General features: G+C 38.2%; 2 protein-coding genes across 2 annotated transcripts; both read left to right on the forward strand.

Moving 5' to 3' along the window:
* The first annotated feature begins 16932 nt into the window (after positions 1–16932).
* LOC140240112 (carbonic anhydrase 2-like) lies at positions 16933–80587 on the forward strand. Its single transcript, XM_072319921.1, has 7 exons — positions 16933–17038; positions 69815–69841; positions 70520–70687; positions 73610–73761; positions 75465–75563; positions 77456–77689; positions 80236–80587. Exons 1-7 carry the CDS (start codon positions 16978–16980, stop codon positions 80482–80484), a joined length of 990 nt encoding a protein of 329 aa, XP_072176022.1. The 5' UTR covers positions 16933–16977; the 3' UTR covers positions 80485–80587.
* A 13265-nt stretch (positions 80588–93852) lies between these two features.
* LOC140240160 (carbonic anhydrase 1-like) lies at positions 93853–121541 on the forward strand. The gene is made up of 8 exons (XM_072319964.1): positions 93853–93919; positions 108681–108719; positions 112257–112421; positions 113003–113163; positions 115507–115599; positions 116620–116683; positions 117690–117847; positions 121311–121541. Exons 1-8 carry the CDS (start codon positions 93853–93855, stop codon positions 121539–121541), a joined length of 978 nt encoding a protein of 325 aa, XP_072176065.1.
* Positions 121542–133955: the final 12414 nt, after the last annotated feature.

The raw sequence follows: 133955 nt of genomic DNA on the forward strand, positions 1-133955 counted from the left end.
AAAAAGAAAAGGTTTCTTACGATTTTATTTCGGTAGTTAATCATCATGATACCCCACTTATTACTTTGATAACACTATAATTGATTTAGCAATGTTATAGTTCGCTGAATTATGTTAATGATAATGTTTCATAGATACGTATTTTCTGATTTTGCTATTCATGTATTTGTTATATTGTCAATTGTAAAAGTCATATTAGTTTGTTATTTTGAAAATTGTGAAAGTCATACTATTTCGTTATTTCCTCAATTGTGAAAGTCATATACTATTTGTCGAAAATTTATTGTTTTTTTTTTTTCTTTTTTGTTTGGATCAGATCAATAAACTCAATTGAATTGAATTGAATTGAATTAAACACATGGGCGCCGGAGCGGGAGACAGAGTGGGCCCTTGACCCCCCCCCCCCCCCAAGAATTTTTCTTCGGGGGAACGAATGTGCCCCCGGAAGGTTAAGTAATAATTAGTAAATCAATTAATTAAAGACAAAATTAAACGATAAGGCACTTTTCTTGTCTAAAACTTGTCAATATTATAACTGAAAATTGCGAAATTTTCGCACCTGCAGGACGGGGCGCTTAAAATTAATGATTTCAATTCTAAGTTCATTTTTATTCCAACGCTGACGGTGTCGTGTTTGATGTTCTTAACTTTCATTTGTCGCTGGAGCAACTGTCACCGGAGCATTTGTCTCCGGAGCAAATGTCGGAGGAGCAAATGTCGTACCTGTCTGTACCTTCAGACCTTTGCATCAAATGTTCTTCGAGAAATTGTCATCGGAGCAATTGTCGCCGGAGCAAATTTCGTACCTGTGTGTACCTTCAGACCTTTACATCATATGACGTCGGAGCAAATGTCGCCAGAACAATTGTCGCTGGAGCAAATGTCGCCGGAACATTTGTCGTAGGAGCAAACGTCGGAAGAGCAAAGGTCTTACCTGTGAGTATCTTCAGACCTTTGCATCATATGACGTCGGAGCAAATGTCGTAGGAGCAATTGTCACCGGAGCAATTGTCGCCGGAGCAAATGTCGTACCTGTGTGTACTTTCAGACCATTGCATCATATGACGTCGGAGCAAATGTCGTAGGAGTAAATATCGCCGGAGCAAATGTCACCGGAGCAATTGTCGCACCTTAGGAGCATTTGTCGTAGGAGCAGATGTCGCCGGAGCAAACGTCGCCGGAGCAAATGTCGCCGGAGCATTTGTCGTAGGAGCAAACGTCGCCGGAGCAAATGTCGCTGGAGCAAATATCGCCGGAGCATTTGTCGGCGGAGCAAATGTCGCCGGAGCATTTGTCGGCGGAGCAAAGGTTAAATGTCGCCGGAGCAATTGTCGCGGAGCAAATGTCGCGGAGCATTTGTCGCATTTTTCGGAGCAATTGTCGTCGGAGCAAATGTCATGGAACCATTATATTGAACATGTTGATATACAGCAGTTGGCACTGATGCCAACTCACACCCGTATTCCATACAGTAATGTGATAGACGGCTGCCAGTGAGATAGTTTTGACATGCAGTCTGATTTATTTAGATGCATTTCGGGGATTTACATGATTTGTAGGTGTTGGCAGATCTGATAATAGCGAGCCTTATAGATCGCACACCTAGAGCTCGCTATTGGTGAAATGTTAAAACCTTAGGTCTGAACCAACTGGGAGAGTTATCGATAGGAACAGGTCGAAATAGTTGTCAGGAGCATGCAGTCTTTGGGCTTATCAGGCGTATGACGATTGCTTGACCAGCCGGGTTGAATTCCCAGCGCGATTGAGCAGCAAAGAAATCACAAAAGCATTACACCGTCTGCTTGCTTTGATAAAGAGTTCAACCAGCATGGATCGCTGAAAGAGGAACGAAACGATCCGGACTTTAATATTCTGCGCAGTATGGTATACAGATGATCCACAGAGCTGTCATCCCCTTTATTCAATCTATGCAAGAAAACAAAAAAGGCTTTCTCGGTATTGTTGCTCTCAATATTTCAATTACCATCGTAAATTCTTTACATTCCTTGCTCAACCTTTGCTTTCATGTCACTTCGTAGTTATACAATATCTATATTGTGATTCCGAACGACAGTACGCTATTGCAAACACTGTCAGGACATGAACACTGATAATAGAGTCCGCTCGCTATTTGTACCGTGGGAGTATTGTACACGTGGTGTCGGTGTAGTCGAGAAATCCTTCAATAAAGGACGAGTGGTCCCCTGTTTTCCCAAGTCAGAACATCTGATGAAAAGCTGGGTGTGTGATTGCTGATTGGGTACCCGGCAATGCTGGGGGTAATAAAAATCACACCTGTGTGTGGGGTTCTCTGGGAGAGAAAATGCTATCACGATCATAATGACGATGTACACAGTATATACGATGCGCGGATAAGGGACGCCATGTTATTTGCAGCGTTACATACGCTTCATCACGTCATATTGGATTGATTCTGTGTGTGTGTGTGTGTGTGTGCGTGTGTGTGTGTGTGTGTGTGTGTTTGATTTCATTTCATATGAACTGTCATCTTGTACCAAAGGGACACTGCCATGTTTCCTAATCACAAAGGATATTGGGCAAATATTGACTGCTTTCTCGAGATGAAAAAAAAAAAAAAATGGTAGATGGTTGATCACACACTCGCACATGCGCAATATACATTTATTCGAAAGGAGTGACTTCGTGCATATATCAGATATGGTAAAAGACCTTCTCGCAAATAACCTTATCATCGACACAAAATATCATACGACATGGCATATCAGTTGTTTATGTTGTGAACGTACGCCCGTCTCGAAGACGAAAGACAGCCAAGTTTACTCCTCGACAGGTGATTAAACTATGATTTATCAAAACGGTATCACATAATATATTTATATGATAATATATGAATACTGTGATGATGATATAATCAGAATATATAGAGAATATAATCATAATCCAAAAAGATGATACAAAAATATATAGAGAACATAATCATCATATGATAACAAGAAAATATATGAAATATATGAATATATCCTATACTTGTATAGTACATTATATACACGCACTTTTATTCCTATTTACGTGTCTTTCAAAAGCATATATGAAGACATAGAAATAGAATCAAAATTTTGCAGTTTTGCGATTGGTTCTCTGTCCATAGCTGCACTGCAAAAAGTCCCGTGTTAGATATGAAACACCGAGCTGGTGTTAAATTTCCGGTGCTCATTCATGGTGTTAGATTAACACCTCCGGGTGTCATTTCAAAATTTAAAATTGTTTTTTGAATAGTTTCTTAGTTACTGCACTTCTTGTTAATTATGAACTTCAACAAGACGATAAAGAATTTTCCGATAAAGTACTTGATTTTTGAAAAAACATGTAAATATATTTACACCACAGTAACACCAGTTGGTGTGGTCCCCTATTGAAGCTGGACGGGTGTTACACCATTGAAATTAACACCACCAATATCAAATCAACACCATGCGGTGTCATTGTTGAATTAACTCTAGCGCAGTGTCAAAAATATCACCAGCCGCAGTGTCAAATTAACACCACGAAGTGCCAGGCGAACAATTTTTAACACCGTCACAATACATTTTATACACCTGTGGGTGTGGTCCTCTATTGAAGTTTGATCGGTGTTAGATTTAACACCCATGTTGTTAAATTTAACACCGATGTTTTTACAGTGTGCAATTATGACATCCTTTGAAGGTCATCGAACTATTTTCGCAAATGTGACCTTGTTTACAGTCATTAATCACCTTGATATTTGTAGGCTTCGAATAAAAAATAAAAAGTAAATTATCTGGTATTTTGTTTACCTTTCCCTGTCACTTTTCCATCAGTTATGTGTCAGTCTATGAAAATGGAAAGAAACTGTTATAGGTCGTTGTTGCCAACCCGGCGGCCTAGGCTTTTATCATTATCACTGCACAATTGTGATATGCGCCATATTTTTTTTCTTTATCGAATGTTGACAGCTAGCATACACATCAACACATCAACAAACAGGGCTAAGGTACAGCATGACAATACAGTACACGCATGCGGCAACAACAACAAAATCAGCCGCTAACTCTGAGACTCCAAAGTTATACATTTTCGCGACCTTTAAAACCAGACACTACTTTTGCTTGTATATTATTATCAAAATGTCAATATTCCTTATTTCATCTTAAATTTGATGGTCTCCTTTGAATATTCTGACGCATTATCCGTGTGTAGGCACACTTTTTGCCCAGTTGTGGCTGCTGCGGTGTAACGCATTATAATAATTATGACCAATGACACTCACTCTTGGCGTTATAAACTGGTTTGCGCGCGCCGGCCAGATTATACACAAACTCTATCCATACAAACCTCAGACGTGTTGCACATGATCTATTTTAGTGTATATCATTTTGTGCATAATGTAGAAATGACTGAAAGTATGCATGTCCGAATAGACCTATGTTAGTAAGCATATGAGTATGTGTGTGTGTATGTATGTATGTATGTATGTATAATGTGTGTATGTGTGGATGGGTAGATGGATTTTCTGGGTCCACACGGTTCAGCAAATAGTGCTTGCAGGTTGTTGCAGGTTGTACATATTGTTAGCTTATTCTGAATTTGTATCTTTTTTTATTTCATAATATTGATGTCCTTGTTACCTGGTGTACATTTCATTACTCTTTTTTGTTTAGCTGTAGCCTACATGAGTAGATTAAGGATGATATACGATTACCAATGATTACATAATCTTATTATGTTTTGAATGATGCGTGTTTTGCAACCCCTGCTTTTTAGTGGACAACTCTTTTCCATATAAAATTTTATCTACTTTTCTGTCAGCCTTGTAAAGAATGCACTGCTGTTATTGATTATTCTAATTATGATTTTATTATCATACTTGACGATCCACACTGCAGCTGCAGTATATGTCTTTCTTACAAATTGAAAAGCAACATGAATTCTGTAATGTATGCCTCGTTTTTTGTTTCACTCTTTCGTTGGATAGAAATGAATTGAATTGAATTGAATTGAATGCATTAATGAATGAGTGACTGAGTAAATAAATGCTTTCTATAATAATCTTACTAAGTACATCAATTTCACAGAGTTAAATCATCACAGGATTACAGAGTTTGGGGTCACATGTTCAACATCAAGGCAAGACGATATGCTTTAAATACCTCGCGGCTCCGTTTGGAGTGGGATACACTTGAGTGCTGCCGAAGAAGTGGATCCGGTGGCGGCTAATCTGTGGAGTGCGTGGCGGGCTGGCGTCCCGTAAGCAGCGGCAGTAATTTTCGGATGATCATGCATGGCAGCAGCTACATGCGCTGATAAAAAACCCAAACAACAAAACATAATATTAACTAGAGGAGGAAGTCTTGCGGATTTCTGACGATCTGAAGATCACGAATCACTTTTAACAATGACTGCTACCGTGACGATAACAAAGGCAACATCATTAACAAGAACGGCAGGGATAAAACATCTGGGAACACTCAAAAACGTACTTATACTTTAGGGCAGATAAGCGGATTACGCCTCGCTTTGGAAATTAAGGGGAGGGGGCGCATCGGGCGCAACTGCTCGCAATTACTGACAGCAACATCAGGAGAATTGCATAGCGATTAAATGCGAGCGAGCGAAGCGAGAGAGCTTGAAAATTTTGACATTTTACAGTCCCGGAACTGCCGTTTGTAGTTATATTTTTTCGCTTTGGAAATCAAGGAGAGGGGGCGCACCGGGCGCAACTGCTGGCAATTACTGACAGCAACATCAGGAGAATTGCATAACGCGAGCGAGCGAAGCGAGCGAGCTTGAAAATTTTGACATTTTACAGTCCCAAAACTGCCGTTTGAAGCTATTTTTTTCGCTTTGGAAATTAAGGAGAGGGCCTGGGCGCACTGGGCACAACTGCTGGCAATTACTGATAGCAACATCAGAAGAATTGCATAACGATTAAATGCGAGCGAGCGAAGCGAGCGAGCTTGAAAATTTTGACATTTTATAGTCCCCAAACTGCCGTTTGTAGCTATATTTTTTCGCTTTGGAAATTAAGGGGAGGGGACGCACCGGGCGCAACTGCTGGCAATTACTGACAGCAGCATCAGGAGAATTGCATAACGATTAAATGCGAGCGAGCGAAGCGAGCGAGCTTTAAAATTTTGACATTTTATAGTCCAAAAACTGTCGTTTGTAGCTACATTATTTTTTCGCTTTGGAGGGAGGGGGCGCCCGGTGTGCCCCCTGGATCCACCACTGGTAGTCAAGGGTGTCGGTGTATGTTCATGATTGGGAGAGGTATGACCAGCGAGGGGGCGTCGAAGTGACCAAGCGGGAGAAGGATGTCCAAAATCTGCACTTTATATAGAGCATCCCCTAATTTGTTTGTGTTTGTGAGTGTGTGTTTCATATAGATGGAAAAGTTAGGAAATAGCCAAGGGTCAAGTTTTATTATTGGCAATGCAAGGCATTTTAATATAGACTAGTATGTAAAGCAACACTGCAAAATCAATGATCAAGCTTTGATAGCAAAATTGTGTACAAACTATCAAACATCACATTGCGCAACATTGCAGCGACTCTTTTAGCCATTCCGATGTTCTGAGTACACTGCGCACATCCTGCTTGTATTCAAAATGCCAACCAGGAATCACACTGAATAACAATCTTTTGTCGTCTCCGGGCTTTTTGAACAATGTTTCACTATAATACCTCTTTATGGTTAAAAGAAATCTTAGAAAAATATCTTTTTTCTTGATCATCCTTTCATGTCGATTTCAAAAGCAGTTTACTAACCCTTGAATTACCATTTTGGTAGGGTTTTTTTTTTCGTTTTTTTTTTCTTCTTTTTTTCTTTCTTTTTTACCAGCGGATTGGGGGGGGGGGGCACGTGCCCCCCCCCCCCCCCCCATGCCCCCCGTAGTTACGCCACTGGCTCGGGGAATGATATTACTCTGGAAATTTTAACTGTACGTCAGTAACAAGTCTAGGGAATGTGTACTCTTCATAAAAAAAAAACAATAGAAATTCGTAGAATTCCTTTTATATATTTTCTTTTCCTGATGTGATGTCACGAGCTGTTGAGGCCTTATCGTCCAGAGATGGCGAAACCGAACCTTTATATATTCAAAACTTTTAAACAGATTGTCCAATGTTCCTCAACCCTTAGTAAAACAAGACTGTTCTACTATTCAATATCACTGCATTCACTCAATCCACTCACATGTTTTGATATCCAATTCCCCTCTAACATTGTACCAATTTAAAAACGTGCCCAAGGGGATACGCTACTAACAATGAACATGACCATAAATCGTATTACAAACACTCACTTTTGGAGTTCTCCAATTTACATCACCACCTCTATGACCCCCGCCCGGCACGACTCCATCATTGTTCTCATGTAGACCATCTTGAAGGAAAATGGCGGAGGTAGTAACATAAAAAATGTGCCATGAACTTCTTTATCCTCAAGGGAGAGTCTGTTATTACTCTTAAAGGGAAATAGAAGTGAAATATAGGCCTACGCGAGGACTGAGTGAATGCATCAATATATTATACACATCAGGGAAAATATTGATACAAATAGGACGATGCGTTCAAAAATCATGAAACCTTATATAAAACTCTTGGTGCCGCCATCACTGGATAAGAAGAATACAACGGATTTTAACGTCAATGCAGGACAGCGATATCTAGAAAATGTAAAGAGAATTCTCGCTTTGACAAAATGTAAAGAGAATTCTTGGTATGCATTTAATATTCTTGTTTATATCTCTTTAAGATCTATAATGTTTGTTTTATGTTATAAGTGCTGTCTGGGGCAAATTATTTGTATAGGGCCCCATTTCTCTCTCTCTCTCTCTCTTCTTTCGATCTTTAAAATAACAACAACAACAACAGAATTCTACAAAAATTCTTTCTCTTTTTCGGAAAAAAACAAACAAACAAACAAACAAACACATTCCAATGAGAAAAAATTGTGTTGAACTCTCTTTATCATTCTCTTTTTATCGCTCTCCAGCACCGACTTCGTTGTAGTCTTCACATGACGGTGATGATACTTGACCTTTAAAAATTCATAATTTTTGAATGGATCGTCCGATCTTCATTATAAAAATGGATCGGCCGATCTTCATTATAAAAATGGATCGTCCGATCTGCATTATAAAAACGTCACTGTTTATGTTTTACTAATATTCAGTTTCATTCTCCACTAAAGGGACAGACAGACAGACAGACAGGGAAGGAAGACCACACATTCAAAGTATCCATACATGCTTTGAAAACAAGTGATGAGAGGTCCGATGACCGACCTTGTCAGACACTGAGGTCATGACCTTTTACGAACCATCTCGCTTTGACAAGTAGGCCCATACGTATATACATTGTAGTTATACGTAATAATGATATTTTTTTTTCTCCTTCCTTCATGGTTGGATCATTGCATGATGCCCTTAAAACAAGTTAAAAGGGCAGGATTATTTCTGACGGCGGCTGCCCCCGCTATGACCCCTCGTTGGCATTTTCACACATCGACGATAGACTTCATTGGACAACAGAGGCGGAATGTTTCGAGAGGCGTTATTGTGGAACGAGAGGCGGCTTAACAAAAGGAGGGGATTTGTTCCAAGTCACGGGCGAAACAAACAAGGTGAATGCTCAACCGAAACTTGACCTTTTCCCGAACAATACAGGATCAATAGCTGGTACCAGTGATGTTCAGCGAGGAACAGGGGTGTTACACTCCCGTTTACACCTCGAACACACAAAACTTACATAACATGTTACTAAGATTACAGATTTTTATAAGATATATCAAAACTCTATAGTCCTAAAGTATGTTTGTCACTTTCATCAATATTAGAACCTTTAGGAAAATATAAATTGTCTTTTTTTTTTGGGGGGGGGGGGGGGAGGGGCTGATCCATCTCGATTAGATAATCTCTTTTGCTATTCTACATATAAGCAATAATTCTGAGCCAGGTACCAGAGGTAAGTTTCGGGGTCATCCCATGAGAGCGACACCCACGTGTCATACAGTCCACTAGTTTGACATTCAAAAAAAAAGAAGAAGAAAGGTCCAGGAGTCATACAGCCTTCGAGTCAGTCAGCCCCCGAGTTCAACAGATATAACACGAGGCTTACTGTGTCTGTCTCGTTGGTCTTTCTTGCTCAGTGTCGAACTCATGGGCTGAACGACTCGTGGGTTGTATAACTCGTGGACTATATGACTCATGGGCTGTATGACTCGTGCAAGGCTTTACGATTCGTGGGTGTCCGTCTCTTGAGATGCACCCCAAAATTCTCGGTTACAGCTCGTTATTCCGAAGGTTCGTTATTCCGAAGGCTCTTCAGTCCGAAGATTCGTTATTCCGAAGGTTCGTTTTTCCGAATTTCATTTTAGGGTTAACAAATCTTCGGAATGACGAACCTTCGGAATAACGCCACAAATGTTAACGAACCCTTTTTCATTTTCGGATTAACAAACCTCTAGGTATAGGGAATTGTGTGTTTCGGATTAACGAACCTTCGGAACAACGAACCTTCGGAATATCGAATCTTCGGAATAACGAACAGCACCCAAATTGGTTGGCAGTCTCCACCGATAATCTATAGGAAACGAGAGAGATGAAATCCTTTGTAAGTATTATGATGTCAATAGGGGTTGATATGCCATGATTGACAGTAGGCCTACATAAATAACTCCTGGTATATTACACAAAATCTGTAACAGTTGAATGTGCATGTTAAGTCCCACATCAATTCTGATTATTCATTTTGTTTGCCATGAAATGAATACTTTCGTCAGAATAGAATAAGTTATCACTTCGATCTTGCCCATTTATGGGAGAAAATCGTTTCCGGATTTCGTCCTATTTTATTCAAATCTCTATGCCTCATTCCGAGTGAGGACTATAACAGAATAGTCCCTTCCAAACTGATTTCATCTATGAAAGCAATGGTAATCCTAGGCAGAGAAGAATATGAGGTGTATGTTAAAGAAAAAAGAAATGAGGAAAGAGCAGCTCTCTAAGAACAGTCGTGCTCTCATGCAGGCAGGGATGACATTTTGTCCGGCAGCTGATACCTCCTACGCAAGGTTACAGAAGGCGTTTGAATTGCTGTGTGGAAGCGACAGCTGAAAACTAGAAGAAAAAACCCATACTATAATACTCTGAAACGAAATATATATCCGGAGTAAGATGGAAAATACAACCACTTATCAACCTTCTACAAACACGGAGTACGCATGATGCTTTCAGAAACACAAAATAATTACTGATCAATACTTGCTTTCCCTCCTTCCTGTGAACACTCATAATTATACACATAGTCACCCACACACACACACACACACACACACACACACACGCACACACACACACACAAACAAACACACATATGCACACATATAGATGATTTATATATTATGAAGAGGCAGAAAGAGATACATAAAAACATATTTTTCTCTCTCCATCATTATGTACAATAGAAACTGAGAGGATATTGTACAAAGTTAGAAATGTTCAATAAATTTGAATTTATTTAGATAACATATCGAATATATCGACAGCTTTGAGGTGTAACATATGCTTAAAGTCGTTATTGTGGTCTTAAGTATTGCACTTTGGCACTGAAATTTACATTTCTATATTCTATATTATGTTATAATTTGTTTCATTTTCTTAAAGCACATTAGCATTCTCCATCCGTCTGAAATGAGTTTAAAAAAAAAATTGGTATCATAATTATTAAAATTTCAAGATATCATCAGAAGCACCCACACTTGCATTTACTCTCCCTCTCTAACTCAAGTCGTTTATCAACATTCTTAATGACTTCAATAAATAATGTTAACTGCAACGCCTAAGCTGTCCCCATGTGTAGACTCGATTCAAGACTCACGCAAAGAACACCATCATAACGAAGAAACAAATGAGATGCGTACTTGATGGCTCATTTTTAAATGATATTCAAATTTAGCATTAGTCACGACAGCTATATATTGAACTTTTTTTCGACGAAGACGAAGGGATTCAAAAATATAAATCAAAATTTAGGCCTATATGCATATTGTTTTGTTAAACATTTTGAAACTTGCAATATTTCTAAACCCTTTATCCGTTATCTGTTCGATGTGTATTTCTCTCCAATACTTCATATCATCGTCGTCTTTTTTTGTTGTTGTTGCATTCTTTCCTTTCTCTTTATCACCATTCTTTTTCTTAATCATCTTTTGCTTGTGCAGCTCCCAAATAATTATGTATACAATTGTATATACGATATTGTTCATTGCAGACTTAACACATATAAAATAATACCGATATAAATGTATAAAATTATCTCCCTCTCCAACTGCTCTCTCACTTTCCTCGTTCTGCTACCGTTAACTTCTCCATTCCTACTTACTTAGCAAAAAAAAAACCAAAAACAAACAAAACAAAACATGAAAAATAAATGTTAACAATTTGCCCTACATCGACGTAAATAAACACTGAATTGATCAGTGCTTCAGTAGTAGCCACGATAAAAATCATGGGCGTACATACTCGAGTAGGATTCGAACCTTCGACCTCCTGATCTCGGGACAGGCGTCATCTCCACTAGACCACCGAGCTTTCGCCCGACAGCAAATGTTGGTTCTAATCCTTATAGCATATAGCGGGTACTGCGTAATCGTTCAAATTCATACAATTCTTTCGTCGAGATGTTTTTTTTTTTTTTTGAAAAATTACGCAGTACCCGCTGCATGCTATAGGATTAGAACCAACAATTGCTTTCGGGCGGAAGCTCGGTGGTCTAGTGGAGATGATGCCTGTCCGAAGATCAGGAGGTCGAAGGTTCGAATCCTGCTCGAATATGTACGCCCATGATTTTTTTTTATCAAAAACACTGATCAATTCAGTGCTTATTTAAGTCGATGTAGGGCAATTTGTCAATCAGTTGCAATGAAAAACATCTCGACGAAAGAATTTCATGAATTTGAAAAATAAATGTTGTTGTTCATACTGGCAACAGCAAATAATAATTCATATACCCCGTGTGTGAATATTGTTCATGCGATATGATTTGTATACAAAACAACGGCAGCAGGAACAGAAATAGACATCGCTCCATGTCAAGCATGCAAAACTCTGTCTCCCACCAGGAACTTGTTTACCAATTTCAGAAATAATCCCGCTTGACAAAAAAAAAAGAAGCTTTTGCTCAATTATTTGCTCATGTCAACACCTGGGATACGACTTTTTTTTTTATTTGTCATAATCATTGCAAGCCCATCCCAGAGTGCACTCGCTAGGTCAGACGGAACCGTGGCTGTCAGACCCGTTCATCGCGAAGAAAACTTGGCGCTGTATATTCTGACTGGGACCAGACCCAACCATTTGCAATCAACGCTGGCGCTTGACAGGTTGTAGCGTCCCTAACAATGGCGTCGGTGTAGCTACAGATTGACTTCCATGAGATCTGATAATAGTCAATTCTATTCAGTTCAATTTAGCTCAATTTAGTTCATTTCATAACATATTCATTTCATTTCAGTTCAGTTCAGTTCAATTCGATTCAAATCAATTCAGTTCAATTCAGTTCAGTTCAATGCAATGCAATGCAGTTCAATTCAATTCAGTTCAATCCAGTTCAATTCAATTCAATTTATTTCATTTCAATTCAATTCAGTTCAATTCAATTCAATTCAATTCAAATCTAATCAATTCAATTCATTCACAATCACTTCTGAAGTATGATAAAAAAGTAACGCAAAGATACATATATACAAGTCATTGAAACAAAGTGTTGAACTTGATGTTTTGCTGGGATCCCTTAGAAGAGAAGCAGTGGTTGTAAATAGGGGCCCCAGGGCCCTGTTTTACGAAGAGTTATTATAAATAAATGATAATATAGTTGATTTCATCGTAAGTCTATGGTAGCCTGTGTGGTAAGGAAATTTAAAATCGATTATATCTTGGCGAACATAAACACTTTGTTTAAGTATATAAACAAGGAAGAACAAATCATTGATTTTGTATGTTCACATTAGCCTGTATGTGGAGGTCACGCCATACGAACAACATAAAATAGCAGCAATCACCACAGCAAAATTGTCGACGACACAAGATCGGAAAGACAGTGGAGTATGATATCAAGGTATGTTGCAATAGTTGCTCTAGTGACCACAGCAGAACTGAACAGAAATGAATAATACCAAATCGAGCTAAATCAAATCAAATTAAATCAAATCAAATCGAATCAAACCATGAACAGAAATTGATTGTATAATTTCACCTTACCGTCTATTTGCTTATCGTGGTGACAGGGATCTGTGCAAAAGTCTCTCAATTCAATGTCTTACATCATTAATTTTGCTTAAAACAACAACAACAACAACAACAACAACAACAACAACAACAACAACAACAACAACAACAACAACAACAGTCATTGTTATCGCTCGATGTCTGCTTCTGCCATGACTTTTATTTCCTGGTATAGAATATCATAATCATCGACTTGGCTACTGCAGTATATCGTAAACTGCTTCCACGCTGGCAATGTTCGATGAAAAAGCCATACCCCACATGAAAACAATTCTGGTGAGGGCGCCCTACCATTCATCCGTGTCCATTGTCTCCTTGCTGTGAGTGTTGCTCTGCTAGTCACGTCCTTCATCCTCATTACCCAATAGGTCCCCTATGTCAAATACGCCAGGGACATAATTTTAGGAATGGGCGGTGTGGGAGGGGAGGGGGTGCTGTAAGAAGCTGTAAGTGTCCCCTCTCATATGCATTTCACGTAAAACTCTGACCTACTTACAAAAAAATTCGTTTCCCCGACAAAACACGGTTTTGCTCCAATTCGCTTACTGTTATCATCTTCAAAGGCACTGCCAAAAAAACAAAAATAGGCTTAGGGTTAGAATTGTTTTGCGATCATTAACCCCCATTACATATTATTATGTCCCCCTTATCCGACTTTTTTTTTTATTACTCTTGCTCTTCACAATAAATCGTTACACAAGAAGACTGGGGACTTAAAAACAAAATATGATTTTATAGCATCTTCAAGCTGTATGCTTGTTTGAAGCCAGTCTTCTGCATTTACACTCCTAATAATACATGTACCATAATTCAGTCTGATCATTTGATTCACTTTATCCCGAGTGGTTCCAAATTGACGTGTTATCTTATTCTTTTCTTTAATCTGTACACGCATATATCTCAGTTTTATATTCGGATGTCCACACTTGTATGTTCTATTGTCTTCTGAACAAAAAGACATGACTGTATTTCATTTGTAATACAAATTCCATGCAGAAAATTCCTAATAAATTCATTTGAAATTGAATTGAAATTGATGTGGAATCCCCGTCGCACGTTATTTCAAAACATGAAACTTGTTGTCGTTATCGTGTTTGTTTTTGTGTCACTTTTGAAGCAGCTATGGTTTAAGCGGCACGATGAACAGGCAAATGAGAAGTTTCATATGATATATAATTCACAGCCAGTGAGCACGATGTACATCTTGATGTTAAAAAAGACACCTCTGTCTCGCAATCAGTGATGATCTACAATCCAGTGGGAATAACATACTGAAAAAGATACGAAGGAGAATCAGAATTTATCAGAACCTGAAGAAGGAAGAAAAGAAGGACTTTACAAAGCTAAACTGGTCAGAGTGTATTAAAGGCATTATTTACCATTTTCAGATGAAAAAAAAATCAGCTATACTGCTTCAAAATAGTTCTAAAATGTGTTAGAGATAGAAACAATCAATGTAAATATGTTTATCAGTTCAATAGAAATATTAAGTATTGTTGAATACATAAAATGTGAACAATAAAATTGTTTCTAGAATAATCCATCTACAGTTATGGCTTTTTGAGAAAAATAGTGATAGCTTTTTATATCTTAGGCTTTATTGCCATTTTTTTTTTATATGTTAGGATGTTCTGTGATACAACTGACCTACACATATATTATGCACCAAATGTAATAACTCAAACATTTTTTTTTGTGGTTAATCACTGCTCCCCATGGTAAAAAATACCTTTAACTCTTCAGAACACGAGGCTAGCAATGTTAGTGTGATCTCAAAACGAACCATAGGGATCGTGATGTAGCAATAGTCACAATGGTGCGAATGACCATTTACGAGTTGTGTTGCTTAGTTAATAGATCAACATGACACACATTGTGCCTCTGGTGTTCAGTGTTTTGGTGTTTAGTGTTTGATGCTTTGCCTTTCTTCTATTCACCCATGTACGATGGCAGTAATCTACATGAGTGATAGACACCATTCTAATCCGGTTACATCATTAGGATTCAAAGGACGAACATTTTCATAAGGGAGGGTCATCCCAGGGTCACCAGCCAAGGTCGTTGGAGGCAGGCGCACTCTGAACAATCTACTAAAATGCTTCGCTGGTCATCTCATGTGCTAGCTAGCAAACGGAACCAGTGAACTAATGCTATGGTTATGTACGAGTTAACGAGACTTAGCAATACAAATGCATATTGACTTTCATTGATTCATGATACTCCAATCATCACTTTTGTGGCCGGATGAATATCCAAATATTTGTCATTTTTCTATGATAATGATTTCTGCTTTTCTTCTTTAGATAACTTGGTTACGCCTATGACAACCATTCCAAGCCAAGATTCTGTCAATAACATTATATGCCAACCACGGGTAAACAATCGCTGATTAAATATGGTTAACAAAAGACATTGGAATGCAACTTCCTCTAGACTGAACACGTTTCCCGACAGCGTCTTTTGTTAATCATACTGATAGTACCATGGGAACATGCCCAGTCTGTGGAAAGGTGCATTCCAATGCCTTTTGTTAATCATATTGATACATTAGCAACGATATGTAAGTAATGTCATTGACAGAATCATGGTTAGGAAGGTTTTGTGTGGGCGTATCGAAGTAAACTTAAAAAAAAAGAAAAAAAGAAGAAGAGCAGAAACATTATCATATACCTAGATGACACGTATTTAGATATTCCTTTGCAATATAAGTGATTTTCAGGTTGTCATGAATCGACACAAGTCAGGATGCATTAACTTGTATTGTATAGTTCCTTTTAGTAACAGGATCATGCTGGTTACTGTATTTTGAATGAATTTTATGATCAGATTGGCACATATAGTGCATTAATGTAGGGCCATTTACTCCCTCTTTCCTCTCATCGTACAGCACAGAAATGAAAAAAAAAAACCACAAAAAACAATGCCATCATTCCTTCCCCTCAAAAAATAAAAGAACAGCAAACAGAACGAATGTGATTCGATTGTGCGTACATCACACTAAGCAAAGACGCATATGACATTGCTGCTTACAGAATATGGCAAGTAGTGCATGTAGAGGCTCAAATAAGCACTACACGCCACCAGGCCACACCCCTTTCATTTCGCTCGCGAGCGTACCACAGCCTACAGCTTGACATGTAGCCAGTAAGTTAACAGCAAAAACCTCCGCGCATGCGCCCTCCTCTACTCGCTGCTATTATCATCATCAATGGCTAGTTGCTGTTGTTGTTGTTTTCAAGCAGAAAGAAAAAAAAGTACAAGTTTACTACACGCTTTGCAGGTTATTTTTTTTCAAGCGATCAATAATCATCGCTCCCTATTGATAAAATCGGCAGGTCGGCGTAACTTCAGCTCACAAGTCGTCCAGTAGTCGTTGGTGGAAGGACATTGTCGATTCTCATTCGCTCTCTCCTTCTCTCCCTCACATTGTCACTCTCTCTCTTAAAACTCACTTCGATTTGGAGCAGACGATCTTGCATTGCAGGATATCGATACCATCGCATCGGCATATTGCAGTTTACAAAGCCATCGCCAGCCGTCCCGATATTCTTCAACCAAAGAAAACGATTGACAGTCAGTATACCGGCAGTCGTCTTGTGTTCTGTCCTGCAAAGAGGAAAAACAGAGAGATCAGCCGTGAAATAATTACTCGTAAAGACGAAGGAGTAAAGGAGGAATAGAAAGCATCATGAAGTTCTTAATTCTATCCGTCGTTCTTCTTGCCGCTGTTCACCAGACATATACAGCCAGTAAGTCGATATCATGATCTCTGTATTATTTTCATCTTTTGGCCCAGGCCACAATTAAATTATTCGATATAATTATGATGATCGACACGCGTCGACATCTGGCCATCAGTCTTCGTTAAGCCGCCAATTTTCATTAGCCTTGTCAAAATGGTATTTAGATTGTCATTATACTCTTCGCAGGCATCGGCTGTTCAAAGTTGTTGTTGTTGTTGTGTTTTTTTTCTGGAAATATGGCACCCCAAAGCGTCGTCACGATCGGAACGGAGTGCGTGGATGACTTCTTGAAATCTGTGGACATTAGCCCGCAGTGTCTTATCTATTACTCCATCATCTACGACTTTAAGTTTTCTTAAAGACCTCATTTTTTTTTTCTGTCCCATTTTCTCCCCGTCTCCGTCTTGTTGACTCATAACCATATCCGATCTAAATTGAACCGCTCTCTCATTATTAAATGTCACGCTACATATAAAGTCGAATTTGTTTGCTATTCGAGTCTTGTAAAGAAAATCTTCCGGGAACTCATCTGCAAAGACGAATAGAAGACGCTAAAATTGAAGTCATGCTGAGATCGTATTGTTGAGTCATAGTCCTGACTCATTTATAATGTTTCCTTCATGTAAACTTTTCCCCTTTTTCCTGGTTGAGGGTAGTTTGCAGGCTTTCGTTGTCAGGCGTTATTGATGTCCCAACGTTTATTTGAGAGGTGATCTTATCAACTTTCAGGACTTGCTACATTCGCAAGCTAAACAACGACCAACTAGAACTTTTGTTTTGTTTTGTTTTGCTTTGTTTTGCCTTGTGTGTGGGTGTTTTTTTAATGAGTTTTGGTCAAGTAATCAAAAGTTTATTTGCAACTTTCTGTTATTGCAAATTTTGTCTTTATTGCATATGCCCCAAATCTGCTCCAATTCAAGACTTTTCACCTGGCCAATGGAGATGCCACCCTATCGGATTGTCATGTTTGGTAATTTAATGGGTCTGTTCCTTAAATATCACTTGTTGTCGTTGGGTGGGGAGGCACGGGAGGGAGGGGGGGGGGGGGGGGGTCATCAAATTGTTGCGTCTTGCGTCCCTCACGTCGTTTCCATAGTGACGTGACGTCACGAGATTTGAGTCATTGCACTGATTTAGCCTTCACCGGCAACAGGCAAGCAAGCAAGCGAACATTCATGCAGATGATCCAAGTGAATGACAGCATACCTTGAATAGTTTCAGTCTGTTATTAGCTTTACGATCGGGGTTATTGGATATAAGACAGGTATAACATTAGCGCATTTAAAGACGAGGCCGAACGATTTAGGCTTGTAGGCTTTAATAATATACAATGAATCCTCTTTGGAGATTTTGTGATGTATATACCTTTTTACTCTTTCTGAATGGCTTGAGACGGATGAAATGTTGCTTAAATCAAAATTACTACCTCCGCTCAGTGCACTCTCTTATGCAATAGACGCTATTACAATCGCATGACGTAATCGTGGAGTAAGTCATTTGATAGCTAATGCCTCGTTCCGACTGCAATTCGAATATATTCGGGGTGGAGATATGATAATCTTTTTATTCCACGAAAAGTCAGTGATTAAAAGTAGCTCTAGTATCGTATATATTATAGCGTCATTAACTAGAAATAGCTTTAAAAACAGCGTTGGACGGTGACGTGATAATTTCGACCATCCAACAGAAAGCTTCGATTGTAGTTTTGCCACTTTCGAACATACTAATGAGCAGCATTTACCAGAAAGAACTGAAAAATAATTTTATCATTGCAGTAATAGAGCACTGGGCACAGAGACAACCCACTGGTCAAATGATCACGCATTCGTCAGTGGGTTTCGAACCCACAACCCTTTGAATCTAAGTCCTGCGCTTAATCTCATTGTTAAGATTGTTAGATATTTGACTCTTTTTAACAAATTTTCAGTGGTCTTTAATTGACAAAGAGAAAGATAGAGAGAGAGAGAGAGAGAGAGGGGGGGGGGGTTTAAGGAGGGGAGTCCAGCTGAGTTTAGCTGTCCACCACCCGTACCATCCCAATCCACAGCCATCCGTTGATTTCTTTTGAGAAAGGGAGATATGCTTTCCCGGGAATGCGAAATAATATCGAGCAATTCTCCTGATAAACATTTGATGCGATTTCACATGCCACCGTCCGTCATTCCACGGCAGTAGTCATGTTCGGAAGAGGAACATGACTAAGCGGTGACTAGACCTCAGTGGTGATAACTTGGACCGTAGAGGGCTAATATTAGATCGAAAATGAGACGCTTGGTAACAGTGCACTGTCCTTGGGGACGCAAACACGTTCACATTTTGAAAATGCGTAACGTATTTCATATACATACTTGCAAAATAATTCTTACTTATACGAGTTATATCATATGTTAACATCAAGGCACTTATCTCTTGGTGTTTATAGTCAGAGAACACCCGCAATTTGAAATCGCTTTCATTATTGTGTCAGCAAAATCCCCAAAATGTATGTTCAGTTACGCTTCGTCATGTATAACGTTTGCCGCAGAGCAATTTGTACTGCAATCGTCTCTCTCTTGTCTTCATTGATTAGATGCATTCATGGATGTAACGGGTGATTGTCATGGGATTTAACCTTCCCGGTGATTTTTTTTTTTTGATTTTTTTTTGATTTTTTTTTTATTTTTTATTCTGGGTGATATTAAAGTAATATGTAATATTCCGTTACGGCGGTGGCTGGGTTTTGGAGCGGAGGTGTGATGTAGAAAACCGCACTACACGCTTCCGTCCTGCTTTCATTACCATTACCCCCGTCTTTGAACCGCTTCGTCATGCTTTGTTTTCGAAATCATTTATGCGTGGGTGAATAACTGTTTAAATCAATTAAAAGCAAATATATATGTATATAGATATATTGACAGCAAATCTTGAACATATAGACGTGGCTGGTGTTGTCATATATATATATATATATATATATATATATATATATATATATACATTAAGCATCGCGAGTTGAGAATTCTAAGATTGCTCAAAGATTTTGACCACAATCTAAACAGTGGATTCGACAACATTTTTGTAAACCTTTTTTTTTTTCTAAAAAGATATATCAACTTTGATGGCCTTTTTTGGGTTGTTGTTTTGTATGTTTACAGCTCAACCTTCAGATCTGCTTGCCTCAGTATGATAGCTATTTCTGTGTATTTTTGTGTAAGGGTATCAGGGAAACACGGTGTTTGTGTGTGTGTGTGCGCGTGCGAGTATCTGAGCTAGTGCATGATTGCATGTTTGCCTTGTCAATCAATAGCGGTATTAAGTGTATCATCGTCCAAACATTCGCTCAATGTTACAGCCCGGAGTATTGGAAATTGGAAACCAACCAGACACATGAGAGTCTATATCTTGTAGTTCGTTATCACTCTTGCTGACAGTGGCTGATGTATTGATGTCTGTGTTTTGGCGGGGGATACTAGCCTCAGCTCAAGGCGGCCAAGGTGATGACCTTCTGCATTGTGTGTAGCACAATCAAATCCGTAATCTGCCGCAAGTTGTGGGGTTTTGATGGGTCAAACAATACTACTACATAATCATTTCCTCATTTTTTTCCCCTTGGGGATGGAAGGAGGACAGAAAAAATAAAAACGACCCGGTCAATCAGTGTAGCCTTGTAGGTGACGAGAGTCCTTTAAAGGTGTAGTTTACCTTTGGGAGCAGTGATTTTAAAAATGTTCAAGATATCACATTTGATGGATATGCGTAGGTTTGTTGTACTACAGAACATCCTACCACATAAAATTTTAGCAATGAAACCTAAAATATAAGGATATATCAGTATTCTCAATAAACCGTAAATGTAGATGGCTTAGTCAGGAAACATTTTTATCACAACTATTGTTCACATTTTCTACATCTAACAATACTTAAAATCAGTTTTTCTGATTCAAATTCATACATTGGTTGTTTCTATCCCTCACTCATATTCTCGAACTATTTTGAAGTTCTATAATGCTGTGTTTTTGTTTCATGTGCAAATGGTAAATAATGCTTTTAAGCAAACTGCTTCATTGCTTCCTGGTAAGCAAGATTTCGTAATTTCAAATTTCAAGTTCAACGTTTTCAATCATAACCATTTGCACTTTCTTTTTGAGGACAATGATATGAAATCACCTCGGTATATAATTTATTATGTAAGCACAGGGAATGAGAAAAATTCACCCTCCACGACCCGGATCAATGCCCTGTCCATGTGGTTATCAACTTACAGTTTTATTATCCCGTAGGTCTGTTACTCTCAAGGTTCATTAACCGGAAATGAAATATGGTTCGTTATTCCACATTATCCGGAAGTTTGAAAAAAAAAGTTTATCGTTGTGAAGGTTCGTTGATCCGACAACGAAATAAGCTTCGTAATTCCGAAGGTTCGTTTACAGTATGCATGTTCTCTTCATAATAGATTTAGAATAACGGACTTTTTCTTTATTTACGAACATCACTCCGATATCCATCCTTTAAATCAGAGTCCATACCAACTTTCGATATCTTTTTCTGACATTCTTTCTACGTGGGTGCTTTCACAGAAGTTACATTTCATAACCCCTTCCCCTTTCTCGTCATATTATATGGCTTGAGACCTTCTTGGTTGGTTGCGCAAATCTGGGGCAGGTTGTCAACGGAGTCGTTATCCTTGTCCTACTAACTCGATACGTCGAGCAAACTGCCATACAAAGGCTAAAGTTAAGAACAACATGAGTTATGATCCCAATATCAAGTTAAGACCAAGCTTCCTAAATTTTTGTGGGGGTTGATTGGGATGGGGGCGAGGAATAAGGGGTGTGTATTTATCGCACTCTGACAGGAGATGATATCAGCGACATGATCTAAGAACGAATGTTAAAGAAAAGGGGGAGGGGAAATGTTGGTGCCATGGGAACGAGAGTATGTTAGAGCATGAATTATGCGAGCATGCTCTTATGATCATCATTATAAGCCTTTTTTTTTTTTCAAAGAGCGTTTCTATGTTCCGCGTGATGAGCTCTCAATCACTGTCAATGGCTTACGCTAATCGAGGTCATGCAATCTTTGGATTGCCTGGTCTGAGTTGAAAGTTAGGATCGGAAGGGGGCGAGGTGGGATGGGGGTGGAAGGGGGCGGGGTGGGGATGGGAGGGGGTAGGACAGAGAGAGAGTAAAGTTCATAAGAAGAGGTCACGTTACAGCCGACGGTGTGCGCGAGTCCAGGGAGGTGACCTTTGACCCAGTTCCTCGACATGCTTGTGTGCCATTGGCATTGTGAAATGAAAGTAATGCACCAAAAGCCATACTTCAACTCTTCGACTAACCGGGATTTTTGCCCCCTCCCCCCCCCCTTTTTAAGCGCCATTTGAACAGTTTCGTGCATACAAGTAGCAATTTTCTCTTTTTTTTTCTTTTGAAATATTTGTGTAACTGAATTGAATTGAATTGAATTGAACTGAATTGAATTGAACTGAATTGAATTGAATTGAAATGAACTGAATTAAATTGAACTGAACTGAGTGGATAATGGTTTATTGAAAGAACATGCAAAATAGTATAGCCCAAAAGGCTAAATTATAATGCATTACATTGTAAAACACTGTGTTGTTCATTATGTAGCCATGGTTGTGATGAGGAGTGGTGTGAAATGCCTGTTTTCACGGCAGGGGAAAACCTGGTTATTGGAGCGCATTGGCATGATGTAGGTGAGATCCCTCCCCCACCCAACTCCGTTCAAAACTTAAGAAATGAAAAACCGCGAAAACAGGTGAAATAGTGCGAATAGTCAGTTGTTGATTTTCCCCCTCGTGTAGTATCACTGCTCCACATCTCTTGTGTTTACACAGGCTCGTGTATGTGACAAGCCTCTGATGAATGTTTTATCATGTTGTCCCGTGCGACGGGTGGCGCTGGGTATGTGTGTGTGTGTGTGTGTGTGTGTTCGCGCCAATATTAAAAAACAAAAAGTAGAAAGGCGAGTTTTCGTGTGGTCTCCTTTCCAGCAGTCGATCGCGTTCACCAAACCTTAGAGGAATACATAGTGTCATGTTACATTCTATACGAATATACCTTATTGTGCTCTAGGGTGTCACTACAGCTTTGGTATTTGCTTGTTGTTTTCGTAAAGATTGAAATGTTATTGTCTCAGATCTATGGAATATAAAAGAAACGCGAGTATGCAACATATTGATTCCAAATTATAGAATAAAATGCTGCTATGTTAAAATGCATGAAATGTTAAGTAAGACTACGTGGGGATACGCTCAAAAGAGAACTCAACTTTTCAAGTTTGAACAGAAACGTTAGAACTGCTGACTGTCAGAACATCATTTTTTTTTCACTTTTTTGTATTAAAGACCCTCTTTAAGGAAAAAATATCCGTCAAGAAAACGACAGCTACTTCATCTTTTGCATTCAGAGAATGGAAATGTTTATTGTCGATTTGTTTCCACTAACAGAAATTGTTTCTTTTTGCCAGAGTGAAAGAAGAAGATAAATATTGCATTCCTGCATGGTTCAATGGCAAATAGGGTTAATTTGCCCTCATCATTCAATGGAAAATGTTGCATGGTGATGAAATACGATTCACTGTGGCCGGGGGGAATTTTTTAATGAAATCCGAAACCCGATTCTTTATGTCATTTTCTTAATAGTCTGGCCTTCAGACTTTGCGCGTTTTTGGTTCTTTTCTACATCGCTACATAGCAAAATTAATGCGCACTGTGTTACGGGCAAGACACTTTAAAGGCATTATCTACCATTTGCAGATGAAACAAAAAAAAAAACAGCTTCAGTGCTTCAAAATAGTTTTAAATTGTGAGATAAAGATTGAAACAACTAATATAAAAATGTTAATCTGTATAATCAGTGCTAAGTATCGTTAGATAAACAAAATGTCAAGAAATAGCTATAAAATTGATTCTAGACTAAACCGTCTACAAGTATGATTTATTGAGAAAAATAGTGATACCTCCTTATATTTAAGTATCGTTAGATATACAATATGTGAAAATAGCTATAATAATATTGTTTCTAGACTAAACCGTCTACAGGTTTGATTTATTGTAAAATATTGATATCTCCTTTCTCTTTATTGCAAAATTTTTTGTAGGATGTTTCGTGATGATACAACTGACTTGCAAATAGGCCCTATGCATCAATTGTGATAACTCGAGCATTTTTTAAATCACTGCTTTCAATGGTACACGATACCATTAACTACCTAGCAATGCCTTTACCTATACCTTTAACCTCTCCTGTTCCAGTGACTTTGGGTATAGTGAGAAAAACGTTATGGAGTTTTTCTGTGCCAATTAGCAGTCAAAGTTCACAAAGGGTAGCCTGATCAAAGTGTGGAAAAGCGCTGTAAGTCAAACAGGACTTCCCACGGTGTAAATGGCTTTATAAACAGGTCATAATATGCAGATCTCAGAAAACTTTTAACACTCAAATGGCCATTATTAAATGAAGCGAATTCAGGGCTGATAGCGGAGAGGCTGGGGTACAGTACAGGTGAGAGTGGAAGGTGGAAGGAAGGGGCTTAAGGGTAGCTCTGGGTGGAAGTATAGAGGCGGATGGATTTGTATGAGCTCTCATCTTGATGGAAAAAGTTGTTTATGCTGATGATCTCTGGCTAGAGTCACGCGCAGTCGTCATGGTAGAAACTTACCAATCATTTCCACAAAAGTTTTTTTTTTTTAGTCTTCGATTTAACCTTTTCATTGTTGTTTTGCTCACGTCATCGTGACAAGAAAAAAAAGGAGGGGGGGGGGGCAGGGTGTGAAGATTCATACCAGGAAGGTCGAATTTCACCTCTCTCTTCATAATCCGTCTACCTGTACCTGATGTTTCTCATTGGGAGTTCAGATATTAAACAAAAGTGTACTGACAGGAATGTAAAGGTGTATGACATGGGGTGATGGGTGGGGCGGGGGGGGGGGGGGGGAGGGGGACACCCGTCCTCTTCAAATGTAGCGGTTTCTGAAGATTTATTTACTGATCTGATGATGGGTGTGTAATGCCTTTGATACAGAAAATAAGAATTGTCAGCGCGATGGATGTATGTGTGGCAACCCGGGAAGCATCTGTTGATTTATGGAGGCCAGAAACGTGCAAGTCCCCACCAAGGTAAAGTTCGTAATGCCAAAGAGAGGAAGAGAAAGTCAGACCAACAGTGAGACGTTACGCTATGACAGGAGCTTAATCATAAATGATATAATTAAAAATATATAACTTTAATAACATATTGGTATATTCATTATAATTAACTATTTTATACTGGTTGTTACTATCCCTGGATCACATCTTAGAACTGTTTTGAAGCACTAAAGCTGGGCTTTTGTTTCATGAGCAAACGGTAAATAATGCCTTTAGAATCGGGAGCTCCCGTTTGATCAATGTCGAGAGACGAATGACGTGACCCGAAGGTGCAAACGAACTGTGAATTCTCCAGTCCATCTCGGAGGCTTTTAACGGGTCTTCGCCATTGACCTCCCTCCTGAATCATTCTTTGCTGTAGATTCCACATGTGTTTTGACTAGTGTTTGTTTTGGAAGGTGGTTGCGTGGGCCCTTGTTTGATCCCCCATCAAAACAGACCCAAAAGCATGGCAAAAGGAAGCAGGTGACATACCATCCGAATTTGAGTTATTGATGTTTTCATAATTCACATAATGATCTCTTCTTCCAGGCCAAATTTCATGCAGAAATACTTATCCTACTAAGAGATATGTTAGATAAGACATCATGATAGTCCATTGACGTCAGTGTAAATGACAGATACATTTTGCTCTTTTATGAGAAATGTCACTTTTGTCACTTGCTTCCTTTTGCTAAAGTAGGGCAGAAAACAGACCCAAAAGCATGAGAAAAGAACGATAAAATTCTTTGCGTCATCGCTCGTGAATCGCGAACAAAAACCAAAAAAAAAAAAAAAATCCACTTGCATTGAATGTGGTCATGTTTGCGTTGATAATTCAGGAATCCACAGTGTACGTGGATGCAAATCCCCATCAAAGATTATATCGAATCATATTTGTAATACAACATGAAACAGTATTGTATAGAGAGTAGAAGAAAGAGAAAGAGATAGGATGAAAGAAAGAGGGAGAGACGGAGAGAACAAGGAAGGAACTTGTAGCCGCCGGAAGGAACTGTATGTAAAACTACTGATTTAAGCATATTTTTAGAGTTTTATCCGTGCGAACGGATATCGTTATAAGATAACTGGATAAAGAGATTCCGACGAAGTACAGGAGAATATTTAGATTGGCGAGACAGTCAATACGTAGAGGGTTATAAAACAATTATGTCTTTTCTTCTCCGACCACTTTCTCCTGTTTCAATCTGTCTTTCTTCATCACCACCACCACCACCATCACCATCATATACCATCATCACCATCACCGCCATCATATACTATCATTATCATCATCATCATCATCATCATCATCATCATCATCATCATCATCATCATCTTTCTCTGTTTTCTCTCCTCTGGTCATTTTAAGTCTTGTCTTCATTTACAATAATTTACTTACAGCATTCTATCCTCGTCTTGCACACCACAGGCCTCATGTTGATGATAACTAAAATTTGATACTATCAAAGCCAAATTCCGGTTGAACATGTCCAACTAGGAGATGCCTAGAGAGAAATACCTCAATGTCGAGAATAGTTATGACGGAGTACTGCTCGGTTTCCATGGTTTCTCTTTTAAAGGGACCGCATTCTGTTTGAAAGGTTTTCGTATGAGAAAGGAGGGAAAAGAGAGAGAAGTCAGTAGTTGAGGAGCTGAGGAGACAGTTATGGTGTGTCATTGTTCTGGGTTCTTTCCTTTCGAGCCAAACAAAGATGCTTACTCAAGATTAGAGGATTTTTCTTGACCATAACATGTATATCAACCAGAAAAAAAAAAAATAAAGCTCCCAATGCACCCTTTCCCAGCTCTCTTCTTTTAAAAGTTTGTTTCTTGGTCTTCCATCACCCCTCCCCATCACCATCCTGGCTTGCTTTCCGCCCCGCCAGGCTCGGGCTGAATTGATTCACCAATTTCCGTTTCGGATGGTGTAGGGGCTTGGGGGGTTCCTTCGCAACCGTCGAGTATAAGGGGAGACAGCTCTATAACATTTGGGACAAACAATCTCCATTTTCACCAAGACTTCACCGAGAAAGATACCGAATCGGGTGGCAGAAAAAAGAGAGAAAGAGATATATAAAAGGTAGATGGATAGAATGGAGAGAGAGAGAGAGAGAGAGAGAGAGGGGGGGGGGGAGAGATTCGTGGGGGGGGGGGGAGAGGGAGGTAGGAAAGCTTGACGCCCACAGGGACGTATTGGATTCGCCTCAAAATTAGATGGTGCGGATTTTTGAACACCACCTTAGACGTTTACTCTATCGGTTCTACTGATTTGAACAGGGCAACCGTACGATTAGACAGGACTACCACCCTGTAATGTGCCTCTTATTTCCTGGTTGGCATGTGGCCTAAGTCATTATCTACGCAACACTGAAGGGAGTGGCTAATTAAATGCAGAAGCAGACTCTACAGTCCTTCGTGCAGCTACAGATGTTCTCGAAGAAGAGCAAGCTTAGCCTCATGTCAAGACTTTGCGTTGTTATTTTGTTCTCTTCATTTGGCATAATAATCTCTTCTATTAACCCATTACAATCGAACACCAGATCCTATGGGCTGCCGAATAACGAAGAACTGATTTTAAGTTTTTTCTTGTATCCTGACCGACTGGAAGACACGAGAAGCAATCAGTGAGAAGCACGGTTATAACCCCTCTCTGATAGCTGATACTGAGAATGGATTTGCCATTTATACAGGATGTGAATTTCACTTCGCAAAGCCTTTAAGAAGACCAACCAAACATTCGTTCATGAATCGTAGACGTGGTAAAGTCATGCAGTGATATTTGTGACAGGTTGCACGGCCTTGTATGCAGAACGCGTCACGGGATATCACTATGGAAACGGCTCAACCTGAGAACCCCTTCCATTTTGAGAAAACGAACATTATTTCCTTTAAAATGAGCAAAACGTGCTCACCCGCTGCGCGAGACATCCATGCAGCCCTGTGCTCTCCTGCATCGTTGTCCCCTGCGAATGCACCCTCCTTTCCCCCTCTTCCTAACACCTCCACCCCTCCTTGCAATTCCCTTCCCCCTTCGAAGGAAACCGATCGTTGTAGTTGTTCTTTCGTGAAACATTTTTACACCATCAACAATTTACGACATTTGTTGATAATACGATTTTGGTCAATCAGTAAACGTGTCTGCCTCCCAAATTATCATGACTCGGGTTCGATTCCCGAGTCTATTAAATGTATGTAATCATACCGTCCCCTCTAGTAAGAGGCAAAAAACTATGTACCCCGCTTTACTAGGACAATGATAGAGGTCTCGTGTGTGAGAGAGAGTCACAACTCAAGCGCGTGAAAGATCCCGCTTCATTCCTTCATAATTATAGCAAAGAGCCAGGTGTATATCCCGGTGGACTGGTGGAGTGGTCCCGCCACACAGCCAGCTGGACCTCATGGAAGACCAGCTATATCGGTGCAGCTGAATATGAGCTATCAAGCCATTTGTTCGGATGGACAATCAAACAAGCAAACAAAACGATCGATAGCGACAACAAGATAAATAACGTGCACTAAGTCAGCAGAGAAGTTTTGCGTTTCATGGTGTATAGCACTTTTTTGTCTGTTTCATTGAATGTCATTGAAATAACCTGGATACAGTTGAACTTTGCCGAGAAAAAAAAAGAGGAAAAAGAGAAGAAGAGAAAATAAATAAACATCGAAACACAGACAGGCATAAAACCCATGAGGTGTACGAAGCCAAAAAAGGGGAAAAATGGGTATTGTTCGAAAAGAACAGGTCCGAAATTTACCTTGCGGAACAGTTGATAAAAGCACGCATGCATTAGTGCGGGTAATGGCTGGCTTTACCACGCAAGAAAACGCAACGTATATTAGTATTATACTTAGTCACTGGTTGTGACTGTGCACACAGAGGATTGGCCATTATAGAAAAAAAAAACTATGAAGTGTAATAACGAAAAAATCCCTACACTTTATCTAAAAACACATAGAATATCGTCACTGCTTACGCCTTGCATGTCCCTAACACCTAATGAACGTGCATAATACATTCTTTTGTATAATGTTTCTGTACATAAGATGTGTATAGGTAAATCTACCGGACGTCACCAGTTGATCTTCGAATACTTTATGACGATCCAAACAAAATATTCGACATATTCAACGTATGAGCGATTTATACACATGTGTACACGCATAATGTTTGTACATTCATTATGAATTATTCACTATAAATAAGGATCCTGTGCAATGGGGCTCGAAACTACTACAAAGAGAGTTGAAATAAATCAAAGTTAATGATAATAATAATAATGACCATAATGTTATCAATAGCAATAATAATAACATGTAATATCATATGGAGACCAGAGGACTGTCATTATCAACCAATGGAAGATGAGCACGTGTGTAAAGTCTTGAGAGAGGCGACGCAAAGAGGCGTCAGACCATAATGACTATTTTTCTAGTAGCTTAAGGGACATCATCACGGATGATGAAGCAAATACTATGCCATTTTTATTCTTTCGCCGAATGACATTGAAGTAGACCTGTGCGAAATTTAAATGACAATAATCTTTCAGTTGTACATTCATCAACAGACGTAATAAAAAGTCACTGCAATTAGATCATGCTACAGCATACCGTACGATGTTATCTCATACGATTACCATACGACCTCATTCAGATTAATGTTGACACCACCATCAATACGCGGTGACAGTTCGAGCGTGCATTATTCCTTTACTGTAGGCCTGAATAGGCAGCGCCAACTGTGAAAACAATCTACCAGTGTAATATAGGTTCGTCTGTCTGTATCGTATGTCTATCTTTTCCCCCTTCTCTTTTAACATTCTTCAACTGAACTGCATCACACGATTCTAGAGGTTGTCATTATATTACAAAACTTTGCATATTGATTACGAAATTAACTGCTTCGCGGAAATCTATCAAAATGCGATATTTAATGTTTATCTGATTGACTACTAACTAAAGGGTAGGATTACATTGTCATGTATTATACTTTTGTCAGATCATAAATCGTAAAGTGAGATGAGTATTTCATTTCATTTCATTTCATTTCCGGCCAAAGCATATAATATGACAATTGCATATAAACAAATCATACAATGTAACTTGTGCATATCCAAATGAAATTTAAATACACGTCATTTGTTTACATTTGAAACAATGAACATATTTTAGTTGAAGTATCGTAGAAGGCCCCGAATTGTTACTTAAGAAAGATTGTTTCCAAAGAAATAAATGAAATGAAATGAATGAATGAATTTGAAATTGGGGGTTTGTAGTAGCATGGACCATGGAAACAGCAAACTGCAGTTTAATCCCTAGTGCGCTTTAAGTGAAGATTGGCATAGAAATCTCTATGGTGTTGTACACCTTGTCTAAAGACCCTGACACAGAAAGAATGATATAATATAATATATATATATATATATATATATATATATATATATATATATATATATGTAATATATATACATATATATATATATATACTTTCTTCTTTCTTTTTGCCACTCTAGCCTCATCCCTCTTTTTCCCAGGGAATTTATCTCCCTTTTTGTGTAAACATGATTTGGATCTTATTTTGATGTTACTCTGTCTACATACATAATAATAATGAAAATGTGTCCCTCATTTACAGGATCATAACCAGGGTATACATTCTCTCACATACACATACTTTCATAGCATAGGCCCTACCATGTGAAATCATCCGCCGTATATAGTGTACAGCGTTGAGCAAAGTTAAAGTTCACAGGTATGGAAAACCCTGCGCGCTGTTTAAACAGACGACCCGGTGTTGGCGGCGTCCAAGCCAGTCATATTTTCTGCGCCATTGTTCGCTCTCTGAAGGCATGTCGTCTGTCTTTTCAATGACTTTGCCATATGCTTTGGCTCGCCATGAATGGGTGTGTATGCAGGCATGAAAGCATGAAGGGAGATATATAGAAAGATAAGTGTATGAATATATGCAGACAGAAAATGTATACGCGTAATGCCTATAATGGTTGTGTGTGTATTAGCACACACACGCACACACACGCACACACACGCACACACAATCCTGATACAAGAGGTACATTACGTGTACAGCGGTTCAGTGCATTCTGTCTCTATCTCTCTCTGTATCAATAGGCACCTATTATTTTAATGTAATATAAAAAATGAAGAGTTTGTTCGCAAAAAACCGATAAGTGCATTTTTGAAGATTTTGAAGTACCGTCTCTGTCATAAAGTACAAAATAATACCTTTTAAATGATATATTGGCCACTACATATAAAGGTACATTTTTGAACTTATGGTCAAAAGAAGCAAAAATTTTCTTATCATTCTTTGTATTTTTCTTGACCTTTAACCGCAAATATCTTCATTTGGCAAATATGGACTTATCGGTTTTTGCGAACAAACTCTTCACATGATATGATATGTTCTCTTCATGTATGCCCTCTATATTACTTTCGTTGGCTATAGGAATGTAATGAATATTGTACTTTGCATCATTGTGTGCAATATTTTTGATCGCTCTGACATCTTCTGATGCTAGTCTGAAATGTATAGATATTGGCGATGGGGGGGGGGGGTGGACCATGTTACTTCCACGTCCATTCCAGAACGTTATCTGTCCGTGTGAATGTTGAACTACTGATACGACGACTAGAAAATCATGTCGTCAGCACGTCTGAGGAAACGCAAGAAATGTATGAATACGTCACTCAGTTCAGTACCGCTAAGGAGTATATGACCGAAGATCACGTTTTATGAATTATACGGACCAGAATGGCGCCAAAGGCGAGTTTACTTTACACAACTTTACACCTGCCGTACCACCAGGTCTTCGCCTAAACTTGAACCTATAGGTCTCACTCAAGCTCAGTCTGTTTGATGCGATCAATTTTCGGATGTGTCGTGACGACAAGATATCACGGTCATTTCACCTGCCCTTCCGAGTTTTCTCACCTTTCAAGCGTCGAATCTCCTGAGGTTATTCTTGGCACTAACTGACAGCACGAACGTCGTATAAAGATAGCGAAGTTTTCACGAATAGTCGTTGCGCATTGTGACGTCAACACCAAATTTCAATACATCACTTAACTGGCCTGCAACTAGGAAGCAGTATTTACACTGTTCTGCCTTCTTTCATTAGAGTGGGGATGCACAGAAATATGTATGTGTGTGTGTGTGTGTGTGGGGGGGGGGGGGGGGGGAGTTAGACACGCTAGAGATATGGTTTGGACAAAAAACAACAACACCAGCAGAAAGATTCCCCACGACCTCATCACAATGGAATGCGCCCGCCATGATAACAAAATTAGGCCTTGTAAATGTCAGAAGAACAATTCCAGAGCGTGGAAGATTACATTTCCTTTATAGGGACGATCGATGCATGCCATCTGACCGTGAGGGACGATTTTTATCGCGGGCTTAAAGAGAATCTTCAGCAGTCAGGCAGTTAAAAATTCCGTCACCCATCTAGATTGACCGCTAAGTATGAGCATTGTGATGAATCCAGTGCAAAGTGCAAAGGGGACGGTTTAAAATGACGATACAGTTTCGGCTGAGGTGGGACTTCAGGGTTCCAACGTTTTTCCATGAAAAAAAAAGGTGGGTACTTCATTTTATCAGGATCGCTTTGCTTAACTTTGTTTTTGCATATCTCAGCCATTTCAAAACCAATTTTCATCAAATAAACATTGATTTCCTCTTAGAAGTACATGTTCTTTAACATTTCATTGTATGGAGGCCTTATGTCGTCTACTTTATAAATGACAACGAAAGATCATTTTGAATGAAGCTTTCAGCTGCAAAAGGGCAGTTGAGATATATATATATATATATAGTGATGGCAAAACAAATGTGTGCGTGTGAAGGCACCGTTCGTATTAGGTAAAGTCACTTTACTGGTATACTTCAGTGGTTCATTGATTTTGCCACAATCTATAAAAAGTGGACACCAGCTTTCCTTTGGACAACTTAAGAATTGATAAAAACAGAGAGAGAGGGGGGGGGGGATCGGCATCTATTATTGGCGTGCGTGTCCATCGGATCACAGACTAGATTTGTGATTTTATTTTTTTTTTCTTCTATATTTTATATTTGTGCCTGTCTATTTTAAATCCAGGAATACCAAGTTGCTAGGGGAGTTACGTGACGTCACTAGGATCTGGACAACTGTCTTCACTCAAAGCCAGGCCACAATTTTATCAATGCTTTGCGGGAGGGCAGCGCGCGATCTATATGCCTTCTATTCCGCCCTATCAAGCGTAAATTTCCCCCGGAATCGAATTTCCGGTTTTCAGCCTTTAAATCCTTTGAAAAAAACGGACGAAGGGGAAATTAACGAGATAAATCGTATGCACTTAATTCCGAAAGAACGTATGCACTCTAAGTAGCGACTGACAGTAACTTTTTTGCCGCAAGCACGCTATAAGAGCATGTTATACTTTTTTGGTTCAATTTCCCCTCATTTATGATGCAATACATACACTGTTGACCTTTTTAGTTGTGAAATGGTACTTGTAGGTACGTATTGTCCTACAAGCCAAACCTTAGTAACGGGATATTTGGAGAAATTAATTAGATTATTTTAAAGCAATTCAGTATATCCTGCAAATGCAAGCTACATGGATTTTTTCGTCTTCGGTAGATATGGATATAGGGCGTTTGTTGGGGTTTCGCTAATCGTCATTTTATTGTCAAGCGCTGGATTTCAATGATCTTTTTCGCTCACAGTACATCACTAGCTAGTGTCTCAATCACCAAACTATCCCAGTTGTGTCAACATTTAAATCAAATCAAATCAAAATCAATTCAGATGCAATTTGAATTAATCGATTTCTGGCTGAAATTATTCATATAGAGAATTTGTTGTTCGAGAGAAGATATAACGAGCAAATGGATAAAAAACAAAGCTGCTGTGTGAAAGGCGAAAGAAAGTGATTACAAGAAGAGATGTAAACTATACACGCTTGATGTTTGCGAAGGTTGTCTATCTCAAAATAAAATTGGAATGCTCTGTTGGAGGGGGGAAAGTCATGGAAAAAAATTGTAACCCTTTCTTCGAGCAAAATTCATGATGAAGAACAGGTATGATGCCCAGCTCTAATAATCAGACTCAGAGAGAAATAAAGAGATAGGGAGAGAAATATATATGTGTAGAGAGGGGGAGGGGAGAGTTTAGAGAGAGAAAGAGAGGGGGGGGGGGGTGAGAGGGAGAAATGGCAGGATGATGTATGCACTGGCTTTGAATTGCGAGCTCGTCGTCCATACGTGCGGAGGGGAATAATCGATCATAATCAGATCGATTTGCACAGCCTCGACGTATTCTCTCACACGCCCGGAACGGTACGGCATGCAAGGCGGAGACACTCGTTCGTAATAAACCTGACCGCATCTTCGTTCGACGTTCGAAGATAGCATGGTGGTAGTATCGATAGCAGAAACCGATACGTTACATGCAAACCGCGCTCTTCCTAATCACGTAATGAGATACACGTTTCCATGTTTCTTCCCAAACATTCCCCCCCAACTCCAGCCTCACGGGCTCGTCGATTTTTTCATTCTTTTTTTCTCTTGTGATTTCTTTATCTTTTTATTTCATAATATTACAACGGACATCCTTAGATCTAGGTCTTGTACTATGGTTCTGTTCCGATATAAAAGAGAGCACGCAAACATAAGAGAATTGAAATAGGTTTTAGAATAAAACATTCACAGCAAAAGTCGTTTGTTATGACAGAAAATATTTTACAGCTTCTGAGTTCCCGACTCTGCCATAGCTGATGAACGAATCTCTTTGGACAAGACGTCTCGTCTATTTAAGTCTATCTCGAAAAGAAAATGTGTATATATGCATGGTAAAATGGTAATGAAACGTTAAAGAGCGTCGAGGAGACCAGTAATAAAACCGGTGAGACCACCACGGGTGATGAGACAATCTTATAATTATCTTTACAATCATCGTAGGTAAATCACCAGTAAATGCGCTGAAACGAAACATGATTATTTCGAAGTTATTCTTAAAAGTTTGGTAGCGTGGGTGTACCAAGGAGCTATTCAAGAATCCCCGTAACGACTTGCACACAGCTTCAATACTTTCAATGTGTAGTACACACACAGGCGGAGAATTTCAACGGAAGACGACGGTTACCCATGAGGGTATTGACGGCTTTGATGCATATATTCGCTGACCGGTGCTATTCGTGGTTTTCGAATGTATACCAGGGGGCAGCGAAATGAGCTAGGCCTCACATCATGAATCCCCACGCTGGCACAGTCCGCGGATTATTGATAAACATGAGCCTTATATTTCTTCGCAATACCATCTATCTATCGTCTATTATGCTGTTATTCGGACTCAGTGGGAATGACTTGTATAGTGCATGACACTACATTGTGAGGTTGTCTGTGAGTATGTGCGCGTGCGTGTTTGTGAGTGTGTGTGTGGGCGTACATCAACTCTTCATTGCACAGACGGACTATCTCGGAACAAAAATAATGTTTGCGATAAACACTCGGAAGGATACTTGATCACCTTGAGGAAGATAAAGATATAGCTGGCTTTATCTGCGAGAAACATATTGCCACAATCTCTCTCTTCTCTCCTTACAATGGTGTTTTGAACACACTCGCATTGGCAAGATTATAATTCATGTGTAGCAGCGTTAAAGTGACGAATCAATCAACATGATCAAGTGAAAAGTAATGACGCTGTACAGAAACTGAAGGGAAGACTAACGAAGTCATTAAACAGTACATTTGTTTTTAACCAAACCACGATAAAATGTTGTCTAATTTTTTTTTACTTGATTTCATCTAGTCACAAAAATGGATATACATACATTATACACAAGATTTGATGTGTAGAAATAGTTTGTACATGAAATATGTCATGTACATTTTGTTCAGATGGTTATAGCTAAGAATCAAAGCATGACTGAGACGTCCAGTAGGTATAACTCAAACATAATTATGATACCGTAGAGAATTGTGTAATCATACGTTTCTCATACATAAAGTTTTTATGATGGAGTTCTAAATGCACAGAATGAGAAACACTGAATAAAAACTGTGAAAACCAGTAATACGGCATCATAAGTTTTTATGGGCTAACCGACCGAGGGAAGATTGCTCAGTGTTAGATTTAGTCTTCGGGAGGGATCTGCCATTATTGTCGTTACCCCCAGGTCCAGCAAAATACCCGGATTTACACCTGGACCAAGGTGGGCATTTGGTAGAACGCGACCTCAGCATATCCTGTTTTAAGAGTCCAGGGACCCCTCACCACTACATTACAGTAATCCGGAAGTGTTTTTAGGACCTGCTTGAAAAGCGCTTCCGGACGCATCGCTAGACGGACTCTGCCGTTCCCTTGCCCCCTTCACCTCGGACATGGCCGCCGTAGCCACTCCACATTTTGCCCAATACACCCGCCCGTCACTCACACACGCAAACTCACTCTATCGTCGTCAACTAAAAGCAGGCTTGACCCCGGCGGTCGTGTTGGTAGAAACAAACGTCGGGGGTGCGCCGGGGTCACGCTGCCCAGACAAGTTATTCGACTTTGGAATTTATATCAGGGACTCGTCTGTCTCGTCAGAGAAAATAATTGAATACGGGACAAGAAAAGACAGGGGCATATAGACAGGGTGAAGGGTGAAAGGAAAAAATAAAGAAATAACGAGGTTAAGGGAGAGCTAGATAGATGAATAGATAGATAAAGAGAGAGAGAGAGAGATATGGAGAAGGGGGGGGGGGATGAGGGTAGGGGGCAGAAAGTAGGGTAAACTGACTTCACGTCGGTCAATCCATATGACATTAATAATCTGTCCTGTGTTATTTTGTTGCTAGGGTCGCGACTTAAAGGCATCGCAAAAGAGAGAGCGAGACAGGTCAATGCAGGTAGAGTCAGTGGGAGAGGGAGAGGGGAGTTCGTGGAGGAGGTGGGGCGGGGTAGGATGGGACAAGGGGGGCGGAAAGAGGAGCAAATACGTAGGTTAAACCATAATGACTTTAACAATCTGTATGAATGGAACTATATTACATTCTGCAGAACCAGCATCCCTGCGTTCGTGACAAGGCATTGATTTCCGATCAAATCTCTCTCCCTCATGAGATTCGTTCACCTCAACTTGTGGGTCCCTCAGCGGTTGCAATATTCAGATTCAAGATCATCTAAATTCCCTTGGTAGCCTGTTAATTTTTCTTCCGAGACTCGATGAGTGACATTCAACCTTCAAGCAGAAATATAGAGATTGAGAGGGGAGGGGGAGGAGTTGGTGCGCTTTTTTAGGGCTGTTTTTGAAAATGATAAAAGTATACTAGATACGATGCCGATGTTACTTGGGAGAGGTAGATCCTTGGGGTTTAAGGTTGTAACAAACATTCTACTACTAGGCATCTATCTATGGATAGGCAAATCTGGCGGTACAATAAACGGTGTATGTCAACGTTTGGTCCAAGCCGCGTCTTATTTCAGTGAGGGGTATCACTCCCACGTAAATTACGAGCCATCTTGTGAGCATAACAGAAGAGAAACGGTACATTACTAGTTATGAGCTTCCTTAATGGTCCTCCATGCTTACTACTCGCAAATCCATCTCACTGGATGAGGGTTGATGACAAGTACTATTCTAAAGTCATGGCAACGTAAGGAAGTGATTAGAGAATAAAATATATATCTCACTTCATTCATCTGTATGCCTTCAGAAGACAGAAAAGGAACACATCAAAATAGAGATATATTTACACAATTATATAAGACAGGAACCCAGAGTTCCTTTCGATGTGCGTTTTATCACCATGTGTATAGTGGCATCTGACTCAGATTCAAAAAGAGATGCATATAGAGATAGCATCCGAAAAAAAGAAAGAAAGAAACAGACAAACAAACACACGAGAAGTGGAGTTACCACTTTTCGCATCTATTCATAGGCCGACAAGTTTTAAAACCTTCTTAGCACAAACCTGACGATATTCTGAATACTCTTTTTTTTAGGGGGGGGGGGGGAGGGGGGAGGGGGAGGTGACACAACTAGGATTTGGACATGATATCACTTTACTGATTATCTAAATAACCAATCCAAAAAAGTGGTTTTCACAAAAATCTGAGATACACGGTTTTGTCACCCCAACGATGAAATAATAGTCAATAGCATAAAGACATAGACATATCTTGCAAAATAGCTTTTCTGGCTCTGTTTGCTTTTTATCCTGTTTGTCACTTGATATCCTTACAATCACTGAAAGGTGAAAACAGTCGTCTCGCTTTGATATTTTATCACAAAACGATGACAAAATGCATCGCTTGTAATCACGGAGCATGAAAACAATTGTGCCGTGAGTTTCCGCTCCGTCACCAGTGTGGATATGATTTAAAATCAAACAGCTTCACCGCAACTTCGGCCTTTACCTTTATCGTCTTGACAATATTAGGGCTGTGCTTTTCGGTCGAGAAAGATTGACATAGTAGTATGACGCCTGAAAGCACCGGGGAGTTTTCGGACATGCGCTCCCTCTCAGTGGGATTCTATGGAACGTCCAGGTTACTGGGCGCCTCACATCTAATGAAGATGTAACACTGGTGTTACCCATGCTTGTTTGCTGCCCCCAGTGGCGATCTGTGTGATCTGTTGCGTTTGGTGTGGTTTATTGTCTCGCATTTTCTTGACCGTGAGAGTCCAATGATATAATTCAATTCAATTCAATTCAATTCAATTCAATTCAATTCAATTCAGTTCAATTCAGTTCAATTCAATTCAATTCAATTCAATTCAATTCAGTTCAATTCAGTTCAATTCAATTCAATTCAATTCAATTCAATTCAATTCAATTCAATTCAATTCCATTCAATTCAATAGTTTATTTATTTTCATCATGATAAACAGAAAACGGGGAACATGATCCAAAGTGGTACAAGTTTTCGATTTGTCTTTCATTCGTCTGATAAAGGCATTTAAAAGAATACAATATAAAGTATATGCACGAATGATGTCATAAAAAGAGAATGTACAATGATATAAGCGTGTGTGTGTGTGTAACACTTTTCTTTTAAGAAAAGTGCAATTGTGTGGGATTCGTCTTACATTTTCTTTGTCTTCCTGTCCAAAATGGCGTCTTGATATTTAGTCGTCTTCTTTTCCAGCAATGACGGTACCGAAACTTTAAAAATTCATATCTTTTGAATGAATTATCAAACTGTCACTTAAGCGTTCTCCTAGTATTGCTGCTTTCACTCAATCCGCATTGACATTTGGGGTTTTGTTTCCTTTTAAACAGAAACGAATCGTTTGTAAAGGCAACCGAAGTTAAAGACACACGTTGAGAGACAGCGTGCAGGATAGATAAACATAAAAGTAATTCATTTTATAAAAATAATTGTACACCACTCACGATAAGGTCGTAAAAAAGGAGGGTGCTGTGTTGGGGTCAGTACCCTTACAAACCACATGAACGCAGATACTATGACATTATCAAGGAGAAGATAACATAATTTTATTGGTGACGACGTAAATGAAATCGACACTACCAAAAAATATGCGAAAAAATAAAAGCGATCGAGACCCCGCGTGGTAACGCACTTTGACCGGTCGTAACACGACATGGCCCTAGAATGCGGGAAGGGACAGCGGGACTTCTCTGGATAGAAGTGTACCCCAACATTGGGCCTCGCACGGTCAAGTACCACGACCCCACCAAAACGAGTGTGACACATGGGGTTAAAGGTCATTATACCTCTCTCACAAGTTTCACAGAGGGGGCTAAAAACGTGGCTCCTGGGGTGCGCACTTATAGGTGTTAATTCAATCAGTCCATGATCAATCAAATTTGAATGCTCTAAACGGAAATGTCATCTTTTCTTTTTCTCCAAACAAAACAAAACAAAACAAAACAAAGCAAAACAAAACAAAACAAAAAGTGTGGGCAAGATCAGCGATGGTGTGATCAGTCTGAGTGTGCGTGCACGTTGTGCGCGTGTGCAAAAGAGTAGCCTCTCTTTGTACGTGGCAGGAGGGTTTTGGGATTTGGCTAGGTCAAAGGTCAGGCGGTATATTATACGTGGTGTAGCTGAACATGAGATTTCATATTTTGGGCCTATCTGCAACAATCAATTAAATTTGTATTTTCCCTTCTATGTTACTCTCTGGCGCACTCTTTTTTTGGCTGTATTCCAGGTTTGTATTCTAATAATCAGAGGATCAATTACATTCTCTGTAGAGTATTTCATCAAATGTTTTGTCAATGACATTTCACTGACAAATTCGCTCTCAGCCAATCAGATGCAAAGATTTATGTAGCCTTAAAAATTGCCAGTGACTGACACATTTCATGAAACGCGGCCCAGGTGTGATAACTCGACAGGGCAATGAACTTTCGTACATTCTTTCAAGTTGTTTGACATCCGTGGTACTGCGGAAAAATACTGTCGCCATTTGAGAAGGGGGAGGGGAGCAGATGACGTAATTCGTGCCCCCACCCTCCATCCTCCCAAATATAAGAAGGCATGTGGAGGCGGAAATTTTCAAAAAAAGGGGACTCCGTTCAAGTTCTTTCGCACAACAAAAGCCGCGTGGTGTCCACTTACGGAACGCCAGCGGTAGAGTTCTTTCACGACTACCGATGACACCATGGAAACCTAAACTCACGCTGTCATTGATGAGAAATCTTGGACTGATTCGCTCACTTCTTTTTAGGGCTTGACCTACCATTACCTACGCGCATATATAAACACGTGTACACACATGCATGCACACAATATAGATATTAATAAACCAGTTTACGAGTACGGTTCGTGAGAGCATGTAGGGAAAGCACGCAGCCTGGCATCGTATGACATTGAAGCTTTGAAGGGTAAAGGGTCGTCTGCAGAGATATTTTCCACTTCAGCACTTCAACAGAAAAGCTAGATGATGGCCGATTTCTACAGCGTCTACAAAGAGATTAAAAAATATGTACGAATTTTCTCTGTTTATGAATATTGTATGATTTGTTTCTCTTTTAAATACACACTTGACATTCACTGTGCCACAAACATTCTTTTATTATCTTTTGCAATGCGTACGAAATTAATCTTTTCCTATTGCGTTCTCCTCAGGTTTTGGTTGCTGAACTTCCCATGTTTTCATACGGAAGTCAAGAGGGATTGTTCATTGCTTTCAATTCGATACGGAGATCGATTTATGCTGCCATAATTTCTATTTTTTTTTTTATTTCCGGATTTATTGGTCAGAACAAAACACTGTCCTTTTTTATAAGTCAAATATGGCATATGAAGTTTTAACATCACAGAAACAAACACTTTTTATAGCAATGAAAGCTGCCATGATATGGTCTTAAGTCAATAAATTCCATCCATTGGGATATCGTTGTGTTTGAAACTACACCTGCATGCTTCGCAATGTTCTTAATATTAGTGAAACCATGGAAACAGCTTTGTTGACAATTGCAGAGGACCGGAAGGAAAGCGTCGCTATTGATCTAATTAATTCAATTCGTTTCAATTACCACTCATGTCCATCCAAGCAGCAAAATATTGAAATAATAAAATACAACGCATACATTACACAGATCACATTGTTTTTATCAATTTGTACGAATACAAAATGCAGTGTTGTTCATAAATTATGTAAAATATAATAAGTGCTATAAGGTATCTTAGAAAGAAGCCCCTAGATTATATTAAATGAGAATAATATCATTTTGAAGTGACATAAGACACCTTTTGGACAAGGAGATAATCAGTGGTAAAGCGAGTATATAGCAGCCTGCAGAATTGAATTTTCTTTCATATTTGACGACTAATTCCTACACTTTGTTCAGAATACGGAAGTGTAAATGGAGAAGACATAGTAGGGTACATGAAAAGTAAAATAAAAAAAAAATCAAATCAAATCAAATTTTAGTCTCTGCATCACGTCTCGTTTCAGATGCACAGTGATGTATTATGCTTGATTGTGACACGTCAAAGGAATATTTCAAGGAATCGACCAATCAAATCCAGGGTAGGCCTGAGGGAATACAGCAAACGCAGGTTGTGAACAAAGTGTAAATTGTGATGTTTCGACGAACAGGTATATAGTGCGTTTGTGTCGCATGCAACAGTGCCTTTACAAATATGAAACCCTTTGAAAGGTATCTCACTTTACGTGCTTTAGTAGAAAATAATGGACGTATAATATACTCTAAAAGGTCTGATTAAGGATTGTTCTACTAAGGCTTGTTATATGAGACTGGCTATGCAGTAATACCAGTGAGGTTATACAGAGTTTCTGACCCCAGGCATGTCTTTTTGAATAGGAAATTCTCCTTCCCGAACAACCCAGCAAACAGGAGTCTGACTCTGATCGCGCGAATATGTACGCCACGAGCGCAGTGCGCGATTTCCCTTGCGACTGATGTCCTCAGCCCGCCCGCTATCAGAAGATACAGCGCCATTTAGATGCTCTTTTGTGCTATATGTATAAGCCTTGTTTATGAACATAACTATATCAAATGACTTGGCGAAAGTTGTGAAGAAAAAAAAGGCTAAATCTTAAAGGGCGCGAATGCATCTTAAAGGAGATATAGTTATACGTCATCTTGAGGAGGCGAAATTCAAATTCGAGCGGGAGGATTTGCAAAAAATGGCCTCAAAGCGGGAGATCTCCCGTCGAAAGCGGGAGAGTTACAGAGTTTCTGCTAATACTGGTGTTAAGCTGATTCAATAACATTCTCGGCAGCTTCGTCCACGAGGAGGAGACGAGAACCCGACTGGAAAGGTGATCCTCTGCGTGACAACACTGTATGGAAGGTTAAGCGCTTGGTTCATAATCTGAGTCGAGATGAATTCCCTAGGCGGTGATGTCTCGTCTTTGGGCAGACCAACTCGATGAAAATGCCCTGTCCTCTTTCTTGTTGATACCCCGCGAACTTGCAGTTGCATGAATTTCATGTCCAAACAGATGCGGACTGACCCCTGAGAATACCTACACCGCTCTACCGTTTGGCTCTCTGACAAGGAATGAGTTCGGCTCCAAACCCATACGTCCATGATATTGATGCAATGATTTATGTGCAGCACCTGTTTTCGCCGTTACCCCAAGCCATCTTCTCCTATTAAGCGTGAAGTAGCCGACAGGAGTCGTCCATCGCAGGTGACAGATAGGTCCCGGAGGTTGATGCCTCTGTCGGAACCGTTCAACACCACTGGTAACGACGCAACATTGAATGGAAACTGTGGTAATTAAGTATGGAGCTGAGGGGGTTAATCCCATGGGTCGGAAACGCGGCTGTGGTTGTGTGACGACCGCGCCCTTTTACCTCAGAGTACGACGCATGCGCAAGTCAATGTAGTGTCCGCGCACTTTGTACTTTGCACTATTTCCTATATTTATCGTGGAGCTCTAGATTGTATCGTAACACCCTCGATAACAAACACAAGCTGATTTTGTTGTTGTTGTTTTTTATCAGTGATTGTATGTTAGAATATTTCAAGATGTCGCGCTGAATTTCTTCGGTTGATGCGGTGATGGATCGTAATCACCACGCACTTCTCCATGCCTGCATGCTAGTGGAGGATTCTGACAGCAAGGGAGGGGGAACAGGACTACGGTGACACTGAAGCCGCCTCAGAGCGTTTCAAGTTTGGATGCCTTTGACAATACGGTCACCACAAACAGATGTTATCAGACACTCTTTGCTCAAACAGAGCAAAACTTGTCCCGCACTTCCAAAGATCTGATATACAATATTGTAATAATCGAGAGATCAGTGTAATCATAGTATTCTTGAGAAATCTGGAAGTGCCTGGTGAGTGTCTTGACAGTAGTTGTAAAGCGCCGTCGGTCGAGGCGATCAGGATTTATAATTGTTCCTCTATGAATGCTCAGTAAACAGTGACACTAGTAAGAAATAACATGAGAGGTCAGTTACATAATTATGCACTTTATAAAAACTGGGGGGGGGGGGGGATAAAGGCCAACGTTGGTTGTACTACTGACAGCTCTGTATTCCGCTCGGGAAAGGTTTGTGGCACAAATGTCAGCGGGACTCCCAGCTGTTACCTCTCCCACTGCTCCGGGTAGACCTCCCAGCGGAAGATCTGCACCACCCCTTGTTCTCTATCATGTCATTGGAACGTCCTCCTCGCTTTCATCTTTAAAATTTCTCTCGTCTTTACTGTCTTTGCTTTCCTAATCTGCTTCATGATGTTCATCGTCATCATTGTACGTCATCATCAAGAGATTCGTTAAATCTATGAAGAGGTCATTCTGTGGTGTTTCTTCTATCATTTTGTCCGTCAAAATTAGGTTGGTAAAATTGGAACAGCTTGGAAGTGCTGTTCTATAGGTCCGGTGGCAAGATTCATCTAAGCTTGCTACAAACTAGGTCTACGATCGCTCGGCCTAGCCTAAACCATATGGCCTAAACTCGCCAAAACGCACACACGTGTAACTCCTTTATGCGCACATACACCAGCTAATATTAGTAATTTGATAGCGCGCTGGTGATAGCGCACGACGACCTGGCCTTCTTTCTGAAGGTATAATGAGCACCAAAACTTTAATTTATCGAGGAAAAAATCACCCCTATGCCGTGCTAGCATTCATAAATATTGTGATTTAAGAGGTCCAAAATGCAGCGAAATACTATCTGCAACTAGATCGGTGAGAAGTCTATTAACAAACTGGATCACTGGCCTTGTCAGGCAAATTTGCCTTCTGGGCATCCTTTAGGGGCTACAAAGGCCGTTCGTGACGTCACGGCAAATGCAACTTTGGGCGGACCAAAGCATATCCAATCCCTCCACTGAGCGTTATATTTTCCCTTCCTGGGCCTGTTTATACTTGTCATAGAAATTCTCATCGTCAATCGAAGCGCTGAGCGTCTATCAGAAGTGATGAAATTACAAGGGAAGGTCATTAGTGTATGATCTGAAAAAACAAACAAACAAACAAACAAGCAAGCAACCAAACACAAAACAGTGTCTATCTAACAGATATTCTAAACAACGACTCCGTGAAGATCTTAGCAACCGAACGGATTGGTATGACACCCCACCCCTCCCCCCTCCTCCTCCTCGCCTTACATATTACAGTTTGTATAGCTAGAGCGTGGAGCGCATGGTCGAGTGAGCGAGCCTCAGACAAGCCGTACTTCCATTCAAATGCTATGGGATAGTCTTTATACTTGGGTATAGGTGACTTCACATGACCTTGCGGGGAAAATAATTGAACGCTCTTCCACTGACCTTATCCATCAAGACCGGCAATAATAAAATAACAACGACAACAAATGAGCTCGATTATGATAGCAGCAACACGAGTAATAATAGTCGGTGATTTAACCGTCTGGCGCAAAGAAGAAAATAGTAGGTTTTTTTTTTTCTCTTTAACCATATGGAATATCACTACCAAGGCCATCTCAGCAGTGACCTGAAAAGATGGCTACCGAATTAACCCACTTTCTCCGCACACGACTCACGTTTAAACACTAAACAGCCAGATCCCCATGGTTCACACGGCTAATGGCTTTGACCACCGTTTTGCTTTGGGGAAAACGGACAGACCGAAACCAAAGATGTAATAGGCGAAAATTAGTTCTTTCTTGCCCGAACCAAATAGCGTGCGTTTTCTTTTTTTCTTGGCACTTAATTCAGCAACGTAGAATGAATAGAGACTATGTGTTTACAGCTGCAACCACAATGAATCTGGATTTATCCCACTGCATTCAAGAAAATGTACTTTGTAGCTCCCACATATAGGGTTAGAAACATATCACACTGATATTCCAGTACTAGGAAGTTAAGAAGTTTGGCAATTTATCATTACATAGCTAAGAGCCTGCATGGCAGAATATTGCAACATCACTATTCCAATGCAATCCAGGGCACTCTGTGAACTCTATATGAATTACTGACAAACGAATGACTATTAAATTTTGTTAAATGTAAGATATCAATGTAGCGCAAAAAAAAAGTTAAACACACACACACACACACAAAAAAAAAAAAAAAAAACAGAGCGGATTTTTCACTTATTGTCGAAATTGTAGCGATGGATGGATAGATAGACCCCCCCCCCAAAAAAAAAAAAGAAAAGAAAAAATCAAGTGAAGGAATTGCAAAGTTTGACAAGGGTTTTCCGGTCATGCGCGGTTTCACATAGACCCAGTTATTCCTCCGAAGTTCATGAGACAATAAATGGTGTACGTGCAACATTTTTTTTTCCCAAAGCGCCGTCGTTAACTAATGACTGCAGGTAATCCATTATGCCATTCTCTCTGCCGCATGTTTGACTTTACTGGAGGGTAAATTGTGATGCCGAATTGCTATTTGATGCTTTAAAGGAAATGAAATATGATTTATTGGCATGGTTCTTGAAATTGTCGCGTTGTTATTGTTATAAAAGAGAGGGATTCGGTTATTTCCCAGAATAACATATTATAAGGTCTTACATGATATTATAAGGTCTTTATGTTTGTGGTGTTATTCCAAGGTTCGTTACCTGAAAATGCAATAAGGTTCGTTATTCTCTTGACTTGGTCAAGTCCCTCTTTGTTACCGTGTTTGTAACTTTGTGTTTTTTTACTCAAATTGTACTTTGTCCGTGATGCAGGGCCCCTTGGCAGAGCAGTTCCGAGTGAGCTGAAAGGGCTACCCTGCTATACGAAAACTGAATAAATAAATAAATAAATAAAATTCTGAAGATTCGTCAATTCGAAAATAAAAAAGGGTTCGTTTTTCCGAAAATTGACAAACAAAATTGTGTGTACTGCCGAACCTTCTTAATAACATTTTTTTTTTGTCGTTTTCGGATTAATGAACTTTCGGGAAAATTGAGACTTATTTCATTCTCGAAATTACGAACCATTGGAATAACGAATCTTAGTGAAAACGAACATTCGGAATAGCGAACATTAACCATATTACTATCGGGCCAATGGTTTAACTCGATTCTTTCTTCATTCTACCACCATCGACCATTGCTATGACAACGAAGGCAGTGTCTGCAAATAACTGATAGAGGAGGAAAGACAGGACAAAGTTACTTTTTTTTCTTGTCCCTTCGTGCAAAGAGATAGATATCTTGCAACTCCTGCAGAAGGAGGCTACAAGCCTGTCACTTTTATTCATTCGACCATACGTCCCAGCCCATAATTGTTCCCGCCTTTTTTTCGGTCATGTGACAAAGTATTGATCTCCTTCAGTGTTTAACACACTCCACGCGGATTCCTTTTTCACATCCTTAGACCTACCAACCTCTTATTCAACTTTGAACTGTCTGAAGGTAGAAAAAAAGAACAAAACAGAAAGGGAGAGAGAGAGAGAGAGAGAGAGAGAGAGAGAGAGAGAGAGAAGGAAATAAAGGGGATACGAACAAAAAATATGATCCTGCAGATTTGGTCCAAATGAATTAAACAGAACAAAGTCAGGGACGAGCGCCAATCCCTGACGAACGAGAAGGCAGTCATGAGTTCAAATGAAGGGCACTGCTTGAATGCGACCACCCTTTTATCAATCGGCAACCTGCTTGACTAACCTTGTCATTGGCATCCTTCATCGTGTGGGTGGGGAAAAAGGAACATTTACTAAATGAACCCCATTATGATTGTATCACATACCGCATGCCAGTTCCATCGGAAGTATTTAAAGAGATTTCGTTATTGTGCCCATGCATCGCGGCTGTCAGTGAAGATAATCTTTGAGCGAATTGGAGACTGCAGACTTGCTATTCTGCAAGTCGTGTGCTAGTTCTTGCTCTGAAAGATGTGTTGATGTAGGGGTCAAAAGCGGTTACGCAGAAATACGCCAGCAATTCAACGTATCATTGATGCGAGCAGGTAGCTACATTATATTCATGCTCACGGTTATTTGTAAAACCGACCACAAGAATACAACAGAAATTTCCTTGCTTTAAGACCCTAAATCATTGTATAAGCCCTGAAATTTCACTGTTACATTTTGATAATCATCGCTCGAAGATTAAATCCTTATATTCAATGTAGAGCGCAAGGTACAATCAGGAGAGAGGAAAAAGATAATCTTAATCGTTGTGGCAGTACGTGGTTCTTTTACGTTGTCATAATTATGCAGAGTCTCGTTTATCCTTTAGAACACTCAAAGTTCTCATGAAGATCTTACAGTATTGATAATGATGGTTTATACGATATTTCAGTTATGTGTGTGTGTGTGTGTGGGGGGGGGGGGTCTGGATTATCAAGTTCAAGTTTGTTTGTACATGTATAACATTTATTTTCCATCTTATTTTCATGTAGGAAATCACATGCATGAAATTATTGCACAGGAAGGCAGAACCTCAAAAAAGCAAAGCTTGTGGTGAGCTGCCTTACAAAATACAAAAATACAAAATACAAAAATATCGTTTCAGTGTTTGACCGATCGGGTCAAAATGTGGGCATTTTATTCTTCGCTATAGTCTTTATGCAAACAATGAACATCAAAAGACTGAACTATTATGGAATTTTTAAGGGTTCATCGATAGTTCACTAGTGCTTGAACTGTAATTGAGAGAATAACACCAATGACAAAGAGGAGTGTATTAGACAAATAAAGATATGAACAAATCTATCACACAAGTACTTGAAACAATAATTGCTCCGGATGGGTTCCTGTCCTGTTTTTTTTTTCTTTTTTCTTTTTTGCCCGTCTCCCTCTATATCTTGAAAAGAGGGCTGCTAAAACGTGATTTAATGACATGGTTGGCTTGAAAAACACAAGCAGACTTCTATGATCAGTGTACAGATTTATTATTATTATTTTTTTACATTAAATATTCTACATAAACGTATAATATTTCTCTCCTTTATCAATCCTTGTTCTGAGACAGTACAGATTAAAAACAAAAACTTTGAATGAATGGGATAAACAGTGATCAATCTATCCCGGATAAAGCGCGAAACCTTCAACGAGAAGAACAAAAATACATACGAGGGGACGTTTTTCAGCAATCGGAGTTATGTCGTTTTCAAAACATGCCATCAATAATTCCCCTCATTTCTTCGTTGCCAATATTTACTTGAGTCTGTCCACGTCATGACGTGTCATTTATAAGGATTACATTGGGATCAGGGCATGAACGCCATGGTTTTATCGCAGACAGCAATTTGTAGGCTGTGTATGATATTTCAAAGACAGAAATAATAATGATTCTTAGGAAAAAAAAAGTAGTATGGGAAGTCTGTTTAAAGTAGGAGGTCATTTTCAGCGTGAGGCTGTTGCAGTGTCTTTTCTTTGAATTCGATTTAATTTGAATTCAATTCAATTCAAATCAAATTTTGTTTCCAATATCATATTTTTCCAAAACAGTTACAAACAAAAATGTAATACCAATCCTACAAAGCCATATAAAACTATCCGTTAAAATGATTGTATTGTTGGAAAGGAGAGGCCCATGTAAAAGACAAGCTTACAGAGATGGGAGACACTCAATTTATAGACTGAACCTAGAAAAGAAACGATGTACAAAACAAAGTTATTTCTGCCAAAGGATAATCAGTGTAAAATGTTTCGGCTGAACTTGCCGAAGATGTGCTAATATGGATACAAGTGGCCATATTTTGTACACCAGCATGGTGTAATATGACATCGTCGGGAGATCGGTTGCCCATGGGAAGGATAACCCCCACTCCCTCCCCCCTCCCATTTCTAACAATTTGGATTCAATATTAGATATTTGTCATAAAAGTGACAATATATCTTTCCTCTCTCATTTCACAATATTCCCTTGCTTACATTGCTGTGTAATGATTTTGTGTAGCTATGTGTATTCAAATGTCTTCTTGCAATTGAGTTTTTGTTGGAAGTGAAATAAATGAAATGAAATAAATGAGCCTCAGAACTTCCTCTTCGAAAGATCATACGCTACCTCCAATAAAATTACAGTCTTGTTTCCGGTACTTGAACTTCATTGTCCTGATTCTTATCATCATCTCTGTAGAGGTTTGCGAGATTAGCTGGTTTCTGTAACCTTCAGCTCGGTCTTGACAGCCCATAAAGGCCACTGTATTAAAGCTCCTTAACGGTTCAACGGTTATAGATAAAATTTGTTCTGTACTTCGCAGCTTTTGCGTCAAGCTAACCCTTCGTAGAGTTCCAAGCGTGTTCTGGTTCTACGGATTACCAGAACGTCTTAAACATGTTCCGCCCCAATCTCTCGGATGGATACGTTTCTATAGAGGTTTCGTAACCGGATCGCGGCCGACCGTCAAGGCTTTGTCGAAGGTTGAATAGACGCTGGACCTTAACGGGGTGCAAGCTAAATAGGTCAGGCATTCTTTGTGTCTGTTCTGTCCAAAGATGTGTAAGATTAAAAGATTGAATGGGATGATTTGAAAGCATTACGTATCTCTTAGTTTGTCTGCTTGCTGAAAGGTCCCCCGCAAGAAACCGTCTGCATGGTTCCACAATTTTGGTTATCAGAACGCACAATGGCAAAGACGAAGCCATAGAAACGCAACCAGTCTATCCGTACCCTGGACTCCAATTATCGCTGGTTAACCAGCGTCTTACCCAACTGCCACCGCCCCCATTTCATATAGATTTTCTTCTTAAGTTTCTTCTGCATTTGTGATTTTTGTTTGTGTGTGTGTGTGTGTGTGTGTGTGTGTGTGTGTGTGTGGGTGTGTATGTGTGTTTGACAGCAAACAATTAAAAAAACAACAACACTTCCTGCCCAGACATCCCCGACATAAATCAATTCTGCACGGCCATTTTCCATTCCAAAGAGAGCTTAAAAAGTGCGATACAGCCTAAGCAGATAAGTCCTTCCATGCAACTGCACATTATACAGCTCTACACACGTCTTGCAGCGGTGCATAGCGCACATCCGGGGCTTTCGCTGCCCTAAATTAGAGTTTCATCGATTAAATTCTTAACCGGCGATACGCCCACAGCCTTCATCCTCTTGGGTTAATTAACCACGTCTTATTCTAGAATGTCTTCGATCTAGGTGTTGGTGGATTTGGCTATTTTTCCCGCAATTGCAGATTGTTACCGGAAACGCTCTTTTATCAAAGCCAAGTTTAGGTACTTGGGCGTCAAATTTGTCTGACCTTCATGACCTTTATTTTAATATATTTTACTGGCTGAATGAAAAGTTCTTGACCCAAATGCACAGTTGAATATTTGGGTTCAGTTGCAGGTTAACTTACGGATCGTGCCGTGTGTTCTGCATCTCAAACACCATCAGAAAGCTGTATAGCCATTTATGCAGTTCTTCTTCTTCTTCTTCTTCTTCTTCTTCTTCTTCTTCTTCTTTTTCTTCTTCCTCCTCCTCCTCCTCCTCCTCTTCTTCATTTCCTTCCTGTCCTCCTCCTCCTCCTCCTCCTCCTTCTTCTTCTTCTTCCTTTTTAAAGGATATCTGGTGCAGAAAAAAAATCGCTGTTCATGTGTCCAATGGCATCCTTATTGTCCCCCGTGATAATTGTAGTACGCCCTCCCGTTCTAAGGCGACGTTCTTAACAGCTCGCCGTTCAGGGATTAGCCGGGATAAAACCCCGCCAGAATCTCTATTTTATGGTGTCGTTATATAACATCCTTTACAATGACATTTACAGGGAGAACAAGAAGAGGGAATAAAAGTAATACACATTGCGGGGGGGGGGGGGAGAAAATTCTTAGCTGCTTTATGACAAACTGGAAAGGTAAACTCCGTTCCGTATAGTGTGTACCTCATACAACATGTAGGCCTAATCCTTTCCGTTGTTTACGATGAACTCGTCCGGATTACTCCACAGCGTCCCGCCTTGTGTAAGCCTGCTTTTTGTTTCTAAGTTTCAAGAGACAGTCTTCAGAAAGGTGAAATTAAGGTGACTGAGAATCTAAACCTTTTGTAAGGTTTGAAAAGGGAAGTTCGTGCCCGGATGAATGGTGACAGAGTTCAAGGGTTCCCACTTGACACCCTTCAACTTGAACTCCAAATGACCTTAATCAGGTCCCTCTTGTTTGGCGCGACAATGTCTTTATGTCGTAATGTTGTTTTGGCAAGATTTTCTCTGCAGCACATGGTTCTAGTTGAGTACACTTGCCCTCATAACACACATAAGCAAACATTTACGCCAAACATCACTACCACCATCACAACCACACAAATAGCTACAAATGTGCCTACGCATCTCCCTCACAAGAGAATCCCGACACACATCACAAGGAAGCATGATTATGCAAATCATTTCTCGTAGAAACGACATAATCAGGCAAAAAAAAAATACGCTACTAGGATTTCATTTCATTTCATTCCATTTCATTTAATTTTATTTCATTCTCCTTTTTCCAACAAAACACAACACAGTATGAATTAGGTTATCATCACAATCGTATACACACAACTAACTAATTCGATGACGTCATCGGATACATTTTGAATGTAAGCATCTCATGGTCATGCGCAGTGCGCAGGGCAAGATGCAGCTTATATGAAGAACATTTTGAAAGAAACTTGGAAATAAATCTTGTATGTAAATCATTAATTTATGTGTAGTGACATTCTCATTATTAAGAGATCCTACAAACGAGAAGAATGATTTTTAAAAAGTGGATATTATGTCAGGTGCTTCCGGTCAGAAGACGGCACTAAGTGCTCTGTCTGTAAATTTCCTGTTCATCCATCTATGTAGTTTTGGTATCTGCAAAATGGAAATATACAACTGTCCATGCACATCCCTTGCAGAGATAAGAGTGAGGACAGGTCTACCAAAACATCATGTCGGTAAATCTTTTTCATCACGAGTTTCCTGGTGATAGCGAATGCTTTAAGTCACCGACAGGTGATTTTTTTTTATTTTTTTATTTTATTCATAGATCAATAGGCTATTATATCATACTTCATGAATAATACAACATAAAAAGTCACAATGAATGCAAATAAATATATTGATAGCATGTAACGGTCTTGCTGGGGTACAGAAATAGATGATTTGATAATCAGGCCGAAATTAGATGATCAGCATAATATGCTGGTCTGTGATTGGTCGTAATACAATCACAGCTTCTGCAGCTTCTGCGAGGATGAAGTTCATTGCCATACTATTACGTCACGTAAATTGATCGGTAATTTCAGAATGTTCTTTGCTGCCGACGGGGCTAGAGTAATATAATTTGTATTCATGTAGACAATAATATGAATATAACAAATATCATGAATATTGCCTCGTCTATTGTTAACACCCAACAGTCCCTCAACATTCATATTTTCCCCGAGACACAGGATTTTCCGTCATCGCAGCGCTTAAGGAAAATAAAGTCTCTTAGGGAAAATATAAGTCCCACTTTCTATCAGCTTTTATATTGCACAGTCCTCCAATAAAGCAGCATCCTTCCTTCCCATACTCAGGTCAATGAATATTATACATTACATTAGTCACATGAGATATGCTGTTACCTCTTATTACAGAGAAAGTGTTTTCCGTCGATGGTTATAGGCCTATCTTTACTGAATCTTTACTGAGTGGTAATGGCAAGTGAAGATTGGATTTTTGAGAGGTTTAAGTGAAGAAAAATTCTGCATTCACGAGGCTCCCCTCTTCACCAAGGTGTGTCACAAAAATAAATAAATAAATAAATAAATAAAATAGAGCGAACGCTGCACGGCAAGCCGAGTTGCTTATACCCGCGTGTGCCGCGTAGAGTTACCGTGATGGGAGTGGCGTCGTTGCGCTGGAGGTGCGGACATTCCAGCGGCTTAGGTGATTGCTTTACAGTCTATGGTTGTTGTTGTCTTAACGCTTTAGTCATTTTTTACTATGGAACATACCATTACGTGATCGAATGGCACTCGATAAATCACAACTATCTTAAACATCCTTATAGCATCATCAGCAGAATTTTATCCCTAGAAAGTGTTGCTCGATCCACCCCCACCCCCAAGAAAAAGGTCAACATACCAAGGAAAATAAGATAACGACCCTAATACGTCATATTGAGGGGAGGGGTATATAAAAAGAGGGATGTATTATCCTGGAAAGGCGCTCTTTCTGTGAGTTATGTGAATTCATTTGTAATTATATCGTAATATAGCTGTAGCATTTAATGAGCCAAATATGCACAATCTTCACACACATAAAAAAAAAAAAAAAAACATTCGGACGGGAAATTAATGTGGCTTATGGCTGGTTAATGGATATGTACGTCCATACAAGTAGAGTGTGTCTTCTTCTTGAATAGAAATGTAATTAAATAATTGATAGACACATTTATTATCGTGGCACTGTAAGGACTGATCTCAGAGAACGGATAAGTCTCGTTGTTGGACGCTGTATAACGAGAGAGGAGAGGAATCTTCCTATTGAGATATGGCGAAAAAGTGCGAGAAAAGCCATAGCAAAAATGAAAAGGGTCGTCATTTTGAAAGCATCCCCTCTTCACATGCAAAGACACGTATAGTAGTCTGTCCGACTCTTTAATAGGTGTGAGGAAAGGTTATGAGAAACTGGTGTAAGTAGTCAGGGTGGCGCGATTGAAGGAAAAGAGAAAAGATGACCTTTGCATATTTCGGTTAATAACAATCAAAGTGGCCATTTTTGCATTTACTTCTGATAGAACGCCTTGCATTGAGTTAAAGACGAACTATTGTCAGGTTGTTTACGGCCGTTTCTTCAGTTTAAAATCTCGTAAGCTATTTTCCCCCGATCTCTCTAAGACGCTACCTGTTACAACATACGGGACTCGATGCTGAGGAGTATAGAATCGATTCTTTCTTCTTTCTTTCAAAAGGTAGTGGACAATCGACTACAATCTCATCGTTCGTAAGCACCCACGCGAAGGATTCTTGCGAGATTACGATGACAGGCCAAAGGCCGCCCGATCTCTTTTGAGGAAAATATGAAAGGAACGATTCCTGAAAGGGAAATAAAAGGGAGAAGAGGAGAACAAACAATCTTCACGTGTTGTATCTTCGTCCTTACATCGCTGTCATTCTAATCACAGCCATTAGACTTACACGTATAGAGAGGAACACACAGGACAGTCTGACCCCCCCCCCCCTTCTACTCCCACCCCCTTTACTTTTCATAAAATGTACAATGCTCCAAGCTCAGGCAATCCAATCCACGTGCAGTTGACTCCTCACGCGAGATGCCAAGCCAACGACGCCCCCGGATCTCTGGGCGTGGATACGCACATGGCTGCACACAAACATTTAAATAATTGGCTGCAGACTGCAGTACCAAACCATCTGTCAAAAGCCGCCATTCGTATCACTAATAACTTATAAGAAGGCAGTCTTCTGCACATTTTTGTCCTATCAAATCCATCTAAATGCAATGCTTTTTGAAAGATTGGGATGTATGATGTGATTAAACAGATATTTGTGACCATTATGATTATGCAGTTATGTAGAATTGTAAGTTCCCTTTTCACTTAGGTCTTTAGGTTATGACACTTCAGCGCTTATCAACTAAAAAAGAAAATACGTTATGCATTCTATGAAATGAAGTGAAATAAATAAAAAAATGTCTGACTTGGTGCATGTGACTTTTCGTCTGCGATAAGGAAAGGAGAAAGGAAACACCCTCTAACTGAATGTCATCTAAAATCATGTCCAATGAGAAAGGACTGCGCGAAATGGCATCTAGTAAAAGAATCGTCATATACTAGCAGTAAGGAACACCTGTTCATTTAATGCAGCATTCGCTGTGATTTGCGAAATGACGGCTTTTTGGGGAAAAAGGAACAGTCGAAGAGTAGGAAACACGACACGCCTCTCCCCGTGATTCCAGGAAAACCACGTGGGGGCCAAATATTGCAGTGCAAAAGTACAGCTAGAGTTTGTTTGAAGAGTCACCATCATTCTTTTTCCTTGGTCTTTCTACGATGTCATCTTAAGCAGAGATTAGTCTCTTTGCTTTTTTACCCAAGGAAAATCCATATTCCGTTCGTTATATATAATACTTGTAGAGTTCCACTCACGTCATATATATATCTGGACATTATGTACAAACAGGTAAGGTCTGAGGAAAAGGGCAACAAAAGACCGGTATGCACATGATTTTTTTTTTAAATCTTAGTCTTTGAATCTTATGATTCATTATACGTGCTAACCACTATTGACTTATATTTTTGTATCAGAATAAATATAATATATGTAAGCATACACAAATATGCATATAAGTAGATATATAGAACATATTAGATAAGAAGGGATGAATGGACAAGGTTGTTTACGAGATTTGTGGCTGGATAGATGGGAAGGAGGTTGATAATTTTTGGAGAGGACAAATGAAATAACTTGGGTATTTCTAGTAGGGCCTATAAAGGTGACCTGATTCTTCCCTGACTTTTCATATAACTCTCCTCATTGAAGATTGCTTGGTGTGGTGGGGTGGTGGGGCCGGATTGGGGGAGGGGAAAGGGGAGGTGTCCAACGAATTTACACCCGATGAAAAGGAGATTTTTGTGTCGGGGGGGGGGGGGTCTCAGAAAAAAAAATCATACAAAGTAAATGCGATTACGTCGATACAAAGCCTTTACCGTATTTCTCTTTCCTCTGAGACAAGAAGAATTGTCATAAACGTGTGCAAAAAAGTTCTCAACCAATGAGACAGTGTCCTCGAGAATTAGAAGAAGAAAATAAAAGAAAAACGAAAAGGGAGAAGAAGAGGAGGAGAGGAGAAGGAGAGGAGGAAAAAAATAAGGAACGCAGGAAGGAATGTGTCTGAAACTTCTGTTCGAATTAAGCGCTTCCTTTCGAATCAATGGTGTCATTGTTATGGCGTTATGACTGTGATAAAGCGACGCCAGACGTCTTTGATTTATCTTTCTGCAGGGAAATATTATGATCATTGTGCACTCACGGCATGCGGCTTTAACGCTATACATAATCATGTAGTCAGCCGGCATAGTTCTCATATTTCTCATGCGTTCAGTGTTTCAAACAAGTGTATTTGTGTTAAACGAATACTAGAAAGAGGTAAGATGGTCGACTTTGTTTAATTCGAAAGCATCTGCACCCTGTCCAAGCTGTGCCATGTCGAGTATAGGCCTTCGTAATATACCTGGCTTACGCGGAAGGCTACTACTTTGGCTGACCTCAACAACGTCCATCATAATTATATTTGACATGCTGAATAGCTGCAAGGAAAGCGGTAGATAACAGGTTCGATTCCCGCTGGCTCTTTTCCCGACATGTTTGTTAAAATGTATACAAACACATTTGTTCGTAGGGGGACATCAATAAAAATCACAACACAGGCTGTGTGTCAGCTCTTCGAATTTTCACCAAATTGTGTTTGTGAAGGATAATGGAAATAGTTATTTTGTCATCACAATTTCTGCAAATGTTTTCGAAATGATAGCAATGACAGCAATGGAGGGGGGGGGGGGCACTTCATGAAACGTTTTGTCTGACAAGTTGGGAGAACAAATTTGCTTTCAGCCAATTACTTGCACGGATTTCAGTAGCTTATAACAGTTTGTCAGAAAAATATCCCAGCAAGACGCTTCATGAAATGCCCCCAGATTTCCATTTGGGATTTTTAAAACTGAGCAGCTGTATTCTACCTTGTGCTACTAATACCCCGTTCCCACTGCCGATCAGATCAACTCGATCAAGCGAGATCAATCCCGATCACCTATTTTTGCCAGAGCAATCCCGACCAAATGCTCGATCGTCCTTCAACACGATCCCTTCCCGACCGCTATTCGATCTTTTACGATCCGCATCCGACCATTCTCGACATCTCCAGAATCTCTCCTCGACAGCCACACAGATCTCTACTCGAACATCCCGATATACACACAATCAATACACGATCGCTACACGGTCAATACTCGATTTCTACTGGACTTCCTAGACCAGCTCGACATGACTCGATCTGTGCAAGATCTTGCATCGAACGGGTCGGCAGGTTCGTACAGTGATCGGGTGAAGGAAGAATTGGTAACAGTATTCGATTGGTTATATGAGACAACTCAGTATTTATGCTTGAATACGGCGTGGCCAAAAAGAGTGCTACAAACTAACTATTAATTGCAAAAGCATGAATGAACGAAAGAAATGATTATCTTTAGTATAGGTTTTACCGGCCAATTTTGCCCTTTTGTCAGTCCATTTGATGAAAGGTTCATTCAATTTATCGAAAATCCTCATCACTGCACATTAGGTCATTCAAAATTGCAAGTTGTTCGTTCAATTTATCATTCCGATCAATGAGATTTGCACATGTGCCTTTCGAATTCGTAAAACGGGCATTCAAATTGGCACGTGCTCTTCAGTCATTCAAATTCGCCAGCACTGGCGAAAGGGATATTTCAGTCATTCAATTTCGCGTATGGGCAGTCAAATTCCTAACATGTTCATTGAAATTAACGTCATGTCATTTCTTTTTTTTTTTTGAAAAGGTGATAACATTTAAAAGCGTATTTCTATGTGACTTATTGTTTCATCCACACACTGTTAAGCAGTAAAAGTATCGTATTTTGTACCATATTATATAACTTTGCTGTTCTGTAACGCCCCTTTTCTTTCATACATGACATTTTAGGCCTACATGTACCAATACTCTAGTTTAACTTCATCTTCTTACAGTCATGACGGCACAAGTTAGATACAGACGTATTTCTCAAGGGGACAGAAAACGAATTATAGGATTATTTGATGATCATAACCTTGACTTCCTACAAATGGCCGACACACGGAATAAAGCGCTCAACGGCGAGATAAGTTGTGGCCATGCACATGTTGCACTATCTTCGGACTTGAAGAGTCACTAAGCACATTAAAGAAAAAAAATGTTGCCAAAATCTCTGAAATGAGTACGAAAATATGAAATGTAATGACGCTTGGAAAACAATAACTATGTTAAGAAAATAAAGAAAGAAGCAAACCATAAACATGCGTGCTAAATTGACTGCAAAAGATGTTAAATTGATTGCCCAAAAATGAATTGGAATGAACGAGAGCAGCATGTCCGTGATCACGTGACTATCATTCTAAACTGAATGAACGAATAACCAAATGGTGCTTGTATTACGAATTTCAATAGAAAAAGTGTTAAACGAATAACCAAATGGTGCTTGTGTTACGAATTTCAATAGAAAAAGTGTTACTTAGAATGAGGCTAAAAGTAATTTGAATGCTCCAAAATGAATTTGAATGAAGAGATCATAAAATTAAACTATACCGAACATGTCATCTTTGGTATACTTTGCTAAATTGAATGCAGCAATTAGGAACTGGACTGACAAAAGTGCGAAATTGGCCGGGAAAACCTATAGTTGATAGAAGAACACTTCCTATTTTGAAACCACAATCATCAATTCTCGTGCAGGCGTTTCGATTCTGTAGTCATATTTCCTGAAAAAAAAACCGATGACAAAGACTGATCACTACTGTTTGTGAGCCACTCAAAAAGGTACCAAAAATGCATTCATTTGTATTCATTCATTTTATCCGTTTTCAGTAGCTATTTTTGACGCATTCGTTATCAGTTTTTACGGCTTCACTATCGCTCAGTCAAGTAGGATATCAGTGCGGAAAGTCACAGACTTGTAAATCACAAATTTTCATGGAGATCAAAGCACCTGCACGAAGATTGATTATCATTGTGTCAAATAAAATTTGAGATGTTCTTACTATTGAATAATGTAACGATTTCATTCAGTCGCTCATATCTTTTTAAATAAGAGACAGTTTTGTAGCACTCTGTCTGCCGGGACACCATGTGTAATACCTATAATAGGTTCGTTCATATTCATTCGATATTTTCACTGGATGTGAAGAATAGCAAATCTAAGTTTGATGTCTCATTAAAAAAAAAGAAATGTCACACCGCCACGCTTCGTATAAGTGCATGACATATAGGTGGGCTGAAATTAATTTGGTCTAAAATGAAACATAGGCCTATATGCCCATAATGGCATAAATGCACCATTATATAGAGTTGAAAAAAAATGACAGTTCTACACCCCAAATGAGTCGTATTATCTTTGTAATTATTGTTCTCATTATTAAAGAATGAAAAAGTGAATGACAAATATCTATGTATTCATTGATAAATTATATAGGCCCAAGAGTGTGTAAGATAAAATACATGTATCATATTAGTTTCTAAATTCATGAAGTGTGCTGATATGTGGAACAGAGTACATTATCATGAAAATAAAATAATGTAACATTTTACACTAGCAAAAAAATGATGAAAATCTTGGATGTTTATTTTTTTTTTGTCAACTCATCCCAGTCAATCGATATCGAGGTGGACTTCAAGCAATGTACATACAACTCTCAATAAAAAAAAAACCTTATTAAGCGAAGCAAAAGTGTAACATCTACGTAAATAAAAGTAAAGTAAGTCACTGAGCATTATTTTATGAATCTACGTTACAACTACTGTTTTAACACGTCAGCGTAAGAAATAGATTTTATATCAACATAGCCAACTTGAACTTTAAAACCGACAAGATAGCAAAAGAATTCAAGAAACATTTCTCAGTTTATAAGTAAAGTATATAATCTAGAAAATTTCCTTTCACGTTACAGTCATATTACCAGAATACCGATTTTTTCTCAGTTTCAGTTGTGTTTCTTTTCTTACTTCTGGTATTTTTTGTCTGGAGAGTCTCTCTGTCATGTCTGCTGTTTAGGATTTGTTCTCTTTTCCCTCTCTTCGTGGCCCTTTTCTTTTCTTCAGTGGGCCAGGAGTGGATGAAGAAACTGACGACATTTAACTTTTTAACGTGACCAAGGATTGCATATGTTTTTTCTTAATACCTGAACAATAAATGAGTGCTAAGAAAGTACGTCTGCACCTGCTGCAACCACTGTCAAAAAGTGCTCGGTATTTGATCGAGTGCCGGTCGAAGCATGATCGAGTTTAGTCGAGTATCAATCGATAGCAGTCCTGTATCGGTCGTGTAGCGGTCGAGTTATTCATGAAACTGATGAATCCTGGATCGAGATGATCTGAAATCAATCGTGTAGCATTCGAGTATAACTCGAGATGATCGGGAACTGAGCTCGGGGAAAAATCCGTCCCGACCACACTAGATTTCTATACGACCGATTCCCGATCAGCACGATCTCTTCTCGATCACTACCCGAGCTGTTGGTGTTCGGGCTTCCTACTCGAATATTTTGGACATGTCCAAAATTATCGTGAAGGAAGCAGGAGCGATGCCGATCAAGGTAGATCGACCCCGAATACCAATGCCGAGCGAGCCCGACCAGGCTAAAAAAGCTTGATCGGGATTGATCGAGTTGATCTGATCGGCAGTGGGAACGTACCATAAATCACATTTTTTGATATTCAAAGATAATAACATTTTATGGAAATTCCTTCCATGTATATAAAAAAGTGATAGAAAATATGCATACGTCGTGTAAACAAAAATTCACCTTGATCAACGTGTGAAACTTAGTAAAATCTGCTTCATTGCACAAAATATTCATGCATGAAAAGGCATCATTTCACGAAGGTCTTCATTAAAACTAAAATCTCATAAAACATTATTCAATGAAGCGAACGAAATTCGTACTATTTTTAAACATACTACCCTACCCCCAAATCTGACTTATTAGGGAGTTTTCGCTACACGACGGGAAGACCGAGAATACGCGGAAGCAATCAGCTGTGACAGTCTCTGTACTCGCGGACTCCCGTCCCCTTATCAAAGCAGTTTCGCTTTCCTGTATAGAACGGAGGCATGGGGATAAGATTACTGATTGGGTGGCTCACTGGCTGGCTCACTCCTGTCCAGCATCGGGACCGAACGCTATTTTGGCAGAAACCGTACCCGTTTTCCCCAGGACGGGATGTTTATTGGATTTGATCATGCGCGGAAGCAAATTTTGCACACGGCACGCTCCACTCCCGGCCGCGTCGTGCTTGCGAAAACTCCCCATGGTCATGTGCAAAACAACATGCGTGTATTTGCTGCATTTACCAAACATTCCTTATCCGTACTTTAAAGGGACTGTACAGTACTGGTTGAGGTGGGGATTCATGTTTTAACATTCCTAAGTGAGATAATGAGAAACCTCATAAATGAAATATGAAAGAGCATGTAATTTTAAAAAGGATTTAACGTTTATTTGATGAAAATTGGTTTTCAAATGACCGAGATATCCAAAAAAGTGATAATAAAAGAAGGCGACAGGCCACGCCTTTTATTAGGATCTCTTTGTTTCACCTTGTTTTTTGATAACTCAGCCATTTTAAAACCGATTTTCATGTAATGAACTTTTGATACCCCTTAGAATTGCACGCTCATGCTCTTTGACATCTCATAGAATGGTTTCTGAATATCTCGCAAAACCTTACCTCAACCAGAACTGTACACACTCTTCAACCACAGAGAGAGAGAGAGAGAGAGAGAGACACTCACGCACACGCACATGCACACTCGTATGCACACACAGACGCACAATGAGAGACAGTATTACAAAGCAATCCGATCGACTAATCCGCATTACCTATCTGTCTTTTCTTTTTGTTCCTTTGGTCGAGCTGATCAATCGATGGCGCTCTTTCTTGTAGAGGATGGAACGAGGACGGCCCCGAAACGCCTGCTAAAAAAGGGGCGATCACACATCGCCGGTTTAGATGGCGGTTCACGGCGGTTCGGCAATTCGCCGTGCTCCGCCAAAGACCGTGTTAACACCGTACATTAACCCTGCTTATCTGTCACTGATCCGCCATAAACACCGAGAACAGCGGGGAAACGCCAGAAAAATTAAACATGTTTAATTTTTCGTGGCGGTTTTGACGGTTTGAAATGGACCGTGTTCAAATTGCCGTTCACCGTGTAAAGAACGGCATCCTCCGTGTTTGCACAGCAAGATCCGTCATAACTTTTCATGCAAAAACAAATGTTGAACTTAAAAGAGAATAATGCCTCCGGCGATACTTCGTGCGGATCAATGAAATAATGGGAAAAAAAGGCAAACATGAACCCATAATACAAGATTTGGTAATATTGAATGCTAAGGTTTCATTCCTTTTTTATTTTTACATAACAAAGAAATCTTAATGTTCAAAAGGGTGGGAGGTACTCTCTTAATTTCTAGGATTTATTTTTAAGTCCTAAGGATTTATTTCTTTAAGTCCTAGCGGACTGTAGATACGGACAAAACCTTAGGACTTAAAAGTAAGTCTTAGCTAGGATTTAAAAATTTAAGTCTATGTTCAACTTAAATTTCAAGTCTATAGGATTTATTTTTTAAGTCTTATTAGATTACATTTAAATCTTTCTTAGACTTGTTTTTAGAATATTACAGTTAAATTAAAAGGTGTATTCATAATTTTGTTAAAGCTTAACAGCTTAAAAGATGGCCAGCGACTTGAACCTGTAAGTTATACACAAAAGACTTTTGCAAATATGTTGGGTTCGACTTTCATTGTATGTCTTTTTGTAAGACTGCATGTTGATGCAGATATGTTGAATTTTAAGAGAGAGGAAAAAGAGATGTTGAAACCTGAAAAAAAAAAACACCATTACATGTTACGTGAACCTGTGAATAAAAAGGAAACTATGTAGATATATTGTATTCTTTTTTCTTCATATGTATGTCTTTTTTATTGACTGTTGTTAGAAATATGTGAAAACTAAATTCAGAAAGAGAAAAAAAAAAGAGATGATGAAACAAGGAAGTACCTGTTCATCACTAAATATATAATAAATGAACAGGAAACATTGTATAAATTATGTTTTATTCTGCTTTGACATGTATGTCTTTTTAATGACTTCTAATACAGATATTTTTCAAGTCAAAAGAAAGAGAAAAAAGTATGTTGAAACTTAAAGACAATTGCTTATTGCATCACTTATGTCAATCTGTAAATACACATGGGGTTTCAACGTTTCGCAATTTCTTTTAAATTGTGTGTGCCTAACAAAGCAATGTGCTCCTTGTTGTAACCCATTGAAAACGAGTTAAAGGGCTCTGGTTGCATCCAACTTCAAGGGCTTGGTAGGGACTCCTCCACCTTTCGGGGGAGATCCGTGTTACTATCGCGCCAATCCGCGATAGCGCCGTGTTCAAAACGTGCTGAGAACGTAGTCACATCGCCATCCGCCATCGTTGGGACACGGTTCACGGCGGTTTGAGAACCGCCATGAACCGCCATCTAAACCGGCGATGAAGGAAAATGCCGCAGAGGGGTTGTTAGAGCGTGAATAAGAGTACGCTGTCCAAGAAACTCACACAACTGTGTCATCCGCTAATGTAGCCTACACAAGATGTCTTCACATGCGTTATACATATTCACATGTATCAATTCGAGGCTTGCGAAGTCATAAACATGATAAGTAGGGGAATTGCAGACGAATGATGAAAGTATAGCTTCACAAAATGACAAAGCCGTTCAACTGTTAAGCTTAACGATCAACATTCAATTCGATTCAAACTGTCTTTAACAGACTAAGCAGTTAGTCTCTGTAACCTACAACTCTTTGTGTATTCTAATTCATACCAAAAGCAGTTGAGTAAAATTGCTTTCTCTTCCACTGAAGAACGAACGTACATTCCGCTCTCCGAAGTTGTTACTTTATCACGTGGATAGTTGAGCTCATTCATAATATGTATTAATAAGCCAGTTTGTAATGAGCTTATATGAACGTTGGTGAAAATGACGGGGTTTTTTTCACAATTGATTTAATAGGCACTTTACTCTTTTTTAAAGCGACATAATGCGTAAGCAGGCCCAACGTAACAATTTATGGAGTTCGTGCCAAAAATAAAGAATGAACTTGTGTGGACAAGGAAACCAGAATGGTTCGCCAATCAGAGTGATCAACATACCAGGGAAGCATCTATTTGATTGTATTGCATGGAATGCATCAACTTTTTTTTTTTTCAGTTAACATTGCCAAAAAGGGGGCCCACCAGGCTTTCTGTTCGATGGTTGCGCCAGCACGCGCCATTTGTAAGGGTCACAGGAAAAAAAGTAACAACATGCCTGCTAGTACAATTAATAACTATATGTGACACTGCACCTCAAAACAAACAAAAAGTCGCCAGACATGAATTTTTAGTTAAGACCATATTCTGAAAGAGCAGACTTTAAGCTTTAAAGTGATGTATAACTCAAATCAAGTGGACTCTCCTAACCTATCTAAATATTGGAAAGAAAGTACAAACTCAGGAAAAGTGGGAACTGAGAAAAGAGGCTCTGAAGTACAGTGTCTATTCAAGCGCTTAATCTTTACCAAACCGTGCTGGCTGTGCGATGAATGGGACAAAAAACAGGAAGTAAACCATCAGAGTAACAACAATGAAGGGATTATCAGATTAAACTGAAATTAGGCATGCCTCATTAACACATTCAGTCCATAATTAATGCCAACTTTCAAAGCAGTAGCACTATCCTTTCAAAAGTTATTAGAGTTGAAAGTGAAGAGTGTGGCCAAGGTTTTTCAGAAATGAAAAAGGAATTCTAAAGACACACCTAATGGCACTATTCTACCAAAATTGTTCGAGATAAACTGCTAAAAAAACACATTTTCCTGCCCGTTTTATGATACCAAATTTTACTTTAATGTAAAAGAAGACCCGCTCTTTCAGAAAATATGAAAAAGTCACGTTCGGCTAGGTTGACCCATTTCACTTATTTTCAGTCCTCACGCAAAATCAGTGTGTGCGACTTTATGTTCGTTTTGAGGTGCACGGTCACATATTATCATCTGCTCATGCGCAAACTGGCAGTGGTACGCCGACATGTAATCAAAATAACGTAAGTCACATGCACAAAAACGTGTGATTATGTAACATGTGAGGACACATCGAGGAGGGTGTACAATAAAAGAAACCGCAACAACCACAACCCTGGAGTGTTATTGTATGTTGTATTATACTTCGTTGCCATTGTCATTATTTTTTTTCTTTAGCAGTTTAGCTATTACCTCCAGTGTGCCTTTTCTACTCTCTTATGCAACATTATGCTAATCTCATGTGGATTGGCGTACTCAGTAGAGAGCTTTCGCAGGCACGACGCGGCCACTACTTGAGCGCGCCGTGCGCAAAATTTGCTTCTGCGCATGATCAAATCCGAGAAACGTCCCGTCCTGGGGAAAACGAAAACGGTTCTCAGCCAAAATAGCGTCCGGTCCCGATGCTGGGCAGGATTGAGCAAGCTGCCAGCCAGCCAATCGGAGATCTTGTCGCTACGCTCCGTCCACACAGGAGAGCGAGGCTGCTTAGATATGGGGACGTAAGTCCGAGTACGGGGACTGTCACAGCTGATTGCTTCCACGTACTGTCGGTCTTCCCGTCGTGTAGCGAAAGCTCCCTTATGACACCCACCCAGTGACGGGGAGTGAATAATAACTTCTGTCAGACGTCAAAAAATCCCAGACAACCTCCAGCTATTGCGGAGGAGCATTGGACTGATCTTGGGAAGATGAATGGGATAATGATTGCATCCTCCCGTTGGACCTTGGTAGCTTTGAATTCTATGAAATGTCTGATGGTGTACCCGACATTTACTTCTTATTTTTTGTAAACTGCCAGTGAATTTTGCATAGAGCATAAACTAGGTGGGGGAGAACACGCCGAGACTAGCAGAGCGAGGCATCATGGTCAATCTAAGAAACATCAAGGCCAAAATTGATTTACCTGGAAAAGATATGTTTTGCCAGCCAACCAGTTTAAAGATACCACTGCCGATGAGATACTGTGCATTATACCTTGAAAAAAAAAACAAAAAAAAAAAACCGGGGATATATTCAGGTAACATCGACTCCTAGAATGGGTGAATGCCCTGACAGTAAGCGGAAGAGGTATCTATTGGTAAGAACAGAAATTAACAAACATTGATACCACCATCACCACCACCATCTAAAATGTTGAGATGTAATTTTGGTGACCGGTGCAATGCGCGTAACGCTCTACCTCCAGTGACTATAATGAGATAAATAGGAGAGCAATTTCTACCGATTGACAATTTGCATTGTGAAACTAAACGAGATTATCGATGAAACTATAAATGCAGTTAAAATGTAGATGGAATAATAAATGGGAATGAGGGTATTCGTGATGTGTAGCCTTTTAGAAATCCAGATGCATGACGTCAGCTGCCAATGTGAAGTGCCCTATTTGATACAAGCTCTTATAGCGCTATGGATACAAACATAACGACAGTCAAAAGACAAAAGTCATGAAGTTATCTCCCATCTCTGCCGAGTACCAGAGAATAATGATTTAGGTTTTTTTTTTTCTTGTTTTTATATTTGTGTAAATCTTTGTTTGATTTTGGGCATGTGACTTTTTTGTCCCCATGCATGCTTGACGTAATTTTATTGGCTCATCGCGTGTGTAGAGATATATCCATTTCTTGTTTTTTTTTTTGTGTGTGTGTTTTTCATGCCATTTTGTAAGGATTACGAGGAAGTTGCTGTACCTAATGTCGCGGGGAGGGGTAAAAGATAATAGCTAGTGGCATGAAGCCAAAATCAGTTAGCCTGTTTACTCCGCGCCAAGAAAGAATGATGGAAAACATTGTTTGGGGATTTTTTTTTTATTCTTCTCACTGAGTCTGCAACGCATGAGAATGGATTTCTTTTGCATAAAAGAGCCCAATAAAGAAACTCATCGATATGACCAGTGTGTACACACCCAGATCTGTATGATATCGTCATCTTTTTTCCTTTTTTTATCTCTCCTTTTCCCTCTGTCTTTCATTTGTAGGTCCGGGATTTATTATATTAGGCAAAAAAATAGTACCTTTTGATTCCATATTTGCTTTGCTTTCACTCGGCCAATAATTTTTTCTTTAGTTTTTTATTTATTATCGCTCTGTCTATAAGTTTATGATTCTGAAGTCTCTTTCCGTCCCTTTTCGTGATACAATGATTTCTCTTTATAAACCTGAAAGCAGATTGAAAAAATAAAATCCATTCTTTAGTGCTATTCCAGCCTAGATGCGATGCCAAATAGTGTGACCTCCTTGCAGGATACAATATAGCATGACAATACTTAGAATTCGGGTGTAACAATAAGTATATTTGCGAGACGCTAAAATCCCATCAGGAAAATAAAGACACAAGGTCGCCAGAAAAAGTGTCAATCTCCCCACACTCAGCGGTCTCTTCAACTTTTCGTACTTCTTTTCAATTGCAATCTGGTATAATCACTCATCAGAACGTCTTTGCTGTACATTATAGCGCTAAGCTCTTCCTACTAGTGCCCCGTCACGAAAGCAAATAACTCCTCACATCATGTTCCTGCGCGACATGAATGCAGCGACTTTAATCATCGAAAGAGGGCGTCACGATGATTTTTAGAAACAGTAGCTCAGTTTGGGTCTGGCACCTGTTCACGTTATCCCCCGAGGCTAGGGTGCTGTGAGTTAAGATTGTAACCCTGTTGACTTCCTGCTTTTGATTGCATCAGGGCTCCCTTCGCGTGCCTTTTGATATTAAATTGTTTTTCTAGCACCGGTTTGTCGACCCATACTCTTCTCGCATGTCTTAGGGTGTTCAAAAAACTTCACAGCCACTTGCAGATTCCACACAATGCTCACAATGACCTTGATTGATAAAACACAACAAAAGCGAAACAGAGACACGCACATAGAGACGAACATGATAGCAAAGATTATGTTAAATTCGGACTCTGCATACATAAGAGAATTGGAGGACTTATAAAGTTTCATGCTTTCACAAAACGTTAATCATGGATAGTAGGGACAGTCACGTCCGCATTCTGAATGAAGTAATAACGTTATCACATTCAAATCGCGTAGTCAGCGTTGCAATATTAGAGCAAACAAACAAACAAACAAACAAACAAACAAAGAAACATTGTTACTATATTTATTTTTACTGTTTGCATAAAGTCGCTGTAAACACAAAGTATTTTCAACACCAACTTATCATATAGTCTTGTCAATGAACAATGAAAGAAGCTGTAGAAGCTCAGCTTATCAACTCAGAAAATAATTTCCATTCTTACTTGCACAGTCCTAGTCCACTGCTTGGACTGTATTCAACTTAACCAGTATTAATAACCAGCATTAGAGGCAAAGCAGTGTGCTTACTACGAACGTTGATGGCGTCTGAATTGTACAAAATGTTGACTACCGATTGGTGGAGTGTGGGCGATCAGCGGTTTCGCGCGTTGAGTGTGTCGTTAAACATGCGTGGGCCTAATTATGGGTGTATACTAGCGAGGGGAACGCGGATGATTGAAATCGGCCAGTACTCTGGACTAGCACAGACCAAAAGGACAGTCTGGTCTGATGTTGTTTATTTATGACAATATTATCTTCTTCTTTTTTTAATTTGCGTGTGCGCTTACGCCAGATATTCGATAAAAACGTGTGACAATCGATAATTCAACGATCATGTCCGACAGTGATGATTTCACCAGTTTTGAATTGATTGCTTATTTTGATTCCTTGATTTACTTTGTAAGCCAAGATCAGTTTCCCAACAGGTCTAATACACCTTCAAAATTTTCTGATATTTACTGTGGAAACGCAAATTTACACTGTATGTCTATTATATTACTATAATGATGTTTGATGCAAGATGATCAATTATGGAATTAGAGCTAAGAGCATTAAGTAAACGAGCATGCATAAATATAATGATGATTGTCAGTGACGGTGAATTCAAAAATACATTGTTATTTTGTTACCATTTTGCATCTGTGATGCAAAAAAATGAAAAGGATTATTAGACTGTCATTAATGATTGTTCTCTTTTTGCATTCTTTTTCTTCTCTAACACAGCTTGGACCTACTCGGCAGGACCATACGGTATGTACAACAGTCTTCACTTTTCCGAATCTTTTGCACGCTATTTTCCTTGACATACAAACCGTATACTCAGTAGCATACCTTGGATCCAAATGCATATATTCCATTTGATAATACTGCCTTAGAGCGAAAAGTTCATCCCTACAGTTTTGTGTATGTAAGAGAGAGAGAGAAAAAAATGTCAGATTTCTTCCTTGTATTTCAAGACATTAAAATGTATTTGCATTGATATGCTTTCGCATGTAAAAGCACGCAGCCAGATTGTGCCTACAAATTTATATATCATACATAACATAGATATCCAGTTTGAATTTTAGTTGCAAAATAGGGTCGATGAAAGATGTAAACTTTTTTGTTCTTTGTCTTTTAAATAGTGGCCGAGCGACACACTGCTATTGTCGAGCCATGTGTATGTAGGTGTATAATTACGTATTGTACCACTTGGCCATAAATTCAATCCCTCCCAGGACTGGTTGTAATGCACACAAACACATACACACATATATATTTATGATATACAAGAAAGACCTACAAAATTGAGGATATAGTATACTAATGTCTTCTTCAGCAATGGATTCGACTTCAGAGAGAACTGCTGATTTCATAATTCACTCTGCCAGTTATCTCTAACCATGACCAACTATAACACAATGTATCTTTCATTCTTATTCCACGCAGGTCCCGAAAACTGGTACAAATTGAACGGGTCCGTCTGCAACGGTCAGCGGCAGTCGCCGATCGACATCGTTACCTCCACTGTCATCAACCAGGATCTCGGCGTTTTCCAGCTTGATGGCTACACGGACGTCAACCCCAATATGGACCTTAGCAACGGTGGTCACGGAGGTATGCAGACAGGAGAAAGAGGAAGATGAGGAGGAGGAGGAGGAGGAGGAGGAAGAGGAGGAGGAGGAGGAGGGAAGAGAAAGGGGGAAGAGTTATATAGGAGGAGGAGGAGGAGGGCAGGAGGAGGAGGATGAGGAGGAGAGGAGGAGGAGGAGGATGAGGAGGAGGGGAGGAGGAGGAGGTGGAGGAGGAGGAGGAGGAGGATGAGGAGGAGGGGAGGAGGAGGAGGAGGAGGTGGAGGAGGAGGAGGAGGAGGATGAGGAGGAGGGGAGGAGGAGGAGGTGGAGGAGGAGGAGGAGGAGGAGGGCAGGAGGAGGAGGAGGAGGAGGAGAGGAGGAGGAGACGGAGGAGGGGGAGGAGGAGGGCAGGAGGAGGAGGATGAGGAGGAGGGGAGGAGGAGGAGGAGGAGGAGGAGGAGGAGGAGGAGGAAAAGAGGAGGAGTGGAGGAAGATGAGGGGGTAAAGGAGGAGGAGGAAGACGGGGACGAGGAGGAAAGGAGAGAAGAGAAGATGGAGATCAAGATGGTAAAGGTAATGGTGATGATGGACAAAGAGAAAAGAACGACAAATTATACAACAGAAGAATTGACCATGCAAGACATTAGATTTAAAGGATCAATGAAGGGTACCAGAAAGACAGAAGTCATGGTAAAATAGGAGAAAATCATGAGCTTGCTTTTAACCTTAGAAGAAAAACGGATTTCATCAAATCAAATTTAATTCGCTGCCACAAAATGTCATATCTTCCTTATTTCTTATCCAACTTTTGTAATTTTTAGGCGCTCTGAAGGGATCTTTTTTTTCTCTTTTTTAGAGTCTAACTTTCATTCCAGTGGATTTCCTCTAACCATTCCATGATCACTGGGGATGGGGGGGGGGGGGTTCTCTCTCTGATAGCGGCGCGCTCGCCTTGCTGACTGTTTGAATAGTCGCTGCTAAGCTGGCCTGCTAGACAATGCACACAATCCTGTACACATTCTATGGATTGCTGTTACACGTCTTTAATTTGAGCAGGAGCTTAACTTGCTATCATGCATCATTACTTTGAGAGTCTGATTTTGAAGCCGTTTCACAAAAATTAAGCGTTTGAAAATGTGTAGGACAGTGAGTATCAATTTCTGATTCAGAATTCCTTTCTTTATGATTTCAGATTGTGCAAGCAGCGTACGCCGCAAAGCTCGCGAAGTGTGACAGTGAGTTGTTTGAGCGACGACATGCAGTTCGTCATCGATACCAACAGTTCTCTATAATTTATTTAATCCAAATTTATATGGATGTTTAGGTAATAGCTATTTAGCATATCCTGTGATTTTGGAGTAGTTTGGTTGTATAGAATTTGAGATATCTACATGGATACAAAAGTGAATACAACCAGGGGGGTGTTTCATAAAGCTGTTCGTAAAGTTACGAACGACTTACGAGCGACTGGTGATCAGTTCTTGTGCTGAATTATGGAAATTCTGATAAGTATACCACATGAGAATTGATCACCAGTTGCACGTAAGTTGTTCGTAACTTTACGAACAGCTTCATGAAACAGGCCCCAGTACTCTGATTAACGCACGCTTAGGCCGCTGTGAAAATATGAAGACCACTTATGACGCCATTAAGTCTTAGGGCAATATTGCGTCACAAAAGTACCCAGACGGGTTTCAGAAGAACGTTTATTTTCTACCTCGCAATGGGTGTACAAAAGTACGATATTCTCGTTTAGTTAATCATATCTCATACTTTTAGAACAAGAAATGCTTTTGAATATAATACATTATTGATTATCACATATATTTCAGTTGATTTCCTTTTTTTCAGCAAATTTAACCTAAAATATCTCAAAGATGAGTATATATCTGGTTTGCATCTAAGCTCTTCAAAAATACTGTTAAAGGGGCATTCCAGACGATTTTCATAATTTCACTTCATGTGGTACATAAATCGACAGCTCAATGTGTAGATTTGTGGTATTTATTGTGGTCCTTGTGCAGAGAAACAATATGTTGAAAAAAAAATAAAGAAATTACACTGAACAATGATGATGACATAGGAGCCTCACATATTTCAGAAATGTAGCAGTGTAATTTCCATTTACAATACTGCTAGCTTGCAAGTTCACCTGTCTATAGGCCTAATCTATGCATGCATTCTTCTTTTGTTCTGCTTCTTTGAGCCCCAACTCATGCATTCTTATGGTGAGGCTGCCATGTCACCATCCTTGTTCATTGCAATAGTGTTAAATTCTGAACTCTGTACTCAGTATAACTAATCTATAGTTGTTCAAATGTAAAAATCTGAAAATCATCCGGAGGTCTCCTTTAAGCAAAGTCGATAGGCCGTAATATCATTCCTGAAGCTTGCGGAAGGAAATAGAGCATCATCCGACTAAGATATAAAATGACACTGCAATATCACTTCATTTCATTTCATTTCATTTCATTTCATTTCATTTCATTTCATTTCATTTCATTTCATTTCATTTCATTTCATTTCATTTCACTTCACTTCACTTCACTTCACTTCACTTCACTTCACTTCACTTCATTTCATTTCATTTCATTTCATTTCATTTCATTTCATTTCATTTCACTTCACTTCACTTCACTTCACTTCACTTCACTTCACTTCACTTCATTTCATTTCATTTCATTTCATTTCACTTCACTTCACTTCACTTCACTTCACTTCATTTCATTTCATTTCATTTCATTTCATTTCATTTCATTTCATTTCATTTCATTTCATTTCATTTCGTTTCATTTCATTTCCGACGAAAGTATACAATATCTTTTATGTTAGTCTTCTCATATTTTTTTTTTTCTCAATACCATCTGACGCCAGTCAAGTCTATGAACAGTGACGAACTTCTCCGTACTTGAATATTGATGTGTCGTAACCATGGCAATCTTCCGACCTGTTCTCCTACTCACAGTTACGATCAGCCTGGGACCCGCCCACACCTACAATCTGTCAGGAGCCTCCCTGCCCACCACGTACTCCGCGGCGCAGTTCCACTTCCACTGGGGGTTGTTGAACTCTCGAGGATCGGAACACACCCTGGACGGTAACTCATATCCCGCCGAGGTAAGGGAACATGCCTATAGTATCATGCAAATAAACAATCACCCACTCGTTACATACAGACAGACGGACAGACAGAAAGACAAACATACAGGAAAATAGACGGACAGATAGACAGAAAGAGAGAAAGACAGATAGACATACACATACAGACAGACACACACATCCAAGCTGAGCGCGTGTCTACAAGCACATTTTTTCATTAGTTAAATCCTATACGAGTTTTTTTTTTATTTATTTTATTTTTTTTTTTTAGATCAGGAGGTCGTAGGTTCGAATCCTGCTGGAGGATGTACGCCCATGACTCTTTTTTAATCATGGCTACTACTAAAACACTGAACAATTCAGTGCTTATTTACGTCGATGTAAGGCAATTTTGTCCATCAACTGCAATGAAAACATCTCGACGGAAGAATATCTTGAATTTGAATTTGAATGTCAATGCAGTGCGCATTACCTAATCGTCATTTCTCAAGACTGTTGTGAATGATACATGTACTTTGCATCTTTACATTCGCATTTTTTTTTTCTTGTGAAAAGTTGTCTAATCAGTTACCGTTGCTTATTGTAGGAATGACTGTCGCAAACAAACAAACAAACAAACAAACAAACAAACGAACGAAGAAAATGAAATCTCTATAATGCATTTCGACAGACATTTTCATTTTGATTAAAGGAGACCTCCGGATGATTTTCAGATTTTTACATTTGATCAACTATAAATTAGTTATACTGAGGACAGAGTTTCAGAATTTGTGATAATCGGGATGAAGAATAAGAATATTTTCAAAATTTTGGAACAAACTGCAATGAACAAGGATGATGACATGGCAGAGTCACCAAAAGAATGCATTAGTTGGGGCTCAAGGAAGCAGAACAAAAGAAGAAGGCATGCATAGATTATACACAGGTGAACTCGCAAGCAAGCGGTATTGTAATGGAATTACACTGCTACATTTCTGAAATATGTGAACCTCCTATGTCATCATCCTTGTTCAGTGTAATTTGTTTAAAAATTTTCAAAGTATTGTTTCTCTGCTCAAGAACCACAATAAATTCCACAAATCTATACATGGAGTTGTCGATTTATGTACTACATGATGTGAAATTATGAAAATCGTCTGGAATGTCCCTTTAAGGGGTTACAAACGCCTTTCTGAAACGCCGAAAAGACAGTAGTGTGATCTCAAGCGCGTGAGAGCCAGAAAGGCGTTTCTGTGGCGATGAAAGTCGTTTTGAAGCGCGTTTATACAGGACCTATACCCACGCCAACTTCATGTTCTCTGCTCCTCGGGTCAAACTGCGCAGTGGAATTGCGCAGTGACAAGTTTCTGCTTCCCTGGCATTTTGTCCTGATAATCAAATAGTTTGTGGCAATAATGCCACAATCATTAATGTCTTTGTAAATCATTTCCTCACGTGTACTTTTACAGTTTTCTTGATTCGTCTGTCAATCTCATTATCTTTTCAATGCTTTTTTGAGGTCTCATGAACCAAGATTACACAGCCAGACAACATTGTTGGATACTATTTACCTGTCATAATTCTCCTTTTAACATGCGTTGCCAATGGACCCTATATATAAGTTCTGCCTCGTAAGGGGTCCTGCATTGATCAATGTATTATGCAGGGTACAGTGTAGTTGATTGTGATGAATTCTGTTTTGATTTGATTTGATTTGATTTGATTTGATTTCGATTCGATAGCTCCACATGGTCCACTATGATCCGCAGTATGGCGATCTGGTGTCTGCTCTGACATCGGGTAACTTCGATGCGGTGACTGTGCTCGGCTTCTTCATTGATGTGAGTTGACGAAAACTAATAATGTAGCATATAATTATCATCATCTTCTGTAGATTTTTGATCGGCTTATTGATGACCTTGAACCGTAGAAACCACAAAAGATCTCAGGTTACGCGAGAATGCGCGACAATAATTATGTTTGCTTGCACAGTGTTGACGGGAAATGAACGTGCCACTTAGTATCATACAGACAAGGAATTGGTACGCGAATACTAGTAAACAGTTGGAGATACCTCTTTGCATACACCTCAGTACCTAGCGTATGATATATATATGTTATTAATATCATTCTTTTTATCTTCCTCTTTCATTCTCTCTGCTGCATTATCAATTAATTGTTAAGGGGATGGTATAGTTTTGGTTGAAATGGGGATTCAGATTTTAACGTTTATCGAGATAATAAGTAACCACTATAATATGAAATATTAACGAGCATACAATTCCAGAAGAATTTAAGGTTCATTAAATGAAATGGGTTTTGAAATGGCTTAGATATCCAAAAACAAAAAGGTGGATCCCACCTTTTCTCAAGACATCTTTGTTGTTTGATATCTCAGGTATTTCACCACCATTTTTCATCAAATGAACTTTGAATTCCTCATAGAATTGTGTGTTCTTCCATATTTCATGGGAGGTTTCTCATTATCTCACTAAAAGGGTGGAAACCTAAAGACTACATACAACCAAAATGATGTCATCATTTTAACACAGTGGTCAGTAACTACCATGAGTCAACTAGTGTACTCGCTGGCACAACATAAGTGAAAGAAACACGTCCCCGCGAAAGAATAAATTAGTGGCCAAACACTAGGATGATAATCATAATGAAATAAAAAAATGTGCCATACGCACGCAGATTTATATGACGTCGGTTTGAGTAGAATAAGCCCAGAATGATTACACACATGCCTGGGCACTGCGAGACGTTGTAGGCAATTTTCAAAGTCAGATTCTCATTCGCAAGTTTTGTGTTTGTTGTGTGCAAATCGATCGTATCTGTTGTAGTTTTTTGGGTTATAAATCGAACAACTAACAAAATGGCCGACGAACCGTGACCTGATTTTAAGGAAGGGCAACCATTGAATGTGACCACGATGTTTCACTGCATATTCTGACACCTTCGTATATCACCTCCCCCCACCCTCACACTCACACACACACTCACACACTCTCTCACACACACACACACATGTACAATAGAGAGAACACTACAGGTTTTGGTTGTATGATGTTTGGGGCCTATATATACAATCGCCGTGTAGGGTCATGTTAGTTCGCATCCCAGCACACACTCGGGCCCTGACTATAATAGCTCTGAAGTGGAAGCTCCATATATGAGATCTGACAGAATAAATTACATGATAAACTAATTTCTCTGGTTCCAATGATTCATTTCCTTTGTTTTGTTTTGCTTATTAACTGCTGATATAACAAAATATCTGATATAAAGAACACATTGTCTTGGTCCAAGGATCTCGTTATAGGCCCTAGAGTTTCCACACTATGATACTGTATTTCAAAGGGAAAGAAACCTGACCTTATAGTAAGACTATTTATTCAACTCATACATTTATTCAGTAATAAAATACAGTACAGTAAAGTTCAGTAAGTGCAGTATAATACTTACAGATTTAGTTAAATTACAACATCAACTTGCTCATTTGAAAAAAAAATGAGGTGAAATTTCAAATTGTCAAATTTTCCTTATTGTCCGATTTTTGTCATTTTTGAAACGTTTTGTAGAGGGTTTTTTTTTTTCTCTCTCTCTCTTTCTTTGAGACTTTATCTATTAATGTGGTGGATATCCTTTTGAAAAATTGAATCACGTACGTATTGTGATTTATGCATTAGATTTACGCTTTATCAAAATGTAACATGTTGTCTTGAGACAGCTCGGAAACGAGAACAACACGGCCTTCGAGAATTTCATGGCTTACTTCGGGAACGTGTCCATGGCGGGACAGAGCCTCGGGACAGGGAACCTGCCGTCTTTCAACCTCCGATCAATCATGCCCTTTGACCTCACCGGTTTCTGGCGCTACAACGGCTCCCTCACCGTCCCCAACTGCTACGAGACCGTCATCTGGAACGTCTTTCACACTCCCATCGTGATCTCAGAATCTCAAGTGAGTTAAAGAGATATTGGTGGAAATGAGGATTAATTGGGCTTATAACTTTTTTTTTTTTTTTTTTTTTTTGCGAGCTACCATAAACCACTCATGGAATAATACAGACCATACCATTCTAAGAGGAATTAAATGTTTGTTAGATGAAAAATAGGTTTTGGAATGCCTGAGACTTAAAAAACACAAAGTAAAACAAAGCGATCATAATAAAAGGTGGGTCCCACCTTTAATTAGGACTGTTCTGTTTTGGATATCTCGGCCAATTCAAAACCAATTTTCATCAAATAAACGTTGAATTTCTCTTGGAATTACATTCTCTTTATTCATATGAGGTTTCTCATTATCTGACCAAAAAATGTTAGAAACCTGAAGTCAGGCCTCAACCACAGCTATGCGATCCCTTCAAAGGGACATTCGAGACCATTTTCATAATTTCACGTCATATAGTACATAAATCGACTGCTCCAAATTTTTGTGGAAGTTAGGTATAATTGTGACCGTTGAGCAGAGAAATCAATACTCCTAAAAATCTTAAATTAGTCTGAACAGTGTTTTGACATAGGAGCCTCACATACTTCAGAACTATACGCAGTATGATTCTGTTATAGATACCGCTTGCTTTAACAAGTTCACCTGTGTAGAATCTATGCATGGCTTCTTATTTTATTCTGCTTCCTTGAGCCCCAACTCGTGCATCGGTGAGGCTGCCATGTCATCATCCTTGTTCATTGCAATTTGTTATAAATTTTGAAAACATTCTTATTCCTCATTCCAATCACTATAAATTCTGAAACTCTGTTTTCAGTATAAGTAATTTACAGTTGTTCAAATGTAACAGTCCGTAAATCATCCGAAGGTCTCCTAAAGAGGAAATCCAGTCCAAATATAAGTTCGTCTGGTAACAAAGAGTAAAATATTACAAGTTCAACGGTATAATTTTTATTGAAATTGGATGAAAATTAAAGAAATTATAACATTTTGAAGTTTCGCTATTTTGGGGGGAAACAGTTTTTGAACAGTCAATATGAATATACAAATGGCAAAGTGAGCATGTCATTACCTCACAACTTACCATATTATAGTCTGTATATAAAATTTTGAAATTTCCAGGTTTTCATTTAAACGCAATTACGCCTGAGGCTCAAATCCTTGTATATTTAACTGATCACTATTCTGAAGTTTATACTCAACCAGGAATAACATCATGTTTCAGACTTCAATGACAGAAACATTGAATTTTAGTCATTTTTTGTACACGATCAATGGAAAATTGTGAGGGTATAACATGGTTAGCTCACTCATTTGCAAATTCACATCCACTGTACAGGAACTGTTTTGCAGAAATTAGCAAAACTTCAAAATGTCATAAGTTCCTTATTTTTCATCCGATTTCAGTCAAAATTTCACCATTGAACTCGTAAAATTTTACTCTTTCTTATCAGACTAACTTATATTTGGACTGGATTTCCTCTTTAAGAACACCTCGGCTAGACGCGTCCATCGCCCTTGCCTAATGATCTTGAAAATCTAGGAATGGGCGATATACTTATTTTGGGGCAAACGAAATTACGACTGCTATTATGATGACCATAATATTTTGCAAAATTAGTTTAACACTTTCTTTTCGTCACAATCAATGTGCTCAAAGTTGCAAGGTGAGAGAACAGACAAACAGACACACACACACACACACACACACACACACACACACACAAACAAACATACAACCAAACAAACAGACAAACAAATTGATGTCATCAAAGACATAACCTTTGACAGCGGATGTGTAATCATTTTCTTCATTTAACGACGCATGACACCTTCTTGTGCACTATAGGTAATCATCAGAGAGCCCTGTATATTTTAGGTCATAGATTTGATTACCTTTTTTTAAGTAGCAGAGTCTGGACTTGATAGGAACTATAAGTGAATTACGGTCAAGAAATACAAACTAAATGTTAATAAACACATCACACAAACGCAAGTCCCACCCCCACAATGTGCATTTACAACTGATTTGAAACGGTACATAATTTGGACGACAGGAAACACATTTGGTGAGAAATAATTCTCACGAACCTGACTAATGTTTGGATTTAAGAAGAGCGATGGAGCGGAGTCTACATTGACCTATGAATATTGAAAACGATATATATAAATATGAAAGATCGAGTTACATACGTACATTTTGTTGATCCACCAGACAGGATTTGAGTTATCTCGATACTACAATAGTTGGTTTGATAAAGAAGTGACGGTGAAAATGCGAATGGATGTAAATTATTTAGTGTACTCATGTGGGAGGATGCCCGCTTCGATTCGATGTTCAGTTGTCAATAAGAGGTTTTCTCTGCAGCACGTCTGGATAGTTTGAGAGCTGCTGGTGCCTCAGTGCTCCGCTCCAAATAGGAGAAGTAGTAAAACTCCTTGAATGGTCGTGTGCTATATGCCTTGTCGATGTTGATACGAAACTGCTTGATGGATTAATCAGGCTATGGCTTACGAGTGTTTGAACGTTTTTCTCTCTTTCTATTTTTGCTTCGCAGCTGGAAAGGTTCCGAGATCTCTACAGCGACCAGCCGGGACCAAACAACACGTTCCTGCGGACCTACGACAACCACCGCCCCGTCAACCCCATCTACGGCCGCACCGTGCTGCACAGCGAACCCGGCATCGACGCCGTCACAACCGAAAGGCCCACACAGCCACCGGGTGGCTTCGCTACAGCCCTTTCACCGATGGTGGCGCTGTTCCTCACGCTCTGCGCAGTCGCTATAGTTTTGGCTGGCCTGTAAAAACTCTGTTCTAGAATTGGCAGGGTCTGTCGGAATGCAAAGTCACTAGATGTATTCACAACAATGGGGGCTGCACAAAGAAACATTTATTTAACATATGACTCCTAATGATTTTATTGTTAAGAACGAAAGGGTTGTCTGGTGATGATAAGTTATATTTCTATCAACCGACAAAGCGGTTTACTTTTTCGGGAAATCATCTTCCTAAATGACTTTGAACCAGTCATAAGAATTTTAACCTTTATAATTCAGCACTCTTAAACGTAACGATATTGAATATTGCAAGGGTAAAAATAAGAGTGTTAGATGCTTATATATATTATTTGTATATATGTATACTTGCATTCTTCAAAGGGATAATATCGTTGAATGTATTGACTTCGTCACGTCAAATTCGATCTTCCAAACTTGTGTGATATCGTGTTGATTTTTTTTTTGTAAAGAAAAACAAATCTGTGATACTACAAGAGGAATCAACTTGAAAACAACGTTCTTCTACAAGAGAGTCATGAAATTATGCATACTAAGGCAACTGGAAGTTTAACCTTTATAATTTCCCACAGCCTACTGACACTTTAAGAATAAGAAAGGTTCCTTTCCATGGATTATAGATTTGTCCTTTTCAGTCATTCCATAAAAAAGAAAAATGACTCAATATTTTCTCTTAAAAAAAAAACAAAACAAACATAAACGTGACACCAGTACTGCAAACCGTTAATGTATCACTGTGAATTGGGCTGTTAGAGTGTTTGTATATGTTAATGTTTAATGTTTACTTTGGCACCTCATAAGAGAGTTTATGAAACTGTAATTTCAGATGAGGTCGTATTGTTGGACCGTATAAGCAGTTTCACTGCGCTGAGTTTTCGTACCACAGAAGCCGTTTGCAACTATCCATTTGTTTTGTGTGACGAGACATGGTGTCAACCTTACTGCGATGAATCATTGTACACATATTCAATGGATAAGTTTGTTGGATCACACGCCGAATCAAGGGGAATCAGATCTATTGGCGTGCGCACTCAGTCTCGGGGACAGGGTGGCATCCAAATGGACATGCAAAACGCGCAGATTAAATACTGATAAAGGGAAAAACAACGTTTAAATACAGCACCACAATGGCTAAGAATATTGACTTGATGATCAGTTTAGTCAATCACTGACAACATGTATGGTGTCGTTAGTATGTAATGCGCAAACATCACCCAGTGAACTTTTATTGAGATATCTCTGGGAGTTACGAAAATTGTGCCTATAAAGAATTACCCAAATTACCCGCTTTTATGAGGTGATTATACTTCGGAAAGCACAATTTGAACTTTTAAACTTTAAACAGTAATCAAAGTTTGTTGTGTTGTTTTTCCTTCTAATACAATTTGTATATATAAATACATTATTCTGTTCTCATTGACATTCCCTCCTTTCGAAACTTTGATCTCAATATAACTGAGTGTAAATTTCGAAAATGATTTGTACAGAGTGTCAATTGATGATTTTGTCTGCTTCTATCATACAGTGTATGTACTCAGGTTTTATAATGTCTTAAATGTGTAGAAGAGAAAGAAGGAATGTGTACTCAATGCAAGAATGTTTCGATGTTTTTCATGCTACGGATGACCAGAATTGCGTCATCCACAATATCTTGTCAGTACTGTTAGCATCGTATGCGTTATTGGCTTTATAGACTTGAAAGTATTCAACGCACAAACAGCCCTTTTTTTGTAGAAGAGGATACTAGTATTCCTTTGGTTATATATCTTCGACATTTGTCTGAGCACTGACTTACTTTTGAATTTTGAATGTAAGGACTTCTTTACGCTTATCAGTTACGAGTGACAAAACACAATAGGTAGTTTTAACTAGATCCTTTCATTCATTGAGTAGACATCATAAAGGCTTTCGGCGTTTTTCAAATGTCTAGAAAAATATGTTTCGCATGTCTTTTTTAATCCCCGGCGATTGCAACTCCGTACAACCTGGTCATGTATTATATGCACTGTCCTCTAAAACCTGGCATTAAAGGCACGACTTTTCTTTAGTTTTAAGAATCCGATAATGCATGAGAAAAAGAAAATTTCACCGATTTGATTAAGAATAAAGAAGCTTTAAGCAGGCGATCGCTGCATATACTGCAGGTATATAGAGAACGAGCGTCTTAGGGATGATAGTGCTGTCGTCAGCTGATCGTTAACTAAAGAAAATTAGGGCGAGATGGACAAATAAACAAACAAAAAATAAACAAACGAACATGAGGCCATAACTATGCACTAGGGAAGGTTTCTTGCTTGTCATAACGATCCCACGGTGCCACTGTAAATCATGCCACCGTGCTGCTGTGCACATATCGGCCTATGTTTGTTTCTTCGTTTGTCTGTTTTTGAAGGGACGCAGAGTCGAACACTCCTTCTAAGTATCTGCTTCTTTCTCTCTTGCTTGGCTGTTTGGCCTTGTTATCCTCCGTTTTGATTATCAATCATTCCCAGCATGTCAAAGGTCAAATTCATCGCCGTTGATGATCATCATTACATATCCATGCGAAATACAGCGCTTAAACGAACAGAAATAATACTTTATATTTAAAGATATTTATTGCTTTTGCTTGGTAAATATGTTCCGCTTTTAAATGATCTCTAACTACGTATAAATAATATGTTAAATGATTGAGAACTGGCCAAAAGATACTGGGAAGAACAAGATTAGAAATAATATTCCAAGTCACACAAGAGTTTGCCACCAAAATAGACCAAAGAAAGAATTTTGTAAGCCTCCTAACCCCATAATTTCTACAGGTTGTTGATGATATTGACAGAATTGACATCAGTTGCATCAGCAATGAGTATCAAACACATGCAGTGGCTAGTACGGGTTGTAGCGGTGACGCAACATTATACCAGGGAGGTGAGAGGAACGGGAACCATTGACAACCTCCTGAACCCTTTCTGCGTCGGGGACTTAAGACATTTTGGACAACGCAGCATCATCGCTGTGGGGGTTTTCTGGGCCAATCGGCACTCGGAACAGACGTAGGGTTAACTATATAGTGTTACCTCGGGGAATCTTAGGTTGGGCCGTCTAAAGATTCTTTGGTATTATCAGAATCATTTCGGGTAGCGGGAAAATTCGAAGTATAAAACCTGGGGCGCCCCCTATTAACCAAAGAACACTGACGTACAATCATCCTACACGTCACTGTACAATGTACATAGTAAGCCAGTTCGTAATTAATAAACTCATGTGCACGTTACAGAACATTATGACTTGCCTGGTATTTTTCTCAGTTGCTTAGGCTATTTACTCTCTTTTTCATTGCGTGTACCCGACTTAATAATTATTTATGAAATTCGTGTTATAAAAAAGAATGAACTGGTGTAGCGTGTAGCGAGAAGGGTTCTCCAATAACACTGCAATAACACTGAATTGAAAAAGCAACATGCCTGTCAGTATGAAATAATCTTAATCTGTTTATGCGCAATGTTGAACTACGAACTGGCTTATTATCAAGTATGTTATATCATATTTTTGTTTGAGTGTGTGTAAAAGTACTTATGATCATATCCGTCAAGGCTAAGATTTGTTTGCCTTCTATAAGAATGATATCGTATTTGTGTTGTTATTTACGCCCTGTCTGTTGAATAAATTGTTTGGAGATTATAAAAAAAAATAACGATCAATGTTATAACATGCATGGTTCTTTTTAAATTTTCTTCTACTTTGAGATTTGAACAGGAGCCATCTGCGTGTAGATGACAGTTGATATTGTATGTTTATGAATGTTGTAAGATATATCTATCTATCTATCTATCTATCTATATATATATATACATACATACATAGAGAGAGAGAGAGAGGGAGAGGTGTGTGTGTGTGTGTGTGTGTGTGTGTGTGTGTGTGTGTGTGTGTGTGTGTGTGTGTTCATAAGATGACCACCCCATTTTGTCTCAGAATTTCAAAGGTTTCATGATCATGCAAATGCATGTTGATTTGTGTTGATTCATGATACCCTCAACATCACATCATTGCTAAAGTACTAATATCATTTTAAAAAGACACTGAAATGCACCCTCCCGAGGCAGGGCTTAATTTTCATATGCCCTCGCCATGTCTTATTAACGAATCCGCAGTAGATCAAGTGTCACATTAGGTAAGTCAAATGTCGATAAGGAAATCAAATGTCCACTTTGCAAGACCAATATCCTGTAAGGTAAATAAGATGTCCATAGCCATGTCAAATATCCACACATTGGAAATTCTCGCGTCATTTCAGGTCAATGAGAGTATCATCATGTCATTCATAGGTGATTCAGATTTAGATATCAGTTGACTCCAAAACACAGCAAAGATATCTTTGGCAAGAATATGACATTCTTGTAAACATTATCAGGCGAAGACAATTGCATTATTATTCAGAGACAATCTATAAGGACTTATAAAAACAAACAGGAGTCTCAATCATTTTTTTTCTTTTCCTGAAGAAGACTGTAAAATAACATGTAGATATCTGTGAACTGCAAGAAAACTGGCAAAAGAAGTATCATTTTTTTCATTGGATCAAAAAGAGTGATTTCCTGTGTTTTTATTTTTATTTTTGACCAAGGAAGTAAATAGTCCGAGCCTGAAAACTTCTATTCTTATAAAATATGATTATATTCCATGGAATTCCTACCAGAAGATTCACATTTTATTTATTTATTTATTTATTTATTTATTTATTTATTTATTTATTTATTTATTTATTTATTTACTTATTTATTTATTTATTTATTTATTTATTCATTCATTCATTTTTGGAGGTGAGCAAAGATTTCAATGAATTTCATATTTCTTTCCACCGTAGTTTGGCATTTGATGTATGATACTGTGTACGCACACAAGAACATAATATAAGTTTTCGAAGTCAAATGCTATGTACGCAATAATTATACCGAAGCAAGTATGATAATAATTCAGATTTCATTAGGGAAATCAAATGTCCAATTAGGCACATAAGAAGTCCATATCCAAGTCAAATGTCTACACAATAGAAATTCTTTCCTCATCTCAGGTCGATGAGAGTATCATGTCGGTCATATGTAATTCAAATGTGACATACGTAATTCAAATATCCGTTGACTCGAAAACACTGTAAAAATGCCTTATTTAAGAATATCAGATGCTGTGTATGATAAGCATTGTATTGTGGAGACTATATGACATTATCATACAAAGACAATCTTAAATGACTTTACAGAAATAACTTCGGTTCTGTTGTTGATTTTCACTTGCTTGTCTGAAAAAAAAAACAACAACAACAAACGAACACACACACGCACTATATTTTTCAGGGAATCCAAAAGCAGGCCTGTCGGAGTCCATGGTACGGTATGAATCGTACACCCTTTTTAACCAAAAAAGAAAGGGGGAAAGAGAAGAAAGTACAAAAAAGAAGAAAGAAGATAGGAGGGCAAGAAATGATAAAGGGTGATTGTCCCCCACTGTGTTCTGGTAAACGACCCCTATTTCATTTTTCGATTAATTGGTGAATTCCAGTCAATATCTAAGTTAGCGTGTTAAGAAAGAGTAAAGTCTTATTCGTGTAACAGTGGAAAATTAAAGTAATGAATTGTAAAGTTTCGCAAATTTCTGCAGAACAGTTCTTGTACAGTTCAGTTACAGTAAGCCTATTATGGGGTTATCTTGTGATCCTCTCACAATTTTCTATCGATCGTGAACCCCCACCCCCACCAAAAAAAAAAAAAAAAAAAAAAAAAAAATGACGAAAATTTAATGTTTGTGCAACCAAAGTGTAAAAGCTTCAGAGTACTGACCACTTAGATATATTAGGATTTGTGACTGGGGCGTAAAAATGCATTTGATTAAAAAAAAAAAAATGGAAAAATAAAATTTTAAACTGTATGGCAAGTTGTGTGCTGATGACATCATCACTTCACTATTTGCATATTATTCATATTGTCTGTCAGTCAGGAACTGTTTCCTGAGAAATTAGCGAAACTTAAAAAAAAAAAAAACTTCAACTTTCTAATTCTTAATCCGATTTAGATCGAAATTTCGTTGTTGCACCATATCCATATATTATACGTCTTCTTTTCAAAATAAGTTTCGACTGAACATCCAAGTGTACGGAATTTGTGTGCTTCGATCCTCTCCATCAGCCCTTCCTATACTGTTCCTCACTTGACTCTTCCTGATGTTTCGGGGTCATCCCACGAGACCGACGTCCATGAGTCATATGGCCCACGAGTTCGACATCGATTCTTACAATCGATTCTTACAATCCACGAGTTATACAGGCCATGATTTTGACACCAGGCAAATGAGGCCCATGAGTCCGACACTAGGCAAATAAGGCCCACGAGTTCGACATTTGAAAAAAAAAAAAAATTGATACTAGACAAGTAAGAATGACCCACGAGTTCGACATTACATCACGGGGTTTAATGTATCAGTCTAGTGAGCCTTGTTTGCTTAGTGTCGAAATCATGGGCTTTACTTGTTAAAGGTCCTATTTACCTTTGGGAACAGTGATTGAAAAAATTTTCAAGATATCACATTTGATGCATATGTGTAGCCTGTTATATCACAAAACATCCTACCATATAAACTTTTTGCAATAAAGCCTAAAATATAGGGAAATATCAGTATATTCTTTCTCATTAAACCATAACTGTAGACGGTTCACTCTGGCAAATGATAACTATTGTTCACATTTTATGTATTTAACAATGCTTAACATTGATTATACGGATTCAAATTCTTACAATGATCGTTTCTATCTCAAACCCACATTTTGGAACTATTTCAAAGTACTTATGCTGGATTTTTGTTTCATCTGCAAATGCGCCTTTAAAAGGATCGTATATTAGTAGTTTTGGCTGAGCACTTAAGGTTTCTAACTTTTTTTTTTGTGTGTGTTATGATGAAAAACCTGTTATGAAGTATAAAGGAGCATATGATTTTAAGAGGAATTCAGCATTTATTTGATGAAAACATTTATTTGATGAAAACTGGTTTTGAAATGGCTGAAATATCCAACTCAGTGTGATCCTAAGAAATGGTGGGACCCACCTTTTATTAAGATCGCTTTGTTTTACTTTGTTTTTGGATGTCTCAGCAATTACAAAACCGATTTTCATCAAATAAACTGTGAATTCCTCTTAGAATGGTATCCTCTGTACTGTTTCATATATAGGTGGTTTCTTGGTATCTCGCAAATATAAAAGCCCAGTCCTCATCTCCACCAATAATGTACCATCCCTTTAAGTTGGGAACAGAAAAGAAAAGGAAAGTCTCGCTTCATGAGAAATGCCAAAGGTAACAATTGGGAAGGAAGATTCCACCCTATGCTACTAACTATGGCTATCAAGGGGGGGGGGGGGGGGGGGGCAAGAAGTACATGTACTTCTTTTTGATCCAAGTAGCAGAACAAACACACTTAATGATATGTTCTATTGTCTTTTTCATGCCGTCTGTAAACATGTACTGTCTTGAATAATTGTTGATAATTCGTTCGCAGGTAAACGTGTACATGAAAATTTTGACATTAAAGAAGTCGTGATGATATTCAGAGTATAAAGTGTGAATGCTTCTGTGTTTCCTGCTAAAATCATTGTAAGTAGGGAAAAGAATAGAAAAGTCTCGTTTCATAAGAGATGTTAAGTGACAATAGGGAGGAAAAATCTTGCTCTATACTACCATTGATATGAAGGTCGAGGTGGGCGGGGAGTACAAAGACTTCTCCCCCCCCCCCCCATTAAAAAGAGAAGACACCTAATTATCTCTTATCTTCTATTCTCCTTTCATGCCATCTTGATATTAAAAAAAAAAACCAACAACAACAATTCATTCTTTTTCATCTGTCAACCATACACTCGGTACTTGACAGTAAAGTTTCCCCTGTACCTCATCCAAACTGGACATTGTCACAACGTCATGTAGACATTTGATTTTGATTTAATAATATCTAGAAGCCCACTGCCTGACCATCATTACAACAGCATTTCGTTTGCTATATTGGCCTTGCTCAGTAAGAAGACAAAAGGCAAAAGGGAAAGTCATTTTTAATGTAAAAACAACAACAACAACCAGAACAACTCGACGGAACAATTTCATGAATTAGAGGAAAAGGTCATTGTATTAATAAACGATTGGGTCATCCGTGTAGGCCCAAATCATTCGTCTTTGTTAATGTTTTTCTGCGTCTGTGGTTGGTGCTGACCCTTTGTTTGGGATTTTGAAGGACTTGGCGGTCACAGTTGTGCTCAAAGTGTTTCCACGGAAAAAAAATGCCGCTTTTTAATTGCCCTTAATTTGAAATACATAATACGAAATACATAACCTGGATGGCGGCCATATTTGATTTCACCAATATGCCGCCCATCAAGCGCCAGTCTTGACGCCAGTCAAAAATCGAAGAAAAGAATGATGCATATACTAGTAGTGAGTGACCTGTGCGCCAACTTTGGTGCTTCTAGAAGAATATGAACCAAACACCCATGCATATGCCCTATAATTATACTGGCCTGATTATTCTGCAAACCTGAGCGCAATCGTGTACGACTTCGGTTGTCCGCGCACTTGACTGACCGACCAGGTAATCCTTTCTGCAGAACACGAGTCACCTATAAACTCTGACAGTGATAGATTTATGAATGAATGTCTCAATGGACCGTTATGTCCACGACCTTTGCTCCCCTCCACACAATCCACTACCGTCACTGACTAGGGTCTAGTTAAGACAGGATGTCGTGGTCGCACGCTGCGTGTAATGGCACCGTCGACAAGCGTGAAATGCGAGTTTAGGGTCCATCTATAATATGTATAAATTATGGAGTGATATCAGTCAACAGTGGCCTGCCATTAATGTTACAGCATGGAGCTACTAACTGTTAGTAGCTCCATGGTTACAGTGAAGTAGAAGACTGGCCGGGAAAAAGGCGCAGGGCTATGCTGGAAATGATCTATGCATAAGTCATGCGAACTGGTCGCAGAGTTGGCGCCTGGTAATACTGTAGCCATGGTGATGAATGGAATGTGGCTACACTGACTCGATGTGCAAGAATAATAATTTATATCAATATTGCAATATTCAGAAATCTACCGGAGGACATTATTGGATAGCTCTAGATGATGATCTGGTAAAGCTCAGGAAAAAAATGAAATGGAGAAAGAAAGAGACACGGGGGGGGGGGGGAGGGGGGGAGAGATAAAGAAAAAAAATCAACAAATATGATGTGATCTCATGCACTGTTCGTTGTGTCTAGTTTCTTAACGCCGATGAACCTCCACGAACCTACCCAGGTAGGTGCTGTTTCCCTGCACTACCCGATCAGAGCTGTTCGTTTGCCTCGAGCTCTGGCGCTGGGTCTGTTCTCACAGACGTTTGCTTTGGAGTCAGTTGGATCTTACACTAGCATCGGGGTTATCTCTTTTATGCTCCCCTGGTGTGTTTGCCATGGCGTGAATACGACCTGATTACTATAAACAGCACTGATATAACTAGGCTAAAGTAAGCAAACATATTAACCTTAGGAGTCTGGAGGAAGCGCGAATCATTTGAGCTCATAAGAGAAAAACAGACACAAGAATAAAGAAACAAAAAGAAAGAAAGCCCTACGAAGACAATGGAGAGTCAATGTCCCCGAATCTGTTTTTTCCTATGATCCATAACTGCGAAACTTATGAAAGTCATGTTTTAACGCTGTCTCTTACGCGGAATCGGTGCTTGCATTAGGGCAAATTATAAGTCAACTGCCAATTCTGTCTTACCTACGAAAATTTTTATGATCTTAACAAGACTCTTCTTCATCTTCACACCAGGACAACTAATTATGAATGCCGCAAGCTTTATCGGGATAGTGATCATGAATATTCTAATTACCACCCCTCCCCCTAAAAAAAAAGAAGAGGTGTGAATGTGCCGTGCGCAAAAGAAATAATCATATGACACTAGACTTGAACTCGTCACTGAGACGAATTAAGTGATACGCAGCAGCCGATGAGTATCGAACGCCTATCATCGTCTTTGAAATTTGGGAATCAATAATCAAAGCAGTGCATTTATGCAAGAACATGATGTTATCAGGTGAAGAAATGGAATCGGACCCTTTATGTCAATTTTGAATGTCTTCTTTTCAGGTTTTTTTTTTTTAGTTTTATAATCCTAAAACGATGATGGCTCTGAAATCTATCAGACACACCTGATCCGATATTGGGAACTCTCTTCCTTGTGATATTCGAAATATAAAATCTATGTATTCTTTGAAAAGCATTGTTCACCTTTAGGAGCAGTAATTAAAAAAATGTTTGAGTAATCACATTCGATACATATGCATAGTTCTATTGTATCACAAAGCATCCTATATCATCTAAAAAATTCGCAATGAAGGCACGAATATATGGAGATATTCCTAATTTTCTCAATAAATTGTAACTGTAGACAATTCATTCCAGGAAAAAAAAAATCAGTAGACGTTTTGTTCGCATCTTGTATATTTAACAATGCTTATGACTGATTATATACTATATTATTATTTTTTTTTTTTTACATCAGTTGCTTCCATCCTTAACTCACATATTATGACTATTTTGAAGCATTAAATCTGGTTTTTTGTTTCATCTGCAAATGGTAAATATATAGTGACCCTAAGAAAGCCGTAGAAAAATCGAATAGTGCTCTCAAAATATCAAAGATCCTGCAATCTTTTGATGCATATGTTGTAAATATCACCGCACTGTGTTTATAAAGGCGTATGATGGAAAAGATTAAATTTAAACTTGCAGCGTGTGTGATCATAACGAAGTAGAAACGAAATAGTATAACTTAGCGGTCATGATATCACAGGTCAAAGGTTAAGGGAACAAAGATGTAGAAGCGTATGTTCCAAATAACTAAACAATGAATGATCAGATTTTCATCCAACTTAGGCCTACAGGTTATGTTCAGTATGAAGTAAGAAAAAAATCCCATAAATCCAGGGGTTATGGGGTCAAAGGTTAAAGGCCATGGGGTCTTAAGGGAATGCGCTTGGCTGTAATATAACAAACAGTGACTCGGATGAGTTGTGTACATTTCAATATGGTAAGTTCTGTTCGCCTCTGAAATGTATTGTGCAGATATTTGTGTCGAAGATACAGCCTGTGAAATGGCGATATCCCAATCATGGTTGCTTATCGAAGGTCTGTTCTCCTCGAATGCTCCTTTAGTCTCGAGATGTGTTTGATTTGTCGAGTTCTATACGCACACGAAATAAATGATTTCATGATTTCAAATGAATATCATGGTTTGATGATATTCATGTCAATGTCCTCTTATTAAGTACTTAATTCAATTCAAGTCAATTAATTTATTTTCATTCTTTTTTAACAGAACATAACCCAGAGTAAATCAACAGAACAACAGAACATCATGGTGAACCCAGAATAAATAAAGAATTTCATCATAAGCATACATTCAATTATTAAAAGATAAATGACTGTTGACAAATGAAGATAATCATACATGCATACCGCCAAAATACTAAGTTATGCTTAGAGGAAAACAAGAATTGAAAGGTCAACTAAAAAGCATGCCTGTCAAATATGATAAACTTGAAAAAGGGCTTGAAAAAATAATAAGCTTGAAAAAAAGGGACACACTCGCTCTCTCACACATGCCTACACAATTTAAGGGCAGTTTTATTTTATTTTTTTTTTTGGTCAGACACACAACATAGAGAAATTGCGTGTGTGTGTGCATGCGTATGTGTGTGCGTGTGTGTGTGTGTGTGTGTCTGGGTCTGTATCTGTGTGTGTGTGTTGGTGTTATAAAGCCGGGTAACGGTATTGGTATTTACATAGCTAGATAACTTTGAAGCAAATGCTATCAAAACATGACGGCAGATGTCTTAATTAAGGACCATGTATTGAGCTTTGAAAATATCAATTTTTACTCCCATTTACAAATCCAAGATGTATAACCAAGATGTTTTGGCGATGCTCAGTTACGCGACTACAGAATTAGAGTGCTTCATCAGATACAAAACAAAGAAAATTGTATGCAATGGTATGTGAGTGTGTGTGTGGAGGGGGGGGGGATAGATGCATAGATATGGGGGAAACAATGAAGTTTTTGTATTCACCTTGAACTTTTTGACCTTTGACCTCTTGCCGATTTTACTTAAAAACAGATTAATTAATTGCCCATCATACGTCATCCTTGGACTAAGTTTGGTGAAATTTGCTTAATCCAGTCTTGAGTTATCGCGTAAACTGATACAATTTCTTAAGGCGACCTTGACCATTGACATCTGCTACGTTCGGGCTTTAATATGCACAATATGCTAATTAGGTGGTATTTGCATAGAGAAATAGTGTTTTGTTATTACTAACCATTTTTTTTTTTTTTACTAACAAAGGATATGCATACTACTTTGGTAGTTTTTATCACAAAATGCAGTTCTTATAGTGTAAGGAAAACGTTAAAAATAATGTTTTTACTTCACTTTCTTTAGTAATTATGTAAATTAGCTGATAAAGATGGTTCAATTATTCAAATTATTTTCTCATTTTGTTTCATAGAATTTTTCTAACGGGTTATGTCTATCTAGGATGAGCTTTAAGGGGGGTTTCATTGTTTACAAATCAATTTGCATAGCTCCCATAATTATGCAAATTTTATGTTTATTTACATAGGTATGACATCAATTTTTGCAGGAATTGTTTCCACATTTTCTATCGAATACTTCTACCAAATTAGGTATTTCTGCTGGCTGCACATATATTTTTTAATAATTTTTATATGTTTTTTTTGCATAAATTATGCAAATGAAGGCTTATTTGCATAGATACAGATTGTCTCTTTAGATGAAATAATTCTAATTGTACCGAGGAACGTGTGTGCCAAATAGGACATTTGTACTATAAAATGCAGCGATCAACCCTTTTTTCGCCCTTAGCAAGCCTACTATGATGCATTACCACATCAGTGAGTGTGTAGTTATGCTTTTTATGCCCGTTCATGTTAGCAAGAAAATAAAGAGCGCACACACTACTCATTTCAACGCTTCTGATTGGCTACATCCTTGAAACCATTTTTATAAAGGCTGCCAACTACTGACGGCGTGCGTTGTGTGTGCCTGTCAAATTTTCGTCAGCAGAGGAATGACCAATACGGTGGCTGGCGCAGTACTTGGTGACATGTCGTCTGCGTGTCTGTGTTATCAAGAGTAAGGCAAAGTCCAGCGGTTGACGCGGAGCTGCAGCACAGGTTCCCTTCGAAGTGGGAGTTTGAGAGGCCAGATCGTCCGGGTTCTTTGCGAGCGAGTTGTCGTGGGTCCTCCTCTCGCCTGTCAGTGTCTGCCACGTCCAACCAAAGGGATACAAGAAAGACAAACCATGGCCCACCTCTGCGTCTTTGTTGTTATCACCCTCTCCTTTATGAGCGTTACCTCCTCTCAAATCGGTAAGTTTGTTTTTGCTTTTCATTTCATTTCATTTTATTATATTCTTCTCCTTTTTCCAACAGAACATAACACAGTATAAATTAGGAATCATATCACAATCGTGTACATACATCTTGCAAATGATATCAAATGATACAATAATAAAGTTACATGCATGTATACGCAAAAAAAATACAAGGTTATGTTTCAGTAGAAAAAAAAAAGAACTGAGAGGTCCACTAAAAAGCAAGCTTGTAGATTGTGAACCCCTCAAGAAAAATCTAATGAAATACTTATTTGCATATGCTTAGCCAAGTATAATTTAAGACAAGACGGAACAAAATAGGAGACACACAGCAACATGACACGACTCGACAAAATAGATGGAAAAAAGGAAGGAAGGAAGGAAAGAAGAAAGATGATGCCTACACGCTGATCAGGGAAACGAAAGAGGGAAACGAAAGAGGAAATTGAAGAGGGAATTGAAGAGGTGCTTCAAACAGCTGGTGGCTGCATACAGCCGTGCAGAGATTATGATGGCTATTTCATTATAACATAAATTCAGAGATTAATTGATTGATGGTTGGATGATGAACCCTGTAGTTGTTGGGACTTGGTTAATAAAAGCGAAAAATCAGAGAGGGTTTAACAGAAAGGATTTCAACTTCCGCTTAAAAGAGTACATAGAAGGAGAATTTTTCGTTTCGCAACTTGATGAATTCCAGAATCTAGGGCCTGTGTATATAAATGTATTCTGAGCCAATAATGTTCTCAGAAGGGGTAAATGAAACTCAGAAGATTGCCTGGTGGGATATGGAAAAACTGATTCCTTGTAAACATTGAATTGAATATACAGGGAAGTGCATTTGCGTTGAAATTAAACATAAACTGTCCAAGTTGAAAAAAATACAAATCTTTAATTTTTAAAATCTTATATTTAGTGAATAATTGATCTGTATTGGAACGTGGCAGGACGCCACAAATAACACGAAGTGCCCTTTTTTGTAATAACAGTAGTCTATCTAATAAAGTTTGATGAGCACTACCCCATGCTAAAAGACCGTAATTAAGATAAGGTAAAATTAAAAAGAAATACAACGTCAGCAAAGAAGACAATGGAATATGAAACTTAAGTCTATTAATGATACCAATATTACGTGCTTTGACATAAATTGACATAAATTGACACTAAAAGAAAGAGAAAAAGTCAAACGTCATGTTCACTCAGTGTAATCACGACAGTCTAACGTGTAGTTTTTTTTTTTAAATTTATCATTATTCCTATTTCTTTTTTACTTTTTTTTTTGGTGGGCGGTCATGGTTCTCTTTTCTTTTTCGTTTTCCGTGTTTCTGGCCACTACAAATCAACAGTCGCCCTGTCCACCGATGGGCAAGCAGCATTCATTGTCATCAAAATGGACAATATGGTACAATGGGCATTTCATTTGTCCTTTATTGGTCTTTGTTTGCATGAAATCTACTTCTTTCCGTGTCACTGAATATGAAATGAATCAATTTCATTTTTTTTTTTGTGATTGACGGGATCACTACGAAAGATTCAGTTTTAATGAAAAATTAAAATAAAAGATCTTTGGGGCAATCGTAAATGTGGTGCACGTAGTATTATTATTCGTAAAAACACACACACAAATATCAAACATTTGCAATTTCGAATTTCAAAATTGTAAAACACTTCTAGAATTTGTCATTCGGACAAGGGATAGGAAGACCATCCATTTTCTGTCTTTCGGACCATTTTCTGAATTGCATTTTTGTTAAGCCATGCTTATGGCCCAGTCTGGTTGTTTTCACTGCTTTTGTGTTTGTCACTTTATAAGGAAAGGTGATGTGTTTCACTGTTTGGGGTTTTTGTGCTGTTGTGCTTTAATTCTTATTAGGACTAATAGAGATGTTCGATTCGTTATTTCAGCTGTGAGAAAGAGGTAATGAGAGTATTAATGACGATATTAATCTGGCACTCATCCAGACTCGGTAGGACGCAACTTTACGTTTGTGCTAAATACAAATAGTTTAAGCATTAGCTTGGCATGATATGGCAGGTGGGTACTTACTTTGAACTCGGAAAACGCCCAAAAGATGCTGGCAAAGTTAATGAAACCGGAAATGCAACATTTGTTCAAAGCAACGACAATCAAGGTGGTTCCTATTGTAGCAATTAATGGTCATAATTGATTGCAATGACGAATTTGTGATAACCATCACCATTACCATGATAACTAGATTTGATATAATTACATACTTTGACAAATAGATAAAAAGACACATTGGAATACATTAATAGGACTAAAATGCCTACAAGACTTTGAAAACCAACAAAGCAACCCTTATCACTTCATCATAGTTACATTTTGCCATCACCCATATATGAACTCAACTCTCTTTTATTGCAAGAGTAGACACGGTGATAGAGGCCTATATCCGATATCGAAGGATCATGCATTTGCCTTTTTTATCACTTCTGATAAAAGGCAAATTAATAATGTTTGCCTTTTGTCTGACTTATTGTTATTTCATTTGCTCCTTTTGAATTACGTGGTACTTTGGCTTCTCCACCTCTGGTAATAAACGCGCTATTCTGGTCTTTACGGACCATCAAAAACTCCTCCAGCCACTCTCGGGTAAATCGTGGAGTCAACTCAAGGGCAATAGGTTCAATAGTTGAGTTTGCTCGACAGAATGATGGAATATACGACTGTGTTGAGGTCACTGACTGCCTGTGATGGCATAGATATAGCGGGGATGTTGTTAAGTTACGATTAAATTCTGGCCAAAAAAGAAGAAAATTAAAAAAGATTGTTTGGCAATAAAAATGCTCACAAATTTCCATGTGAAGATACATTCAACGATAGAATGTGCAGAGTGTTAACTCACGGTGTCCTTGCCTTTTAACAATACCAGTAAGTATGTAAGCTTTCCTTGGATAAACCTTTGGCATCAACTTTCTTTGCTCAGTCGATCGATGCCTTGAGAGCATAAGCTGGTGAACTTGATTTGATGACCATACCAGTTAAAATCTACATTCATGAGCAGTAATGATTGAGTGCTAGGAATTCTAGATTGTCGAATGTTGAATCGGAGTCGAACGGTCGCGACTAACACCATATATATATTTAAAAAATACTTTGCGATTTTAAACATTAGCGTCCAATCAAAATTGAATGGGTGCTAAGAAAGTCAAACATAATCATTTTGGTATTTTTATCACATGAATAGTTTTGTGTGTCACTATTTGCTCCTCCATCTTGCTACGTAAATTAAGATGTGCCCTCTTTAAAAAACAAACGATTATAAGAATTTCATTTGAGAGCATAGGTTCTTTTGTATAAAAAGTATGTAAATTACGAGTAGGGACAAAATGTAGCAAGTGTATTTTTTTTAACAAGTCATTGTTGTTTGGTTATTGCAACACAACAAAAATATAATGCGAAGGATACAACTCTTTCTTTTGGGACTTCGTTATACAGAAAGGAAATTTGAAGAATATTTTAGTAAAGGTCAAAGAAACACTGGTCCGGCGTCATCAACCAATGTCAACTCATCGAAACATTCGCTTGTCATTTCTACTCAAATCGCTGTTAATTTAAATCAGATGAAATCTTAAAATGTCACATTGTTCTTATTGTTATAGAGGCGATTCGTTTGAAACTTGTGAAATTCTGCTCGTTTGAATTAGTCTTTAGATCAAATTCTTTAACTTAGACTTATGTTGAAACCTCATTATACATAAAATGAAGAAAAAAGCAAAATGGCGAATATGAAAATAATTACATACTCAACTAAGAGAGTAAGTCTTGTCTTTCTTCAGATGTAAAAATGATAATTATGAAATTCTGTATTGAACCTTATATTTTTCCAACAATAAAAACATCGTCTTGCCTTCAATTCACAGGTTCTGGCTTAGAACTTGCAAAGAATAGCTAAAATACGATGTCATGGCATATCTTCCACAACTGTTTATGAAGTTACATCAAGTACTTTCTCTTCTTTAGAATTAAACCTCACACTCGCACACACACGCACACACACGCACATATTCATTTATGACTACGCTTGTTACACACACACAATCACATACACAAAATGCATCAATTTTAAGAAGAGATGATCTTCATTAACTAGTATCCAATTTCGCACCATGTTAGTGGGAGGAGATTCTGGTTTTTCAATCATCGCTGACATTCCATGCCTCTGTACAAATGGAGTCCATTGGTTTGTGTTTTTTTTTTTCTCCAGGATTAGCGAGTTTGATATGAAATCATGGTCACATTTCGGCGTCCTTCTTTCGGTGTTATTGCCCCACTTCGATCCATTTATTGTTATTTTTTTTTAATGAAATGGAACGGGCTACAGTACCTCGCCAACAAATCAACGGCGACAAATTGTGTTCCATCCTGCTAATTTCAACCAGATATGGCTTTTGTTTGAATGGTCGGGATTGTTCAATTAATCTAATTAATTGAATTGCGCGGTACAATTCATTCCACATTCATATCAATTTACGAACCGCTGCCGTTGTTTGCTTCAGTGACCAGTAGTTATATTCAATCATATATCATACTCATACATATGATTGATTTGGATGTAAGTGCGTGTGGGTATGTAAACTTCCCCACTTCCCTCCACAGTTAATCAAATCGCCTAACAGTTGAAACCTTGATTGTGACCAAAAGTTCTATTGCACGAGTAAACCGCTTTTCTGAAATGTCGTTGGTGCAGTATTATGTCCCCTCAATTACGACAAATTCGGAATATTTATATAAATCTTTCAATTGTACATTACTGTGTGGTACCATACTTGTACACGTTCAACAAATGCATGCATTGTCATTGTATATACTTATGTGGTTCTATGTACATCTCCATTGCAATTATTGTATTGTTCTTACGTACTTGCCAAGTTAAATAAACCAAATAGAACCAAAGCTGGAAAACACTATCTGGTGCACATGTTTACCTAATGAGATTGAACAATACGTTGTATAATTTTATTATTTTAAGTGCTTATCAAGTAAAGTAAACGAGCCTCAGAACTAGAGGCAGAAATCAGTATTTGGTGCATTTTTATTATTTATCCAAACAGAAGTACTATCACACTCTGACTTTATCTAGTTCTAAACTCTCCTTCTTACTATGTTACCCGAGATCCTCGGAGATTACTTCACAACTATTGACAGGTACATCTTTTACCATGGAAGGACATGCCTCTTCCACCGGTATAAAGGAGCTTTAGCATTTATAAGCTCTAAATCCTTCAATCTGGTGTATACTAGCTATAAACATATATGTTATTATTTTTTCTTCTTTTTACACTCTCCTTTTCTTTGTCTTTTCTTTCTTTCCAAGGGACCTACGTTGCAAGCACAGTCTTTTGAGTGAGCCCCTCCGTTTTTCGCAGAATATTGTGTGTTTTAGTTGATCACAAAAATGAGCATGAGGTTATATCTGTTCTTAGTATGATGTAAGAATGTATGTCCAGTTTGATTTGTTGCAATGTACATACTGTTTGAAAGCGAAAATTATGAACTGAATTCCGTCGAAATATGATGATTTCAATAATTCTTATCGTGATTATCTGCATTCTAGCATTCAGATCGAGATTCTTTTAAAGTGTCCATGAGGCGTGAAAATAAAATTCTTGTAAAGCATATATGCGTTAGAAAGGCCTATGAAGATATACTTTTAAGGATCATTTCTATAGTATGTCCATGAGGCGTGAAAACAAAATTCTTTTAAAGCATATATTACATGAGCATGAGAAAGGCCCTTGACGCCACGTATATACTTTTATAGGGATTATTTCTTTAGTATGCATCTCTCTTCTTTTACCATGAAAAGATCCCCCCATGACTTATAAAGTTTGACTGTCAAGACTGATGATTGAGACTTAATTGTTACATGTCTATCGAGGGTCACACACATATCCACATGCATACACAAGCACACAATACATGCTTTTATAAAAAGAAGGGGGATGGGGATGAACCGGCTGTTTTGATTTCCTTTTTTTTTTTTTTTTTTTTTTTTAAGGACAGAATTCCAAAAAAGAAAAAAAGAAAAAAGGAGTCATCCCGAATCTTTTATTTGCATTGCTGTCACAGTAGATCGGCATTTCCAATCCTGAAATGGGAATGCTTTTCGGCGAAATTCGAGCATAAATTGAGAGACATAGAAGATACGATCGCCTTCTCACTTTATAGTTCAGTGCAATTACTATGAAAGGAATTATAGAAATAATTCAATTCAATTGCAAAGAGAGACGATTACCATCATTATCATCACCATTGTTGACTTAATCTTCATTGTTATTAATATCATCGTCATCACCATCTTCTTCCATATCTCTTATATCGATGTTCGTTAAGAATAGTGTCGTTCATTCTTATCCACGAGACAAGATGTACCTCTCCTCTCTCTCTCGTACGAACTTGATCTGCCGTCAATACGAGCCATGTCGATTTGCAGTAATGCGCTGGAGTTATCCATTTTCAGTGTCATGTAGTTGTCATCACAGGTATCAGAGTTTTGATATACACTTTTATCGTCTACATCCTTGTCAAAGGAGTCAAACAATTCCCCATAGTAGAAATGCTTTTATTGACAGTGTGAATATCACAAAATACATTCCAGATATAAAAACACAAACTAAAACAACATAAACGCTACTTCGAAGTGGCCATAGTACATGTTGCGTACTTCACACAAAACAAATATCTTTTATCAGGCCACTCAAAAGAATGGAGACTTTTGGCTACTTTACAACAATGTCCACACACTTGAAATCTATTTCTGCGACGAATAACAGTTAAGTGCGGATAGCTGCAGGGAGGTACACACATCCCTGGTATAAGTTCTATTGTGGTACGGTTTCTAGGAGACAGCCCAAGATGCAGTGAGAACGACACGAAAGCATGATTTTACAACATCATTTCTTGTCAGCGGAGGCTCCTGGAATATGTTGTCTGTTATTGTGGCGTATTATATTATTGTTGTTCATTATTCACGGTCATTGGAAGGCTATGGTATCTCTCAACCGAACAAAATTTACCTTGTGAAAACTGTAAACAGCAGTTAAGTCGTATATAGGAAGCCCTCCTGGCTGACATTTACCATAGAATTAACGTTTTGATGCTACACTGACGAAATATGAACGAAGGTTTTCATTCCTCTTTTCTTCTTTCGTTCCTTCTCCCTATCTCCCTCTTTCTATCTCGCAATCCCAGGACGTGTACATGAAAAATACAAATGATTCTTTTTCTGTATCTCCACTCATACATGTCGTTGCAAGTGAAAGTCAAGTTTCAAACCAGGCCTATTGTGAGGTTATTAGTATTATCAGGCAATCCTTGAAAAAAAAAATTCCTTTTTATGACTTGTGCCAAAGGAACTGTAGTAGTTATTGCATTGAATTGCTTGCGAATCTATGCGTCGTAGAATATGTGGGCACTATTGTAAATCATATAAAAAAGATCAATACTCAAAGCACAGATGAATTATTATGTTCATGTGTTCTCTAAAATTCCTATCGTTATAATATGTATAAGGGGTCTCGACCACGAATGTTCTTCTTCTCGCACTGTATAATACATATATATATATATATATATATATATATATATATATATATATATATATATTAAAGAAAGGAGTAATTGGTGAAGAACAGGTGCACAGTTCCTTGTATAGAATAGTATTACAAACATAAAACTTTTTGACAGCAACCAATGAAATATGACCTACGGACATGGGGGAAAAATAGAAGGAAGGGGGTGGATGGGGAATACCTCTACCACGCAGAGGGGCGTTCACCCCAGTGGTAGTCATGGTCGGCTACAGAATTCAACAACAGAGCGTTGCAAACAGGTGCTGAGAGCTACAGAACCTGCTGGGAGAACCAGTTGACCTTGGTGGGAAAATGGAACGAGCAGACATGAAACCAAAGACAAGTTCATCTGGTGGTTTGTCTCTTGGGCTGAGTAGGTTTCGTTGGACCGAGGAATATCCGCGGATTAACAAACCACCTGCACATTGTTTCACACCAGACAGAAGACAAGGGTCTGGAATGACACGGCTCTGAGGTCGAGAGAATGATGATTATTGCAGACTTATTTGAATTATCAGAAGTCGATTCTCGCGCAGACCTTATTCGTGTGCCCTGTTCACACCGCAGTTCCAATTCCAAAGCGCGTCTGAGCAGCGAAGCCGTGGCAGTGGATTGGAATAAGAACGGGGCGAGGCCGGTTCTTCGTCACGGCAGCCAATCACGCATATCGAGTCAGCATTTATGCAAAGACGGGAGCTTCAGCCGGAACAGGGAGGTGAGCCTCCCTGGTCGTACTCAGAGGATGGTTCAGAGCTGGAGCAGATAGACCGTCTAAATTACCCCTGCTAACTATCTTCAGACAGCACACGGGGTTGTAGAACACCGTTTTAAAGACATTTTGACGCTGTCAGTTGAGATAATAAAGTATGGAGCTAAAGCGTTTTAATTGCATTATAAAAGCACGATACTTGAACATAATCCTCGAGTCATCACACTTGCCTGATACGAGACATACATTCCCCATGCACGAGCTCGGCATTGACAAAAGGTCCATGAATCATACAGCCCACGAGTCATACAGCCCATGAGCTCGACACTAGGCAAATAAGGTCCATGAGTCTGACAGACGGCAAACAAGGCCCTCGAGTCCGGCACTAGGAAAAAAGGCCCATTAGTCCGACACTAGTGAGGTCCATGAGTTCGACCAGGGAGCGAGTCTCGCTCGATAGCGGTTTGACAGCTAGTAGGCAAACAATGCCTACGATTTCGACACTGGCCAAAAACAAACAAACAAACAAACAAAAAAACAAACAAACAAACAAGCGAAAACAAAGCGAACAACAACAACAACAACAACAACAACCGACACTGGGAACATTGAACCCCTTGATGTAATGTCTGTCTGACCAAGGAGGTACGAGATTCGAACCTCCTTGGTCTGACTCGTGTGTACTAATATATGCGTCTTATTTGCCTAGTGTTGAGCAGCTCGTTGGCTGTTTAACCCTATAAAGCCCAAGGGGGGGGGGGGGGCACATTGTGCCCCCTACCATATTTTCGTTTGCCACTCCTACACCTTTTACTCGATTTCAACCAAATTTGGTGACTTTTCCTAAAATCTTATTGCGAACATTTTGATATATAATTTAGCTATGTCCGATATTGCTGGTTGCCATGGCAACCGTAAACTGACAACAATGTTCGTCAGATCTTGCATGATTTTCTGTTCAAATTTCACCTAACAATATAATAATGGATGAAATGGGGGTTTTCTTGGCTGTAATTTGCTGAAGGACCAAAATGTGAAGTTATTATGGTTGTGAATTACCCTGAAATGGTCTTCTTATTATTTCCTTTATTTTTTATATGACATACGCATCAAACAATAGATATGATACAAATAATCGAAAATACAGCATTTTCCAAAGACTACCCCTTTATTTTGTGTTATCTTTGCCTGTAATATCATTTCTTCATCATATTATCAATCTGCAAACTCAAAATTTCAATATTTTGGAAATATGAAATATGATACCAATATATGTACCCATTCCTAGCAATACATCATAGGTTTCATATATTTCTTTATATTGTATTGAATAGCGCCCCCACATGTTGACCTTGAGAAATTTCAACAGTAACAAATAGTGAAGGTTGACTTGCTTTTCCTTTGTGGTAGATATGAAAATGATTGATACGAAATAAAAACATATATACTTGGGATAAAGAAATAAAAAGAAAAAACACGAATTTAGCGTATTTCCTATGTATTTCTTTGTATTTTGGTTAATAGCGCCCTCAGTGGATGACCTTGGGAAATTTCAAATGTTGGGTCTTGTAGAGTATGAGTTGTTCTACCCATGTGCCAAATATGACGGTCATACATCATATAATAAAGAAGTTATATAGGGGGGGGGCACAATGTGCCCCCCCCCCCCCCTTGGGCCTGGAAGGGGTCAAAATAGCTTGGGCTTTATAGGGTTAACTCGTGGGATGTGTGACTCGTGAGTCTCCGACGCATAATTATAGTGTAACCGTGCGCTCAAGGCGAAGTCACGAAGTCAATAAGCGATAACTTTGCATGACAGCTTCCATCCTTCAAAGTAATGATCGTTGTTGACATTTGTTGCCCTCAGTCAGAGAGCATGTTATAAAAATGACAAACATTAAAGACAAAGACAAGGAACAGTAAAACATTGGTTTACGATCCGATAGCTATGCCTTGAAGTACAGAAATACAGTAGACGGTACTCCATACAATGAAGGGAATACTTGAGGCCTTGAAGTACAGAAATACAGTAGACGGTACTCCATACAATGAGGGGAATATTTGAGGCCTTGAAGTACAGAAATACAGTAGACGGTACTCCATACAATGAAGGGAATATTTGAGGCCTTGAAGTACAGAAATACAGTAGACGGTACTCCATACAATGAAGGGAATATTTGAGGCCTTGAAGTACAGAAATACAGCAGACGGTACTCCATACACTAAAGGGAATATTTAAGGATAAACCAAACACAAAGGTTTTAATCGGGTTTGCTCCCGGATGTTTCTACCCATGGCTCTGATACCATTATGATCATTTTACATAGTTTAACCTCATATATGATTAGATAACCTACTAGATTCCACATCAGTCGGACCAATTGATTCATGATTGGTCTTCGGATATCCAGTGTTTGTGGTTGCTAGACTATAAAGCTAATTCCTTTTTTTTTTCAGTCAGTGAGTAAAATCACTGATGATTTTCTTTTTTACCCTTTAGGTAATAGACCATCTGTAATTTACTTTTTCCTTTTCATGTCCCCCCTTCTTCTAAAAGCCCTTTTCTTTTTGCTCCATTACATAATATTCTAAAATTCCTTGAAGAAGAGGGTATTGTGACATGAGTGTCGTATATCAAATGTTTATCAGTTGGGCGGTTCCTTCCAAATAATCATCCATTTTGAGGGCCTTGATAAAGCCACTCTTGTTAAGACACACCCTTGTGTTCGCATTAGAGGGCAGCGAACTTTCTATCAAGAACATGAAGTGAAAATCATGACCATTTTCTTCTTTTTCTTGAGTTCTCCTCGGAGACATCGCTCAAGATATATAACATTGCAGAAACATGACGTTATGGCATGGTTATAAACAAAGATTATCTGTTATAAGTTAATATGTCACAAATATGCTTAACAAAAGGCACTACAGGGGAACGTGCAAGTTATGTTCCGTCTAGGGGAAGGTGCATTCCAGTGTCTTTTTGTTATCATGTAGTACTTTAGCAATGATTGACAGATGATATCACTTACAGAATCTTCGTTTGGAAGGCTTTTTGTGAGCGTATTTAATTTGATATGATTTTGTTGTTCCACATCTCAAACACAAATAACATGATACAATTGATTGAACATAGACTGGACATAGCGTCGTATTTACAAAGAATACAAGAGAAGACAATTTTGCAAACATGAATTCAGAGCTTTTAATGTATAGGTCCCTAGATGAAAATGTTGGTCTTGTTAAACAAACAACCTAGCAACGAAAACTATGCAAGGAAAAAAAGGGACGTAAAAGAAAAGAGAACAAAAAGAGCAATATGCTTAACAAAAGGCACTACAGGGGAACGTGCAAGTTATGTTCCGTCTAGGGGAAGGTGCATTCCAGTGTCTTTTTGTTATCATGTAGTACTTTAGCAATGATTGACAGATGATATCACTTACAGAATCTTCGTTTGGAAGGCTTTTTGTGAGCGTATTTAATTTGATATGATTTTGTTGTTCCACATCTCAAACACAAATAACATGATACAATTGATTGAACATAGACTGGACATAGCGTCGTATTTACAAAGAATACAAGAGAAGACAATTTTGCAAACATGAATTCAGAGCTTTTAATGTATAGGTCCCTCGATGAAAATGTTGGTCTTGTTAAACAAACAACCTAGCAACGAAAACTATGCAAGGAAAAAAGGGACGTAAAAGAAAAGAGAACAAAAAGAGCGAGAAACAAATAAAATACATGTACATCAGAACATAACGAAATAACCACCTGTAATACGCTTACAAGATTCCTCGTCACCCGAGCAACATAGTTACGTAACTGCAGGAATGCGCAAAAATGCTCATGATACAAATAATGATTCATTCATTCAGGAATAGCCTTTACATCACGATTCAGTAAAAAGAACGAGAAGCAAACCCGGAATACCTGAATACCTAAAAGACAACGAATCTGATAAAGAAGAGGAAGTTCGAATAAAATTTCATGCTATATGATTAAACATAAGCCTGCACGAGGAAATCTTTTAGTTTACGTTTAAAACAATTTAGTGACAACGATTCAGTGATGCTAGAGTCAAGGCTATTCCACAATGTCGGACCTGTGTGTACTATCGTTTCAAGCGCAAATGCAGTTCTTACCGGGGAAAAGTGGAATGATTTTTCCTATTATATCTTGTAGGGTAGGAATGTATTACTTTATTTTTTTTTTTTTTACAAACATGGGAATAAAAGCATAAGTAATCTAAAGAAAAATAGAAGATTATTATAGTATGAAATTGTAGCACATATGAACATAATATTCTTTTGGCCACATAAGTGATAATCAGCTAGGCATTACGAATCAATGCAAGTCAATGCGTTTGCATTGCATCGCTGCTTTCAGCACCGATCGACTAGGTTTGTAATTATAATTGTAATCAAATTTTGACATGCCAAGCGTTTGTTCAACTTCAATATGTGCCTTGGCCGCTTAATAAAAGGATTTTAGTGCCCATTGATCCGTTAAGCCCATGTTGACAGTTTGAAAAAAGTTTTTATTTGTTATTAATGCATGCGTCAGTATTTGGCGTATGAAAGACAAGTCAACAACGAAACAATGGGCCATCCCCCTCCAGTACGAAAAAATAGAAGCACTAGAGATAGAATTGTACAGAGACGGTGATCCATTAGTTTCAAATTATACTTGTGCTAAGCATATGCAAATAAGTATTTCATTAGATTTTTCTTGAGTGGTTCACAATCTACAAGCTTGCTTTTTAGTGGACCTCTCAGTTCTTCTTTTTTCCCAACTGAAACACAACCTTGTATTATTTTGCAAGTATACATGCATATATATGTAACTTTATTATTGTATCATTTGATATCATTTGCAAGTTGTATGTATACGATTGTGATATAATTCCTAATTAATACTGTGTTATGTTCTGTTGGAAAAGAGAGAAGAATGAAAATGAAATGAAATGAAATGAAATGAAATGAAATGAGGAATCACTTATAATAATGCAACATCAGTATTTGGCATACGAATGACAAATCAACATCGAAACACCCCAAGTGAAAGAAATACAGAAGTAATAGGGACAGAATCGTACAGATACAGACGGTGATCCATGATGATCACGGCTCACCTAGTATTATAGGAACAAAAGTAAATAACACATTTCAGGATGGACTTTCAGCGGGGGAAAGTCTTTTCTTGGACTGATGCGTTTGCTTCCATAGTCTGGATGAGAGGCTGTTTGAGTACGTGACCTCAAGAGGCGCATAAACGCTGAACAAATAGTCTTTAAGAGGTAGAACACAATAGGCTCATGATATCATAATGATCATAAAAAGGTTTCTCAAGAGGCAGTCATGCGTTTGTGGGAACGTCGGGCTTGATCAAACAGATGACATTCTTCGTGTGCAAGACGTGATGATAACAGGACATAGGTGGTATAATTACCAATGTCATAATACTGATTATCTTGTCAGCATGTTTTCTCAAGCGTGGGGATAGCAACTATTAATGACGTGTATAATGTATATAGAAACACGATGAATAACATATATTTATATATTCATATGTTTACATTCACTTATGTATTGTAATATGTTTGCATGTCTCATCTTTGCAAAAAAGAATATTTACTTTTCTTTTTCATTACATTTGCACTCGTGCATGTATATATATATATATATATATATTTATATATATGTATATATTCGCTCTTTCTTAATGTTATTATACACAAACAGTACGTGCTGTATTTATCTCTTTTTGCACACACTGTGTGGCTATAAACGAAACCTGCCATTCATACATAATGGCATTATGCAGTTTTGGATGCTCAGAGAATCGGTGAGGAATAAAAATTTCAAAAACCAAACACCAATGTTTTCTGTCCTTTTTCACAATGTCATATCCTGCTTGCTTGCCAAATCATGCGAGTAGTTTTCCTCTGCACATTTCTACGCATGATTTATTTTATCACCGCGAGTTCATGAGGTCGCATTGTCAAGGTTCCGGTGGAATGGTTTCTCTCCTCTTGGGGAGTCTGTGCGTGATTGAAGAATGATGCACCGCCGTACCCTGGGGTACCGCAATGTATGGCGCCACACTAACACACTGCCAAATGCCATCATCATGAGGGGCAAAATTTCAAAGTCAGCAATAATTTTCCGGATGCCTACTTCAGCCCTCTTTCGATTTTTTTTTTTAAACCATAATTACAATGTTAATATAATGATGATACTTTAATCTAAGTTTTTCAAATATCGCGATCAAGTTAATGAGACTTTTTTATGGTCCATACTATTATAATGAGAATGAAGATTAAATATATATATATATATATATATATATATATATATATATATATATATATATATATATATGGTTGTCTGTATTCTGACATCCTTCTGCCGAGTTAGCCTCATCTCACTCATTCTGTTTTCCTTTTTCCCAGCGATCGGTAACTGGTCATACGACGGGGTGAATGGAACAAGTAAGTACATAAACAGTGATAAAGGGAGGATTCTTAAAGGGACGGTGCAGTTTTGGTTCAGGTGGGGATTCAAATTTTATTATTTGCGAGATAATTAGAAACCACTTATGAAATATTAAAGATCATACAATAATTCTAAAATGAAATCAACGTTTATTTGATGAAAATTGATTTTGAAATGATTTTGAAAATAAAAGGTGGGACCCACCCTTCATTAGGACCTCTTTTTCACAAGTTTTTTTTTTTTTTTTTTTTTTTTTTGGGGGGGGGGGGGGGCTCAAAAGTTCAAATTTATATCCCCACGTAACCAAAACTACGCCATCCGTTTAACCATTGTTATCATCTCTGTCATCACTATTATTATCATTTCATATGATTATTATCATTACAGTTACTATTGTTACTACCACTACTACCATTACTACTACTACTACTACTACTACTACTACTACTACTACTACTACTTCTACTTCTACTATTGTCATTGTTATTGTAGTCGGAGTAGTAGCAATAGCAGTAGTAGTAAAAGCCATGTCTTTATCAATTACAGCATCTTTCTTGTTTCAAGCAAAATTAGCTTTTCAGAACCACCAACGAGAGAAAAAAAAATCTAACATCCCAATGAGAGGAGGTTCATTGCTGGTTCAGGGACTATCATGTGCAGTCGAGTTTTGGAAGTGATTATCACGATTATAGCTGCTATAGCAAAATATGATCAACGTTTGAATTCAAAGGTCACGAAATATACACGACTTGTGACGTCACTGATGCATGGCTTGTTAGTCTCTGCGCTCTCTAATTCAGGCTTCAAGTTGAGCAAAGATACTCACACTATATAAAGGAAATGTTCAAATTCGGCTCTAATCGTATAAACTTCTTGAAATTCTTGTGGGTATCTTGTATGTACGTGTGTGTGTGTGTTGAGGTTCTTTTGTTTGGGTGGGGGGGGGGGAACAGGTCTAGATTTGATGTGCGTAGAGAAGTGTGTGATGGGGTGTGGTGGGGTAGTTGTATTCAGTGGTAGTGTAATGGTTTGTTAGTTAAGATGGTTATTAACATTGGAATACGGTTAGTTTTTAGAAGATGAACGTGTGATTATTCTACTTTATATAACAAAATCAGATATGGGATGTATAGGGTGATAGGTGAAAAAAAAATATGGTGAATTTCGTTCAAGTAATTTTGGGGATTCTAGTTTATGGCTGGATTCAGTGAAATGTATTCTCAAGTGAGCGGCGTGTGTCATAAAACAGATATTGAGTAATTTGATAGGGTTGATCAATGTAGCTTTTTCTGAGATTTATGCAGAATTTTATATCACGTTTGAATACATGGTATGTTTTGCAAAAAAAAAAATATTATATGTTAAAAAATATGATTCATATACAGAGTTTTACATTCTTTGATATCACTTTGGTATACATGGTTTGATTTGCAAAAAAAAAAAAAAAAAAAGCCCAAACACCCAAATATTGTACTGTATCTTTGAAAAATGTGATCAGCAGCACAACTGAGAAGAACATCTGTTTATTCTTGTTCGAATTAATTTCATTGTGAAAAGGAGCCTGATATCAAATGAAATTCAAATAAAGAATATCATTAAAAAAAAAAAATCTTGCGTCATCGTATAACAGCCAAAGGAGATTCTTAGGCTCCGGCAGCAACGTCGTGAGCGGCGGCAAAATCTTTGGCAAGCAAAACATAGGCCAGAGATCTTGCGAAAGTTCATTTTGTAATAAATATTTACAGTTTCGTTTTGTCTTCTAGTGTGATAGGGGTGTCATCGTGTGAATAGCCTTTTGCAAAGGCAACTCGCAATTTAACGGACTCGCACACAGCGAGCAGTGGACTCACACACACACAGCGGTCGGAAAAGAGCGAGCTCGCTACGCTTGCAGCTCGCCGCTCGCGCGCCTGTGTGTGCGAGTCCACTGCTCCCTGTGTGCGTGCCCTCAAATACTTATTATAGCGAGCTGCCTTTGCAGAAGGCTATTGTGTGACCTTCCGTGAGCACCTTTTTTTCGCTTCGGCAGTTGATTGGCTTTTTACCAAGTTTGGGCCAAGTTCGTGCGAAATTAAAAATTTAATATTCGTGTCGCCGCCTTGTGTCAAAGTCGGGACAGTGTGAGGCCACCGCTCAAGGAGACAAAATTTTAGGAGGAAACTTAAGAAGGGGAAGGTTAAACGAGGTCATGAATTCAGGTCGTAAGAATGTCCCTCCTTGTCATTCAGTAACTCCGCTGAGCCGTGGAGGTGAATAATGCATATCTTAATTCGGTTTCCCTATCCACACCATGAATAATTACAGTTTCCCATTCACACTCGTCGATATGTATGGATGGATGAGCCTATTGAGGGATGATAAAACATCATCATACATTATGACCGGAGGAGTGGGGGATGGTATCAATAAGTCACTCTCCTCCCCCCCCCCCCCGCATTAATGACCCTGCGTAAGGCCTTAAAACTAACTTTACTTTTATGTTCACGACTGCGGGTATGGTATGTCAATAAAAATGTGCCCACGGAGTTGTGAAGAATAAGAGGTTGCATATCGTTATTCCATAGTTTCGTTAATCCGAAAAAATGGAATAAAACAGATTCAATAATCCGAAAATGCAAAAAGGATAATCCGGAAATGAAATAGGGTTCGTTGCTCCGAAGGTTCTTATTCAATACGCATCTATTTTCCATTTCGGATTAACGAACCTTAGGAATACTGAACATCTCTCTTGCGAGGCCACTTGATGTAATGGATAAGGTTATTTTTAAAATCGTTTCTTGGGAGATTATGAGTGCGAATCAAATCTGGCGCGTAAACCCCTTCCTCAAAAATGTTCTATGAAGTATGCCCAATCGATCCACGTATGCTAATTTATGCCTTTCACTGTTTTGGAGAAATGATGACGCCACACTGTAAATAGCAGAAGTAAACATGAAAAGGCTTCCCCGGGTAGACGAGACATTATTATCAATATTAATGTTGTAAACCACTGACCTGTGTTTATATAAGACTTATTACGCTATTGACATGTGGTTATGTCGAAGCGACTGGTGCTTGAAGACTATCGAAGATAATTTCTTTAATTTGATTCAATTATTGTGCATGTACAAAAAGTATTAGGCTACATACAAAGCATACATTGGTAAATTCATATTGTTTTAACAATTTGAAACAAGCACGATTCATAAAATGTAATACAAAATATATGAACGAATAACGACAACGAAAAAATATAAATTTTGAAATGGTGACAAAAAGTAAATATATACTGGTCTCCCGTTATAACGAAGTAAGCCTAATCGGGACCGGCAGATTTCTTTCGTTATATCGAAATTTCCTTATAACCAAACAAACAGACAATAAAAAAAAAACCCAAAAAACATAGAGCCGGTCGTACGCTGCGGCCTGAATTGTTACTTCGTTGTAATCGGAATTTCGTTATAACCGTGTTTGTTATAACGGGAGTGCTCTGTTTTGATAGCGATGGATTTAGACAGGTTCCCTGAATCTTTTGACGTGCCCTCATTTCTTAGGAGAGGAGTTCTGGCCGGACATTCATAACTCTCAATGCGGCGGCAACGCGCAGTCGCCCATCAACATCGACCCCGATTCCACCACGCCCACAGAACTCGCTCCCTTCGACTTCACCTCCTATGACATCATAAAGAGCGGGACCCTCGAGAACAATGGACACGCACGTTAGTATTTGAGTTGTGATTACGAATGATATTATTCATTATGTTTATATGTTTTGTTACACATTGTGAAGGCAATGAAGAAAAAAACTTATACTTTTAAGAACTTATGCTTAAATGTATATGTAAGGCACTCACAATGTGTATACATGAACAATGCATAATGATTATTTGAATGAGCATGTATACCGATAATGCAGGAACCATTATAGCAAATCAAATCAGATCAAAATGTTGCGCAATGACATGAATTCGAGTATAGATAAATAAATACGATAACAAAGATCATCTTGCAAGAATATTCATCGCTCCTGTGCAGAAATTACAGTCATCGTTATTTCAGTACGATGTACTTAGACACAAGGCATAGTCAAACTACTTTTTACCATGCGACCTAAGGTAGTGTTCTTCCTTCGTTTATACGTATATACACACAGAAAAGACAGGTGTTTTTGTGACAACTTCCAGATATTTGCAAAATGTCGTTTTTAAAGGGCATTGATATTTGATGTTTGGAAGAGAGGAAAATATCTGCGGTTATGGCTTTTCATGTTTCTTTTATGACCCCGATGATGTGGAGGCAGTTGAGGTCGATCTAAGTCGTGACCCAGACGAGGGGTCGTATGACGTCACTGGAGGCGGACTGGAAGGGACCTACCGGGTCTACCAGTTTCACTTCCATTTCGGTTCGGATAACCAGAAGGGATCCGAACACGCCGTGAACGGAACTCACTATCCTGTTGAGGTTTGTTATTCCCAACTTGTTTCTTGATTTGTCTCTTAATTTGATGACAAGGTATAGTCTTGCCTTTTGTTATTTATTTTTTTTTTCTGCGAAAGTTTGATCTGATCCAACCAATGCGGTTTTTATTATGCAATGAAAGTTTGGAAATCTCAGCCACCACCTTATCCAAACACGCATAAGACGCAGACAAAAACTTTGATATGTTATTAGGTGTATTTAAGTTGCTTGCCTAAACATTTAAAGAAATCCAATATTAACGGCTATTAATATGATTTTAAAAACTTTCGTCAAATTGGCTAATGATAAACGTGCCTAATTCAAAGGAAAACATGGCATGCTATGTCACCTGATTGAATTGAATTTGCTCGTCTCTTTATCTCCATCATCATCACACGACCCTCTGAAAAATATATAGAATTATCGCAAGCACCTGAATTCTCGTGTGTGTGAAGGTTTTAGAGGTGTATAGCAATCCGTTGCTAAATTGTCAGCGCGTATCAGTCTTTGGGTGGAATATCCAACATTCTTACTGTTCTTTTCATTATTTTGTATGACAGTGATGTAGTTTTATGCTAGACAACTCAGGTGTCTATGCGGCGGCGAAGAAATATCTCAAGCGCGTGCAATGCGTCATGAGATAATGTGCTATCCATTTTCGCAGAACGTCATTCGTATTTGATGTGACCATAAAAACGCCACAAACGGGAATCAGTTTTTTTTTTTCATAATCAGTTTTCTTTCATTCAACGTTGTTGTTGTTATTACTCTCCTCGGCACTTAACGTCGGCATTTAATTAGGTCTTTAATATCTGATTGGCAGGTCAACAACGCAGCATTTTATGTCATTACATAATGGGTAATTATTTTGTACATTTCCTCGGAAGTTGCTAGGCAGCAACCGGTATGTGAGCGAGAAACCGTAATTGTGAAAATCCTCCCCGGGCACTATGCCGGGAGTGAAGCTTTCTGAAATTTGGCAATTTTATGGAGATGTTTGAAGGTGGGGGGGGGGGGGGGGTGGTGTTTGCTTTTTTATATTGCACAATGAAATGCCCGCTTCCCGGTTCGCCAATTTATTCTTTTATTTTTTTTTAGGTCACGTGACATTCACCCTCGGGGGATCTCCTGCGCGTCTGCCCACAACGCCTGATCGCTGCGTAAGAATTACACGTATCTGTGGCATCCACTCAAAGGCAGCGGCAAAATGCACATACACAATTATTATACTTTAAAAGAAAAGAAGGAAGAGGAAACATATAACGATAAAATTATTTTTGTTTATCCTGCGCATGCGCATTTCCTGTCAAAAACCGGGTTGCATGATTCTAGATTTTCCTTCCAGTGTAAATTGTACACGGAAAATCTACGGTAACTTCCCGTTCCATTCTTGTTTTTTTCTCCTCGGCGTAAATAGTCAACGAAGATATCAGGCACTTTATCTTAAATACAAAGAATGCGATTATTTCTTAAGTGGGCGTTAAGTGGCTCGATAGGGCATTGATGTGATGATAGTGGTGGTATTTATCAAGCGCTCTGGCTGCTTAAAGGGATGGCATATTATTGGTTTTGAGGTTAGAATTCAGCTTTTAACTTTTTACGACATACTTAGAAATCACATTATGAAATGTTAAAAAGCATACTATTCTAAGAGGAATTCAAAGTTTATTTGATGAAAATCGGTTGTGAAATGGCTGAGATATCCAAAAATAAAGTAAAACAAAGTGATACTAATAAAAGGTGGGTCCCACCTTTTCTTATGATCGCTTTGTTTTGAATATCCCAGTCACTTCAAAACCGAATTTCATCAAATAAATTATTAATTCCTTTTAGAACTATATGCATTTTCAAATTTCATAAGAGGTTTCTCATTATTTCAAAAAATCAGCATAAAAAAACATTGGAAACCTCAAGCCCCATCCCAACCAAAACTGTACCATTCCTTTAAAGGTATCGCCGAACAATTCAAGAAATCAAAGCCAGCATGAAAGCACTATTACATCGAAACTTGAGAAAATGACATTCCTGAATGAACCCAATTTCAAAGACCATTGTCGGTTAAAGACTCTTTTCAGTGAAACGTCTTTTGATAACTGGAAAAGCGAAGAGAAGGGCCTAACATCCTTTTAAAAGAGAAACCAAATTAGATTGAGTAAAAATTGAATTTGATCCTTCTTGATCTCTTCGTTACAGTCTCAGGTTTGTTACAGATTTTGAGGAAATTGGACTGAGAAAAAAAAAAGAAGAAGAAATTTGTATTGTAATTGTAATGTGTATTGTAATACGCTTTAATACATAAAAACTGCACTTCATGTGTTTTGGCTGCTTACCCATTGTTGTTCATAGATGCATCTGGTTCACTACGACACGCAGTACCCGGGCCTGAAGGAGGCAGCAAATTACCCGGGAGGCGTAGCGGTCGTTGGTGTCTTCTTCCAGGTAACAATATTTGCTCCGCCCCTTGGTGAAAGGAAACAAACGAACTGAGGTCTTCGTTCTTGGTTTTTTTAATCTCAGAGGATAATTACAGCTGGGCAATTAAACTCAAGTATTCACTTGTTTGAACAGAAGAAATTTCTCGAAGACCCAAGTCTGCTAAATCGTCATTATGATTATACAGAAATAGTTTTCAGCAGTTTGCAGTCATGATGCTGCAATGTTCGATCAGGATCTATCCTTCAGTTAAGGGCTACAATTGCACACTGGACATCCCACAAAAACAAACTTAACCGTAGTGCATTGTTCCCCGTATGGCTTTAATCTATACAGTACATGGATTTCAACTTATACAGTTCTTGCGACCGAAATGTACCTCTATACAAGTCCTTAGTATGTCAAATTCTTGTTTCTTATCTCTTTATTTTTTTTTTTTGTGTGTGGAATATTATAGAGAAAATCTGAAATAATGTTATAAACATGAAAATATGACATCGTCTATACAATAAGGAAGTAAACATAACTTTCGGTTTACAAATGTCATACTTATCATGTCAATAGCAAGCAATCAAACGACGATTTGAGCCTACATGATTTTATAGATGAACCCACTCTAATCCGTAGATAACGAGACATGAACTATCTCTTTCGTTTTGGATTTGGAGTTGAGCAAAACTCTGGCGGCTTCTCTCTCCGCACATACCAGTGAGAAATGCGGTTATCGCTGATCAGTGTTTAGTTTCAACTGTAAAAGAACTCAACCATGTCTCAATCGTTGTCGGGGCTTAATTCTCATTGTTATCTCAATTAAAAGATTACGAAGTTTGAGCAGGACTGAAATAAAGGAAATACGTTCCTCAAATAATGAGAGTCGTGATAACACAGACCTGTGCCTGTGTACATGTATACGTCCACTTCCTATAATACCCTCAGCCATCATACTTCCTCTACAAAGTAAAGCTTTCGAATTGAAACTTCATGATTAACGTGTTTTCTCGAATGATCATATTCTTACCATCAAAGGTAGGACAACACAACCATGGTCTGGATCCTCTTTTGGACCACATCGCGGAAGTCGAAAATCCATGTAAGCATTGACGATGGTGATGTTAAAGGTTATGTTCATCAGTGTTCATGCTGATGATGACAATAGCGAGCTTTAGGTCTACGACGCAAAGGTTAATATAGACGACGCTGATTAGGCCAAAAATCATGTTCTGCACATGCGCGAGATAGCTGCTGTTTCCACTGTCCAACCCGGGAAGCTGCGTCGTCTTGAGTAGTATTCGCGTCGCAGATATAAAACTCGTTATGATGATGTGTATTACGATGATAACAACAAGTTCTTATATCACAATTCAGGCAAAGCACCAGTATTCTCCGAAGATATGGTCATATCCAGAAACGTTATGAGATGTTTGCAGTTTTTTATTGTTACTGCAAGGGGAAATTGGGGTTATTTGTCCTTATTGGTTTTAAAAAGAAATTTCTTTTTCCTGTTTAACAATAGAATAGGTATGGCTTGATATTTTTTTTTCCACTCAGTATATTTCTCTACTTCACCGGTATTTGGTTAAATCCTTAAATAATTCGATTTCAGCCTTTTTGGGATCATGGTTATGAGCTATGAAACCAAAATAGGAGAGATACAGATATATATCATAACATAGCTGTTTGAGATCCTTATAAAGATAGCTGTATTACCATAAATCTGGCGAGACCTATAATATACAAATTAATTTTCCCCCAGAACGTAATATTCCTGTATATGAATTAATGAATACTATATGATTATGTATAATCACAAAAAATGAAAAATAAAAAATAAAATGAAATGAAATGACATGACATGAAATGAAATGAAATGGAATGAATGGAATGAAATGGAATGGAACATAATGGTATCTTTTTTACATGAACCCATATGTTTCATGAATAGATATATCCTACGCTTATTTTACGTAGATATACGTATGAATGCGTGCATCATACGCATCTGATCATAATCCTATCACTGAATTGAACGTATGTATAATATACGTATGCGCTCTGAGGTTCAGTGTGAATTCTACCCTACTTTCGTATTCATGCAGTCACACATATAGAGATCGACGATATCCAACTCTCGGCGCTGCTGCCCGGGTCCACCGAGCGGTTCTGGCGGTACGATGGTTCCCTGACCACGCCCCTCTGTAATGAGGGAATCATCTGGACGCTGCTCCAGGACTTTGCTGAGCTATCCCAGGATCAGGTAAGTAGGACAAGTTTGTTTGTCATCTTTTAATTCGATTCATTTCCTGTGGTAAAATGTCTAGTAAATTCTATTAAATTCATTTATTTCCATTCTTCTTTTTCCAAACAACAAACAAACAAACAAACAAACAAAAAACAAACAAACATAACGCAGAATAAATTAGGGATTGTATCATAAACGTATACATTCGACTTTGCAAAGGAGTTAAAAAAAAAGAAGAATTCCATTTCAATTTTTTTCCTAATTGATTCCCCCAATTTTCCAATTATTTTTTTTCAATTTCCAATTCAAATTGATTTGAAATTTTAATCAAAATCAATTCATTTTCATTCAATTCAATTCAACTCAATGCCGATTTTATCCATTTCCCATCCAACAAAAGGCTAAAACAAAATACAAAGCATGTGTTTGTACACAAGTTGTATTGTTTTCACGGATGGAAGTACATTGTAATGCGCACGGCAGTGTGGATCACTTAATCAAAATATCAAAACATAGAGATATAATTTGCAACTATTAAAGTAGAATAACTGAGAGTTTCAAATTCCATTTCATCCAAAGCTCACATAGGGTAAAAATCAACCGAACAAAACAATAGAATGTTTAATAAAAGTCGGACTTTGTCATATACAATAATAGGAAAAGCGTGAAACTTTTAAATTGCACATGGATAATTCATGCATGGGTTAGATATACCAGGGGCTGATTTTGAAGAAGTTCTTTACTCTGTTTGTGTTTTTTGATACTCTCTTCGTCAAACTCAATTCAAACATTCAAAGAGAAATTGCAGTTTTAGTTCCACAGTTGTGATCATGACAATTGTAGCAATGCTAAATCATTTGACTAAAGTTTTCGCCATAGAATAATATAAATATATTCATAATGAATTCGGCGCATCCCTCTATTCACTGCTAAAACCTATGTCTAGTGTTGCTTAAATAATTATGTTGCCATACACTTAGATTGGCTTGGTCGTGCTCTTTGTCAGGATATGCCGAGTCGGGATAATGCGATAGGGGAAAAAAAATGTGAGAATGCCCTGATTTTCTTCCCCTCACAGCTTTCTTTTTTCTTTTTTTTTTCTTTTTTTTTTTGGGGGGGGGGATGAAGATGAAAAATGCTAATACGAGAATTTTGAACTTTTGTCAATGAGATAAAATTTTTGTATCTATCTTGTCGATGATCATCATAATAAAGCGATCTCAAATTTAAAGAAAACCAAAATTGATTGCAAATACTGCCGTCTTGTACCGCAAAAAAAAAAAGAACAACAACAACCAAAAAAAAAAAAAAACAACAACACACACACTGCTATTAGAGTGACAAATGAAAAGAATCAGATTCAGAAGCAGAATTAGAATGCAACAGGAAGAGAAGCTCTTATGAATGTATCAGAGATCCGATTTGCTATGTGGATGAACTTTTAAGTACGTTTGAATTGCAATGTCACCTCATATTCAATTTAGTTTTAAAAACCAGTTACACCGTCGGAGTGCTGTAAAGAAACTGTAAAACTCCGGCACGTGAAACATATTCGTTTACAATTCCCTAAAAAGGGTGAAAGTTACTTATGACTATATTGCACGTATCAGGTGGACTGAAGACTTATGAAACAAAATTATCATTACCCTTACTTTGCATAATATGCCCCGTATCACTAAAATGAAGTCAGCTGGAAGTTGTCGGATTTGTTTGTTTGTTTGGTTTTTTCTCTGTCTCTCTCATTGACAAACATCCTAAAAGTTAAGTTTTTCGGCCTGGGAAGGATATCATCAGTAACTCATCAAATTCCATATTGTCATTAAAACCTGCTAACACGAATGACTCAACATTCTTTTAGTACTTCGGGTTGCTGTACTTATGATAAGAAGGACTTTGAAGTTAAGATTCCATTTTGTTGTACCAAGACACCCTTTAACTGAATTCAATTCAATTCATTTATTTTTATCCTCAATTTTCTTCCAACAAAACACAACACAGAATAAATCAGGAATTATGTCATAAGCATAATATACATTAGAATATGCGAAACGAAAATTGACAAGGACATATAAGAATACTAAATTATGTTATGAGGGGAAAAAAGAGAACTGAGAGGTTCACTAGAAAGCAATGCTTGCATTTTGTGAACCTCTCAGGCGTTTCTTTAAACTCTATGAAACTGTATGAAACTAGAAGGACATTGAAAACTCTAAGGCAACCACCACGAAGGGGTTATCAGATTAACCTTGGAATTGGAGCACCCATTGACAGAATTCTCTGTATGATACATCAAAACATCAAAAAGACTGCATATTTCCCCGTCTCCTGGGGTTGACATGAATAAAGAATGGATCCTCAAATATCTAAAATAAAAATAAAACAAAACATAACATAACATAACATAACAAAACAAAATTAAACAAAACAAAACGAACAAATCCGCCACTCTTATGCTTGATTTTATTCGCTTCCAAGAAGATTACGATTTCATATATATAGAAACAAAAAGTTTATCTGTCACACCATACCAAGAATCTCAATTCGATCGAGACGAGCAAAAACGTAATTTTGTGCCCACTGTCAAATCAACCTCTGGGACTGTTGTCTTTGGGGTTTTGTATAATGTTGGGTCACATTCATTTATTGTTCGGACCAAAGTCCCTGTTTTATCAACACATATGACACGTTAATGCAATTTTCTGATCCAATTATTTCTATATGATTTGTCCAGCCTAACTGGACTTTATCAAATCTTTCATTTAACACTTTCGATGATTTTACTAAATTCAAGTTTAAGGAATATATTATTGCTTTACTATCCACATAGACATGGAAACGATAATAAAGAAAAAAAAATATCCAAATGACATCTTTATTCCATTTCCTAATGGGTTTGTATGATAGACATACATCTCTCGATATCTGCTCATAAACATTTATTGTCATCTACGTAGGCCTAATACTATAAGTCATCATGAGTGCGTATAGTGTGGGTTTTAATTGATTATGTTAACATATGTTAAATTCACTCTTCTTAACATTCTTTTTAAGAAGACAGCAAGTGAAAACATTTTCATCTTCACAAATATATATTAGTCCAATCGAACTCAATACAATTTATCAAGTTATCCTCTAAGTTAAATATACCATTACACCAACAAAGTTTTACTTTTATTTTGATAAGGCTCAAAGAAATATATAGTGTTAGAAAGCAGAGCTATGGCCGCATCACTGTAGAACCTTGAATGAGACATGAGATGAAATCAACGCCAAAAAAACAAACAAACAAACAAACAAACAAACAAACAAACTTCGATTTGGCAATTTCTTGCAACTATACATTGCGGTATGAATGTCATTTTCCGGGATGTGTATTTCATGCGTCTTGTACAGTCTTGATGTAGCACCGCTTTTTGTCAAATGTATCTATTCAAATATTCTTATCGGTAAAAGCTCTGAATTTCGACCCCTTTCCCAGCTGGACTTGTTGCGGAGCCTGGTCAGCGATGCCACCGACGAAAACGGCGTTGAGCTCCCGATGACGGACAATTTTCGCCAGCTGCAACCGTTGAACGGGAGAACGGTGTACGAAGTAGAAACGGACGAGTTCATATCAACCCCCGATCCCGGCCGAGCCCCGACCACGAAAGCCCTTGTAATGCCTGTTATATCCGCTCTCATACTAACCTTCCTTATTCTACGTGTGTGATGTTGAATAGTACACAAAATCTAGAAATCACCTTCTGTTCTCAGTGGGACCAAGTTCTTCTCTTTTACTTGCCTAGATTAACCACGGGAAATGGTCATTTTGCTCTTTGTTTTCTAAGTTTCGTGTTTGCATAATCGGCTGCTGTCCTGTGTAGTTTACATCTGTATGATAACATAATGCAGCATAACATACCTAAAACATGAATGAGGCAAAAGTCAATGACAGTCATTGGAAAAAGAATCACACACACACACGCATATTATATATATATATATATATATATATATATATATATATATATATATATATATATATATATATATATATGTATATATATATGAGTGTGTGTGAGTTTACGCGTTCGTTCTTTATTTCATTTTTGTTTGGCTAACATGCACAGGAATGCAAAAGAGTACACAGCAAAAAAAAAAAGAACAAAAAAAGAACAAAAACAAAAGCAAAACAGAAGAACAAAAGGGTACTAGTAACTGTCTGTACTGCGTGTTATCCTGCGTCGGAGCTTAGAGCTCCATAGTCTTATCGTGGAGGTAACTGGGATAGTGTCTCCTTGGTCAAGAACCCACCATTGCCCATCGCCTGTGAGTGTCATACGTATAGCAATTATTGCAGGCTATAATAGAGGTCGAATCTCTGCATTAACATGATCCCTAACAACTAAATACATCTGGATTTTTAAAAGGGATGCAGACTTTCAAATCCAACAGGTGCCAGGATGTTTAGCTTTCGATCTCTTCAAACAAATACCACATATCTTTTGTTTTCTTTTTAGCTATTATTATCATCTGATGTTTAATTCAATTTATTCAGTCCATGCATTTCTAAATTTTCCCCGGTTTTCATATCTGTAAGCTTTTGTAAAGGTAATACACATATACATAGGAAGATGTGTGTGTATGTGTGCGTGTGTGTGTCTTTATCAATTAGGGAATGATATGTCTTTTGTTGTTTGTCATTTTTTAATAAAAAAAAGGGAGTAAAGGTATTAGAAATCCTGTCATAAATCCTGGTATAAAAGTGCTTTTGTAATGGTCTGATATTCTTTAGAAATTAGAAATTCTTTAGAAATCCGATATTATAGTCAGCCGTAATGTATTTCACCGGCATGCTATTCTGCAAGTGGTGGCAATGTTGATGAGCCGTATCAATTATTTTTTTTTTCTCTGTCAGAAATGTACATGCAGTGGGGTGTTGATATATCACAACTTTCATACTACAATTAATATGTCAAGAAGGTTTGTATAAGCGATGAAAGAGTGCAATCATATTCTAAATCTTATTGGTGTATATACATAATATACACATATATACAAATGTGTGTTTGTGTATCATTTACTCTTATATAGATTATGTATGACGTCATACAATGGTGATGTATTCTTAGTTTTTATGGGTACACGTGTTTGTGGTTTTCTGGTTCAAACTAGCTCAAACTAGCTCAAACTAGTTATAATTGAGCATCATATCTGTCCATTTGACATATGCAGCCTATATGTCAGTGCAGAAGACAAATCCACGCCGGCAATGATTTATTTGCACAAAAGGTCAAAGCTATCTGGTTCAGATGAAATGATAACGTGATTCAACTTATTGCGTAACAGGCTTTTTAAAAGTCGACAGCCGACCTAGTCGACAGCCGACCAACCTGTCGAACACCGAGTTCTCCTGTGTGTATTCATGTCTTCATGAATTGCAATACGTTTTGATCAGTACTTTCAGCATCACGTGATAAAAACGATTCTTTTATTTCTCTTCAAGCCTTATATTTGTTATTATGAATTCCTTCGATACTAATTGATATAATCACTGCCGATATGATGGCTTCAGTATTGAAATGATACCATAAGGATGGTGAAATGTTGTATTTATGAATTCATGAGATAACTCGAGTTGAAATATTCTCTGTGTTACTCATGTATGAAAAGAAAATATACTGGTATGCGGTCAGAAACTTTCTGTGAAGACCTCTGTTTTGAATTCTAGTTGTTGTTTTTTCATTCTATCGATCTGAACAAAAGTATCTTCCTTTCTAAAGTAAAAAAAAAAAAAAATAATTCTCGACAAAAGTCAATGACAGTCAAAATCCATTATTCGGACTAAGGTAATCATTGGTGTATTTACCGCACCCATGTATATATTAACCGCACCCCACCCTTTTTTTGGTCGTATGGGAAAAAATATTTGTCTGTTGTGCATCTCTCTTGATATGCATTATAACACGTTTTAACATCAGAATCCTATATAATACAACAGAAATGGAGAGGAAACAACATTTTTTGGATTAAAAAATACAAACAAAAACAAAAACAAAAAACAAGAAACAAAATAAAAAGTATAAAAAAAAGGAAAATGAACAAAGGTATGATTAGAATAGCTCCTTAATGCGCTCTTCATCGCTTTTCCTGTATAATAGTTTGAACCCTGAACTGGCCATTGAGATAAGGACAATAAACGCCAAGTCAAGAGAGAGAGAGAGAGAGAGAGAGAGAGAGAGGGCGGAATTAAAAGGGGATAAGAGAAATGGATGAGACAGAAAGACGGAGGAGGCAGGGAAAGAGGAATGTGGGGAAAGCAGGCGGAGGGGAGGGGTAGATCTTATTCTTGCACTCCCTTTTGAGATAATACTTTCTCGACCGCTTCAATTGCTTTTTTCACTGTAAATGAAATTGTGTAAAAATGTTACTTATTAATCATGTGCAAATAATTTACATTAAACGTAAATTTCTATTCAATCAAAACGACATATAAAACGGAAGTCGGGTGAAATTCACGAGCAACGTTGGGAAACGGAATTCTGTTCAAAATGCTTCTGATTGATTATTTGCAATAATCTACATGAAATGTTAATTTCTATTCAATCAAAAAGACAAATATAATTGGAATTGGGGTAAATTATCAGTTTCTGCATTGAAATGAAGTCACGTCTAAGTAATTCTACGTCGAATCATTGAATCCAAGATATCATTGTTGGAATACAGAAATCTGTAAAAATACTCTAAGTTGAACAATTTAAACAGCAAAATTACACGAAATCTGTTTGAAATAATCCAATTTTGCCTTAAAATCACAAGTTTCTGATGTGACTCAGTTGCACACCAAAAAATATAAGATATTTTTACTGGCTAAGCGTAAAAACCACTACAGAATTGCTGCATTTAGTTGAAACAGAACAAATCCGAATAATCTTGTAATATATATATATGTGACCGTGCACCTCAAAACGAACATAAAGTCGCACACACTGATTTTGCGTGAGGACTGAAAATAAGTGAAACGGGTCAACCTAGCCGAACTTGACTTTTTCATATTTTCTGAAAGAGCGGGTCTTCTTTTACATTATGCTAAAATTTGGTATCATAAAACGGGCAGGAAAGTGTGTTTTTTTAGCAGTTTATCTCGAACATATTGGGTAGAATAGTGTGATTAGATGTGTCTTTAGAATCCCTTTTTCATTTCTGAAAAACCTTGTCCACACTCTTCACTTTCAACTCTAATAACTTTTGAAAGGATAGCGCTACTGCTTTAAAAGTTGGCATTAATTATGGACAAAATGTGTTAATGAGGCATGCTTAATTTCAGTTTAATCTGATAATCCCTTCATTGTTGTTACTCTGGTGGTTTACTTCCTGTTTTTTGTACCATTCATCGCACAGCCAGCACGGTTTGGTAAAGATTAAGCGTTTGAATAGACACTGTACTTCAGAGCCTCTTTTCTCAGTTCACACTTTTCCTGAGTTTGTGCTTTCTTTCCAATATTTAGATAGGTTAGGAGAGGTCATTTCATTTGAGTTATATATCATTTTAAAGCTTAAATTCTGCTCTTTCAGAATATAGTCTTAACTACAAATTCATGACTGGCGACTTTTTGTTTGTTTTGAGGTGCACTGTCACATATATATAGTGTGCGATAATGCTTTCGATCTTTTGCCACTTTGCCCCTAGGAAATTAATTTTGATTTTGCTTTAAGTTATTTCCTCTTCGACCAATGTGTATTTTTTCACGTACTGCACACATTTTTTTTTTTTTTTTTTTTTTTTGCTTTAAGGAAGGACATTTTGGTACTTTCAACTTAAAGTAAATTGTTTGCCTACTTATATTGTGCAATCAAATCAAATACTTTCTTGGGTGTAATATGGCACCCTAAAATACTTTTCACATGAAAACAGATGCTAAGAATCAAGTTCCATTTTGTAACCTTAGTGAACAATGACTCCCAGTACACTTACACCCTAGTTGTCATAACCTTTTAGTATCAAATGGATTTTTTTTTTCTAAATCCAGGATAAATTGACATTTAGAATAATTTTGTAATAATCCATTCTAAACATGACCCCTGACGCCCTTTGAATCTGTCCTGCCTTAAAGGAAAGTGAAACCCAAATAAATATATGGATTGAGTACAACGCAGCTATATTAGTAGATCACACAGTAATAAAACTTCGAGGAAAATTGAAGGATTGAATCAAAAGTTATGAATTCTTAGATTTTTTTATTTCGTCAACGGTAAGATAAGAAGCGTGTTACAGTTCATGACATCATTATATTTGCAAGTAACAAGTTGATTGAATGTGTACTGAAAAATGAAATGTTGCGCAATTCTTCATATATTTTCTTCATATTGTTGTCGATACATGGCATCATTGACTATTATACAGTCTTCTTATCAAGCATTGACAGCACTAAATCGTTCAAAATTCATAACTTTTGAATCGATTGTCCGATTTCTCTTAAACTATCGCTTATGTGATGTACTCATGTTGATGCTTTCACACAATCCACATTTATATTCGGGTGTTTGTTTCTTCAAATTGACGTGTGGTGTCAGGGAAATGCAGCTTACTCCACGAACTGACAAGCAGTCCTAGATCTTGAGGTTATATTCAATTTGATTTTTCATTACTATTCAAGTTAATAACTAGTATTGGTTCTGCCTGCAAAAAGAAAGAAATTAAAATGATCGCTCCCTCATCTTAAACGTATATTGACAGAACTTGGGATTTACATCAAGACATGAGTAATGGTCGGATAGGACTCTCTCAAAATCTTAAAAAATGGACTTATCGGTTTTTGCGAACAAACTCTTCATATATATAATGGCAGACTATAAGCAAAAGCCAATGTATATCAAAAGGACTTGAAGGAGGGCGTAATTAGACTTTGACTTTTCTATTTATACAGCATTATGTATTTCACCCAGTTTTACAATGATAATTTCATGTTTTCACATTACTAATGCATAGTACACTGTGCTAAAGCAGAAAAGTCCTGTGTCTTTGGCATGAAAATTGATTTCGTGTTCTGACACTTCACGTGTGCAAGAATTGAACAAAGAGTGTGAGCGTGACATTGATCCTATAGGTGTACCACAGAATGTCAATACCCCCAGTGTTGTATTTTGCTGTTTGGATCGTGCTTAATCCTTGCTGTGACGGTAGAAAATACAGCGGGAAATCGGACAAGTGGGTTATGTATTAACGTGTAGGAAGTAAAGTGCAAGTTTAAAGGGGCATTCCAAGCGTTTCATATTATTTCACACCATGTAATACACGTTATGTAAGTCTATAGTGCCATGTATTTATTTGTGAAATTCATTGAAATTTGAACATAATAAACCGACAAGAAATATATTTATATAAATCCCAAACATGATACGCTGGACAAGAATGATGATATAGGAGGCTCACATATTTCAGTAAAGTACTAGTGTCATCTTTATATATACAATATCACTTGCGTAAGCAAGTTCATATGTGTAGAATTCATAGCATGCCTTCTTCGTTTGCTCTGCTTCCGTCAGCACCCAATCATTGTATTCTGATGTGAAGATGCTATGTCGCCATTCTCGTTTATTGCGATTTATTACGGATTTTGAAAATATTTTTATTCCCCATCCGAATCAATGTAAACTCTGAAACTCGGTGCCTAGTATAACCAATTTATAGATATCCAAATACATTAGTCTGCCAATCATCTGGAGGTCTCCTTTAATAGAACAAACACCATGTTATCTGTTTCACAGTCGGACAAGTCAAAGTCCGCCATCATTCATATGGAGGCAATGATAGCATAGACCGTCCAAATATTTGTCTACACTAAACACACCTGATGACATTTTGGTAATAGCTGATCGGCTGACAGGCCGTAAATCTCACAGACTTCTGACAGACTAAAGGGGGGACGTATATCGCCTTGAATCAAACGTAAAAGTACTAATCGGCCCAGATATCTAGCGGAATATATCTAAACTGAGTCTTATAGGTCGGTTGAGTGTTCTTAAAGATCCAAATACTTTTGGTCGCCATCCTATTACAATATGGCTGTTCTTCCAAATTATTAATTTTATAGGTGCATTACAATTAGACCAAAGTAAAATAAAGTGAGACATTAAATTTAAAGGGTCTATGCAATATAAATGGATGCTGACCAGTATTGATTTATAATACCTGATCGTCACTTATGTGGCCAGAAGAATATCTTTAAAATTGTTTTAATGATTTTACTGTTTTCTTGAGATCACCTGGACACGCCCACAAATAGCTTTCCAAACAGAGATGTTTATGACGTCATCAGTCAATCACTGCTGAAGTACTAATGTGGTAACAAAAGACAATGGAATGCACCTTCCCCTTCTGACTCTAGACTGAACAGCATTTGCATGTTTCCCTGCAATGTAGTTTGTTAATCAAATAAGTAACATGGAAAATGTACGTGATGCTCAGTCGCAATAAAGGTGCATTGCATTTTCTTTTGTTATCATAGTACAATACTCAAGCAATGATCAACAGATTACGTCATTGGCAGAATTGTGGTCTTAAAAGTTTTTGTGGCGTATGGCTCGTATTTAGATATTTATTTGGCTCCCTTTGTGGTATTGAGGAGAGGCCTATCATGAATCAAAACAAGTCATCATGCATTTGAAACGAATGCTTCCTTGTCTGCTCGATCTGCATGTAGGCTCCGATTATATATGTTGTTTGCTTGATTTAAACGTCCGTAGGTGATGTTCTTTCCATTTAAAACAAATTCAGGCTGTCAGTACCATCGACCAATCATTGATTTTTATATCACCGTCCTTTTGACCTGCGGCCCTGATAGTAGACTTGCTAAGGGGGTAAATGCTGCATTTTTTAGTACAAATGTCCTACTTGGCAGAGATGTTCCCTAGGGCAATTGAAAAATTTTCATGTAAAGAGACACTCTGTATCTATGCAAATAAGTCTTAATTTGCGTAATGTATGCAGAAATACATATGAAAATTGTAAAAAATTATATTTGCATCCAGTAGAAATACCTAATTTGGTAGAAGTATTCTATAGAGTAAGTGGAAACAACTCCTGCAAAAATTAATTTCATACCTATGCAAATAACCATAAAATTTGCATAATTATGCAAGTTATTGTGCAAAAATCTGCATATTTGAAAGAATTTCTATTATCGATTAAGCACTGGATCTTGTAGTACAAAGTTTGAACCTGGGATGGATGTCCCTTTGGTCAAAAGCAAATGAGTCATCTAAAGAGACAAACTGTCTCTATGCAAACAACCTGTTATTTGCATAATATGCATATCAATACCTACACATAGATAATCAGAACAAACAAAAATTAATGCAATAATGTGACAATGTCTTAAATCGCTTTGAACTTAATATCCAAAAAGCTAATAGAATAAGACAATATTCTCACACCAAGACTTTTCAGTTGATTATTTTTTTCCATATTATTTAATTAACTTAGGCATTTTATGCATAAATCATGACTAAGTATACAAGACGTGAAATTTTGAAACCTATTGATCTTTGAAATAATTTTTACTATCAATTTTCCCTCATTGCATAAATGCTTTGCAGGGTGGGAAAAATAGCAATCGGTAGTGACACTCTTTAAATATGATTAAATATGATGCAAGCCCCTAGGGTATCTCCACACATTAAGAACTTACAAGCTTGAGTTAGAAACAAAGTCTGTTTCTGAAAAAAAAAAAAGTTCCATCAGTACTATGAGCTGCTATGGCATGGAAACTATGCTGGGAAATTTATACACAATAACATTTTGGTAAATCAATAATTTATGCAAAAATTGTCATGTGAACAATATAGCAGATGGTATACTTTAAGTCAAATAATCTTAGTCTCTGACTTAAAATCAGTCAATTTCTGCAATAAATCAATGCAGAAATAATATGTTCATAGCCATAAAAGAGGATATTAGATGACCTCTACAATTTTTAGGATGTGATTTGTCAACAGATCGTCACATGCTACTGTTATTTATGAGGATCGTTAATGTCATATTCTCCCTGGTTGTCATTGTTTTCCCTTGGGATAATGTAACTCCCTGGCGGTCCAAAGAATGTTATATTCCACCACAGACCAGCTAATACCTGTATAGATGATCATGACCTTCATGATCTTGCAGCTTTTTCAAAAAAAAATAATAACTTGGTTAACTGGTTTTGTGTAAAGATGTCAGAGGTTAAAATTAAAAACAAAAAATACACAGGTTAAAATGTAAAAGGTAAGAATGTCAGAGGTTATACATGTGTGCATGAAGATTAACTTTCATGCGACCCATATATCAAATGCAATGACAGTGATGACTATACCATGTCACTGAATTCCTTGAGAGGGGAGGGCTTAATATTTTCCGATAATCAACAAGGGTATCACTGTCAGGTAGAACATGCGCACACATATGTACTAAGTTTCATGATACCTTGATTCACATTCAAGATATGAAAGAAAAAGTGAAATATAGCACTTTCATCAGAGCTTTGACCTTTTGGAAGGAAATTTCCCATAGAATCCCCATTAGGTAATACATGCATATATTAAGTTTCAAGAAAAATCCTACAAGCATTGCAAAATATGAGGGAAATAGTGAAATTTTGAGGGCCCAATTGACCTTGATCTTTGACCCCTGACCTTTGACAAATGACCGCTAAATTCCCCAGAAAATCCCTGTCAGTACCAAGTTCCATGAAGACACCTTGATCCATTTGCGAGATACCGAGAAGAAAAAGTGAAATTTTAACATTTTCACCTGACCTTTGACCTGTGACCTCTTGACCTGAAACTCTCTGGAGAATCTTATTTTGGTAACACATGTACGCAGTCACTAAGTTTCAAGAAAATACCTTCAGGCAATGCATAGATATGGTGGAAACAATGAAGTTTTTGTATTGACCTTGAACTTTTTTACCTTATTGATCGCGTAAACTGATACAATTTCTTAAGGCGACCTTGACCATTGACATCTGGTACGTTCGGGCTTTAATATGCACAATATGCTAATTAGGTGGTATTTGCATAGAGAAATAGTGTTTTGTTATTACTAACCATTTTTTTTTTTTACTAACAAAGGATATGCATACTACTTTGGTAGTTTTTATCATAAAATGCAGTTCTTAGAGTGTAAGGAAAACGTTAAAAATAATGTTTTTACTTCACTTTCTTTAGTAATTATGTAAATTAGCTGATAAAGATGGTTCAATTGTGCAAATTATTTTCTCATTTTGTTTCATAGAATTTTTCTAACGGGTTATGTCTGTCTAGGATGAGATTTAAGGGGGGTTTCATTGTTTACAAATCAATTTGCATAACTCCCATAATTATGCAAATTTTATGTTTATTTACGAAGGTATGACATCAATTTTTGCAGGAATTGTTTCCACATTTTCTATCGAATACTTCTACCAAATTAGGTATTTCTGCTGGCTGCACATATATTTTTTAATAATTTTTATATGTATTTTTGCATAAATTATGCAAATTCAGGCTTATTTGCATAGATACAGATTGTCTCTTTAGATGAAATAATTCTAATTGTACCGAGGAACATGTGTGCCAAATAGGACATTTGTACTATAAAATGCAGCGATCAACCCTTTTTTCGCCCTTAGCAAGCCTACTATGAGGAGGATAGACAAAATGTGACAGGCGCCGCGGTTTCTCAGGCCGGTGTCAAAATTATTCAGTCTACGTCTTGAGCTGTGTCTGTACTCGAAAAACCGGGCCGTTGGAAAATTCAAGTTAATACCAAGGAGGTGGACACCTCCCTGGTTGGTTAGTATTGAAAGTTACCTTGTGGAATACATACTTTTCAAATTTGTTCTTTAATGATTATTCCATACTCTTAGGAAGTGTTTACTCGTGGGTTGCTTGAGAATGTGTGTATTGTCGACCATTGTGAATTCAACTATGTGCAAATAGATCGCTCAAAATATGGTTCATCCCACGAGTTCGACACTCACGAGTCATACAGCCCACGAGCTCGACGCAAGGCAAAAGTGGCATTTCGCCTCGCTTGGCAAATATGGCGTGAGTTCGACACTAAAGGCAAATAAGGCGACTAGCTCATTATAGACAAAAAAAAAAGGACCACCAGATCGACGTTAGGCAAATAATGTCTACCAACTCGACAGAATGAGCAGCGGTATCTGTACCAACGACAAGTACATGTTTGTATACAGGGTGTTGCAACAATGACATATTGATTGGAGGAGCCAGTTTCGTCATGTTATCGGGCGCTGGATTGTTACCAATTATCAACTTTTGGCGATTGTGCTCTTCATAGACATCCTACCTCCCGGGGGAAAAATAAAACAAAACAAAACAACGATGTAGAGCTTAAAGTTTAGGTATTTGATAAAGGACATCGTGCTATTTAGGCTCGCCTGCTTTGCAGCTCGAAAATAAATGGACCGGATGTAAATATTTCTTTCTCCTTTTTTTCTATCACTTCACCAGTTAGCTGTCTTTTATGCAAATTATTCTACCCAAGGGTCAAGAAATCAAGTTATCAGAGAAACAATTCGTAATAAACTCTGAAACTATTATGTTTGAAATGATGTCCATTGACGATAGCTTTGATATTGCAGCTACACATAGATCTGTAATTTTTGTTTTTGAATTCTCCTCAAAATGGAAAATATGCGAAGGAATATATAACCCTTGTATGTATGCGTCTTCTTTTCCTGAATCATTTTAAGACATGGACCATTTGTGAAAAGCTTCCTTGTAAACTTAATTTCAGTGATTAGAAGTTATTATCGTAGGTTGATCTGAATGTATGCGTCATTTCATATCTAATATCATTATAAACCAGTTCGGGGTTAGCTCATGGGCACACGAGTACAAATGACCTTTCTTCTTTCTCAGTTGATTAGGCACTCCACTAGTTTCAAGCGAAAGAAGGCATAAACTTGCCCAACGTAACAATTTATGGAATTCATTCAGTCATGTTCAAACAAAGAATGAACTTGCGTAGACCAGGTGACCAGAATGATCCTTCCATTGGCATTTTGGAAAGCATCCATTTCATTATTTTACATTGAATGTATTAACAATCTCTTTCTATTGATATTGTCAGATACCTCTTTTGCTGTCGGGTGGACGTGCTGGCAAGCACCACTTATAAGGATCACTTGAATAATCATTACATCACAGATGCTTATCTCAGTGAATTTAAATAGCAACATGCTCTGCTGCTACATATGACCTTTTTCTGCTCATGCTCAACGTGGAACCCCGAACTGGCTTATTCATTTCTGTCTTATGTCATTATAGGGACACCCTGTACAGACAAACACGTACAGTGACGTATCATGATTGGTTTTGAGATGGCGGTGTTGATCCTGTCGAGCTCGTGTGCCTTAGTTGGCGAGTGTCTAGATTGTGGGCCTTATTTACCTAGTGTTGAGCTCATGGACCTTATTTTCCTAGTGTGGAGATCATGGGCCTAATTTACGTTGTGTCGAGATCATGGGCCTTTTCTGTCAAGTGTTGGGCTCTAGGGCCTTCTTTTTCGTCTAGTTTCGAGCTCGTTGTCCTAGGTTAACTATTGTCGAGGACATGTCCCTAATTTATCTCTTGTCGAGCTCATGGGCCATATCTGGCTAGTATCGAGATGGTGGGCCATATAGCTTTTGGGCCTATTTTACTTGTTTTCCAGCTCATGGGTTGTATGACTCGTGGGTGTCGAGCTCGTGACCTGCACCCATCCGTTCTCATAGATTATTCAAGTGGTGAGTCGTGGGCATGGTGGGTCCGGCGTCTTGTCCAAGGTTGAAAGAACCAGGCGGGAACCGAACCGAAAGCCTCGTATGCCAGCGTCCAAATCGTGGCCCAATCGTGGCCCAAAATTTCCTTTGATTTGCTGTGCTTTGGTTTAACTATTTTTGTTGTGTATTGTTATCAGACATTTTCCCATGTATGTTCTCCCAGTTTCGGTGGGAAAAAACTACAACTTTGCAGCTGAGCCAGCATGTCTGAGCACAGGCCATGCAGCAGGCAGTTGGATAGAAGCACACTTTTTACTCATACAACACAAAATAGTCAACTGAAGCATGTATCAACTGCACCACTGAAAAGAGTAAGACACATACACGTGTAAAGT

The sequence above is a fragment of the Diadema setosum genome, chromosome 16, assembly GCF_964275005.1.
Source record: "Diadema setosum chromosome 16, eeDiaSeto1, whole genome shotgun sequence".
In the NCBI taxonomy this organism is placed as follows: Eukaryota; Metazoa; Echinodermata; class Echinoidea; order Diadematoida; family Diadematidae; genus Diadema; species Diadema setosum.

Coding starts and splice junctions, on each gene's coding strand:
- LOC140240112 (XM_072319921.1), top strand. CDS start 16,978: ATGAAGTTCTTAATTCTATCCGTCGTTCTTCTTGCCGCTGTTCACCAG. Junction 70,688..73,609: donor TAGCAACGGTGGTCACGGAG/GTATGCAGACAG, acceptor TCCTACTCACAG/TTACGATCAGCCTGGGACCC. Junction 75,564..77,455: donor TGCTCGGCTTCTTCATTGAT/GTGAGTTGACGA, acceptor GTCTTGAGACAG/CTCGGAAACGAGAACAACAC.
- LOC140240160 (XM_072319964.1), top strand. CDS start 93,853: ATGGCCCACCTCTGCGTCTTTGTTGTTATCACCCTCTCCTTTATGAGC. Junction 112,422..113,002: donor CGAGAACAATGGACACGCAC/GTTAGTATTTGA, acceptor ATGTGGAGGCAG/TTGAGGTCGATCTAAGTCGT. Junction 115,600..116,619: donor TCGTTGGTGTCTTCTTCCAG/GTAACAATATTT, acceptor TTACCATCAAAG/GTAGGACAACACAACCATGG.